Below are 144,179 nucleotides of genomic sequence, written 5' to 3'. Positions count from 1 at the left end.
TGTCAGTATTACAGCCACTAAAGCAGGGGAGCCCAAAAGATAGATCACCAGATATTGTAGAATTACTCCTCCCATTATGCCCTGTATGCCTTTAGAATGACAAAGCATCATTGAAGCTGTAGTTTTAAAACATCTGGGGATCTACCTTTGGGCACCTCTGCACTAGAGGCAGGTTAACCTTGCAATGAAAACCTTGCCATTCCCGGAGGAACATGGCACCCAGCCCATCTAATTGAACTGATCTGGTTGCATATAGAATCCTCTTAATATAATGCATAACAAGAAGTGATCTGGTTGCCTACAGTGGTCCCTTTAATATAATGCAAAGCAAGAAACCTCGAGTCAGATTATTGATCAAAGATTGGAAATTAAGACAAATGTGAAGGCTGGGCCTGCAGTTGTGGGAGGGGCATGTTACCTTCTTAAACCCCCTCCTCATCTTCCTCAGTCCCGTTCGTTTTTCGGCGATTCACATGTCTGCTGTTTCCGGTCACCGTCTGCTCCCTCGTGGTTCTCCTTACCTTACCTGACCTCCGTTGTCCATCGCCGGTTTCTTCCCGTCCGCGGTTTTTCTCAGGGGTCTTGGCGGCGGGTTCCGCTTGCCCGGCCGTGGAGGGAGTCCTTTGCGGTGCTGTCCTTTCCTGGTCGTGTGTCAGGCAGGGGCATGGTCGGTGAGTGCGGCTTCCAGTTTCGGGTAGTTCCGGTCTGCAGGCTCTTTGAATTGCTGACAGCTCAGACTGTGGTAGTTCATGAGCTGGCGGGTTTCGGCGTGTTCCTTTTCAAATCCCCGTACTGGGATGCAGAGGACAGGGGACAAGCTTCACAGGGGCATAAACTGCAAATCTGCATACCCTTCCCTTTATGCACTTCTTGTGTATGCGAGCTTACAGGTCCACACTCATTGTGACCTGTACTGTGCTGGCATGTGGAGAATATCCTAATGAAAACCGAGTGGTGGGAACTTAAATGTGTGTTAAGCCAGCTACTGTCTGGCTGTGTCCACCAGTGTTGCTAACCCTGTACTGACCCTCTGGTGGCCTTTTTTTTGTGGGTGGGATGTCAGAGTACTGGGACTTCGAAGTATGGAGCAATCAATTGTTTCCGCTAGGAAACAGATGGACGTGTTCTGCTGTGAAATCACATGGAACGCTCTTGAGGATCTAATCTTTCTCTTACCGCTTCAGGGGCATTTGGCAACATTCCTGCCATCTTTTACCTACTCTACTTCCCCTCTATTTTTCTGTTCCCTACTTTTCTCTACCTCTTTCCCCTTCTCACCCCTCCTTCTCCCCTCACCCCCTTTTTGTTTTGGCACGCACAGTGAGCAGTATTTTAATAACTTTTTATATAGTGGCTGAACAGATACAATCTTCCACCTGTGTCCAACATTAATTTTATTGAACATCTGTTACCTTGTTAACATATGTCCCCTCCCCCCCACAAAGCTTAGATTTCTACACTTTTCACCTATTCTCACCTGCTTAATTATTATACCAGTCAGGGGGAGTTGAGCTCCTTTTCTTTAATACATTTTCTCGTGATTCGTATAGGGTGCCACGCCATTTATATGGTTTTGCTATTTAAAGTTAACTTGTGTAAAGGTTATGACCTCTTTATAATGCTTCCTCTTATATATATTCACAGTGTTTTTTCTATGAAACGAAGCGCCCCAATTATTCGCCATTAAAATGCCTCCATACGGCCTGTTTCACCTGGACTCCGATGGGTTCACTCTGCCCTCTAGTTACGGTCAACCCACGGTTCTTCCTCTTACACTTTTTTTTCACTCACACTGTACGTCCCCTCTCACTCGTCCCTCTCCCCTCTTAGTTAGCAGTTGCCACTCGCACCGGGTCTCGTGACCCCCGTGGGGCTTACCCCAACTCTGTTTCTGTTCCCTACTGCCGAGTTCGCTACTTTTCAGCCGTCCGCCTGGACACTGTCGTGCTTACTCTGCTTTCGGTTACGGTCGGCCATGCGGCCCTTGTCTCACACTCTCGTCTCCTATGCACATTCAACATATCTATCCTCTCACACTACTTTCCCTCCCCTCTTAGTTAGCTGTGGCTGGCTGTCAGGGTCCTAGGCGTCCACTAGCTGGTAATTTCCCCCCCGGCTACTTCGACTTAGGCTAGTGGTCCCGCGAGGCCAACACCCATCCTCATACTCGGAGGTACTACGCCCCTCGGGCCAAATCATAGTTAGTCGCCTCACATGTGGCATAGAGAGGGCCTCACCTGTCACTCCCATTCTATCTTATGATTAAATGTCACCGAGAGGCCAACACCCTGCCACAACGTTCAGTGGCCACGTTATCCCCTCGCGCCAACACATAGATAGAGCCACTCACGCCGCTTGGCATCTAGCAGGGCCTCACCTGTCACCAAACCTAGTCTTAATTGTTTCGCCTTTTGGCATTAGCTAGTGAGCCAGCACACACGCACACGCACACATTGGGGCTCATATACACTGCACATTCATTTCCTTTTTCCACCTTACGGACGCCCACCTGGACTCTGACGTGCTCACTCTGCACTCCAGTTATGGTCGGCCCTACGGTACTTCCTTGTACACCCCCACCTTTCGATTCACGTTTCCTCAGTTACGTTCCTTCACTCACTCCCTACCCTCCCCTCTTAGTTAGCTGTGGCTGGCTGTCAGGGTCCTAGGTGTCCACTAGTGGTAATTCCCCCTGGCTTCTTCGCCTTAGGTTAGTGGTCCCGCGAGGCCAACACCCATCCTCATACTCGGAGGTACTACGCCCCTCGGGCCAAATCATAGTTAGTCGCCTTGCATGTTGCATAGAGAGGGCCTCACCTGTCACTCCCATTCTATGTTATGATTAACTGTCACCGAGAGACCAACACCCCGCCACAACGTTCAGTGGCCACGTTATCCCCTCGCGCCAACGCATAGATAAAGCCTCTCAAGCCGCTTGGCATCTAGCAGGGCCTCACCTGTCACCAAACCTAGTTTTTAATTGCTTCGCCTTTTGGCATTAGCTAGTATGCCAGCACGCTCACTCACACATTTTTCACACTCTTGCGCACATTGGGTCGCTTGTGGGCTGTTATTAGTATCTTTTCTAGCAGGTCTCCGCTGCTAACCGTAGGTGTGCTATTTTTTCCGCCCGGGTTCTTTGGCTAGGTCGGGTTCTAATCGCGCTGTGGAGTTTTCGGTTACTCCTACTTTCTTTTCGGGTCCTGTACGCCTCCTTGCTTCGCTGCGGTTCTCGCGAGTCAACTTATTCCCCCCCCCCCGGCGGCCTTCCGGTCGGCTGTGCTCAGTGTCTGTCTGCCTCCACGGGTAACGCTGTTGCTGGAGGGGGCCACGTGTTTTTTCGCTCTTCTCCGTTGTTCGCCCCCCGGGTTATCTTTGCTGCTGTCACCTTTGGGGCGGTGTCGGATGGTAGTTTAGGGCAACTGGCACCTGCCGCTTCGGCTAGATCCTTTACCGGACTTCCTGCACCCATTTTTCAGTGCGATCGGTCCTGTGCCTCTTCCTACTCTTTCAAAGTGGCCCTGCCTACGGGGCATGATCGCGGGCTGCTAGCCTCGGTAGCTCGGGGTCGTCATCATTTCACGTCTGTCTCTCTCTCTTTTTTCTAGCACTCACGGTGCTCATGTTAGGTCCGGTCTTCCCCTTGAGGCTCCTTTCCCACACATACTGTTACTGTCTCTGTCGATTATGTTGTCTGTATTCGATTTTCGCTTCTTTTGACACCTCTTACTTACTTCCACTCTACTTATCCAGTCTACAACTTCACATGTTGTTTCAAGTTTCATTCACACGCAGTTTCATCTCCTCATACCAGCATTTTCCCATACTCAAGGCATTTCAGTTTCCAGGAATTTTCAATTTACAGATATCCCATCAACATCCTAGTATTTCGATCCCAATCAGTCCTAATTATGCTTGTCATCACGAACCGGGCATCAACCTTTCTATGTAGGGTGATATCTGCTTGATCCAAGGATAATCCGACCGCCATACTGGGGTCAAGAAGGAATTTTTTCCCTAGCTTGTTGCAAATTGGAAAGCGCATTAAACTGGGTTTTTCGCCTTCTTTTGGATCAACCGTTTAATCACAGATGTGAGTTAGGCCGGAATTGGGGGACCCTAGTCCTCGTCAGCCAGGTCTAGTTGTCAAGACGCTTTACAGGTTCTCACCTATTCATGCAGTCTATTGATTACCTTCTCTCCCCCACACTTAGTCTGCGATAGATGGCCATACATGTTTTATTCCTTACTTCCCCTTGCACTAGTTAGACGGTCCATTATAAGCGCCGGGCACCTAATTTTCACAACTCAGCTGCCTCCATACAGATAGATTTTTTTTTTAGGTTGTTGATTGCTTTTATACAGGCTTCCTTTTTGCCCTCTTTTATTACAGGCCCTACCACGACGTCGGTTCCGGCACACCACAACCGACTTATTCCCCCCTTTTTTTATATCCTTTACGGCCTTATTTGCCCCTCACACAATTTTAAAATGAGTAATGAGGCACTGTGAGTTCTGTTTAGAATACAACACATCTTGGAAAAATGAATTTGTGTGGCCAGATACTTCAAAGATCTAAGAGTACAACATATTTTAACTAGAAGAAACTCTTTAAATAAATATGTGTTCACCAATATAAATTTAAGACAAAGATTGAAAATGGTCCTTAAATTGGGAAAAAAAAAAATATAGTGAGTGGCACTATGATCAGAGTGCATACTTAATTTTATTAATTAAAATATTGTATTAACTGAAATTGTAATTTCAGAGAATTGACAAGTGAATTGTAATTTAGGGCCAAAATAGCTAAATTTCAATAAATATCCAAATCAACAGTTGTTTTTAGCTTAACATATTTTTGTTTAAAATTTACAATTCTTGGATTAATTACTAATCACTAGACTTGTACACAAATCCCTTTCAGCTGCATGAAACAAATCAAATGCCTATTAATATATGGACAAACAAACTGATTTGCTAAAGGAACACTGTAGGCAGATTAACAACTTCATCTTATTGCTGGCTACACTGTCCTACCCCTAAAATCCATTCCCCCAGCCCATAGTTATCCATTCCCCCCAGCCCATAGTTACCCATCCCCCCCCAGCCCATAGTTATCCATTCCCCCAGCCCATAGTTATCCATTCCCCCCCAGTCCATAGTTATCCATTCCCCCCAGCCCATAGTTATCCATTCCCCCCCAGCCCATAGTTATCCATTCCCCCCCAGCCCATAGTTATCCATTCCCCCCCAGCCCATAGTTATCCATTCCCCCAGCCCATAGTTATCCATTCCCCCCAGCCCATAGTTATCCATTTCCCCCAGCCCATAGTTATCCATTCCCCCCAGCCCATAGTTATCCATTCCCCCCAGCCCATAGTTATCCATTCCCCCCAGCCCATAGTTATCCATTCCCCCCAGCCCATAGTTATCCATTCCCCCCAGCCCATAGTTATCCATCCCCCCCAGCCCATAGTTATCCATTCCCCCCAGCCCATAGTTATCCATTCCCCCCAGCCCATAGTTATCCATTCCCCCCAGCCCATAGTTATCCAATCCCCCCCAGCCCATAGTTATCCATTCCCCCCCAGCCCATAGTTATCCATTCCCCCCCAGCCCATAGTTATCCATTCCCCCAGCCCATAGTTATCCATTCCCCCCAGCCCATAGTTATCCATTTCCCCCAGCCCATAGTTATCCATTTCCCCCAGCCCATAGTTATCCATTTCCCCCAGCCCATAGTTATCCATTCCCCCAGCCCATAGTTATCCATTCCCCCCAGCCCATAGTTATCCATTCCCCCCAGCCCATAGTTATACATTCCCCCCAGCCCATAGTTATCCATTCCCCCCAGCCCATAGTTATCCATTCCCCCCAGCCCATAGTTATCCATTCCCCCCCAGCCCATAGTTATCCATTCCCCCCCAGCCCATAGTTATCCATTCCCCCCAGCCCATAGTTATCCATTCTCCCCCAGCCCATAGTTATCCATTCCCCCCAGCCCATAGTTATCCATTCCCCCCAGCCCATAGTCATCCATCCCCCATCGTTTTCCTCCTCCCATAGTTTTCCTTCCCCTCCTCCCATAGTTTTCCTTCCTCCCCCCCCCATAGTTTTCCTTCTCTCCCCCCTCCCATAGTTTTCCTTCTCCCCCCCCCTTTAATGCCCATCTCTCTCACCCCTTTGTCCCCAGTGTGTCTCCTACCTTTCTTGTAGCGTTGCCAAGTGGAGCGGACCGCGGTACAGGAGCTTCAGTTTCCTGTACCCGGCTGGACTGACAGGAAGTGCTCTCTCAGTGAGCACTTCCTTTCAGTCCGGCCAGTTACAGGAAAAATAAGTTCCTATACCGCGGTGTGCACTGCTCCTCTCGTCCACACTACACTGAGTGCCTGGCAGGGGGAGCGCTGTGCGCCCACCTCCTGCCGGTCACTTCAATCTAGTGCCCCCCGAGCCAGTGTGCCCTAAGGCGGCCGCTTGTGCCACCTTATGGACACGCCAGCCCCTGGAGCCAGCAATGTTATTTCCTGGCTTTCATACTGACATCACGCAGCATGTGTAGTGTCATCACTGTTGGCCATAGAGAATTATTTAATACAATGGTTATCTATTAGGGAATCAAAAGTGCATTGTGGTGAGAACCGTGTATGCGCATACGGTACCCAAACCTCCTATGTGAGGGAGACTTGGTGCTGGAGAAAAGGTGAGTTATGTTTATTTCTGATTTATTTTTATCTTTTATTTTTACATGGGGGGAGGGCGTAAATGACAAGGGTTATAAGGGATGTGATGTTGAGAATACAGATATTTATTCCTAATGCTACAGTATTCCTTTAAGTTATTCCCGAATGCATTGATTTGTTCATCCATAGATTAACAGTTATTTCATTCATTCAACACAGCTGAAGGGAATGTCTACTAATCACTAATACCATAATTGGCAACAAAAATAGGGTAATTCATACAAAGGGGATCAGTATGTAAATAGTTAAACTGTAAAAATATACACGTTTTATATATACCTACTAAGATAAAACGTAACTGAAATATGATGAGATATATGGTGCTCCTTGAACTTATGTATCTCATGTTAACAACCTCCTAAAAAACAAAACAAAAAAAACATGTATTAATGAGTAATAAATATTATCGGCAAGAGAATAAATAAACATATGGAGCAAAGTCCTCCAAACTGTTTGTTCATGACTTAAATAGTGTTAGAATTTGAAACTTACCGCAGGGCATTTCCTGCAAAATTTCTAAAATAATCTTACTTTATAGCCTTCTGTCTGAATGATTCGTTATTAGCGTTGTTAGAGTATTATAATGGTTAGTTGTTCAGGCTCACTCTTGGCACGGAAATGCCATACAAGACCTTACATGCTCAGGCATTTCTTCCACAATCCATGCATGTGCCCCTGTGTGTTAATAATAAGGAACACTATAGGGTCAGGGCTGTAGTTGTTCTGGTGACTATAGTGTCCCTTTAATATAACTTACATGGCAAGGCCTGACTGTATACAGAGACAAAATAGTAACGTTGGCTCCGAAGAGAACCACCAGATCATGATTTACATGCGTGTGAGGGACAGGTTCACATAAGTAAATCTCACTGGTACCTGGCCCCCTGACTACCGAACCCCCAGCGGCGATATCAGATGATGACAATGCCTCTTTAACAGTCTTCTTCACATACTGAACTTGTCCTAACAGCACTATGGTTGTATGAAAAATAAAAATTAAAAATATTATGCTACTAGTCAGGCCTATATACAGTTGCAAAAAAAGGTATGTGAACCCTTCGGAATGATATGGATTTCTGCACAAATTGGTCATAAAATGTGATCTGATCATCATCTAAGTCACAACAATAGACAATCACAGTCTGCTTAAACTAATAACACACAAAGAATGAAATGTTGCCATGTTTTTATTGAACACACCATGTAAACATTCACAGTGCAGGTGGAAAAAGTATGTGAACCCCTAGACTAATGACATCTCCAAGAGCTAATTGGAGTGAGACTTCAGCCCACTGGAGTCCAATCAATGAGATGAGATTGGAGCTGTTGGTTACAGCTGCCCTGCCCTATAAAAAATACACACCAGTTCTGGGTTTTCTTTTCACAAGAAGCATTGCCTGATGTGAATGATGCCTCGCACAAAAGAGCTCTCAGAAGACCTACGATTAAGAATTGTTGACTTGCATAAAGCTGTAAAGGGTTATAAAAGTATCTCCAAAAACATTGCTGTTCATCAGTCCACGGTAAGACAAATTGTCTATAAATGGAGAAAGTTCAGCACTGCTGCTACTCTCCCTAGGAGTGGCCGTCCTGTAAAGATGACTGCAAGAGCACAGCGCAGACTGCTCAATGAGGTGAAGAAGAATCCTAGAGTGTCAGCTAAAGACTTACAAAAGTCACTGGCAAATGCTAACATCCCTGTTAGTGAATCTACAATACGTAAAACACTAAACAAGAATGGATTTCATGGGAGGATACCACAGAGGAAGCCACTGCTGACCAAACAAAACATTGCTGCACGTTTACAGTTTGCACAAGAGCACCTGGATGTTCCACAGCAGTACTGGCAAACTATTCTGTGGACAGATGAAACCAAAGTTGAGTTGTTTGGAAGAAACACACAACACTATGTGTGGTGAAAAAGAGGCAAAGCACACCAACATCAAAACCTCACCCCAACTGTGAAGTATGGTGGTGGGGGCATCATGGTTTGGGGCTGCTTTGCTGCATCAGGGCCTGGACGGATTGCTATAATCGAAGGAAAAATGAATTCCCAAGTTCATCAAGACATTTTGCAGGAGAACTTAAGGCCATCTGTCTACCAGCTGAAGCTCAACAGAAGATGGGTGTTGCAACAGGACAATGACCCAAAGCATAGAAGTAAATCAACAGCAGAATGGCTTAAACAGAAGAAAATACGCCTTCTGAAGTGGCCCAGTCAGAGTCCTGACCTCAACCCGATTGAGATGCTGTGGCATGACCTCAAGAAAGCGATTCACACCAGACATCCCAAGAATATTGCTGAACTGAAACAGGTCTGTAAAGAGGAATGGTCAAGAATTACTCCTGACCGTTGTGCACGTCTGATCTTCAACTACAGGAAACGTTTGGGGGAAGTTATTGCTGCCAAAGGAGGTTCAACCAGTTATTAAATCCAAGGGTTCACATACTTTTTCTACCTGCACTGTGAATGTTTACATGGTGTGTTCAATAAAAACATGGCAACATTTCATTCTTTGTGTGTTATTAGTTTAAGCAGACTGTGATTGTCTATTGTTGTGACTTAGATGATGATCAGATCACATTTTATGACCAATTTGTGCAGAAATCCATATCATTCCAAAGGGTTCACATACTTTTTCTTGCAACTGTATATACCCTGTAGACTGACAGAGAACTATACTAAAGGTATTTTTGAAGTAGACAACTGTTTTGAAGCTTCCTGATATAAAATTAAAAAAAAAAAAGTCTTGCCTCCTCCACCAAATGCAAAGATCTAGTACTAAAGATCCCTATATCTGGGGCTTCAGCCCCTAACTCCTCCCCCAAAGCAACATCTATGCACATTAGGGGATATGTGTTCAGAGGAGACGGTGATCATTTAAATGCACCAAGGTATAATTCACAGTGGTTATAAAATTACTACAGCACATCTGTTGGGGACATGTCCTACCAACCTACTACTTATGTTAAACAAAGACGTATTACGCATTACTGCAAATGGACAATGCGGCTGAGGACATGTTTTAATTATAAGAGCTTTTAATTGCTGACATAGACTGCAACAATTACAGCCAAGGGAAACAGGTTTTTGGGCACACTTACAAATAAATAAATGACTCATTGAGTAGTAGAGACATTTAGAAATCAGACCTTACTGGATTCGGGGATGTTCAGCAATAGAAATCCAGATATCCTATCCAATCTTAGAGTCAGGGAACATTTATTACTTTCTCACAATGCTATTGCTGAGTTTGTGTTCTGTAAATAATATTATAGGAAATCAAAGAAGACATGCAAAGTATCAGCAAAGCTTTTTTTGTTTTTGATGATTTATACTTTTTTGAAGAAGATAATGTGCAGGGTTAATACATTTTTATGAATCTGTTCTTAATTCTAATCCAGCATTTCTATGTTTATGTGCCATCTCTCTGCTTGTTCTCTACAGATGTCCTGCCATTACAAAGAGTCTCATATGATGCCTTAACAGCTTCCATTTGACCAGGTCTAACTGTTCAAATTTAAGTAGGATTGTCTTTATTTCAGGTTTCAGTCCCACAATCCTGATTATGTTGCCTGATTCCCTGAATCTAGGGCCAACAGCTAACTGTCCACAGCCAGCCCAGTGCAAGCACATCATTAGGCACACTGTGCTGAGGGGGTTGAGACTGTGCAGAGGACACTGCTGTATGGTGTGCCCTGAATGAGGCTGGCATGGAGACTGTCAATAACACTAGCCTGACATGCCCCTTTTTCTTGGTTTCTACACCCATTTTCTTTACAGGGATGTCCATTTTACCTGGAAGAAAAATATGAATAAATAGATATATATGATTGGCTCTTTATCTCTCTGACTGGAAAATGGGCAAAAAATAGTGGGTTTTGAGATGCGAAAGAGCACCCAGAAGAAATCTATCGTGCACAAGCCATCGGCCTTAACAAAATTCTTTAGTGACTACACTGCATTCGTTCTAGAGTGAGAGGAATCCACTCGCGGCTTGCATGGACGGCCCACTGCTTCTGAATGCAATACCTCTGTGTTGAAGGCTGACATCAGGGACCTCCTGAAAACTCTGCCTTCTAGAGATGATATGATGGTGATGCAAACTTGAATCATCCTTTTAGATCAAGTTCAAAGAACTAGGGGAAGACCTTCACCATCTCGGCGGTAGAGTGCATGATCTGGAGGATGACAGGGAACTTACCTCTGCACAACTTAACACTCTTCAGGCAAACATCCCAGATCATCATATCTCACCCTTAAGAAAACCAGGGAGCCAAAGAGATTGGGCATGCCATATTTGGCTTTCCTGTTTTCAAAGATGAGGGAGTGAACCATTGCAAATCTTGGCATGCACTCGAACAAACATTTGCTAAAACCCTGCTAAATTGAATTGTTCATAGCTTTATAGGTATGGATGAGTACTTTGAATTGACTCCTTTAGGAAACAGAAAGCCAATGTAAGGACGTACAGAGGGGTGAGGGGAGCAAAGTCAAAAATCAATCAGGAAAATCAATCTGGCGGCAGCATTTATTTCGGACTGTAGCGGGGTAATTAGGAGAGGGTTTCAGTAATCAATGCGAGAGATTACTAGCGCATGGACAAGCTCCTTAGTAGTATCTTGCGGGCAATGTTTTTGAGGTGGAATCAACAGGATTTGGTGACAGACTGGATGTGAGGCTCAAAGGTGAGGCCAGAGTCAAGGATAATGTCAAGACAGCGCGCTTGCAAGGATGGGCTAATGTGTGTACAACTAACTTGAAAGGAGAGTGAAAGAGAAGGATCGGTATTAGGAGAAGGGAAGACAAGGAGCTCAGTTTTAGAGAGATGGAGTTTCAGAAAGCAGGAGAACATCCAGTCAGAGATGGAAGAAAGGCAATTGGTAACACATTGTAGGACAGCAGGGAAGGAGAGATATATCTGGATGTCATCAGCATATAGGTGGTAGCAGAATCCAAACAAATTAATGAGTTTGCCAAGAGAAGCAGTATATAGAGAGAGGACCAAGAACTGCACCTTGAGGGACTCGGACTGCTTGATAAAGAACCAATATGGTCGAAACTTTGCTGCTTTTGCCCCAATAAAGATGCTATTTTTGTTAACCCGGAGTAAACAAACCATTATTTATTCTGCATTTCTTGGAAGTATGCAGTGTGGCTTCAGAGCATCTAGGTTATTTGGTGAGTGCGGTATCCAGTTAGGGTTGCCACATGACCGGTATTTTACCAGCACAGCCAGTATTTGTGGCTGGTGCCGGTATTGCAGGAATACCGGCAATGCAGGGGACGGTATTTGTCTGCTGGAACTTTGACAGCATCTCCCACATCTGCATGTTTCTCTGCCCAGCTCACTAACCCAGGGAGAGTGGGAGAGATACTCAGGGAGAGTGGGGAGAGATACATACTTGCAGAACTGGGAGATCCTCTCAGTCTCGATTCGATGTTTAGCTCCTGCTTCCTCTCCTCACTCAGTCTCAGTGAGGACTGCTGCTCTCAGTCTGCTGTGGCTGCCTCATGCCTCCTGTCTGCCTGCCAGACTGCCTTCCCAGCACTGAACTGGTTAGCAGGCCGAGCAGCCTTTTACAGCTCTGAAGTTTTCACACCTGCCCCCATCCCCAAACAGACACAGAGAGGTACAGATAGGTATACTGTGTTTGTATGTCTGTGTATAACATTGTCTGTATGACTGTATCTGAATGTCTGTGCCTGTATGTCACTGTATGACTGTCTGTATGTCACACTATGGCTGTATGTCTGTGTAGGACAGTGTCTGTAACCCTACGTCTGTATGTCACTGTATGCCTCTGTATGAGAGTGTCTGTAATTCTCTGTATGAGAGTGTCTGTGAGTCTCTGTATGAGAGTGTTTTTGTCTGTATTACTGTATGTCTACATGTGTCTTTATATGACTGTATATCTGTGTCTGCATGACAGTGTACCTGTATGTGTAGAGTGTATGAGTATGTACCTGAAGTACTGTGTTTATTTGAATGTGTGCCTTTTATGACTGTGTGTCTGTATATCTTTGTGACTGTGTGCCTGAAAAAACTAGGTCAGACACAGTACACATTGTAATTAGTAATTTAGCAATTTAGGGAACTTTCCTCTTTCAAATGTTACGCGACATACCGCGATGCCGTGTCCAGTGACATCATGCATACATAATGAATTATGTAAATTATCATGGCCGGTATTTTTTCCCAAGAAAGGTGGCAACCCTATATCCAGTACGACACTGAATGAACGTTGGTAGAGAGAGGAGGAGAACCATGAGAGGGCTGTGTCACAGAGACCAAGAGATTGAAGAGTTTGGAGAAAGGAGGCAATAATCAACGTCAAAGGCAGCAGAGAGGTCAAGAAGAATTAGTATGGAGTAGTGGCCTTGGATTTAGGCGCAATTAGATCATTTGTAACTTTAACCAGAGCGTGCTCTGTGGAGAAATTCTACACCTAGAGGGATCAGGCATAAGGTCTAATTAGGCTGGCTACACTATTTTAATTAACCCTTTCAATACCACAGCAGAAAACAAAACAAAAAAGAATTCAGTTTATACACGTTACAGGCAAGTCTCACATGAAGAAGGATTTGCACATCGAGCAATGTAATTGGTTGACTTGACAGTGCTCTTCCTGAGTATTCAAGGTGAGAGAAGCCTTTCCTATCTTGATCTCAGTATTATCTCAGTCTGCACTGCAGCTCTCCAGCCAGTTACAGTTTTTATATTTCCATCAGACTTTTTGCTATTTAATTTTTTTTTTCTAACATGATTTAATATCATTAGAAAAACTAGGCATCCTCTGATCCCTTACTGACGTGTTGGCGTTTAGAGACTAGACCTTATTGTCTCTGGTTTGCACAGGTGTTATTGTTCTGCACTCATACATTGTATATTAGCTGCTAAATCTGTCCGTTCGTTTTGCCATGTTGCTGGGGTTTTCCTGTCTTAGAACAGAGCTACCCTTAGATCCAGGACTGGCTTCTGTTGCTCTTAACTCTCAATCTGTTCATTTTTTTTTTGTTTTTGTTTTAGATTTTCCTGCAGCTCCCCAAGAAGAAATTACTTGTATTGTTTTTTTATTTGTTTATTAACAGACTCTTTTTAAATATATAGCTCTAGGGAATTGGGAATTACACCAGTGAAGTATAGGTTTAAAGGGACGTTCCAGATCCCCAAATCATTTAAAGGGTTACTCCAACCCTTTGGGGAGGGTATCTTTTCTGTGTAATATGCCCTGTTAAGAACAATGAATAAGGTTCCATCCCTCCGTTTGCCCTCCATCTGCCAAAACAGAAATTTAACTACCTGGAATCCTGTTAGCCTGTGATTGGACAATTTTCCCATGTGTGTGCTCTGGGCCAATGAAATGAGAGAGTGGGGAGGAGGAGAGAGGTTTAAAAAAATAACGGTCTGCAATGGAGGGAGGCGGTAAGGAGCACACATTGGTGGCGACGATGACGACAAATGCAAAATATGCACAGCATTGAAATTAGGAAGATTTGGAACAGAAAATGATTACTTAAAAGTTTTGCTGCTAAAGGAGAGTCTACAAGCTATTGAATAATAAGGTGTATGTCATTTTTCGCTCATAGCTTCTCCATCTTGGCTTTATTTTTATTAAATAAATCATGAAACGGTATAATATGTCATGTGTTGTTGTATATCTGAGGTTGTATTTACTTAATTTTAAGACCTGCTAAGGGACCTGCTATTATGTCCTGATATGTAAAACCATAGAATTTAAAGAGGGTGTCATTTATTTTTCCCATTATTGTGCATACTCCTACCACCATGACCATTTCAAATAACTTTAAGCTAACTTTAAGCTTACTTTTTTTTTGCAAAAAGTGAAAGTTTCAATAGAAATTGGCACTTTTATAAATTTACCTTGTTACTGCCTCCCTCCACCCCCCAGCTGTCAATTATACAACTGCTCCTGTTGTTTCCTGGTTGCTTTGTTTAGATAAACTAAACTCAAGAGGCAGGGAACTGGCCAAACATTTGTCTTGCAAAGACTTCTCAATGCACTCATTGGGAAGTCTGTGATTGGACAGGCAAGTGCTCTTGACAATTGCTGCTCCTTGAGTTCAGTGCAAAAAGGCTAATCGAACCAGGACCTTGTTGTCTGATTGGAAAGCCAGGTACTGTAACCAGTGTAATTTTATAAAAGTGTAAATATTTCACACATAAATATTTTTGGAAAGCTAAAGTGCTTTAGGGGTCTGTTTTAAAAATAACATAGAATTTGTATGGCCTGCTCATATAGTCACAGCTAATTGGCTGATTTTCTTTTCAGCCAATCACAATTCAAGAACTCTTTGCATGCACTGAAGTCAGAAAGAATAATGTTAAAGGTACTCTGTAGGCACCAACACAACTTTAGCTTAATTAAGTATTTTTTGTCTATAGGTCATGTTGCTCAATTCTGCACCGTTTAGGAGTTTAATCACTTTGTTTATGCAGCCGTAGTCACATCTCCTTCCATGTGACTTGCACGGTCTTCCTAAACCCTTTCTGTAAAGATCGATCTAGTGTTTAAATGTACTTTATTGCACATTCTGTTTAATTTAGAATGTCTTATCTCCTGCTTTGTTGATAGCCTGCAGGAGTCTCCCTTGTGTGATTAAAGTGCAATTTACAGAGCAGGAGATACAAACTTCTAAAACAAGTTCACATCTGACTGAAAATGAAACCATATTTTTTTTAAATTTCATGCAGGCTGTATCAGTCGCAGCCAGGGAAGGTATGGCTAGGGCTGCAAGGACAGAAACAAAACTGATTAAAGTCCTATATGGCAAATAAATTGAGCAGTGAGACTGTCTGCAGGTGCATGATCTAAAAACTAAAACAGTTATTTTGATGCCTTTAGTGTCCCTTTAGATTCTCTTATGGACAGAATTTTTTAAATATTGAGAAATGTATTTATATTGCAGGCAAAACAGAGTTTTTTGTAAATATGAAATGAATTAACCCACGGCAGGTTGGATTCTACAAACTCTGAGAACAATGAACAATGCATTTGTATGGAAATAACATTGCATACACTGCCCACTGCTGTCCTTATGCGTGCACATTGAGAGCAGGCAGAGGAGGACACAGAATATTTTAAGCAGTCCACAGATTGCAGTAACTGTCTCATGTTAATTAGAGAAATATACCAAAATACTGACTTAGTTTCCAAAATATCAGATATTGCACTGCCTGCATAAACGTATTCACAATGTACATTATTGTGTGTATAAAGGAACACTCAATATAATAAAAAAAAGCTGTTTTCAACCATTTAACAGATTTACACTATATATACATATATTGCACGTTTTTAGGGATATAATGAAAAATCTAGTTTACATTAGCTTCACCAAAAAAAAAACCATGCAATATATTTTTACTATACATTAGCTGCAGAACTGGTTTCTGCAGCTACTATAAGCATTCCCCATTTTTTCCAGGACAGACTTTTCCAGGAAGTAGACTTGTGGACAAATCGCACATGCACAGCCAATTATGTCATTTTAAATGAGCTGTATGTTCATGCACGAATAGCAGGTTTATTGTTAACCAGCTAAGCTTGCTGACTGTGCCCGGTTTCCCTTTGTTTTTTTTGTTTTGAGCTGTCGTCCATGGTGAGTGAGAAATTATACTCTCCTGGCTATCTAATTGACAACCAAGGGGTGTGATTCAGTGTTGATTTTTCTTGAAATCAACAAATTATAAAACAAGCCTGAAGGCACAGGCCATGTAATCTTAAAATATTTCAGGAAGTCCTTCAGATGACTGGAATGTTCCTTTAAAGGATCACTCCACACCATAAAAACACTTCAGATTGCTAAAGTGCCTAATGGGTGAGGAGTATTATAGTTTAACCCCAGTTTATAAAAGTAATTATTTCTATGAGAAATCAGCACTTTTATAAATTAACCAGGGAACTCCCCCCTTGCTGTCAATCAAACTGTGGTGGAATCTCAGTAAAAATAAATTTACTAAGACAAGATTGCCACATGGTATGTGCATTTGCATATGTTGATGTACCAGTTAAGTCAGTTACACGTAGCTAAGATACAATCAGTAGTGTAAGGAGCATAAGTAGGAATACAGGATATACGAGTATTTCCCCTCCTCCATTGTGCTGGGCAAGCCATGTGGTCAAACAGGATTTTAGTCTCTATTCGGTTGATTAGATAAGAGTATGTGTAGGTTGAACTGATTATGGGAGGAGCTACATGCCTATATAAGGGACCTACACTGTATGATCAGGACTCAGACTTTGCTGTTTTTTGGTGACATTAGTCCCTCTGAGTCCCGGTCGGTGAATCGAATAAAGAATCTCTTCCTTCCTGAAGAAACCTGTGTCCATCTCTCTGTGCTTGGCTTCCGTCAGTTTCTCCGGTATCATTTGGTGCATTGGCCGGGAAGCTCATCGTTCAACGGTAGCTGAGAAGCAGAGGCGTGAGACGGTCTATCTTTGCCCACGTTCTCTACGGCTGCACCCCTGAACTTCTGCGTGGACCTCCCTTCGTCTCGGCGCCACTGGTCTGTTTTCCAGGAGATCATCGGCCTCTACGTAGTAAGTGCTGGGGTGCCCCCGTTGATGAGTGTGAACCCAGGTTCAGGAACGAGGAGGTAAGACGACCGCTGTTTTAGACGGTGGACCCACTAGGGGTATTGGATATCGATTGTGCGGTAGGCCCATAAGGGGTTATTTGGAATCTGCCCCCTCCAGTGGAGGGAAGGAGCGAAGGCGCACCGCTCAATTAAACGCCCTTTAGTAAGCCTGTTTAATTTTGGTTTGGAGTCAGGCGGGGTTCTGGTGTAAATAGCCCTAGCCGGACACCGGTGTCTTGTCTAGACTAGCGTTCCAGGGTGTATATTTTGTTTGCTAGGTCGGAGGGACCGGGAGACTAAGCGGCGTCTGTGTAAACTCGGTCCGCTAGATCTCAACCTATCTTGGCTAAGTGGGAAGTCGTGTAAATTTGGAACCCACTAGATTTTTGATAGAGTAAATAGACTAAAAGGGTGCTGTTGTAAATTCCGCCCTCTAGTTCGCTATATGTGGTGCTTGGGCAGTGTGGCTAACCAAAACGTATGTAGATAGTTTTAGGTAGTCCATCAAGGTACTGGCCAATAGATTAGTTGGGAATTGTAAATGTGTTAAAGATTGTTGTAGTAGCGTGTATATCTTGCTAGGTAGCATGAGCTCTGCCGTCTAGCGAGAGTGTGAATAGTGTGTAACTGTATTATAGCGCACGGTACCATAACCATGTATAATTACGGATACTGTAAATAAGTACTAATAATTGTCGTCTATGTTGCATGTTTTAACACCATAACCACTACTAATTGTACTGTGACTTTAAATTTTACTTTAACCTATGCTAACCGTACTGTAACTACTGTTTGTAAAGACGATGTTACTGGGGTATGTTATAGACGGGTAATTCAAATATAGGGAATTATAGCGTGGGTGACCATATAGTTTCGCCAAAGGGAACAGTATTAGTTACTTAGTGACTGGTGTAACAGCTGTGTGTGTACGGGAATTCCCTGAGTGTTTTGTTGTGTGCGTTTCACTTAGTAACTGTACCACGTGGTGCTGTTGCCGAGGGAACGGGTGTGACCGTTGGTAGAGTGTTTGTATAGTTTCTGTTGGAAACGACGCTCCATTGTTAAGTATGGGCGCGTCAGATTCGACGATTTTGGATCCCTTAGGATGTATGATAAAGAATTTTAAAAAGGGATATACAGTATGTGATTTTGGGGTAAAAATGTCTCCAGCACGCTTGATTACATTGTGTAGTAGGGAATGGCCTACTTTGGTTGCCGCATGGCCGCCACGTGGCAGTTTGGATCCTAATCTGGTACAGTGTGTACACGTGGCTGTATCAGGTAGGCCTGAACTTTACGGCCAGTTTACATATATTGATTGTTGGAGGCAGGCCGTAAAAGACTCGCCAAAATGGATCCGAGTATTCCACGAGGAACAATGTCGCCTCATGGTGGCCAGGACTCGCTTGTCCACTAAGGCCGTAATTACGCCCATTTTGGACACGCCTCCTGAGTCTGAGATCCCTATGCCGCCCCCTTACTCCTCCTCCACCGGAAGAGGAAGAGGAGGTGCTGCTGGAAACGCTCCTCCCCTTGCCCCGTTGTCCCCACCTACTTCCTCCTCTAGCTCAGAGCCCAGCCCTCTTGTTTTAAACCCTCCCCTCTCAGTACCTACCTCTGTCAACTCCACCTACCCAGATTTGGCGCCATTTCTAGTTCCTGGTCAGGCTCCTCCTAGCCCGGCCCGGAATATTTTACTCACGACTTCCCCCTCAGTAAAGTGTCCCCATCCCCTTGTCTTACTACCCCTCGACTGGAACCCCTAACTGACGTTCCTAAACGAAGCCCCATACTAACCCGACAATTGACCGGTACCCTACAACCCCGACATTATCAAATGCCACTTCGACTGACACCTGGACCGACACACATTAACGGTGACGGCCAGATACAATATGCTGATCCAGTATTCGTTTATGTTCCCTTCACAACTACTGATCTATTTAATTGGAAGACCCATAACTCCTCATACACCGAAAAGCCTCAAGCCATGACGGATTTGTTTACCTCCATAGTCCAGACACATAATCCCACTTGGGCTGATTGCCAGCAACTGCTTATGACATTGTTTAATAACGAGGAAAGGACAAGGATAAACCAAGCGGCAATTAAAGCGCTGGAAGAAGTGGCCCGTACACAAAATCAGGCCAATCCGGCAGCATGGGCCGCAGCACATTATCCAAACACTGATCCGGAATGGAATATCAATGGCGCAGATATGGCCCATTTAAAAGCATACAGGGACGCTATTATTGCTGGCATGAAAGCTGGAGGAAAGAAGGCGATTAACATGTCTAAGACGGCTGAGGTATTGCAGAAATGTGATGAATCGCCCAGTGTCTTTTATGACCGATTATTGGAGGCATACCGCTTGTATACCCCCTTTAATCTGGAGGCCCCTGAGAATTCCCAGATGGTTAACTCTGCCTTTGTCAGCCAAGCCTACGGAGATATAAAGCGCAAGCTACAAAAGTTAGAAGGGTTTGTAGGGATGTCCATAACCCAACTAATGGAGGTAGCGAATAAAGTGTACATGAACAGGGAAACAGAGACAAAGAAAGAGGAAGAGCGCAAGATGCGTAGAAAGGCAGATATGCTAGCGGTAGCAATCGCAGGCGTAGATAGAAGGGAAAAGGAAGTATATAGGGGAACAGATAGAGACGATAGTAAGTGGAATGGGGAACCCCTGAGTAGAAATCAGTGTGCATACTGTAGGGAAGAAGGGCATTGGAGAAGTGAGTGTCCGCGAAGGGAACAGTATGAGAGAGACAGACCTAGGGCAGGATATGGTAAGTATAGAGGCAGAGCGAGAGGTAGAGCAGGTCCTGGAGGGAATAATGGTAGCAATAGAGGAAGTGTTAGAGAAGACAGGTATTATCCAGCAGCGCAGAGATCCCGCGATAGAGAAGATAGGGACTTTGTAGGATTGGCTGACACGGTCATGGAGGACTATTGATACCGACCGGGCTCTATCCCCCTTGGCCGAGCGGAGCCTATGGTCGATGTATCAATAGGGGGAAAAAGGAGTGCGTTCATGATCAATACTGGTGCTGAACATTCGGTGGTGACTGACCTAGTTGCTCCTCCATCCGGAAGAACTATTACCGTAATAGGAGCAACTGGAAGGAGTGCTGCTAAACCGGTTCTTAAAAGTCGACTCTGTACATTGGTAGGCCACGTAGTAAAACATCAATTCCTTTATATGCCTGAATGTCCAGTCCAACTGTTAGGACGTGATTTGTTGTCAAAACTACAAGCGCAGATAACGTTTCTACCAAATGGAACAACATCTTTAAAGTTCAATGGACCTTCAGGTATAATGACAATATCTGTACCAAAGGAAGAAGAGTGGCGACTTTATACAGCGTTGACTAGCCAAAACCCTAAGAGTGATGAATCCTTGTTTAATATACCAGGAGTGTGGGCAGAGAACAACCCACCAGGAATTGCTCGCAATATCCCACCAATTCGAATCGAACTGAAACTTGGGGTCTATCCAGTGAGCTTAAGGCAATATCATATCCCACAAAAGGCCAAGAAGAATATACAATCGTATTTGGATAAGTTCATATGGTATGGTATCCTAAAATTCTGTACTTCCCCCTGGAACACCCCATTGTTGCCTGTTCAAAAGCCCGGTACAGATGAGTATCGCCCTGTGCAGGACTTGAGAGCAGTCAATGATGCGGTCGTAAGTATACACACAGTTGTGCCCAATCCATATAACCTGCTTGCTTTAATTCCGGGCGGGGCTACCTATTTCACTGTCTTAGATCTCAAAGATGCCTTCTTTTGCCTTCGAATTGCTGCAGAAAGCCAGTGTATCTTCGCATTCCAATGGGAAAAGGCTGTAACGGGCTCAAAACGCCAGATGACTTGGACAAAACTGCCCCAAGGGTTTAAAAATTCACCCACCCTATTTGGATGAGCTTTCAGTCAAGACTTACTGGATTTCAAGTCCATCCCAGGAGAGTGTGTACTATTGCAATATGTAGTTGATTTGTTGATAGCGGCAGTTACAAGAGAAATATGTCAGCAAGCAACACATGATCTACTACACATTCTCTGGAAGGCAGGATACAAGGTGTCCAGGAAGAAAGCTCAGTTGTGTCAGCCAACTGTCAAGTATCTGGGATTCCATATCTCTGAAGGTCAAAGGATAATGGGGCCAGAGAGAAAAGAAGCTGTATGCCAAATACCAATACCCAAGAATAGAAGCCAAGTGCGGGAATTCTTGGGGGCAGCAGCCTTCTGTAGGATATGGATTCCCAGTTATGCGATATTGTCGAAACCTCTTTATGCAGCTATAAAAGGTACAGAACACGATCCCTTCCTGTGGACCCCTGAACAGCAAAAGGCATTTGAAGATGTGAAGAAGGCTTTGATGAGTGCCCCAGCATTAGGTCTACCTGATCATACACGTCCATTCTACTTATATGTACACGAGCAAAGAAGAATGGCTGTGGGAGTATTGACACAGTACTTGGGATCATGGTAAAGACCTGTTGCATATATGTCCAAACAACTGGATGCAGTGGCCAGTGGTCTTCCACCTTGTCTAAGAGCTGTAGCTGCCGCCGCCCTGCTGGTAGCCGAAGCTGATAAGCTCACTCTGGGTCAGGAACTCTACGTGCGAGTCCCGCACGCAGTACAAACGTTGCTAGACTATAAAGGCAATCATTGGTTTAGTAATAGCCGCATGACTAAGTATCAAGCTATGTTGTGTGAAAACCCAAGAGTGCATTTAGAGACTGTTAATACCTTGAATCCAGCTACCCTTTTGCCACAACCAACTGAGAGTCAACATGATTGCCTGAAGGTGATGGATGAAGTGTTCTCAAGTAGACCGGACCTTCGTGATTTTCCTATCCAGAACCCTGATGTCCAGTATTATACGGACGGCAGTAGTTATGTGAAAGAAGGGATTCGCTATGCAGGATCTGCAGTGACTAACATAGACAAGGTGATAGAAGCTCGGTCATTGTCAAAAGAACATCGGCACAGAAGGCAGAATTAATTGCACTAACACGAGCGTTACAATTGGCAGAAGGTTTAAGAGTGAACATCTACATGGACTCCAAGTATGCGTTTTTAACCACTCATGCCCATGGAGCTTTGTATAAAGAAAGAGGACTATTGAATTCAGAGGGTAAAGAAATTAAGTACGCAGCTGAAATATTGCAACTACTGGAAGCCGTGTGGTAACCAAAAGAAGTTGGTATTATACATTGTCGGGCGCATCTGAAAGGAGATGGTGACGTAACCAAAGGAAATCGCATGGCAGATAATGCAGCTAAGTGTGCTGCTGAATCAGGAAGACAGGAATATGAGGAACATATAGCTGCACTTATACCGACTCCACTGTCTCAATGGACTCCACTATACAGCTCAAGAAGAAGAGTGGTTAAAGACAGAAGCTGGGAAATACCTGGAAAACAAATGGTATCAGTTAGAAGATGGAAGAATAGTCATTCCAGCATCACTAGCTGTAGAAATTGTCCAGAACTATCACAACGGGACACATTCTGGGAGAGACAGCACAGAAGAATCTCTCAGAAAACATTTCTACATACCAAGATTGTCCAACTTGACTCAAGCCATTGTACGAAGATGTGTAATATGTGCTAAGAATAACGCAAAGCAAGGACCAGTGAAACCACCGGGAGTCCAGTATATGGGGGGACTCCCTATGTCCGATCTTCAAATAGACTATACGGTAATGCCTAAATCCGGCGGACATCGCTACCTACTAGTAGTTGTGTGTACCTACTCAGGTTGGGTAGAAGCATGTCCTACTCGTACAGAGAAAGCAGGAGAAGTTGTACGATTCCTGTTGCGAGAAATAATACCCCGATATGGACTACCATGTTCTATAGGATCGGATAATGGTCCAGCCTTTGTTCACCAGTGCCTACAACAACTGACTCATATGCTTGGTATTAAGTGGAAGCTTCATACGGCATCTAGACCTCAGAGTTCTGGGAAAGTGGAAAGGATGAACAGAACTATTAAGAACCAATTGGCAAAGATGTGTCAAGAAACTCAACTTAAGTGGAATGTTCTTTTGCCTATAGCTCTGTTACGTTTTCGTAGTACACCTACCAGAAGGATGGGTCTCTCACCTTTTAAAATCATGTAGGGGCGTCCACCTCCCGTACTTGGTAACTTAAGGGGGGATTTGAGTCAGTTGGGAGAAGGAATTACCCGGCAGCAGGTTGTAGAGTTGGGTAAAACTATGGAGGAGGTACAGAAATGGGTACAAGATAGATTACCTGTGAATATTTATCCCCCAGTTCATAGTTACCACCCAGGAGACCAAGTGTGGATTAAAGAGTGGAACAGTATACCGTTAGGGCCTAAGTGGAGGGGTCCTTATGTTGTTCTTTTGTCTACCCCTACAGCAATAAAGGTGGCTGAAGTGACTCCGTGGATTCATCACTCCAGGGTTAAACCAGCAGCAGTAGATTCTTGGCAAGCTACACCAGATCCAGAGAATCCCTGCAAGATCCGGTTAAAGCGCATGACTCAGTCGGAGTAACGAGGAGATATTGGGATTACAAGTGTGTTTAAAGAGATCAATAAGTGAGTGTTTTGTCAGCCATAATAAAGCCAGATCACTCACCCACGTGACATAGCCAGGGTGTCTCGAAGGGACCTCTGTGAAGGTAAGAGAGGACCTGCAGAACTCCATTCCTTGCAGCCCTTACCTCCTGGAAGCTGAGGTGCCATCGCACGGACGAAGACTGAGGATGAAGACGTCGAAAGAAGTGCTCTTGATAATGTGTATTTTTATGTTTTTTATTATTCAGGAAGGTAGAGATACCGACACACCTAGCTGTGAGGTTTGCATTAAGACTACTATAACAGGTAATCATATTTCAGAGACCCTAAATTGGCATTCACAATATGAATGTAAAGGATATGTATCAAGGTGTAGATACTTAGGTATAGAGTATAGTGTATGCTGTAACGGATCGCCTGGCACCCCGACTGGGTACCTCCGTTAATGGATGCTCCTAGCGCTCCCTGAGGACTCCAAGCACTCTGGCAGACACCACAATCACCGAACCGATGCAGCAAATGAATCCTCTCAAGCCTATGAATGCTGCAGACAGTTGAATAGGAACCATACGAATAGGTTTTCACTCCTTGCAGTCAAACTGGAACAGCATACAATAAATCCTCCCCCAATAATGAGACGACACTTCACTTTGAGGGTAAAACAGGAACTCTGGACTGGCTCATCCAGCCTGGCTTTTATTTCCATCTCACACATCCAGGCCACACCCAGGGGGAGGCATAAAATGACCAATAGTGTCACGGGTGCAACCCACACATCCCCTCCCCTTAGTGTGACACATAATCCCATTATGCATACAGTTTAAAATATACTTTTTACACAACTTTCATAAATCTAAAACCATACATCACATTCACATAAAAATACATATCCATAACACACATACATGTAACATATCCCCAGATAGCTCAGGTCTGAGTGCACATTATTAGGTGAATGGCACACAGACCACACAAATACAGTTTAATTGCCATGGAGCCAAAGTCTTTCCCATAGTCTTTCATTATATGAATAGGCTCCATGGCATAGCTATCTGGGGGTATCACCGCTCACACAGGGCAAGTACTGAATGGCCCCACTGTGTTTAAAGGGCCAGAATGAGTGACATGCACTCTGTTAGGGCCGAATACGTTTTTTAAAAGGGCCCAATCTCCCAGGGCCATAGTCCAAAGGCAGCAGGCAGCAATCAACAATACAGGAAGGACAGCCACAATAGGGTTCCGCTACACTGCTCCCCTTGCCCACAAGCCGGCATACACAGTCTGATCCAACACGGATCGGCTTGGGGATGTCCGGGGCTCACGGATCATTTTTCTAGGTCAGTTTGTCTGGACAACCCGTCAGCATTTCCATTCTGCTTACCCGGTCGGTACTGGATATTAAAGTCAAAGGGCTGCAGCGCCAAACTCCAGCGCAGCAGCCTGGAATTGTCCCCAGCCACCCGGTTCAGCCATACTAACGGGTTGTTATCCGTGAGCAAGGAAAAGGGCTGTCCATACAGATAGGGCTGCAGTTTCTCTAGGGCCCACACCACAGCCAGGCATTCGTTTTTCGATGGCGGCGTAGCTTACTTCTCGAGGTAACAGCTTGCGACTGATGTAAGCCACGGGATGTTCTCCGCCATCGGCCCCGACTTGGCTCAGTACTGCTCCCTATCCAAACATAGAAGCGTCTGTGTGAACAAGAAATCGTCTAGTTGGATTGGGAGCTGCCAAGACAGGGGCATTTATCAGTGCATTTTTCAGGTGTTGGAATGCCTACTCCGGGGTCCAGACCTACTCCGGGGTCCAGACCTACTTGGCGGGGAAGGTTCTTACGGGTCAGGTCCGTGAGGGGTTTGGCCAGGGCGCTATAATTGGAAACAAACTTCCTGTAATACCCCGCTGTCCCTAGAAACGCTAAAACCTGGGTCTTAGTCCTAGGGGTGGGCCACTGGGCTATGGCCTCTACTTTGGCAGGTTCGGGCTTCTGTTTACCGCACCCCACTCTATGTCCCAGGTACTGCACCTCAGCCATTCCTATACTACACTTAGCCGGCTTCAGGGTCAAACCAGTTTCCCTTATCCTGTCTAGTACAGCTCCTATATGGGCCAAGTGTTCCTGCCACGTATTGCTAAAAATAGCAATATCATCCAGGTAGGCACAGGTATATTCCTGGAATCGATCTACCATCCTCTGGAAGGTAGCTGGGGCGTTTTTCATCCCAAATGGCATGTCCTTAAACTGATACAAGCCAAATGGGGTGACAAAGGCCGACTTCGGGATGGTGTCTGGGGCCAGGGGGATTTGCCAATATCCTTTACATAAGTCAATAGTGGTGAGGTATTGGCCCCTGGCCATTCTGTCTAGTAACTCGTCTATCCGGGGCATAGGATAGGCATCTGACACAGTTTTCTCATTTAATCTCCTATAGTCCACGCAGAAGCGAGTCGTACCGTCTCGCTTCGGCACGAGGACTACCGGAGAGGCCCATGGGCTATCCGAGGGCTCTATCACCCCCAGTTGGAGCATCTCATCGATCTCCTTGCGCATGTTTTCCCTCACCGCTTCTGGGATGCGGTAGGGGGTCTGGCGCATGGGTAGTTGCCCTGGGGTCTCGACCCGGTGAGTTGCTAGAGGAGTGTATCCAAGTACATTTGAGAAAGTTTCTTGCTTCTCTCGCAACAGCTGCTGTACTTCGATACGCTCCTGTGGACTCATCCGGTCTCCCAGTGCAACTTCTCCTAAATCCCCAGACAGCCTCCCATCTCCCAGCAGATCTGGAAGGGGAAGGCTGTCACACTCGTTGGAGTTGGGTGCACAAATCGCTGTCACCTCCTCGGAACGTTCCCGGTAGGGCTTTAGCATGTTCACATGGAGCATGATTCGCCCTCCAGCTCCTGTGCAGGGGCCAATTATGTAAGTGGTGTCACATCTCTGTTCCACGACTTTATAAGGGCCTTGCCAGGCGGCCTGCAGCTTATCATGCCGGACAGGTTTTAAAATTAAAACTTTCTGTCCCACCTGGAAGCTACGGTCTCTGGCGCCCCGATCATACCATGTACGTTGACGCGTCTGGGCCGCCTGGAGGTTCTCTCCTACTGTCTTAGTTAGGGCCTCCAGTCGGTCCCGAAGTGCCAACACATATGGTATAATGGGGGTACCGTCTGCACTCCGGTCTCCCTCCCAATGTTCTCGGATGAGATCTAGGGGTCCTCTTACCCTCCTCCCAAACAATAACTCAAATGGGGAAAACCCCGTTGATTCCTGAGGCACCTCCCTGTAAGCAAAGAGGAGGTGTGGCAGGAATCTCTCCCAGTCCTTATGGGTCTCAGCAAAGGTTCGGAGCATTTGCTTTAAGGTGCCATTGAACCTTTCACAGAGCCCGTTGGTCTGGGGGTGGTATGGGGCGCAAATAATGGACTTAACATTGCACAACCTCCAGAGTTGTTGGGTGATCTCTGCAGTAAACTGAGTACCCTGATCCGAGATGATCTCCCTAGGTAACCCTACCCGGGAGAAGATCTGCATCAGGGCCTCGTCCACTGTCTCAGCGTGGATATTTGTCAGGGCCACTGCCTCGGGATATCGGGTAGCGTAGTCTACCACCGTGAGGATGTACCTCTTGCCGGAAGGGCTAGGTCTATGATATCCACCGCTATTCGGTGGAAGGGTTCCTCAATTATCGGTAGCGGATGCAGTTTTGCTTTCCGCCGGTCTCCCATCTTCCCACCCTCTGGCACGTGTCACAGGTATTACAATACTTCCGTACTTCCTGGCTAACTCCCGGCCAAAATAAATTTTGCGTCAGTCGGTATCTGGTCCGACTAACCCCTAAATGCCCGGATAGCGGAATGTCGTGTGCTATCCGCAGCAATTCGGCTCGGTACCTCTGTGGTACCACTAATTGTCTTAACACAATCGGGTCTACCCATCTACTTGCTTGTCGTACTCCCGGTATAACAGCTGTCCCTCCCATACAAATCTTTCCCCCTCTGCCCCAGGGTGGTCAGAGGTGACGTTATCTCTATATACTTGCAAGGTAGGGTCAGTTATCACCTCTGCTGCAAATTCGTTAGGGGGGGACCAGGGGACACAGTCTAGGGAAGGGGAAGGTTCTCTTACCTGGACCTCCGGCAGTGTGTTGTAGTCCTGGGTGCGGGCCTGTTGTCTGGTGACCACTGGGTGTGCTTCCTCAGTGGTGGTGGGCTGGGGCTCAAAAGCAGATGTGAGCTTTCCCAAATCGTTTCCCAGTACCACCTCTGCGGGTAACTGGGGCATCAACCCCACCTCCACCCTCCCTGACCCTGCACCCCAATGCAAATGGACGTTGGCAGTGTCCAGCCAGTAGACTGCTCCCCCAGCAACTCTGACTGCTATAGTCCGGTTAGTCTTAGCCTTGTCAGCGACCAAGTGGCTTTTGACCAGGGTTATAGTGGCACCAGAGTCTCGGAGCCCCTGTACTGCTTTTCCCTCCAGGTATACCGTCTGTCTGTGGTGCTGGCGATTATCGGCATGGGCTTGTAGTGGGTTAGCTTCGTGTAGTACCTCCCACTGTTCTATGGTGGTAACAGGAACCGCGGAGCCATAAGCAACTGGTGGCTCCCCCTGGTAGTGATGGGCAGCGGCTCTCGGGGGTGGTGGGGGCCCTGGTCGGATCCATGAGGATCGGTCTCGGAGTTGTGGGCACTCTCTTTTGTAATGCCCCCACTTCTGGCAGTGATGACAGGGCCCAGAGCTAGGTTGGCGGAAACGTGGTTGCACAGCAGGTGGTGGTGGTAGCTGTCGGGGTGGTACAGGGGGGTAGTTCGTTCCCCCAAAGGATTTCATCGTTACTTTTGGGGCTACCGGTTTCTGTGACCTGCGCGCATCTAGGTACTCATCCGCCTTCCTAGCCGCCTCTGTGAGGGATGCAGGGTTGCGGTCTCTTACCCACTCCTGTACATCAGTTGTTACCCCATCATAGAATTGTTCCATGAGCAACATTTGTATCACATCTTCCATGGATCGGGCCTTGCTGGCTTGCACCCATCCAAGGGCCGCCCGCTGCAACCTACTCGGCATGTGAGTCTTTATCTGCCTTTTTCAACTCTCGAAACCGCCTTCGGTATGCCTCTGGTGTTATGGCATACCGGGCCAATATAATCTCCTTTACCCGGCTGTAGTTCCGGATCTCCTCATCTGGTACAGTTCTATAAGCTTCTGCTGCCCTCCCAGACAACCACCGAGCCAAAATAGGTACCCAATCCTCAGTACTGATCTTATGTAAGGCACACAGTCTTTCAAAATCTTGGAGGAAAGCATCTATGTCTTCCTCCACCTCCACATAGTTTTTAAACGCTTGGTAAGGAATTTTTGTCTTACCCTCTGTACTGTTGGTATTTGCTGTGTCCCGTACTGTGGATGGTTGTGGCCTTTGGCGCAACATAAATTCTTGCACCTCGGTCATAGTCCTGGAAATAATGTCAAGTGTTGCATTTCCTCCATAAATGGCCAGTCTACATTGCACTTGCCTTTCAAATTCCTCTTGTTCTAACCCATCCGATGTGTTATGCTGTTTAGGGATTGCCCTGCCCTCGGTTTGATATTCCGCCATCACTTCTGCAATGAGGGTTGCTTTCTTTTTGTTGCTTGCTGCAATCCCTCTTGCTTCCAGTAGGTCCTTTAGCGTGGTTCTTTTAAGCTTAGCATAGTCACTCTCCATCCGTATTCCATTAATCCTTGTTCCCTTGTGAGTCTGGATCCCAGCGCTGCCAACCAATGTAGCGGATCGCCTGGCACCCCGACTGGGTACCTCCGTTAATGGATGCTCCTAGCGCTTCCTGAGGACTCCAAGCACTCTGGCAGACACCACAATCACCGAACCGATGCAGCATATGAATCCTCTCAAGCCTATGAATGCTGTAGACAGTTGAATAGGAACCATACGAATAGGTTTTCACTCCTAGCAGTCAAACTGGAACAGCATACAATAAATCCTCCCCCAATAATGAGACGACACTTCACTTTGAGGGTAAAACAGGAACTCTGGACTGGCTCATCCAGCCTGGCTTTTATTTCCATCTCACACATCCAGGCCACACCCAGGGGGAGGCATAAAATGACCAATAGTGTCACGGGATGTCCCCTCCCCTTAGTGTGACACATAATCCCATTATGCATACAGTTTAAAATATACTTTTTACACAACTTTCATAAATCTAAAACCATACATCACATTCACATAAAAATACATATCCATAACACACATACATGTAACATATCCCCAGATAGCTCAGGTCTGACTGCACATAATTAGGTGAATGGCACACAGACCACACAAATACAGTTTAATTGCCATGGAGCCAAAGTCTTTCCCATAGTCTTTCATTATATGAATAGGCTCCATGGCATAGCTATCTGGGGGTATCACCGCTCACACAGGGCAAGTACTGAATGGCCCCACTGTGTTTAAAGGGCCAGAATGAGTGACATGCACTCTGTTAGGGCCGAATACGTTTTTTAAAAGGGCCCAATCTCCCAGGGCCATAGTCCAAAGGCAGCAGGCGGCAATCAACAATACAGGAAGGACAACCACAATAGGGTTCCGCTACATATGCCATTTAGGAGTAGGCGAACCTAAGTGCTTCAATCCAGAGTATCAACCCCGTCCAATTTGGTTGACCCTCCGGAATGGAGACTCACAGGGGACCCTAATAAATAAAACAGTATTAGAAACCGTACATTCTTCGGGTGTTCTGCTATTTGATGCATGTAAGGCGATATCAAGTGGTAGAAAACCGTGGAATGTATGCGGGGATCTTAAGTGGGAGAGAACGTATGGGTCTAACGATAAGTATATTTGTCCCAGTAGTAAAAATAAGTACGTAAGTCCAAAATGCCCACATAGGGATTATAATTATTGCCCATATTGGTCTTGTGTGGGGTGGGCAACTTGGGGACAGACAGTAGATAAGGATATGTGTAACGGAATGCAGTGTAATAGCATACGATATCCGTTGGTACATTCAGGAAATCCACAGTCAGAATAGAAAGCAAGGCAATGTTCCCAATCCTCCCAATAACCGGACGAAACACAGTTTGGGAGTCAACTAACTCGGTTTATTCACACGCAGCATATTTATACAGTTCCCCATGCAAGGGGTTTCCAGACAGTAATTCCAGGGGATTTCTCCCAACATGCACTGTGACTTTCCCAACAGGCATTGCTGCACGAGAAGGATACTCCCACTAAAATGGACGATTAAGTGGATTATCCCCTCGTGCAGCAAAACCGACAATTGACATTAAAATATATAATTCACACAATATTCGGTACTTTGGGATAACTGAACGTTCGGTAGATAGCTGGGGTCGGAGCGCACACTCTGTGAGAATACCGCTCTGATCCCAGCTGAATTGACCGAACGCCGCACATAATACAGTTAAACATTAAAGTGGGTTAAAAAGTACCGAATAAGTACGGGACATATAATGTACCGAACGCGGAACTCCCGAACGCTCTGGAAATCCAGCGGTGTTCGGATCATTGAGTAGCCGTTTTCAGTTCCAGGCTCTCGACGACCGAACACCGCTGCAGAGACAAAGGATCCAAGATGGCCGACCGCCGCATGGTCGGTAGTCGAACGACGGCCACCTAGGAGAGCCCTTAATTACCGATTGCAACAATGTTGCAACCGGTTAATTGGTGCCACACGACCTGTGAATGTGTGGTCTACCTGGGGAGTCCACATTCGTACGGCGAACGGCCAGGATAGCCGTGTTTCGTCGTATGAATGCTTTGTATGCTGGTAGCATACGGCTGCCAGCATGCGAACGGCCATAGGACAATACATATACATTTAACGTTACACATTATATCTTCAGCCTACGGACAACCTGTACTGAATGTAGTTCAGAAGTGGCTAGGTTTGCCACAATGCTCCCCCAGAACCAAGCCGGCATACACAGTCTGATCCCAACGGATCGGCTTGGGGATGTCCGGGAGAGTACTCACAGATCACTTCTCGAGTTCAGTCTGTCTGGATAACCCGTCAGCGTTACCGTTTTGTTTTCCTGGCCGGTAATGGATAGTAAAGTCAAAGGGCTGCAGCGCCAAGCTCCAGCGCAGCAGCCTGGCATTGTCTCCAGACACACGGTTTAGCCACACTAACGGGTTGTGATCTGTGAGTAAGGAAAAAGGTTGTCCGTACAAATATGGCTGCAACTTTTTAAGGGCCCACACCACGGCCAGGCATTCTTTCTCGATGGCGGCGTAGCTCACTTCACGAGGCAGCAACTTGCGGCTTAAATAAGCTACGGGGTGTTCTCCGCCATCGGCTCCCACTTGGCTCAGTACTGCCCCCAATCCAAACATTGAAGCATCTGTGTGAACAAGAAATCTTTTAGTTGGATCAGGAGCAGTTAACACAGGAGCATTAGTGAGAGCAGTCTTGAGTCGTTGGAATGCCTGCTCACACTCTGGGGCCCATACAACCAGTCGGGGAAGGTTCTTTTTCGTCAGGTCTGTTAGGGGTTTGGTGCTATAGTCGGGAACAAACTTTCTGTAATAGCCGGCTGTCCCTAAGAACGCCAGCACCTGGGTCTTAGTCCTGGGGGTAGGCCACTTGGCTACGGCCTCAATCTTGGCTGGCTCGGGCCTCTGCTGCCCACACCCTACACGGTGGCCCAGATACTGCACCTCGGCCATACCTATGTGGCACTTGCTAGGTTTTAGCGTTAACCCAGCCTCCCCAATGCGATCTAGGATCGCCCCTATGTGGTGTAGGTGGTCTTCCCAGGTCTGGCTAAAGATGGCTATATCATCTAGATAGGCACAGGCATACTCCTGAAAACCGTCCAGTAGCCGATCTACCATCCGCTGAAAGGTAGCCGGAGCGTTTTTCATCCCGAAAGGCATGACCTTGAACTGGTACAGGCCAAACGGGGTGACAAACGCCGACTTGGGGATGGCGTCATCGGCTAGAGGGATCTGCCAGTACCCCTTACACAAATCAATGGTAGTGAGGTACTGGCCTCGTGCCATCTTATCCAACAGCTCGTCTACCCGGGGCATCGGGTAGGCATCAGACACCGTTTTGTCATTTAGCCTCCGGTAGTCAACACAGAATCGGGTGGTGCCATCCTTTTTAGGTACCAGGACTACCGGCGATGCCCAGGGGCTATCGGAGGGTTCGATAACCCCTAGGTGCAACATTTCGTCTAGCTCGGCTTTCATATGGGTACGGACGGATTCCGGAACCCTATATGGAGCCTGGCGCATGGGTAGCTGTCCCGGGGTCTCCACTCGGTGGGTGGCTAGCGGAGTGTATCCAGGTAAATTGGAGAAGGTAGTCCCCTTTGCTACAATCAGCGCCTGTACCTGGGCACGCTCCTGGGGGCTTAGCCGCTCCCCCAGCTGAACTCCCCGGGAGGGCTCTATCTGATCCTCGGGTTCTAGTAGGTCGGGTAAGGGTAAGTTTTCCTGATCCTCTAAGGAGGAGGCACAGATGGCCGTCACATCCTCGATCCTCTCATGGTAGGGCTTGAGCATGTTCACGTGGAGCATGCGTCTCTTCCCTACCCCTGAGCAGGGGCCGATCACATAGGTAGTGTCGCATCGCTGCTCCACTACCTGATATGGGCCTTGCCAGATGGCCTGCAGCTTATCTGTACGGACGGGCTTTAAGATCAAAACCTTCTGTCCCACCTGAAAGCTGCGGTCCCTGGCTCCTCTATCGTACCAGCGTCGCTGGCATTGCTGGGCCGCCTGGAGGTTGGTGTGTACAGCCTGAGTTAGCGCCTCCAGACGGTCCCTGAATTCCAGGACGTATGATATGATAGGGGTTTCGTTAGTGGTACTCTCTCCCTCCCAGTGTTCCCTAATCAAGTTCAAGGGTCCTCGCACCCTCCTCCCAAATAGTAGTTCAAACGGGGAGAATCCTGTCGACTCCTGGGGAACCTCTCTATAGGCAAAGAGTAGGTGAGGCAGAAACCTCTCCCAGTCTTTGTGGGTTTCCCCGAACGTCCGAAGCATCTGCTTCAGCGTCCCGTTGAACCTCTCACATAGCCCATTGGACTGGGGGTGGTAGGCGGAATTAACTATTGGCTTAATGCCACACACCTTCCACATCTGTTGGGTAACTTCGGCCGTAAATTGGGTACCTCGGTCCGAGATTATCTCTTGGGGAAAACCTACTCTGGAAAATACCTTCATTAATGCTTCCGCTACGGTCTCAGCGTGGATATTAGAGAGGGCCACAGCTTCGGGGTACCTGGTGGCGTTGTCCACTATAGTTAGGATATATCTTTTGCCAGAGGGACTGGGTTTTGGCAGGGGCCCTACGATATCCACTGCTACTCGGCTGAAGGGTTCTGCTATGATGGGTAGGGGGCATAGCCTGGCTTTGTGGCGATCCCCTCGTTTACCTACACGCTGGCAGACGTCGCAGGAGGTGCAATACTGGCGCACATCCTGAGAGATCCCGGGCCAGAAGAAGGCATGTGTCAAACGGTATCGGGTACGGGTCATCCCTAGGTGTCCTGACATGGGGATGTCATGAGCAATTCTCAGCAGCTCCTGTCTATACTTCTGGGGTACCACTAGCTGTTTATTAGTTAAGGTGACAGATCCCCCCACATCTTTTGCCGTGACACGGTATAGCAACTCTTTCTCCCAGATGAACCGCTCCCCCTCTAACCCTGCTTGGTCTGTTTGTGCCCGGTCCCTATATACTTGGAGAGTGGGATCGGTCTGGACTTCGGTCGCAAAGGTAGTCGGGGTATCCCAGGACATGGAGGTCAGTTGGGGAACATGGTCTCTTACCTGAGCCTCAGAGTGTATCGGGGTAGCCGTGGTGCGAGCCTGTTGCCGGGTGGTTACGGGGAGGGCCTCCTGGTACGGAGCCTGGGGAATAAAAGCGGAAGTCATTTGGCCCAAGTCATTCCCCAGTACAACATCGGCAGGTAAATTCTGCATCAGCCCCACTTCTACGGTCCCCTCTCCCACACCCCAATCCAAATGAACTTTGGCAGTAGGTAGCCGGTATACTGCTCCCCCGGCCACCCGTACTGCCACGGAGCCGCCAGTGTGGGTTGCGCCTGGTACCAAATGTGGTGCAACCAAAGTTAAAGTGGCTCCCGAATCCCGGAGCCCTTGTACCTCCTTCCCCTCCAGGGTCACTAGCTGCCGATGGTGTTGTCGGTTGTCGGTGGCTCGGACTGACATTACTTCGTGCAGCACCCCTAGAGGCTCCTCAATTTGAGCGCTCAGCAATTCTTGGGTGGCAGGTGCTACCTGGTAATGGTGCGCAGCAGCCCTGGGTGCCAAATTTTGTCGCACCTGATTCCAAGCTTGTCGGCTCCGGTTTTGGGTGCACTCTCGAGAAATGTGCCCCCACTGCTTGCAGGTGTGACACTGAATGTTAGCCCGGCCGTTGTATCGGGAGGGGGTTGGTGGAGTATTCAGTGTCGGCCTGTGCAGGGGTGCGGTGGGGCCGGTAGGGATAAAATTATTGGGTGGCCCTGTAATCCGAGGGAGAGTCTTATTTTGGGCACCGTGATGCCTCCTGGCATCAAAATGCTGATCCGCCAATTTAGCGGCTTCGGGTAGGGTGAGTGGTTTACGGTCTCTCACCCATTCTTGTGCTTCTGGGGACAAACCATTAAAAAACTGTTCCAGCAGCATTAACTGCCTCAACTCCTCCATGTTAGTAGCGTTGCTGGCCTGTATCCAGCCTAGTGATGCTTGGTCCAGCTTGTGCGCCCATTCTGCATGAGAGTCTTTCTCAGGCTTGCGCAAGCCCCGGAATTTCCGCCGGTACGCCTCTGGGGTAATAGCATACCTCTCCAAGATCGCCCTCTTTACTTTAGGGTAATCCTTGCTGTCCTCTCGGGGTACAGCACGGTAGGCTTCAGCCGCCCTACCCGATAATTTGCCTGCCAGCAGCGGCACCCATGTTGCGGGTTCCAAATCGTGCAAATCGCACAGCCGCTCAAAGTCCTGCAAATACCCATCAATTTCGTCCTTTTCTTCACAAAACGCTTTAAATGCGTGATGTGGGACTTTGGGCTTTACCTGTCCGTAGGTGGAGGTAGTAACAGACTCTGCCCTAGGCGGTGTCGCTGGTGTGCTGGTTGCCATCAGATAATCCTGTACATCCGATACCATCACGGTCAATATTTCCAGCGGTACTGGTTGCGGTAAGAACGCCAACCTGGTTCGTAGCTCTTTTTGGAATGGGGTCTCTTCCATGGCTGGTGGGGGTGTAGCGCTGCGGGCTCTGTCTCCCTCCATCAGTTCAGCGATCAGCACAGCCTTAGATTTGTTGCTGGCTATCTTACCCCTGGCTTCCAGTAGCTCTTTTAAAGTCTGTCGTTTTAGTATGGTATAATCAATCTCCATACGAATTGCCCTTGCTTTCCTTGTTCGGTAGTTCCAGTTTACACGAACGCTGCTTTTTCGGCTGTAAGGTTCGGATCCCGTCGCTTGCCACCAATTGTAACGGAATGCAGTGTAATAGCATACGATATCCGTTGGTACATTCAGGAAATCCACAGTCAGAATAGAAAGCAAGGCAATGTTCCCAATCCTCCCAATAACCGGACGAAACACAGTTTGGGAGTCAACTAACTCGGTTTATTCACAAGCAGCATATTTATACAGTTCCCCATGCAAGGGGTTTCCAGACAGTAATTCCAGGGGATTTCTCCCAACATGCACTGTGACTTTCCCAACAGGCATTGCTGCACGAGAAGGATACTCCCACTAAAATGGACGATTAAGTGGATTATCCCCTCGTGCAGCAAAACCGACAATTGACATTAAAATATATAATTCACACAATATTCGGTACTTTGGGATAACTGAACGTTCGGTAGATAGCTGGGGTCGGAGCGCACACTCTGTGAGAATACCGCTCTGATCCCAGCTGAATTGACCGAACGCCGCTCATAATACAGTTAAACATTAAAGTGGGTTAAAAAGTACCGAATAAGTACGGGACATATAATGTACCGAACGCGGAACTCCCGAACGCTCTGGAAATCCAGCGGTGTTCGGATCATTGAGTAGCCGTTTTCAGTTCCAGGCTCTCGACGACCGAACACCGCTGCAGAGACAAAGGATCCAAGATGGCCGACCGCCGCATGGTCGGTAGTCGAACGACGGCCACCTAGGAGAGCCCTTAATTACCGATTGCAACAATGTTGCAACCGGTTAATTGGTGCCACACGACCTGTGAATGTGTGGTCTACCTGGGGAGTCCACATTCGTACGGCGAACGGCCAGGATAGCCGTGTTTCGTCGTATGAATGCTTTGTATGCTGGTAGCATACGGCTGCCAGCATGCGAACGGCCATAGGACAATACATATACATTTAACGTTACACATTATATCTTCAGCCTACGGACAACCTGTACTGAATGTAGTTCAGAAGTGGCTAGGTTTGCCACAATATGATTGTTACTAAGTTGCCTACCAAACCGTATTGTAAGTCTATGGAGTGTAACCCAGTCCATATACTTATTAATAATCCTGAACAATTTTTAGATAGGTTTGGTAACTTATTTGGGTTCCAGATATATGGGACGGGTTTGTATCCTGGGACAATATTATTTATAGGGATAGAGACCGATACCGTATCATCCCAAACTCATCAGGTTTTCCATTCTTTTTATGAAGAGATGAGTGTAGAAAATAAGATTCCCCATAATGCTAAGAACCTGTTTATTGATCTAGCCGAGAGTATTGCTGGTAGTCTTAATGTGACCAACTGCTATGTGTGTGGAGGTACTAATATGGGAGACCAATGGCCCTGGGAAGCAAAGGAGGTAATGTATTCTGGTTCTGAGACAATTGAACAGATAACATCTTCTCAAGCCGATTATCAAATGAGTGTTAGAGGTAAATCTGAGTGGCGATTAAAGACCTCCATTATAGGTTATGTTTGCATAGCAAGAAAAGGAATAATGTTTAACACATCTGTAGGAGAACTAACTTGTCTAGGGCAAAAAGCTTATGATGATACTACAAAAAATACAACCTGGTGGTCGGCTTCAAATATCTCAGAACCACCTAACCCGTTTGCAAGTTATGCCAATTTAAAGGACGTATGGTTTGATCTATCTATCACATCTAGTTGGAAAGCCCCAGCAAATTTGTACTGGATCTGTGGTAAGAAGGCCTATTCGGAGTTACCACAGGGCTGGGAAGGGGCATGTGTGTTAGGTATGCTCAAACCATCCTTCTTCTTGTTGCCTATTGAAACAGGAGAGACTTTGGGAGTTAAAGTATATGATGTGAATCATAGGAAGAAAAGGGGACCCCTAGAGATAGGTACCTGGGAAGATAATGAATGGCCTCCCCAGCGTATCATAGATTATTACGGGCCAGCCACTTGGGCAGAAGATGGTACTTTCGGATATAGAACCCCAATATATATGCTCAACCGCATTATAAGGTTACAGGCAGTGGTTGAGATAATTACCAATGAGACCTCACAAGCGCTCAATCTTCTAGCGAAACATAATACTAGGATGAGGACAGCCGTTTACCAAAATAGATTAGCCTTGGATTACCTATTGGCAGTAGAGGGAGGTGTATGTGGGAAGTTTAACCTAAGCAATTGTTGTCTTCAAATAGATGATGAAGGGCAAGCAATAGCTGAGCTTACTAGCCATATGGTTAAACTAGCGCATGTGCCTACCCAGGTATGGAAAGGGTATAATCCAAGTAGTTGGTTTGGTAATTGGTATGAGCAGTTTGGAGGACTTAAGGCATTGGTAGGTGGAGTCATGATAATTTTGATGCTGTGCCTTCTCCTACCATGTCTGATTCCTTTGGTAGTTAGGTCTGTGCAGAGCATTATAGAGAATATAGCAGAGAGAAAGGCTGCTGCACAGATAATGGCTATATATAGGTATGAGGCTCTAAATCAGGGAGAACTAGTGCTGGAAGAGGAATGTTGAGGGATTCATATCGTTAGGGAGTCGCAAAGTCTGGTCTGGTTCATAGCAACCTGAGGTGTAAGCAAACTATGGTTAAGTGATGCATCTGGAATTGTGAAATATCAGAAGCATCAAAGGGGGGAATGTGGTGGAATCTCAGTAAAAATTAATTTACTAAGACAAGATTGCCACATGGTATGTGCATTTGCATGTGGTGATGTACCAGTTAAGTCAGTTACACGTAGCTAAGATACAATCAGTAGTGTAAGGAGCATAAGTAGGAATACAGGATATACGAGTATTTCCCCTCCTCCATTGTGCTGGGTAAGCCATGTGGTCAAACAGGATTTTAGTCTCTATTCGGTTGATTAGATAAGAGTATGTGTAGGTTGAACTGATTATGGGAGGAGCTACATGCCTATATAAGGGACCTACACTGTATGATCAGGACTCAGACTTTGCTGTTTTTTGGTGACATTAGTCCCTCTGAGTCCCGGTCGGTGAATCGAATAAAGAATCTCTTCCTTCCTGAAGAAACCTGTGTCCATCTCTCTGTGCTTGGCTTCCGTCAGTTTCTCCGGTATCAAAACAGCCAGGGAGGATTCCTTCCTACTTCTGGTAGTAGCTCCCCTGAGGTAACAGAAATGGCAGGCAAGCTGGTCACCCTCATAGACCTCAGACCAGCTCCTCAGCTCCAGACGTGCGAGCGCATGCACGAGACAGCGCGTTTACATAAGCCCCAGTTGGAAGCTTCTCAATGAGAAGCCTCTGATTGGTTGTTTTCCTGTAAAGAGACTGAAAGTCTCTTCCAGGGAAAAAAAAGGAGGGCTTGCTAAATACTGCAGTTCATAAGATCTGCAGACTTTGCAAGCCTTTTTACGATATACGACCAATGAATACATGAAGAATCCAAGATGTATTCACCTTGGGTATATCTACTAAAACAGTCCTGTAGAGTTCTGTATTACTCTCATATTAACCAAAGAGAAAGCCAAACTAAAATGGACTGCTGATTAGATAAGAGTTCAGAGGTTTTGGATCAGCAAGAACACGTGCACATTTCACTGACTTACTGTTTCTTTGCTGCCACTAGAGATAAAATTAGAACACGGCATTGCTAAATGCTCAGTTATTCTGTAGCCCTCTTGTCCGACAACATTTGTTCCGTTCCTGTCTTCCTCCACTCCACTTCCCATTTCCTGAATTTCCTTCGGCTTCACCAGATTTCTGGATTTCTGACCCTTGCTTTATATATCGGATCTATAAATCTTCTCTGCCTGCCGTGACCTTGTACTCACTTGTACTCACTCTGGCTACTTTTCATCCATCCTTGGTTCTTTGATTTGCAATTTCCTAGATTTTCTTTACATTTATATAGTGTTACTATAGCTATGTGCTACCATAAATTCCCTTGGAGTCTGTCCTTGGGGCCGATTATTTTTAAGGATGTGCTGTCTGCCTGCAATTGGGGTCCAGCTCTGTAAGCCCTGACAATAATGCAGCTCATTTGTTTGAACAGGTACTTACTCTAGCTAATTTTTTTACCAGCAGCCTCTATTGGGTCCTTTAGTGTGAAAGGCTACCTTGTGCCTAGGGCATGTTACCTACACTGAACAAAATGATAAACGCAACACTTTTTCATGAGCTGAACTCAAAGATCTAAGACTTTTACACAAAAGGCCTATTTCTCTCAAATGTTGTTCACAAATCTGTCTAAATCTGTGTTAGTAAGCATTTCTCCTTTGCCATCCATCTCACAGGTGTGGCATATCAAGATGCTAAATAAAATGTGCTAATATGTGCAGTTTTACTGTATTGGGAGGGTTTGAAAAAGAGTCCGTAGCTGGTGTGACCACTATTTGCCTCACGCATTACATCTCCTTCGCATAGAGTTGATCAGGTTGTTGATTGTAGCATGTGGAATGTTGGTGCTCACTAACACAGATTTAGACAGATTTGTGAACAATATTTGAGAGAAATAGGCCTTTTGGGTGCATAGAAAAAGTCTGAGATCTTTGAGTTAAGCTCATGAAAAATGGGGGCAAAAACAAGAGTTGCGTTTATAATTTTGTTCAGTGTAGTTATATAGTTACATAGTTATATAGGATGAAAAGAGACACGTGCCAATCAAGTTCAGCCTTCCCCGCATCTGTTTTTTGCTGTTGATCCAAAAGAAGATTACACAATACTTCATGGTATGAGTTATCTGGGTTCCGCAATATAGATCCCATTTAATACCCCTTTAAAACTGGATACGCTCCTTCCCAACCCATGATCCCCTAACTAGAATAATCATTCGGGGGAACACATATAGAGGATAATCTCAGGTTACTGTTGCAATGTTATTAAATACTAAATATTTATGATCATATTTTCTAAGCTTGCAGTCCAGTATATTTGCTACATTGCTGGTTTAATCAAGGATGTGCATAAATGTATTATTCACATTGCAAGCGTCTCCGGTAAAAGCTCTAATATTGCAAACCGCAGCTTTGATTTTCTCAAATACACACATTATATTATCAGATTCTATAGAAAAGGGTGTTGGCAGGTTAGGAAAGAGGGTCTTCCCCTCACGCTTCTAACATTTGATCATGTAATAGCTGCACATTGTTCATAAAGTCACCTTAACACTGGCAGGACCAAAGCAGAAAGCAAGAGGATTAAAGGGATGGACAGAATACCCTTCCCCCACCCTGGTCAATGTTTATATGTTTCACAACCTAGTTTAATTGCACACATTGATCACGCGTGTCCTGTGGCAGATGAGATCTACTTTACAGGCTTCCTGCCGTACTGCAAAACTGTTCCCAGAGGGTGAGAGCTAAATTTGCAGCTGCTTCTCAAAATAATAAATAATAACACTACAAATAAGTGAGGCGGATGGTATGAAGATAGTTAATTAGCCGCTAGAGGGTTAGGACGAAAACTACTAGAAGACCAAACCAAAACAAATGATTAAAAACAGCAGAATTTAATAAATCAAATAATGTGGAACTACAGAGCCCATGATGCAATGCCAAACTAGAACACTACACATGATTTGCCGTCATTTTCATGACCGTAACGATTCAAAGCAAAATGCTGAGTATATAAACAAGAGCCCATTATTCTCCTTATAATTAGGTATTCTCTCATTTTCGCTTTATTGTCTTCTGTCTTCTGAAATTATATTTGTAGATTATTACTGCAATGTCATCTTCAATGTCCTATAAATTTAATACTAAACTGTGGAAGTTTATGTCCCGTAGAAATTAACGTGCAGTATTTCTTTAAAGTGCCTGTTTAAATGTATTTGTATTTAGCAAGCAAAAAATAAAGTTAAAGCAGCTATTTACTACACAGATAAATCTTCAAACAGGCAGTAATTCTCAGTATCCCAGTTATGTGACAAATGTTTGGCCTTCAATGACCATCACCTAAAAGCTAAGTTTCGATATCAAATACTGATATCAAACTACTGTGCAGAAATACCTTATCCAAAATTTACATTTGTAAATCCATCAACATCTAATGAAATCATAGAAAATGTGGCCTGACTATTTAATTGTTTGTATTGTAAGATATTGCATGTATAATGTACAATAATGTCTAATGGCAGTAACAGTGGTTTTTTTCTATACTAACTGAAAAAAGGGAAGGAGGGGGTGGTGTGTGTGTGTGTGTGTTTTGTTTTTTATTCTTTTTTTTTAGGCCGAAAAATATCATGCATTAAATCAGCACTAGATATAGACTTTATGAAATACTAATTTTCACTGTGTTGGAATTTCACTGAAATTCCAACCCATTCAAGAGAAATAGAGACAAAGTAGGGACTACTCTGTATCTGTGTTTCTCCACCACCTGACTCTCTTAGACTCTGGGAGGAATCTACCAGTCAATCCCAGCAGCTGTCACCAGGAAATTGGCTGTGTCTATGGAGGATCCTACACTCTTGTGGGATCCTCCATAGAGTTCAGTGCTGTACCCTCGAATGTGCGTGAGAGTGCAGCATTGACAACGAAGTTGAAAAGGAACAAGATGGCGGTTCCCATGAAGGACAGGTTCAGGCAAAGTAAATATCACCTTTACCTGCAGCCCCCTTTCCCCTCCCGCCAGTCACCAGAATCCCATCAGTGATGTCACTGTTTAATGTTGACAGTGCATGATATGCATTAAAGTGGATCTGTTAATTTTCAGTATTTCAGAAAAATATAATATTTTATGAAAAATGTATCATGACTGCAAGTATATCCAAAGATACCATAATACAAATAGGGACTTATCTTTCTGTTTGACATGCCTGAAATTGACAAAAATTGACAAAAGACAGAACTCTGACATCATCTTTTTCAATTTCCAGCAGCCATTCAAATGATGCCTCTGGGATTGAGGCTTCAATATATAACGGCTCCCATAGTCTTGCAGGATCCTCCATAGACCTCAGTATTGTACTCTTGTACAAGAGCACAGCACTGACGTGGCTCCTGGCAAATGAAGTGCCAGAAGCTGAGTAAGACCACCAGAAAGATGATGGCAGTGGCCGCAAGGGACAGCTTCAGATAGATAAAACCTACCTTCCCCTGCACCCCGCGTCCACCAGACTCACGCCAAATCTGTTACTTTTGAGTCTTTGAAAAATATGCAAACACCTCTGAAAGTGACAAATATGCTTTAAAGAAGGTGCCAATAATAATAGTAAAACAACTGAGTATTAAGCAAACTTTAAAAAGAAAAAAAAAATCTAATTTCTCAAAGTTTAAAGGGACACTATAGTCACCTGAACAACTTTAGCTTAATGAAGCAGTTTTGGTGTATAGAACATGCCCCTGCAGCCTCACTGCTCAATCCTCTGCCATTTAGGAGTTAAATCCCTTTGTTTATGAACCCTAGTCACACCTCCCTGCATGTGACTTGCACAGCCTTCCATAAACACTTCCTGTAAAGAGAGCACGATTTAGGCTTTCTTTATTGCAAGTTCTGTTTGATTAAGATTATCTTATCCCCTGCTATGTTATTAGCTTGCTAGACCCTGCAAGAGCCTCCTGTATGTGATTAAAGTTCAATTTAGAGATTGCGATACAATTATTTAAGGTAAATTACATCTGTTTGAAAGTGAAACCATTTTTTTTTTCATGCAGGCTCTGTCAATCATAGCCAGGGGAGGTGTGGCTAGGGCTGCATAAACAGAAACAAAGTGATTTAACTCCTAAATGACAGTGAATTGAGCAATGAAATTGCAAGGGAATGATCTATACACTAAAACTGCTTTATTTAGCTAAAGTAATTTAGGTGACTATAGTGTTCCTTTAATTGTGCAGCCTGTCCAAAGACTGCCAGAGATGGTTCGGCTCAGAACACTCCCATGGTAAGCAGGACACACAGCAGTAACCCTTGGGTTCCCTTCCTTTCTGTGTATCATGCATTACCTCTCCTTGAGGAGTTACGCTTGGTCTTCATGGCAACTTTCCTATGTAGTGTTTGAGGTTTGTATGTAAAGGGAAGTAAATGGAAGAGAGAATGTGAAAATACAGCATATCACTGAGCCCATAATCTATAAAATGCATGAAAGTCGTGTTCGTGCCAGGCGTATCCCTTTAAGTATGCAAGCAAAGTGTGAAATGTTGCTCAAGGCCCTGATTGGTTATAGTGTGTCAGCCAGATATGGAAGGTCAAGGATGCTTAGCTTTGTTAGAACTGTGGTTTAACCTTAAATAGGCTCATAGATATGGTCTCTTTTTTTGATCAAAGTAACTGATCTTTATATACTGGTGGAGTGGAACTGTTGCATCTGTGTGAGCAGAGTAAATGTGTAATATTTGTGAGTCTGCCGGTGTTGTCTAAAGGGAGGAGAGTAAATCTGTGGTGTGTGCCAAAAAGGTAGTAATGTGGTGATGCTTGTGTGTATTGTGATAGAACAAAGTGTGAATTTGCTTTGATTCTGTAAGGAGTTTTTATTATCAGTTCAACTATTTTGAAATTCTCCAACCAGGATAATGTTAGACAATGATATTATTATGTATGTCTTATTGGACCCACCCCCAGAATGTTCGTCCAGCCAAAGAACTTGGACAGCACTTGTCTAGCAGGAGGTTGGGATGGTAGAGACAGATGGTGAGTAGACTGCGTAGAAGATAAAGATCAGATTATAAGGGATGATTAACGCAAAGATGCGATGACAAAGGTGTAAGCAAGAAAATTGGTTACTTTCAGGAAATGCATAATGCATCATTAAACAAATGGGTTTTCAGAGATCACAAAGCTGTTCAAAATATGACAAAGTCTAAGACAGTGAGGCAAGGAATACGGGAAGAAATAGCTACTAATTAAATTATTATATGTTATTATTCCCGTGGACATAACTAGGGCAGTTGTGAAAATATTTAAAGACCAAGCTGAGTTTTACTCTGGGGGTAACCAATGAAAGGACTGACAGTGAATCACAAGTGATCTAAATACATTTAGTGCACATGTTCTTAGCAGATAATGGAGGACATAGGGGTTCGCTATTTTGGCGCATTAGGACTTTGTAGTAATACAGGTAGGACATTAGTATAAAATAAAAAAACTGGTTGTGCTTGGAAAAGACAGATCCTGATCACATCTTAAGTAAAGGATTGTAAAATGTAGCACTGACAGGGTATTCACCAAAACCTGGAACTATTGATATTTGACAAGGGAAGGGCACATTTTAGGCGAAAATAATTGAACTGGACAGATATCAGAAGAAGTGAATGTCAGACAACTCCTGGTTTAGCGAGTATTATTGTTAGATTGCAGGCTTGAGATATTGGCACTATTGCAACACTATTTATAATTAAATATCAAATGCTGGTATTGAAATTACATGTGGGATACGACCCCGGGAGATGGGAAGAGAGGAGACTGCATTCTAGCTTCCAACGTACAGCAGAAAAGGTCAGGCGAACAGGGATTTACCCCATTAAAAGGGAACGGTTACTTATCCCAAAATGTTTAATATTATGTTTACTTATCCTCATATCTAACAAACATGTATTGCTGAATTGTGGAAAAAAAATAATTAAATGTAAAAATCCACACCTATTTTTCTAGCAACTGGGTGCCTCCATCTTAGCTCCCTGTCAATCATTATTAGTTCCGTCCCGTGTGCATGACAGCGGGCATAGAGAAAACGCAGAGGTGAGGAAAAATGAAACAATGTTTCTATTTCTCCGCTTCACTAGCCATTTTTGCCCTGGCTTTGCCATTTCATCAACACTGGATTATGATGTCATTTGCAAAATATTTAAATTGAAAAAAATATGGAGCATCTCATAAAAAAAAGGTTTAAAAAAGTTATATATGTTACTTCAAATGTTTCGTACAATGGTATAAATTCCAGCAAAGTAACACTTCACCTTACTCACCATTGTACGTTAGGCATTTTGCAATATTATACCAATTTAACATAAATCACTGTATTTAAGCACTATATTTGCTGTTGTGTGTTCTGCTACTCTGCCAGATTGTCTGGTATATAATAAAGTTATCCCTTCCTTCATTGCTGTTCTTTTATTTCTATTGAGTGAGATTAGTGGACCCTGCCCTTGGTGCATGGTTTACATGTAGTGGGTGTAACTGGAGTCTTATCATAGAGGGAATGGACCAAATTTGTTTGCCTTTTCCGAAGCACAAGAACAGGAAAGCTTCAGACACACTAATACAAGCCTGAGACTGGCCTTCCCCCATGGCAGTCTGGATCTTCATCGTTGTGGGATTTTTTCTCCAGCCTGTATTTAGTAACCATCCAAATATTATACTTATCTTTGCTGATGACTTGGGATATGGCGACTTGGGGTGCTATGGACACCCCACCTCCCTCACCCCCAATCTTGACTGGATGGCGTCTAGAGGACTGAGATTTAAAGATTTCTACAGTACAGCAGCTGTGTGTTCCCCATCCAGGTAACAGAATGCATACACTTCACATGTATTTATTTAGATTGTAAACCGTATAAAGTAAGAAAACCTTTCTAGGTTAGTTCAAACAAACAATGCTGCAAAATAAAAATATAAAATAATTGTTATTTTTGCAGCCACACCTTGATTGAAACGCTTTTGGAGTGGATCACACAAAGCATGGGTAGGCAAACGTGGGCACCTGAGATATTGAGTACTATACCTCACATGATACTTTGCTATCGTTAAAGTTATAAGAGCACTATGGGTGATGTAGTCCACATCCGTAGTGCCAAAGGTTTCATGCCCCTGACATAAAGTATATAAAGAAAAATAATTAAGCAAAAGAATAAAAAATTTTTTTGCAATATATCACCACCCCAAATTTGTGAAACACATGTATGCCTACATTTTGAACAGATATTTCTGTTTCCCCCAATGTTTATGTGTAGTACAACTATACTAGCTTCACTTACTGTACCCCCTATGCATCCCCAGCATTATGGATGTAAAAGCATTATCGGATATGTAGTCCACAACATCTGGAGTGCCTATACTCTAATGCCAGCTGTATTATAGTTATAATAGTGTCACAGGTAGCACAATAAAATGAAAATGACACTATTGACTCAAATATATACATGTCCCATATAAAGTAAAAGTTTTAAAGGGATCCTATAGTGTCAGGAAAACAAAGCCGTTTTCCTGGCACAATGGGATCCCTTTAAAACTTTTTTTTTTTTTTTTAGGTTTAAAAGGTCCCCCCTCCCTCGCGCCCCCCTCCATTATTCAATGCTTTCCTATGGGGAAAATCTGACACTGGAGGTCCGTGAGAACGTCCAGCGTCAGATAACGGACCAAAAGTCCATTTGGATTCTGGAAGCACACCCAGTGGCTGTCTGGTAGACAGCCACAGAGGGCAGACTTAGAGCTGCCATATTTTAGATTGCAGCACTAAGTGCAAAAGGGTCACAGCACCCAGACCACTTCAATTAGCTGAAGTGGTCTGGTTGCCTACAGTGTCCCTTTAAAAAAAAGATGCTTTATTGTAAAATCTCATGCAACTGCTGCACTTGCATAAACTACAACAGCAAACAAGTGAGCGGATGAGCTTCCACTAACAAGGAGCCTCTCATTCTAGTCTAGGGGTTTGATCTTATGTTATATGCTCCTGAATAGAGGTTATTGGAAAATGTAGCAATTCTATTCATCATGTAAGATGAGCATAAATGTTGAATAAGCTGATATCAGCCATAATGCGGCTGTAATCAGCCTGCTGACAGCCCCATTCACAATTTTGTAAATGGTTCTATGAACAGTATTTGCCAGAGCTGCTAACTCTGCATGAAAAGCAGCTGTGACTTGGTTTCTCTTTTCTAGATATGGAGATGTGAGCTGCCTTGGAAAACTTTCTATAAAAGTTCTATAATGCACTGTGTCAAAGTTCTATAATGCTCAGATATACAGGTGGTTATTTCTCCAATATGAAAGTGTGCAACCATGGGAGTTCACAATAAAGGAAAACAAAATGCTTAATTGTAAGATTTGAGCAACAGCATAAAAATGTAATATCACCTTGATTTACCTTGATAACGTGTGAATAGTCTGGCAATGAGGCTAATACATTAACTGTATACTGTTACACATCTGCCCTTTTGTTTGTTACATCCTATACAAACAGACTCACTAACACACACACATTCAATGACAAACACATACTCTCAATAACAGACACATATTCTTTATCTGACACACACTCACCAGCAGATGTCTAGTGGGGCAGTGAGGCCAGGAGATGCCCAGCGCGGCAGTGTGTTCAGCAGATGCCCAGTTGGGCAGTGTGGCCAGGAGATGCCCAGTGAGGCCAGAAGGGGCAGTGATACCAGGAGATGCCCAGTGGGGCAGTGTTCAGCAGATGCCCAGTTGGGCAGTGTGGCCAGGAGATGCCCAGTGGGGCAGTGTGGCCAGGAGATGCCCAGTGGGGCAGTGTGTTCAGCAGATGCCTAGTGGGGCAGTGTGGCCAGGAGATGCCCAGTGAGGCCAGGAGGGGCAGTGATACCAGGAGATGCCCAGCGGGGCAGTGTGTTCAGCAGATGCCCAGTTGGGCAGTGTGGCCAGGAGATGCCCAGTGAGGCCAGGAGGGGCAGTGATACCAGGAGATGCCCAGTGGGGCAGTGTTCAGCAGATGCCCAGTTGGGCAGTGTGGCCAGGAGATGCCCAGTGGGGCAGTGTGGCCAGGAGATGCCCAGTGGGGCAGTGTTTTATCAGTGGACAATGTGGCCCAATCCATGTAGGATGAGCACGCCATTTAATTTGGAAAGTGTATGAGGAATCATAAATTATAGCAATTATATTGCTGCAGCAATTGCATGCAAATCTCTGAACATATAAGCAACTGTGTTAAGGGAGCCTGGGACAGATAACCTCTTCACACGATAAGCTATGCAATAAATATTGGTTTCTATGGTTCTTAGTGTTAATTGCTAGAAGAGAATACGCACACAGATATTTTTCAGGAATGGAGAGCTTCCCAATGAACGACATGCACTCTGGTACAACAGATAATGATTGCTTTTAAAAATATATAACTGATGCAGACAATATGTGGGCACACACAGTCCATATACCCTATGCACTTACTTTTGTTCTAAAACAATTGCTAGTCTGTATTCATACCTACCATTTAATAGTAGGAGACCAATCACATGGTGTGTCCTACAAAAATAGAGACAGCCCAAGGAGCATCTAAGGTTTGTTGGTGGCTATCAGTTACAAGTCACCCTTTGCACATATGCAGAGCACTCTAGAATCCTTCCAGGGTATTGATTAAACTTGGACCATTGGTATGCCTTGAGATATGATTTGGAAACTACTACATTAGGGCAATTAATAATCTTAATCTATGCATCAGACAAATATAAAGTAATAATCACATGTTCCAAGTTATATCTAAATTGTGTATGCATTTTAACAATTATTACCAACAGTCTGAAAGCAAAATAAACAAATAACAATACACCTTACACGTATATTTTTAATCTATGAACTTGCATAGCCTCAATGCACTATGTACAAAGAGATAAGATAATAATTATCGATCCAACGTCAGACCTGTATATAATATCTCTTGTTCTTGTAGGAAAACAAAATCAGTGTATTCGTTTAGAATGCTGATGATTGAAATGCCAAATACCCTCCTTCTCCTCTTATATAAAGACCAGTACTTGGCTGCTTTGCTTTTATTCTACGGAACACAATACTAACTAATACATACTAACCACCATTTATATGTCATTTAGGTCTCAACAACATCTGCTGATTATTCTTTATTATTCTGATTCCCAGTGTATTAGAAGTTTTTCTTCCTTTGTGTATTAATTTTATCTAGAGTGCTCATTTCCATCTCTTCTTTTGTAAAGAATGTGGATGCGACGTTGCAGCTGTGCTATATTATCTATTATTGTTAGTAAGTTTATAATACTCCAAAACATTCATCAGTACAGTCAAATGCATAATCCAGGTATTTGATAAAAAAAAAAAACAAGTCGCAAGAGAGTGCTAAGGACGGACAACAGCTCAATTAGCCTACCCTTCGGTGGATCCCTGCTCAGTTCTCAAGCTGGTTTTAGCTCATCTTGTGACATTACAAAGAGAACCAGACCATGCATCTCAGACTCAGGCAGAACAGATCCAAAATACAGATTTGCTCTCCAGGTATTTGATGTTTCAAAGTAGAAGAGACTGAAAGAATGATGGCAAAGGGAAGATCAAGTCAAGATAAGAATGGTCCACTTGGAGTGGAAAAGTAAACCTTCTTAATAACTACCCAACATTGGAGAAAAATGATAAGCTGTCAACATTTTGCCCTCAGTAATTGTGGCCTATCATAGTCATCCAAGATTGGCTGGGTAATTCATAATTTAACTTCAATATTATCTGATAGGCAGGTGGGGAGCTGGGTATTTAGTGCTAGTAATTCTCAAACGACTTGAAAATGTTCTTACAAAAAGATGAGTGTTGCATTCAATTTTCTTTACCATTACTACAATGAGCTATAGGGGTCATAGTGTTTAGTCTTCTTTTTGAATAAAATAACCACATTGTGCTGTTAGCCTTGGATGAAAACAATACATTTTTCATGGAGGCTGTGTTAGTCAGGGCCAGGGGAAGTATGGGTATGGCTGCATAAACAGAAACTCCAATATGGCATATAATTAAGCTATAACATTGCAGGGGCATGTTCTACTCAGAGTTATATTGGTACATAGAGTATCCCTTTAATTTTGCAAATTTGGTAGTTCAGATGAGTAAAAGCAAGCATCTGAATGATGGAAAATGAATGATGGAATGTGGATTTTTATCTAAAAATGTACAAAAAAACCAATTATGTCTAAATGTTGCCACCACTATGACATAAAATGTTTAATCAAAATCCTCCACCATGACCAAAACCTCCAATGATCTAAACCCCTACTACCAAAACCGAATGATCTAATGATTTTATGACACACACATATATATATTAAAAACAAATGCCTTTTAATCAATAACTTCAGAGTTTATAGTCAGCATCTTTACCTTAAATACATTATGCTTTTGTGTAGAACCATATGTGAATTTACAATTTTACTGATTTCAGACAATAAATTTAGCTGCCAATAATCCCATTAGTTTCCACAATGATTGTCCAACTGTGTCTTAGACTCCATGTCTGTATTTTTTATTTCTAGGTTTAAAATGTAACATTGGAAAAATACATATTTGACCAGCTGGAAAGGGCTTTGTTAATGTCTCCTCATCTGCTCTTGATGCACTCTCAATTTCTGCCTTTTGTGTCGCTACACACCGCATTCATAGCAATTTCAATGTCTTAGCTCAGCATCAACTGTACATAAACAGTGCGTGCTTGAATATAGAATTTAAATTGCAAAATGCCCCTGGAATCAAGCACTTAAAGTGCACAAACAGTGCCTTTCCCCGGCTGCCTTCGCTCTCCCTTTGTGCTCCCTTTGCGCTCCCTTTGCACTCCCTTCGCGCTCCCTTTCTGCTTTTCAGTGTTTTAAGTAACTTGCAAAAAAATGAATTCACAGACAATTACCGATTTTGACTTTCTTCTGAATGCTGTATAGAGCTGGTACACAAACTCTAAAACTGAAACCTTTTTGATGCACAGTAACTGTAAATATTGTAATCTACCAATTTCTCAATCATTTGCTTCTTGACTTCCATATCCTTCTTTCAAGTATTTTCTCACCTTTACGTTTCTGTTATATTTTTCTCTCTTGTTTCTTTCTCATTCCATCTTCCTTCTCTGTTGGTATTATTAATTAAATAGGAATTAATAAACATACATGGGAAATGTGCATCTTAGGATAAATTTCTCAATTTCAACAACTTTTCCAGTTTAGTAGATTAACCTAAAGGGCTTATTTGATTATCAATATTCTAAAATGCTAAATCAGTCTTTCCTACGTCTTTAACTCCACTTTTTGTTTTTTCTTAAATTCCTCTCACTTCACTGGCTTCTTTACTTTTAAATTCTTGTGCTAAATCTGGTACATTTTTATATATATCAGATTTTGGTGTCTTCTTTTTCCCTGCAGAGCTAGTCTCCTGACTGGTCGATATCAGACACGTTCGGGAGTGTATCCAAGTGTGTTCTTTCCTAGCTCCCGAGGGGGCCTTCCACTCAGTGAGGTGACAATAGCTGAGGTTTTACAATCACAAGGCTATGAAACCGCTATAATAGGAAAGTGGCACCTTGGATTTGGGCTCAATGGTACATTTTTGCCCACGAGACAGGGATTTCAACACTTTCTGGGAGTCCCCTTCTCTCATGACCAGGTAAAGTATGTCACAAAAGCATGAAGAAAAATCTTTGTTTTTTGTCCTTATACATCTACATTTCACCAGTTCAAGTTTTTTCCAGACTTTCCCAAATATTGTGTAAATCCAGTCACCGCTGACACATTTGATAACTAACAGCCATCTGAGATTCCATGGTTTAATTCAAATGTGTATCTCTTGCATATTTTACACAGCCTTGCAAATTTTATGAGATATTGTGGTGGAATTTCAGTAAAAATAAATTTAGTAGGCCGAGATTGCCACGTGGTATGTGCACGTGCATACGCTGATGTATCGGTCGGTTGCATGTGGCAACGATACAATCAGTAGTGTAAGGAGCATGTGCAGGAATACAGGATAAAAGAGTATTCCCCTCCTCCATTGTGCTGGGCAAGCCAAGTGGTCAAACAGGAAAGTTAGTCTTTATTCTGTTGATTGGGTTAGAGTACATGTAGGTGGAACTGATTATAGGAGGAGCTATATGTCTATATAAGGGACCTACACTGTACGATCAGGACTCAGATTTTAGCTGTTTTTGGTGACATTAGTCCCTCTGAGTCCCGGTCGGTGAATCGAATAAAGATCTCTTCCTTCCTGAAGAAACCTGTGTCCATCTCTCTGTGCTTGGCTTCCGTCAGTTTCTCCGGTATCATTTGGTGCATTGGCCGGGAATCTCATCGTTCAACGGTAGCTGAGAAACAGAGGCGTGAGACGGTCTATCTTTGCCCACGCTCTCTATGGCTGCACCCCTAAACTTTTGCGTGGACCTCCCTTCGTCTCGGCGCCACTGGTCTGTTGTCCAGGAGATCATCGGCCTCTACGTAGTAAGTGCTGGGGTGCCCCCGTCGATGAGTGTGAACTCAGGTTCAGGAACGAGGAGGTAAGACGACTACTGTTTTAGATGGTGGACCCACTAGGGGTATTGGATACCGATTGTGCGGTAGGCCCATAAGGGGTTTGTATCTGGAATTGTGTATGGAATTGGCCCCCTCAGTAGAGGGATGGAGCGAAGGAGCACCGCTCGTAATTAAACGCCCTGTAGTCAGCTCGTTTAATCCTGGTTTGGAGTCAGGCTGGGTCCTGTGTAAATAGCCCAAGCCGGACACCGGTGTCTTGTCTAGACTAGCGTATCTAGGGTGTATATTTCGTTCGCTGGGTCGGAGGGACCGGGAGACTAAGCGGAGCCTGTTGTATATTCTGTCCGCTAGATCTCAACCTATCTTGGCTAAGTGGGAAGGCATGTAAATTTGGAACCCACTAGACTATTGATAGAGTAGATAGATCAAGAGGGTTTTGTTGTAAATTCCGCCCTCTAGTTCGCTATATGTGGTGCTTGGGCAGCGACGGCTAACCAAAACGGATGTAAATAGTTTTAGGTAGTCCCTCGAGGTACTGGCCAATAGATTAGTTGGGAAACTGTAAATGTGTTAAAACTTATTGTAGTAGAGTGTCTTGCTAGATAGCGTGAGCTCTGCCGTCTGGCGAGAGTGTGAATAGTGTGTAACTGTATCATAGCGCACGGTACCATAACCATGTATTATAATTACTGATACTGTAAATAACCACTAATAACTGTCGTTCATGTTGGATGTTTAACATCATAACCACTACTAACTGAACTGTGACTTTAAAATTTGTACTTTAACCAATGCTAACCGTACTATAACTACTGTTTGTAAAGACGATGTTACTAGGGCATGTTATAGACGGGTAATTTAAATACTGAGAATTATAACGTGGGTGATTGTATAGTTTCACCAAAAGGTACAGTAATAGTTATTTAGTGACTGGTGTAACAGCTGTGTGTGTACGGGAATTCCCTGTATGTTTTTTTGTGTACGTTTGGCCTAGTAACCGTACCACGTGGTGCTGTTGCCAAGGGGAACGGGTGTGACGGGGTGTGTTTGTTTTGCTTCTATTGGAGACGACGCTCCGTTGCTAAGTATGCGTGCGTCGGATTCAAAGATCATTGATCCCTTAGAATGCATGTTAAAGAACTTTAAAAAGGGATACAATGTACATGATTTTGGAGTAAAGATGTCCCCAACACGCCTGACTACTTTATGTAGTAGGGAATGACCTACCCTGCTGGCTGCATGGCCTCCATGTGGTAGTCTTGATCCTAATCTGGTGCAGCGCGTACACGTGGCTGTATCAGGTAGGCCTGAAATTTACAGCCAGTTTCCGTATATTGATTGTTGGAAGCGGGCCGTAGATGACTTGCCAAAATGGATCAGGGAATGCAACGAGGAGCAATGTCGCCTCCTGTTGGCCAGAACTCGTTTGTCCACCAAGGCCGTGATTACGCCCATTCTGGTACAGGCCAAACGGGGTGACAAAGGCCGACTTGGGGATGGCATCTTCGGCTAGTGGAATTTGCCAGTATCCCTTACACAAATCTATGGTAGTGAGATACTGGCCACGTGCCATCTTATCTAACAGCTCGTCTATCCGGGGCATCGGGTAGGCATCCGACACCATTTTGTCGTTTAGCCTCCGGTAGTCGACACAGAAACGTGTCGTGCCGTCCTTCTTAGGTACCAGCACTACCGGCGATGCCCAGGGGCTATCGGAAGGTTCGATAACCCCTAGCTGCAATATCTCGTCCAGCTCAGTCTTCATATGTGTCCGGACTGATTCCGGGACACAATATGGAGCCTGCCACATAGGTAGCTGTCCCGGGGTTTCGACTTGGTGGGTGGCCAGCGGAGTGTACCCAGGCAAATTGGAGAAGGTAGCCCCTTTAGCTACGATCAGCTCTTGTACCTGGGCACGCTCCTGAGGGCTTAGCCGCTCCCCCAGCTGAACCCCCCGGGATGGCTCTATCTGTTCTAATAGGTCAGGTAGGGGCAGATTCTCCTGATCTTCAGAGGCTGAGGCGCATATCGCCGCCACGTCCTCTATCCTCTCATGCCAGGGTTTGAACATGTTCACATGGAGCATGCGTCTCTTCCCTACCCCTGAGCAGGGGCCAATCACATAGGTGGTGTCACATCTCTGTTCACCACCTGGTATGGGCCCTGCCAGATGGCTTGCAGCTTCTCTGTGCGGACTGGTTTTAGAATCAACACTTTCTGTCCCACCTGAAAGCTGCGGTCTCTGGCCCCCCTATCGTACCAGCGGCGTTGGCGTTGTTGGGCCGCCTGGAGGTTGGTGCGCACGGCCTGGGTTAATGCCTCCAGTCGGTCCCTAAACTCCAGTACGTAGGATACAATAGGGGTCCCATCTGGGCTACTCTCCCCCTCCCAATGCTCTCTAATTAGGTCTAGCGGGCCCCGCACTCTTCTCCCAAACAGCAATTCAAAAGGGGAAAACCCCATGGACTCTTGGGGTACTTCTCTATAAGCGAAAAGCAGATGGGGTAAAAACCTCTCCCAGTCTTTATGAGTCTCTCCAAACGTACGGAGCATCTGTTTCAGCGTACCATTAAACCTTTCGCATAGGCCATTGGACTGGGGGTGGTACACTGAATTTACTATTGGCTTAATGCCACATATCTTCCATAATTGTTAGGTGACCTCAGCGGTAAACTGTGTGCCCCTATCGGATATGATTTCTTGGGGAAACCCCACCCGGGAAAATATTTTCATTAGGGCCTCTGCCACAGTTTCGGCATGAATATTGGTGAGGGCTATAGCCTCGGGGTACCGGGTGGCATAGTCTACTACCGTTAAGATATACTTTTTCCCGGAGGGACTGGGCTTTGGTAAGGGCCCCACTATATCTACGGCCACCCTACTAAACGGTTCTTCAATAATGGGAAGAGGACATAGCTTGGCTTTGTGGCGGTCACCCCGCTTGCCTACCCACTGGCAAATGTCACAGGAGGTGCAGTATTGCCTCACATCCTTAGAAATCCCTGGCCAGAAGAAAGCGTGGGTCAACCTATATCGGGTACGGGTCATCCCTAGATGTCCCGACAGGGGAATGTCATGCGCAATCCTAAGCAGTTCCTGCCTATACTTCTGGGGTACCACTAACTGTTTAGTCGTTACTGTGACCGACCCTCCCACTCCTCTTTCAGCAATGCAGTAAAGTAGTCCTTTCTCCCAAGTGTACTGCTCCCCCTCTAGCCCTGCTTGGTCAGTGTGTACCCTGTCCCTGTATACCTGTAGTGTGGGGTCTGACTTCACCTCGGCCTCAAACTTAGTTGGGGCATCCCAGGACATACGTGTCGTGTGGGGGTCTTGGTCTCTTACCTGAGCCTCAGAGTGTGTTGGTGGAACCGTGGTGCGAGCCTGTTGCCGTGTGGTCACTGGATGGGCTTCCTGGTAGGGAGCCTGGGGTACAAAAGCAGAGGTCATCTGGCCCAAATCATTCCCCAGTACCACATCTGCTGGTAAATTTAGCATGAGGCCCACTTCTACCGTCCCCTCTCCCACACCCCAATTCAAATGTACTTTGGCCGTGGGTAATCGATATACTGCTCCCCCTGCCACTCGTACTGCCACGGATCCGCCAGTGTGTGCCGAGTTAGTGACCAAATGGGGTGCTATCAGGGTTAAGGTAACTCCTGAATCCCACAGCCCCTGGACCTCCAAGGTCACCAGCTGTCGATGATGCTGTCTGTTATCTGTGGCTCGGACTGACATCACCTCATGCAAGATGCCCCGGGGTTCTTCCGCTTGGACACTCAACATCTACTGAGTGGCCGGCTCTCGGTGATAATGATGCGCAGCAGCCCTTGGTACTGGGTTCGGTCATCCTTGATTCCAGGCGGGCTTGCCCTGGTTTTGGGTGCACTCGCGGGCCATATGCCCCCACTGCTTGCATGTGTGGCATTGAATGTTGGCACGCCCATTATACCTGGAGGGTGGGGGTAAGTTTCCTTGGGATGGACGAAAACGGGAGGCTGTGTGAGCGGAAGGTGGTATAGTGCTGGGTAGTCCCGTGGGTCGAGGGTAGCTCTTGGCTAGGGGCCCATGATGTCTCCTTGCATCAAAATGCTGATCCGCCAGTCAAGCTGCTTCGGTTAGGGTGAGGGGTTTCCTGTCTCGCACCCATTCCTGCGCCTCTGGGGACAAACCATTAAAAAATTGCTCCAACAGCATTAACTGTTGCAATCCTTCCATAGTAGTGGCTTGGCTGGCTTGGATCCACCCTTGGGAGGCCTGGTCCAGCTTGTGTGCCCATTCAGCATGAGAATCTTTCTCTGGTTTGCGCAGGTTTCTAAATTTGCACCGGTATGCCTCTGGGGTAATGGCATACCTCTCCAATATCGCTCGCTTCACTTTCTCATAATCCTTGCTGTCCTCGTTGGGTACAGCGCGATACACTTCTGCTGCCCGCCCTGCCAGCTTGCCTGCCAGCAAGGGGACCCATACTGCCCGTTCCATGTCATGTAAATCACACAGTCTTTCAAAATCCTGTAAATACCCATCAATCTCATCCTTCTCCTCGCAAAATACTTTAAAGGCATGATAGGGGATTTTGGGTTTTACCTGGCTGTAGAGTGACCCAGTCATGGATTCCGCTCGGGACGGGGTATGCTGTGGACTGTGTGCCATCACGTACTCCTGCACATTCGCCATTACCATTTGCAGCATGGCCTCTGATATAGGCTGTGGCAGAAATTCCAGCCTGGTCCTCATTTCTCTCTGGTAGAGAGTTTCCTCCATGGCTGCTGGGGGTGTAGCGCTGCGGGCTTGGTCTCCCTCCATCAGCTCGGCAATTAGTACAGCCTTGGGTTTGCTGCTGGCTATCTTACCCCTGGCTTCTAGCAGTTCCTTTAACGTCTGCCTTTTTAGTTTAGAATAATCCGTCTCCATTCACTTCGGTAGTCGGTTAATTCGCTGAATTCCACTTGCCATTCCCTTTTCTCATTCGGCAGTTACAATTGCACGAATTGCGCTTTTCGTCTGTAAGGTTGGATCCCGTCGCTTGCCACCAATTGTAGTGGAGGGCAGTATTATAATCCACGATCTCCGCTGGTATTACAGGTAAATCCACAGTCAGCGCTGAAAAGTAAGGCAATGTCCCAAATCCTCCCAATAACCGGACGAAACACAGTATGAAAGTCAACTAACTGGCTTTATTCACAGGCTTGTATATTTATACAGTTCGCCGTGCAAGGGGTTTCCTTACAGGTAGTTCAGGGGATTTCTCCCATCAGGCAGTGTAAGTCTCCCAGCAGGCATTGCTGCACGAGAGGGATACTCCCACTAAAATGGACAGTTAAGTGGATTATCCCCTCGTGCAGCAAAACCGACAATTCACATAAAAATACATTTTCTGGACATTATTCGGCACATTGACATAACCGAACGTTTGGTAGATAGCTGGGGTTTGAGCGCACCTTTTGTGAGAATACCGCTCAGATCCCAGCTGAAATGACCGAACGCCGCAGCAAATACGGTTTTGCATTGAAGTTCCCCTCAATCTGTCGATTGCACTTAGGGGAACTATCTTACCGAAAACCGGGCTCCCGAACGGTCTGGAAGTACAGCGGTGTTCGTGTCGTCGAGTAGCCGTTTTCAGTTCCAGGCGCTCGACGACCAAACACCGCTGAAGAAACAGAGGATCCAAGATGGCCGACCGCCGCATGGTCGGTAGTCGAACGACGCCCACCTAGGAGAGCCTCTAATTACCGATTGCAACATTGTTGCAATCGGTTAACAAGCGCCACACGTCTCTAAGTGTGTGGTCTATCAGGGGAGCCCGCATTCGTTTCACGAACAGCCCGGATAGCCGCTGTTCGTCAAACGAAGAACTTGCATGCTGGTAGCTTACGGCTGCTAGCATGCGAATTACCATAGCCCCCATATACACAGCAAAGCACAATTAGCATACAGCACAACCTACAGACAACCTTTCATACGTTTGTAGTCCAGAAGTGGCTAGGTTTGCCACAGTGACATTTTATGGATCTGAAATTAGAAGACCAGATTGCAAGAATGATGACAGTTTCACAAATCCTGTGGGCACTACCCGCTACCTATTGTCAGATTTGTGTTTCTAGGGTTGTGAGGGCACCCCTAACCATAGGTGAGGTGCCTACCCTTGCCTTGTTCTAGTTATCTAGTGCTTATACTTTTTCTCTCTCTTTTTTTCATAAACAGTACCTGCAACGTGGAATGTTATGTTAGGGACGAAAACTTGCAGGGCAGGTTATAGAGTAAGTTCTAAATAAACATCTGAGTTGCAAAATGTATGTATCCTGGCTGAGTAATTTATTATGTTGTGATATTTGCAACGTTAATTTGTAGACTAGCTCGGCATATGCAACTGCACATTAGGACATGATAAGAGAATAAGATAGCAATTCAAAGAATTGTGGACAATCTTCAAGCTCCACCACTGAGATAGTGATCTGAAAAAAATAAAAACAGAACAGTAATTTTTACTTAAATATTTTACAAGCAAACACATTTAGCAAATACATTAAATAATTTGCTTTGAGCAAACAAAGTTGCCTTGAAAAATGACTTGGTGTGGTTCAACAACTTTTAAATCTACATTCTACTTGAGTGATTGCCTACCTGTTATGCTCTGCAGGGCCCATGTCGAACACTCACCTGTTTTCCACTGAATACTCAGTGCTATGGTACATGTGATATTGGGGAAGCTCCACTCCCTGTATTCTTGAATGAAGAGATTATTCAGCAACCAGTGAATTTCACAGGACTGATCCCAATGTACCTGGAATTCAGCAAATCATTCATCAACAAAGCTGTGAACGATAAGAAGCCTTATTTCTTGTACTACGCTGCACATGTGAGTATATATTCCATTCAAAACTATGTTTCACTCACACTGAATTTAATGTAAACTCAAATGTTTAAAACAAGTAATATGCGATTTGCAATGTTTTGCTCAGTAGTGTCATTTTCAGAAAATGTACAGTACCCATTTACCTTTACCCTTTTACTTAGTAGTCTCAAGATATAATTATTCACTCACAATGTCAGTAAATGGCAGCGGTACTTACATCTTATAATAGTGAGATCTGGTTTTAAATAGTTTGTCAAGTTCCCAAGCTATACCTGTTTTTAGTCTTTTTAATATCCTTTATTTTTATCATTCTGCAGCACACTCATTACCCACAGTTTGCAAGTGCCAAATACACCGGCTCTTCTCCCAGAGGACGGTATGGAGATGCTCTCCTCGAATTTGATGGATCAATAGGAGAACTGCTGCAGACTGTTCGGGAGTCTGGGACTCTGGATAATACACTCATCTTCTTCACTTCTGACAATGGGTCTGTTATACACAGCTTTGTTTACAATATACAACATTTAATACTGTTAGGCATAAGACAACGTGGACCAAAAAGAGATAAAGCGCCTGATACATTCAGTTGTGGAACCCATCTACATAGAGTAACTATTACGGAATGTAACATGTTTTGGAGGGAGGTTGTCCTACCTGTTGAGCTGTTAGTTGGTGGAAAATAAACTCTATATTCCTATAAGTAGATTTATTGTGTATTATTGTGTATATATTTTTCAGGCCTGAAACAATGCGCATGGAAAGAGGAGGTAGCTCTGGCCATCTGAAGTGTGGAAAAAGTACGACATATGAGGGCGGAATGAGAGAACCTGCCATAGCATACTGGGAAGGCAAAATAAAACCAGGTATCAACCATATACTGACCGTCTGCATTAAACATAGGGGCCTGTGCAAGGTTAATGCTATTACAATGGAACACAATATTAATCTCTTTACTTTCCCTTGATCTTTTCCTATATCTACCTAAACTCTAATTGTATCTCCCAACCACAAACATACAGGGGTACATATATATTCCAACTGTGTCCAGCATTTCTTAAATAAATAAAAAATGAAAGAGTCGTATTTGACATTTATCGCTATTTTTTATCTCTGTATTGACCAACAACCTCACTTTTATCCTTATTCCGATTCTCTGTTTTATAGGAGTTACCTCAGAGCTGGGAAGTATTCTGGACATTCTGCCCACATTAGCAGCTTTGACAGGGGCTCCTCTTCCAAACGTAACACTGGATGGGTATGATTTGAGCGAATTCTTGCTGCTCGGACACAAAGTAAGTGCATTAAAGGGGCGATAGTGGTTACTATAAGTGAATCAGATAGGAATCACAAAACACATTAAGGGTTTCTAGGTTTTCTTTTTTCTTTGCTCTTTGTTATGTGTTACCGTTTCATGTTGTGTTTCTTTTTCCTTATTCCTGCTTGAAGGCCTTTTTTATCTCCCCATTTTAGCGAGATTAGCCAGACATCGCTTCACAATGTCAATGTCTAGGTCAGGGGCAAAAAGCTGTGGAGTTTAGGCCAATGTTAAATAGGGCTTCTCTCACTTTTATTAACTTAAAGGGACACTCTGGACCCTTAAAGTAATGTAGCGTGCTGAAATGCTTTATGTGTGAATCGTGTGTCCTACTTTTGCATTTTGCAAAAAGTGCAGATTTCAATAGAAAATTACACTTTTATAAATTAGCCTTGTTACACCCCCTTGACTTTCAGGCAGATAACAGGTCATGTTACTTCCTGGTTTGGCTAGATCGGTGAAGCTAAACTCAGGATGCAGCAATTGCCCAGAGCATCTCTCAAATACTTCTCATTGAGCTGCATGGGGAAGTCTGTGTGTCACAGAAAGTCTGGGCGGGCTTGCAAAGACTTCAGACAAGAGATCTGCAGTTTTTGCAAGCTGTTTTTAGATATAACCCAATGCTAAAATGCACAATTAAATACATGCATTATTTCACTACTAAACCGTGATATTTTATTTTGTATTTAGGCAGTATAGTTTCCTTTTAAACTCTTCACAAAATCCCTTCATGCCCTATTTTCAACCTTAAACCCGTACATATTTTTTAATGATATTGTGATATCAAATCTTAGAATGAAGGCAGAGTATAATATAAACCTATATTTATAAACTCCACACCTGCTGAATTAACCTCAAGCCATTGGTCACTAATCCTAACAACTTTAGACTCTGAGCTTTTCAGGACTCCACTTAGGGCTCCAGGCCCCCAGCAAATCCCCTCGTCTAGACCTTCTGAAACTAAACAATCTTAAGGAGAAAGTGGCTCTAATAAATGCCAGTTTGACAGCTATGCAAGTCAGCGTTTTTTGGCAAATGTAAAAATTTAAGCCTTCTTGGAACATGTCAATGTTTTACATTGTGAGACAAATGAGACAGCATCCAGGCACCAATTTAGTAGATATTTGGGTACTTATTTATGTGCATGAGGTTAGGTTGACCATCTGTTATCTGGTAATGAGTGTAACATACGTGATGCCTTGATCACTGATTCTCCCACGAAACATGTGCAAGACTATAGGAGATTTCAGTTAACGTCCGCTATGACTGAGCATTAGAAGAAGTGGAATTAAATCACTGGAAAACAGCAGGGTGGTACATTAAGAGCTAAATAACATTTTAAAAATATTCGAAATGCATTAAATAACATTAACTCTATTTTATGAAAACTCTAATTAAAAGCAATAACCCAACGAACATTATACTCCAGCTGTGTGATGTGCTTGTAAATATATCTTTTTTCACAATTTTTATTTTTTGCAATAAATATCCTTTATAGCGAGACCGTAAAACAATAGCTCTTGGGCTAGAATAACAATGTGTTGTGATAAAACAGTTACAACCTCTCAAGGTGAGCCCCTCCCCTACATAATATAAGTATGAGAATATGCATAGTTTCAATTACCAAAACCCAAAAGAAAAAAATCATACATCGCTGGTGTGAGATAAGAACTTCAGTTATTACAAAAATAACAAAATGTATCTTAAATATTCTTAAAATTAATTGTGAAAAAAAATGGGGGTGGAGGGGGAGTTATTATAATAGATTATAGGGCAATAGGAAAAAGGGTATACATTTTAATCTACAATCTAAATTAAATGAGTGTACATTCCCAGAAATACTGCAGTCAATTAGCATTGCCATTATAATATTTGTTGGGGGCAAACAATCCCATTTGTATATGTAGGAAGGGGATAATATGTACACCCTATATAACCCCTTATAGACACATGACATGTGTGACATGTCATGATTCCCTTTTATTCCAGAAGTTTGGTCCTTAAGGGGTTACATTTTGTATAGCTATTTCCCTAAAATTACTGTTGGCTAATGTTTATGAACTATTAGACTGCTGTTCATTATACCCTTTAAATTTAAATCATTGAGGTCCTAATTCAGACCACTAAAAAGTGAGACAGAAAAATCAAAGTAACTTGGTTGAAAGTACGGGTTTCGGTCAAGCTGGTGAAGAGAAAGTATGGTTTTGGAGAGATACAATTAAAGTTGCACATAATGTTGAATGAGGACAGTGTTGTCATCAAGCTCGCGTATGTGTACTTGTCTGAAGAGTAGGACCAGAGTAAGAATTTAAGTGATCTATGTAACCATTATAGATCCCTTATCCAGAGTGCGATACAGTCATCAATGTGTAAGCTATAATAATGAAACAGAGTACATCAAAAATTATAACATACTGCTAACTGTCAACTGGAAAATACCTTGTATTCACAGATTGGTAGGAGGTTGCATTGTGTTGGTTTATTGAGTTGAGAAGTTCCAGGGAAAACATTTGTCTTCAAGAGTTTATAATAAGATGAGCAAGAGGTGGCTACTTTGATGTGGGGAGATAACTCATTCCAAATGTAAAGGACCATAAGTAAAAATTAACGGAATCAAGAAAATGCTCATAGATATTGGTGGTGGAACAAGGGATGTGAGGGTGACGGAGTGAAGAGGACAAGTAGGGTATGACAATAGATCTTTAAGGAGAAACAGAGAAAACAAAATTACAAAAGAATTAGAGTACAAGGCTAAGATGTTTAAAAATAGACCAGTGGAGAACTAGAAACCAAATGAAACTTGTAGCTAAATTCAAAGCAAATAATTTATATTCATTATAAAATGTATATTTTCAGATACAGTTCTATTCTATTGAAAGACAGACATGGGTTTCAAAATTAATATCAAATACTTCAGTTATTACAAAAATAATAAAAAAAATCTTAAATATTCTTAAAATTAATCGTAAAAAAAAAAAATAGGGGGTAATTTTAATAGATTCTAGGGCAATAGGAAATGGGGTATCCCCTAAGAGTGAAATAACCAAAATCAATGAAGAGATTTCCTATAAATAGCATATATAAAATGTAACTTTTATTAGTGTAATATGAAATACCACAAACAAAAAGACAGTTGACAAAATCTCAAATTCACTAAAAAGTGATAGGGGTCACTGTGAGCCCAGCACTTAACAGGCTGATCTAGGCTAGTAATAGAAATACACTTTATAAAGCCTTTATCTGAAAAATAAGGTCTATTTTCTTACAATGAGCTCAACTATCATATAGCAGGAGTTATTACTAAAGATATCTTGCCCTAACGTGCCTTCGAGGGCACCTATCGCTAAATGTCGGAAACCACAATTCTGATACCACTAAGATTCTGTCGAATTTTCAGAGGACCTTGCACACACACTTTCTTCAAGGAGTACTCCCACTTTGGTACTCCAACACAAGGAGGGCCTCAGCCCAGACAAATCCAGTAGAATATTTATACTTGACAAAGGCTCAGGGGAGCCGAAATATTTTCAAATTTTATTGTACTCCACAATAAAGACTACCTGCTGAAGAAACTACAGGGTGTGCCCAAACCTATTCCCCTACTAAGATTCTCTGAACAAGTCATGTGAAAGATGGAAACATAAAACCTATACAAATAAAAAAAAAAAAAAAAAAAAAAAAAAGGAAACTGGTTCAGTAGCAATGCCAAAATAAAAATCACTATATATATATATATATATATATATATATATATATATACCAAATATATATAGCTCTGGTCAGCAACATTGTGCAAACAATTTGGAAACAACTGAGCCCTGACTACCTGTTAACCCCCAATAATGACATGACACCTGAGTATTGGATAAGGGCAACAGCCGGAACTTTATTGATTCAACGTTTAAACACCACCAGCATTATCACCATCTGTCAGCTGTTGGGGTGACTACCCAACAAACAGTTAAAACCGTGTATTTCCAGAGTTCGTACAGCCTGCCTTCTGCCATCAGCCCTAGCAGGCTGTGACTCCTCAAAGCCTTGTCTCGGGAATTACTTGCGCTTGACAGGAACTCCGCCTTAGCTGTGACAAAAGGAAAACAGAAAAAAAACAACACCACAGAATACATCAACAACCATAACCTAAACATAGGGCAGGGAGGGAGGGAGGGAGAGAAAATTGTTCCAGCCTGTTCCTTCTGCAACTGGTGAATACCCTCCCCTCTACAGCCCTTATTACCATCCTATCTCTCTGCAACCTTGTATCTCTCTCTATCCCACCCCTTACTGCAGAGTAGCAGTCATGCCACCCCTTCATTACAGTCCAGGAGATCCCTTGACTGCTGAAAAGATAACCTACTTGTTACCCCCCAATAATGACATGAAATTCACGATCCCAAAAAGAGAAACAGGAACGATAGAGCAGACAAGAGTAAAAAATGGGTCGCAAGAGAATACTGAGAGCGGGCAGCAGCTGAAATAGCCTGCCCTTCGGTTTGTCCCCGCTCAGTTCTCAAGCTGTTTTTTGCTCATATTGTGCCCTTACAGAGAGAACTTCTCTGCAACATATCAGACTGGTCCCACCCATACAGGCAGTCCAGATCCGAAATGCCAGCAAGTTCCCTCTGCATGAGAGGCACAGCAGACAATGCTCATTCTGCCGCTGCGCAAGAGTGACCCTGCTTGAGTAACCTATTCAAACATTTCAAAGTTACCTCAAACTGGGCCGTCTCAGACGACAGACGCACCGACCTGCCCATACCGACCTGTATGCCTTCCACGTAGAGGCAGACAATGAGTCCGACACCAACGACATCAAGCCTCCAAAACTAGGTCCCATAAATACGAAGGGCAAAGAAGACCCTGTCGATTCGCTTCCAGAGCCGACTCACGAAAACGGTCCCACTGAAACCAAGAAAGAGAGTTAGCCACTACTCCCCGGGGACATGTCGTGCCTGCACCCACATATTAATCCTTAAGCTTAACAGCACCAGATGTCGCAAGAGAGCCAGAACTGAAGGAGACACAGACGATGATCACTCATATTGTCCGTGCGAAAAAACACCACCCGATCCCGAAGATCTTCCCCCCATAATGCCAGAGCCATCACTATGGAAAAAAGTTCCAAAATGTTAGGTTACGAATCACGTCCAACCCACGCCATTCCGAAGGTCATGCTGCCGCACACCACTTACCCAGAAAGAAGGCCCCAAAGCATACAGATCCCAATGCATCCGTGAAGAGGTCCAACTCTGACACCGCTTCCCACAACCAGCATGACCGCCCATTGTACTTACCAAGAAAGGCACTGCAGACTTGCAGGTCAGCCCGCAGCTTGGCCATCACCCGAATGAAGTGATGAGCCTCCCTAATCCCGACCGTCGGCAAGGACAAACAACGACAAAAAGCCCAACCCATCGGCAGATCCCTGCAAGAAAAAGCCAGATGACCAAGCAACACCTGCAAAGTACGTAACTGAACCTTCTGTGCCATCTTCACCAGATCAACCTGCCTCAGCAGCACAATTAGCTTTTCGTCTGGCAAACAAAAAACCATGTCCACCGTGTCAATTTCTATTCCCAGGAAAGATAACCTAGTGGACGGCCCTTCTGTCTTCTGAACCGCAACCGGCACGCCAAACCAAGTACCCATTGAGCAGAACTACTACAATAACTGGGCACACCCGTCACCCTACCGAGGACCCACAAACAGGAAGTCATGGAGATGAGTTACTGAATCGATACCCTAAAACTGAACCACCACCCACTCACTCAAAAAACGAAGCAAACGTTTCAAAATATGAACACAAAATGGAGCAGCCCATGGGGAGGCACATGTCCTAGAAATACAACACCTGAAATTGACAACCCACAAGGTGAAAACATTCTGGGTGAACCGGCAGCTACCGAAACACCAATACGATGTCAATGCACCCCGACTCCATCCTGGCTTCACCTCTCTGTGCGGCTGGGCACCAGCCTCTGATGCCCTTCTGTGCTGCACTGACCTCCGGCCATGCTCTTCAGCCATTCCCGGCTCTCCTGGGGCTCCGATACCTGAAGTTCATCCACTTCCGGGTTCCAAGATGGCGGGGCCTGTGACATCAGCACTCCGCGACATGCGTCCGTCACGTACGCGCCCCGCCTGACGTCCGGCACTTCCAAGCTCCACCCAGACATCTGGCACCTCACTGTCACTTCCACCCAGACCGTAAAAGAAGGGGGACTTCGAGAGCGCTCATCCCGCGCTATGCCATATTGGGCTAAACTCCCAGGCTGGGCTGCCTCCTGGAAGCCTGGGATTTTCCGCTCACTGTTCCACTGCCAAGTGCCAATTGCCTCCCGCTCGTCCCGACCTCTGCTCTACTGCTCCGTCGAACCGGACTCGGTGAAAGGAGAGTAGGAGGCCTGGAATGCCTTGGCCTCCTATGTGCTGGCCAAAGATGGGCTCTCCACCACCTGCTGCTCTGCTCCTATCAGCCCTTGGGGAAGACCGCCCATCACCTCCAACAGGAAACCTGTTCCATTGGAGGCCAGGTAAGCCTGCAGCATCCCGATCAATGCATCCTTGGACACAGAAGCCATTGTGAACAAGGGGAAGCCTCAGACACTAACTCACAGGTAAGTAAACAGGCCTTAAGCTTGAACAGCAGAAGGCTAAAGGGAAAACTGTTCCAGCCTGTTCCTTCTGCAACTGGTGAGTACCCTCCTCTCTTCACCCCTTCTTACACTATCCCATCTCTCTGCAACCTTGTATCTCTCTCTATCTCACACCTTACTGCAGGGCTGCAGTCATGCCTCCCCTTCCTTGCAGTCCAGGGAATCCTTTTAAAATGTATTTGCATTCTCTAGCTATAATTTGAAATGTATTACCAACTACGTATATGCCCATTGAATTCAAATAAATACAGTCGAAAATCATGTTTTTCTGCTGACATTTTCATCTCTCAAATTATCATTGTTAATCCTCTTTTTTTGAGTAAACTCTACTAAGTAAATATTCATTAGTAATACTAGGAGGATTGAGAGGGGATGTTAAATAAAATCCCTTATTTTCTACAAATAATGTATAACTTGTAAATGCATAATCCCTAATCCACAAAAAGAACTGCTTCTTGCATAAAAAGGTATTTAAAAAAAAAAAAAAAGCATTTTGCAAGTTAACTTTTTGGATCAGCGGTATAATCATGGAAATAAAAACATGTTTAATAAAAAACAGTCACTAGTGTGGGTATGATTAAAACTGAGAGCTGGCTGTAAATATCTCACACAAGACACCATCCTATCCTTTTTTGAGTCATTCATCCTAATAACAGTAATCTGTAGTTACGGTACTAATTGATGCCCGAAACAATTTTGCTACAAATTACTGTTTTTCAAATAAGAGGCACATGCTGTCAGGAGAGAGCTTTTACCCACTAGTGTATGTTCATTTCAAGTATAGAGGACTCTATAGTAGGGAAATACTATTATCTTAACAAATATAGTAGATTCTAAACAACTAGCCAGAAAATGTTGCTATAGAAATATCTTCCTCGTGGATGATACACACTAGGGAACCTCACATATTGGATGCAATGTATACATTAGGCTACAATAAGTTATTGTTAGTTTTTTTTTTTAAGCAAAATACACAGACAGACCATTAATTGCATCCGTAAATCAAGATAAGTGAGCATTGTGATTGGCTGAGCCTATTCCTGGTTTGGTAAAAACTAATTTCAGAAACTGCACAATATATTGATTTGATGGAAATGCTGAAAAATTTGAGTATTACTGATTTTATTTATTTCAATTTTATTTATTATTTTCACATAATATCAAATAAATATACTGCATTATAATAAACACGCCAGTCCCCGCACTTTTAGGAACAAGATTTTTCTGTGTCCATACCTCAATGGGATTTTTTAATAAGTATGCTGCATATTTGCAGCGAGGGTCTCATAGAAACCTCATAATACTAAATAAGTAGAACATTCTATGTGAGAGCAAGACCTCTAAAGACCTAATTATTAGGAAAAAAATAGACAATCAGAGGTATTTAAACTTTAATATTCATCCATGATATACAGGATTACACGTCACCAGACAATTCAACATACAATCATGTCTTTTAGTTATTTGTTTCTGTTTCTATAATCAAATCCCAAGATGCTCTACCTAATCCTATTTTGAACAGGGAAAGCAATTCCTAAATCTATGTCCTAAGTACCTGGTGTTTTTTTTTTTCAGTAATACACAGGTTTACTAGGCTAGCGGTTTGTGACCTACTTTTCTAACTGCCAAATTGTAAGCAGAGAGCACGACAGCAAAGACCTCTGAGACCTGGGTTATATATAATATGGGTTGAGTTGTATTTTACTTTACCAAAGTGCTCAATTCAAAAAAATATCATTAAAATGTTCATCTGTTTATGACATGCTTTGAAAAAAAAAAAAAATACATACACACAACACACACACGTGAGCTTTTCCCATCATTTCAATTTTAAACATCTCTGATTTCGTCTATCTCCCCTTCTCCTTTATAACAGCCAGTGGAAAAGACTAAGGCATTAGCTTAGTTTTATTTACTAATTGAATTGCCCTTTATCCAGTTACTTTTATCCGTGAATTTATCTGTGTGTGCCTTCTGAATTTCCACATACCTGTCAAATTTGGGTAAGCGGACCTTCTGTGGGGCATCACAATTGACAACTCGTTTTACCGGCAATGCCCATAATGGTTGGGCCTGCCCAAAAAGTGAACAGGCCTAAACATGGTGGGCATCAAGCACCCATGGCCTGCAGACAGCGTATGGGCTTGACCATATCATTCAGGACCATGCAAAGAGTGGTGCTCAGGTGCTTTCTGCATGGTTCTATTGTCCACCAAAAAGCACAAGCACATTTAATTATGCAATTTCAGCGATAAACCATACAATACCAGAGCATGTTATGTAGATAGAGATATCCATACAATACTTAAATCTAAGAAAAAGCAGAGATACTTACACAATACACAGAGCTGAGTACAATACTGAGACACTATAAGATACACAAAGCTGGGTACAATACAGAGATACCCATACAATACAAATAAGGAGATAAAACACAATACACAGAGCTAAGCATAATATAGAGATACCCATGTAATTCACAGAGCTGGAATAACACAAATATATCCATAAAATACACTGGGTTGGGTAGACTACAGAGATATCTATAAAAAAGGCAGAACTGAATAAGATACAAAGATACATTAACAGAGTTGGGCACTATAAGGAGATATCCATAATTATCCCACACAGCCAGGGTCACTGGGATTGATTACACAGAGCTGCAATACAGAGGTACCCACACAAAATTGTAAGGTTATTAACATTTATCAATAATATATTTTAGTAAATTCCCTTGCTTAATCTGATATCAGGCAGGCATGAAGTCTATCTGGGGAAAGAAAAAGATAACATTAGAAACCTACATTTCATATGGGGACAGGAGCTTCTGTTAGTGTCCTCTTGCACTCAATTGCATCTGACTCTGCTGCCAAAGTAGCAACTCAGTGGGAGGCAGTGGTGTATCCTGGTTTTGTGCTGCCCTAGGCAGGACAAAACTCAGGCGCCCCCCCCCCCCCCGCGCGCGCCCCCCCACCCAACCCTTCCCCCCCCGTCCCGCCTTCTAAATACACACACACACACAAATTCACTGACAGATACGCATACACTAGCTAACAGACACACACACACTCACTAGCAGACACACACTCACTAGCAGACACACACTCACTGTCAGACACATACACTCTCTGATATATAATATAATATAATATATATATATAATATAATATAATATATAATATAACAGGGGTAGGCAACCTTTTGGTAGTGCTGTGCCAAAATAAAACTTTGACGTCCCTTGGTGTGCCGGCAATAAATTCAATGAGGAATGCATGGTTAAGAAAGTTTAATATTTTATTAATGATGACAACAAATAAAGAAGGTCTGTTTTAAGAGAACAACTAATCATATTGATTTGTCTTTTGCTTTTTAATGTAATTTCTAATTACATTTACACGTGCTGAAAATATTTTTAGAACGTAATAACAAAGAACATACAACAGCATTTTTTTATTTTTTACAGGACAAACTTAGTGAGATCCCTGTCCTTGCTTTTCCTTGCTTAGTTCCTCTATGTCAGGAACATACTGCGTAACTTTAAGCTTCACACAGGCTTCTGAATGAGCAGTTGAGAGACGGCTTCGATGCGGATTCAAAATGATCTTCATGTGTGAAAAGATTTGCTCACATATATATGTTGACCCAAAGGCCGAAAGCAACGCTAGTGCAATTTTCTTTAAGCAGATGAATTTTTCAGGTAGACTGGTCCAACATTGCACAATGGCAGCTGATCTATCTGTGCAATTTCCCTCCAGAGTTTTCCGCAGTTCTTCAAATTTTGTTCTCCATAATTCTGATGCCTTCAATTCAATAAGCTGGATTTCAAAATCATCAACATTCATCCATTCAAAAAGAGTTAACCCAAATGAGGTAGATTCGGTTAAGTCAGGCTTGATAAGGAATGAAAATGTTGGCCCATGGATCTCAAAATCTTGACATCGTTCTGTGAACTCTTTTCTGAGCGCCCCAATGTACTTCTGCAGTTCTTCTGTGCCAACTGGATAATGCACCGAATGTGCTTTTACATTGGGAAAATACTTGTATGTCTCAGTAGTGATATCCCGACAATACACATTCATTTTTTCCATGAATCCTTTCCAGTATTCATAAAGATGAAGAACAGTTTGTCCTTCTCCCTGTAACTGTAAATTCAGGTCATTCAGGTGTGCAGTTATATCAGCCAGGAACATAAGCTTGCAAAGCCAGTTAATATCACTTAGTTCTGGGTAATTATGACCTTTTTCACTGGTGAAATTCTTGATCTCCTCCAAGCATGCTACAAATCTGCTCAATACCTTGCCACGACTGAGCCAACGAACGTTATTATAAAGAGGGAGATCAGAATACGAACTCTCCAGTTCCTCCAGTAAGGACCTGAACTGTCTGTGGGTTAATGCAGAGCGGCTAACTAAAAAATTTACAATTTTTACAACTGTTTCCATCACAAAGTTCAAGGATGAAGATGATATTTTTGCACACAAGTTCTCTTGGTGAATTATGCAATGGAATTTTAGTGCAGGACGACCAATGCGTTCTTGGAGAAGTTTTACAAATCCTTTGTTTTTTCCAACCATGGCAGGGGCACCATCTGTAGTTATACAGAATATTTTATTGATATCTATACTCTGCTTTTCAAAATAATCGGCAAATGCAGACATAATATCCTCTCCTTTTGTTCCTTCAAGTGATTTGAGACAACACAATTCTTCATAAATGCGATCATTTTCACAGTAGCGAGCAACTACTGCGAGGCGAGCCATGTCATTTACATCAACACTTTCATCCACAGCGACACTAAAGACAAGAGCGTCTTTTAAACTTCTTCTTTGCTTATCTTGTATATTGTCTGTCATTTCGGTCACTCGTCTTTCTATTGTTCTTGCCGATACTGGTATATCTTTTATCCGTGATAATATTGTATCTTTATTAGGCAAATCGCCAAATAAAACTTCAGCACCGTTTATAAAGGCTTCTTTAATATATTCACCATCTGTGAAAGGTTTCCCTTTTCTTGCTACACACTGAGCAATTTTATAACTACATTCAGTAGCTTTATTCTTTGCTCCAATTACTTGGCTGAATATACTGGTTTGTTTTTTATATCTACAAACTGCTCTTTTTATGGCTTCCATTTTGTCCTCCATGTTATTAAATGACGATTCATATTTAGTTTGAAAATGTCTTTTGACACTTGATGTTCGGCAAACAATACTTTCACAGCATAATGCACACACAGCACGATCCTTCTGCTGTACAACTCCATATTCCTCAGTCCATGAAGGCTGAAAAGTGCGGATGTCAAGCTTTTGCTTTTTGGCGGTAGACATTTTAGCAAATGGAAGTAGGATCTGCAATCTAAACCTGAGAAGGCTGAGAAGAACTGTTCGTTCAAACAATGTGATTGCTCCCTGTGGATCCTGCAAATAAGCAAAAATAACCATTTTCTATAATGTGCCACAATAATCCATATTTCTGATACTTTTGATTCCTCTTTTGGATTTTGTATTTGTTCTTCTATTTTTTTTTAACATTGATTACATCCCCAAAACAAATGAACATCATAAAAGCTGCCTTTCTTTCTCCGAAAACTGCCACGCTGACAGTGGTTGGAAATATTGTTGGGTGCATTTGTGCACCTCTCTTTTATACACTGGAACCAACAAAATTGTGAACCAATCTCCCATCCCCTCAAAAAAAAAATTGAACAGAAAAATAAGATGAATCAAGAGGCGCAGTAAGGAATATTAAAGGAGGTGTAAATGTCCCATTTTGTCAGAAATTACTAGTACAGTGTACATGCCACAGACAGGCCTGTAGAGTTCAGCCCCAGTCTAATAACACCAGAATATAACAAATGACACAGCGACATAATGGGCTTCAATAAGAGGGTAAATAAGTACAAAGATACTCTTTCCTTTTTTATTTTTTATAATTCTTTATTTTTGTTGTGAATGAGATTACATTTCAACTTTTATTGCCACAACAGCGAGAAGTAAAACACATACAAGGCATATAATGAAACGATTGTATGCCATTTTTATATACTGCACTATTTGCAGTAACAGGCCAGGTTTACATGTCTGTGTCTGTTTCAGTAGTAGTGGATGAGCAATCAAAAATAGACATGTAATGACAATTAGATCTAGAAAATAGTGGTACACCCAGAAGGCCTCAGCCATAGGCATTAGGTGTGGGATCGCTGCTGCTGGGGCCACTGATTCCAGGCAAGCTGCCAGCTTCTCCCAAAAGGCGTCCGAGCCGGTTCAGCCGATCCTGCATATCCCATTTCCCACTGCCTGGGTCAGAAGCACACACGGTGGCTGTAATTTTAGTTGCCACATGGTGTTGGCTTTGTGGTGGTGTTGTGTGCTCCTAGCTCACTGAGGAGGGAGGACAGGGCACAAGCTGGTGTTTGGCTTAGCACAGGCTGCTCCAGGTGGGAGATTGGCCGCCCCTCCCTTCCATGCTTCACACCAGGCCGCAATATGCTCGGAGCCCCCTCCAGGACTGTCAGCCACAATCACAGCTTGTCGCCAGTAGTCGGGTAAGCCCAGGTTAGAGCTACTGCAATATTGATTTAGAGCGTGGCAGGGCCCAGCAGGGTCCCCAAAAACAACCATGACTACTTAAATGTATTTAAGTGGTCATGTTATCTGGAGTCCGTGGGTGCCAGGATCCACGTCACTAACATTTAGCAGTGCAGGTTGGTCCCCAGTAACCCGGCCTCCAATGATGATGCAGAGGAGACAGAACTATGCTTCCACCTGAAGCCATACCAGAGATTAGGACAGTGATTGACTGAGAGTGCTTAGTTGACAGTTTATCACAGGTTCAAACTATGTACGGAGTGTATTAATGTATTCAGTGGCGTATTTTGGATTTGTGCTGCCCAAGGCATGATGAACTTGGGAACCCTCTAATTTAAATTTGCCCCACCTTTCCTGTTAAAGACTAACTCACATTTTGACTGACACACACACACACACACACACACACACTCACTGAATTGACATTTAAATTGAATTGACACAATCTGACAGACACACAATAACTCGGACACACACTGACAGAAGCGCACATGCACTGACAGACACGCACACTCACACATTCATTGACAGACACGTATAATCACTCAGACACACATACAGACATACACAAACTCACTCACAGACACACACACCCATCCACCCACATTCACTGACCCTCACACACATTCACTTACAGGCACACACACTCACACATTCATTGACAGACTGACACAAACTCACTGACAGACACAAACTTACACACACACACTCACACACTGAAAGATATAAATACACACACTCAAAGACCCACACTGACAGACACACAAACTTACTGACAGACAGACACACATATATTCACTGACAAACACATACACACACATTTTTCCCCCAACACTCACAAATTTTTGCTATTTCTTTTAAAAAAAATTAAAAATCTACCCAGCCTCATTACTGTTGAGAAAGCTGGGTGGATAATTTACCTGTGGTAATTTACCTGTGGTCCACCCCACGGGGGCCCAAAACTGGCTAACCGGTCAGCTCTTGGGCCCCCATAAAACAAGGCTAACAAGGCATGGGCATTTGGAGCTGTGTTTTGGAAAGTGCCGCCCAACGCAAATACCTTGTTAGCCTCACGGTAAATGCATCGCTGAATGTATTATAGAGCCCCACAGCAATAAAATGCGCGTGTATGTAAGGAGAAGTGTATCACACAGCTCAACTGCAAAAACAATCACAATAATATGAACGTAATAAATGCAGTGTATGAACATATCACAGAGCCCTCAGAGATACAACTCACATCAAAGTGAGTGCATAATTTCATCACAGAGCTCCGCAGCAATAAAAATCAGTTATGTGGTTCAGAGTGCATCAGTGTTCTAATACTGTGTGTGGGATGTCTGTGTATTGAACGGCTGATTGTGATGTGTGTGTGTGTGTGTGTGTGTGTGTGGAGGAGGGTAGCGGTTGTGCGTATGGTTGGCTGAGTGTGATTTGTGTGTGTGTGAGTGGTGGAGTGTAATGTGACACATTGTAGTCGAGTTTACTGGTCACACTTCATGTCTGATCTCTCCTAGTCTCTCACATTGCAGGAATGGCTCCAAGAGCTTGCAATCTAACTCAAGCTAGTATTTCTGTTTGTATTTTTTACATAATTAGGAAATGCTCACTTGACTTAGATTGCAAGCTTTTGGGGGCTATTCCCTTAAGCCTTTACATATAGAGACCAGGGCACCCAGGGAATGGACTGTACAGCTTACAATCTAACACAAGTTAACATTTATGTGATATATATATGAGTATAATAAAACTTTTGTATCACATTAAAGTTAATTTGAGTTAGATTGACAGCTCTTGGGGACCATTCCTGTATGCCCTCATGAGGATTTATTTGTCACATAAATAATGTGGCACTGGCACCAGGTAAATTAAGGCAATTTACCTGATAGTATTCAGGGTCAGGGACTGACAGGCAAACAGTGAAGTGGTAGTAGCAGACACAAGGGACAAGGCAATCTCTGATTTTGTGACACAGTCAGGAGCAGAAGTGATTCCTGTGATCACTACTGCTTCTGATTGGCTCCCATAAACAAGAAGCCCCACACAGATTTGCTGTAGACCTGTAAATAAATCATCCAGTCTGAGGATGCTGCTGACAGAGTAGGACAGGAGGCGGGGCTGAAGCTTGGTCTGGAGGCGGGACTGAGGATGCTGCTGACAGAGTAGGAGGCGGGACTGAAGACTAGGCAGGAGGCGGGGCTAATCACTAGGCAGGAGGCAGGGCTGAGGATGCTGCTGACAGAGTGGGAGGGCTGGAGGCGAGGCACAGATCATTGGAGCTGAGGTAAGAGTGGCGGAACTCCAGATCGCAAGTTCTTGTGATGCTGGAAGTTCCGCCGCCGCGCAAGTTCCCTTCCGGTTTCCCTCAGTGTAGATCGGTCGGCAACCTCGCGTGCCGCTCAAATGCACCCAGAGGTTGCCGACCCCTGTAATATAATATATATATATAATTTAATATAATATATATAATATATATATATATATAAAATATAATATATATATATATAATATAATATATATATATAATATATATATAATATAATATATAAATAATATATATATAATATAATATATATATAATAATAATATATATAATATAATATATATAATAAATATATAAAATATATATAATAATATATATATAATAATATAATATATATATAATATAATATATAAATAATATATATAAATAAATAATAATATATATAATATAATATAATATATATAATAATATATATATATAATAATATATATATATATATAATATATATATATATAATAATATATAATATATATATATATAATATATATAATATATATATATATAATATATCATTAATTTAACCTACCCCCCCCCAGCCTTCTTACCTTTGGGAATGCTGGGGGGGGTTTCTTTACCTCCCTGGGGTCTAGTGGGGCTGCCGGTCGGGCTGCTGGGCTGGTTGCTGGGCGGGCGGCTGGCGAGGGAGCTCTTCCTCTGAGCTCTCTGCTCAGCTCCCTCGCGCGCCGCAGAGTGAGGCTGGGAGCCGGAAGATGACGTCATCTTCCGGCTCCCAGCCTCACTCTGCGGCGCGCGAGGGAGCTGAGCAGAGAGCTCAGAGGAAGAGCTCCCTCGCCAGCCGCCCGCCCAGCAGCCCGACCGGCAGCCCAGTTAGCCGCAAGGCTAACAAGGCATTTGCCCTGGGCATTTGGGGGCGGCGTTTTTTGCCACCCCCTGGAAAATGCCGCCCAAGGCAAATGCCTTGTTTGCCTCGCGGCTAATACGCCCCTGGTGGGAGGCCCCTAAAATTAATTCTTAAAGGAGACTAGGCATGTGCAAAACCAGCTGAAACAGGACAGATTTCAAATGTGTTCCATTTTTTGACACAAATACAGTTGCAAGAAAAAGTATGTGAACCCTTTGGAATGATATGGATTTTTGCACAAATTTGTCATAAAATGTGATCTGATCATCATCTAAGTCACAACAATAGACAATCACAGTCTGCTTAAACTAATAACACACAAATAATGAAATGTTGCCATGTTTTTATTGAACACACCATGTAAACATTCACAGTGCAGGTGGAAAAGGTATGTGAACCCCTAGACTAATGACATCTCCAAGAGCTAATTGGAGTGAGATGTCAGCCAACTGGAGTCCAATCAATGAGATGAGATTGGAGGTGTTGGTTACAGCTACCCTGCCCTATAGAACACACACACCATTTCTGGGTTTGCTTTTCACAAGAAGCATTGCCTGGTGTGAATGATGCCTCACACAAAAGAGCTCTCAGAAGACCTACGATTAAGAATTGTTGACTTGCATAAAGCTGGAAAGGGTTATAAAAGTATCTCCAAAAGCCTTGCTGTTCATCAGTCCACGATAAGACAAATTGTCTATAAATGGAGAAAGTTCAGCACTGCTGCTACTCTCCCTAGGAGTGGCCGTCCTGTAAAGATGACTGCAAGAGCACAGCGCAGACTGCTCAATGAGGTGAAGAAGAATCCTAGAGTGTCAGCTAAAGACTTACAAAAGTCACTGGCAAATGCTAACATCCCTGTTAGCGAATCTACAATACGTAAAACACTAAACAAGAATGGATTTCATGCAAGGATACCACAGAGGAAGCCACTGCTGTCCAAACAAAACATTGCTGCACGTTTACAGTTTGCACAAGAGCACCTGGATGTTCCACAGCAGTACTGGCAAAATATTCTGTGGACAGATGAAACCAAAATTGAGTTGTTTGGAAGAAACACACAACACTATGTGTGGCGAAAAAGAGGCACAGCACACCAACATCAAAACTTCATCCCAACTGTGAAGTATGGTGGTGGGGCATCATGGTTTGGGGCTGCTTTGCTGCGTCAGGGCCTGGATGGATTGCTATAATCGAACGAAAAATGAATTCCCAAGTTATCAAGACATTTTGCAGGAGAACTTAAGGCCATCCGTCTTCCAGCTGAAGCTCAACAGAAGATGGGTGTTGCAACAGGACAATGACCCAAAGCATAGAAGTAAATCAACAACAGAATGGCTTAAACAGAAGAAAATACGCCTGCTGAAGTGGCCCAGTCAGAGTCCTGACCTCAACCCGATTGAGATGCTGTGGCATGACCTCAAGAAAGTGATTCACACCAGACATCCCAAGAATATTGCTGAACTGAAACAGTTCTGTAAAGAGGAATGGTCAAGAATTACTCCTGACCGTTGTGCACGTCTGATCTGCAACTACAGGAAACGTTTGGTTAAAGTTATTGCTGCCAAAGGAGGTTCAACCAGTTATTAAATCCAAGGGTTCACATACTTTTTCCACCTGCACTGTGAATGTTTACATGGTGTGTTCAATAAAAACATGGCAACATTTCATTCTGTGTGTGTTATTAGTTTAAGCAGACTGTGATTGTCTATTGTTGTGACTTAGATGATGATCAGATCACATTTTCTGACCAATTTGTGCAGAAATCCATATCATTCCAAAGGGTTCACATACTTTTTCTTGCAACTGTACATACATCATAACAAATAGAAACATACATGGAAACATACTGACACACACACACACAGGCACATCCAGATTCACAAACTGACATACAGATACACCCACCTTGACACACAGATACACACACTGGCACAAAGATACACACAATGGCACATACACACACACTAACAGATACATTGCCACACAGATACACACACTGTCACACACACACACACACACACACACAGATACACACTGGCACATACACACAGATGCATACACGGACACACCGGTCATAATGTTTATTACCCTCTTGTTAGCTTACCTTTATTCTGCAGGAGGGTGGCTAGCTTGCTGGCTGAGATTGGTGTGTGAGGTCAGCAGCAGTTCTCTCCCCGCTGCTGCCTCTCTCCCTCCAACTGGCGATCTCTAAGTCTGGGAGGAAGTGACAGGCTGTTACTTTGTCCCAGCATCCGATACTACAGGGACCTTGTCGCACTCTTAAAGGGCCATTGTGCCTGACCGGGCCCCTGTTCAGCGATACCCATTGGGTGGCCCTAAGTGCAGTTTTGTTGGTTTCCCACCAATTAAGAAATTGTTCTCTAGTGGCTATCACTCAGACAGCCACTAGAAGTGCTTTTGCATAAATAGAAGAGTATAATGGTGCCCACCACAGATAATGGCATTGTGAGTGAGAAAAGTTAAGTAAAACAATTGTTTTTCTCCTGCAGGTGGGGGCCAGTAACCTAAACAGCCAGCAGAGCACTATAGTGTTAGGAATACATATTAGTATTCCAAATGCAACAGTGTTCCTTGAAGTGCATTGTTCTTTTTGTTTTCCTCAGTTCGAGACTCAGGTTGTATTCTGGTTCCTGACATCTTGTTTCCCTCACCCTGCTCATGTTTTGGTTTACATTTTGACTTCCTCTTATTAGCTTGTTACCCTTTATGGGTTATACCCTAGTCTAGGGGTAGGTAACCATCCGCACTCCAGATGTTGTGGACTACATCTCCCATAATGCTCTTAAAGCCATAATGCTGACAAAGCATCAGGAAAGATGTGCTCCACAACAACTTAGCAGCCTATGTCTGCCCTAGTCATTACTCCTGATACTTCGTTTTTCCTACTTAGTATCTGGCTGCTCTATGGTCCGATCATACACCTGTTTGTCTTCTCCCACTGTTGCTTTGGTAGGTTGCTGACCTATATGCCGCTGAAGATCCTCATAGTTTACTGACACCATTTTATAGATTAACAGCTTGTCAGTAAATGATTGGGATAAGCTCTTAAACAAACTCTCTGCTTGTTGACTCATCCCTTCGTTTTTATCAAGCAATCAATGTAAATCGTAGCACAATAAAATGTGTCTTGTTTCTATATACTATGCTTAAAGCGGCACTGTCATGCCGAACTTACCTTTCCTCAATCTCTTCCTCTTCTCCCCCTCTCTCAGGATCTGTTATTCTTTTCTTCCTGTCTTCTTTAGTTTTCTTTAAAACCATAAGACAAAGTAGGGACTCTTTGTCTTATGGGATTCCTCCGCTTGACCAGCTCTGACCAGCGGAGGAGCAAAGTGTGCTTCATTTCCGCTGGTCAGAGCAATTTTCCCATGATCCCTAGCTTTCCTCCCAGTTCCCACAATACTTCCTGTCAGTATTGCCGAAAGTCCTGTCACTTAGACAGAACGCCGGCAAAACTGCCGAATTGCATCCTAACAGAATGAGTACCGTTTCTCCATTGGTGTTAGGATGCAATTCGGTACTTTGTTCGGATCGGAATTTCATTCAAATGAATGAAACTCCGATCCTATTCATTGCTGTGGCTGCATCTTGCAGCCGCTTAGTAGATAACTCCCTAATTCCCACGGTATCAGGGAGCTATCTACTAAAAGGCTGAAAGACCTAAATTGGTCTTTCAGCCAAATTTACTAACACCAAGTAAAAATGACTTGGTATTTGTAAATAATATGCCCCTACTCGCTATACCGCGAGTAGGGGCATGTCTAGTAAGCAGTGAGCAGCCTGTGGCTGCTCACTGTAGAAAAAAAATAAAAAAAATATTGCCCCCCACCCCTAAATGACGGGTGGGGGCCGTAAAGTAAAATAAGGGAGGGAGACCTATTGTCCCCCCCCCCCCGGCCCCCACCCCTGAGCGGTGGGTGGGGGCCATAAAGATAATGAGGGGGGGGGACCTACTGTCCTCCCCCCCGGCCCCCACCCCTGGGCGGCGGGTGGGGGCCATAATAGTAGTAGGGGGGGGGGGACCTACTGTCCCCCCCCCCGGCCCCCACCCCTGGCCGGCGGGTGGGGGCCATAATAGTAATAAGTGGGGGGGGGGCCTACTGTCCTCCCCCCCGGCCCCCACCCCTGGCCGGCGGGTGGGGGCCATAATAGTAATAAAGGGGGGGGGGACCTACTGTCCTCCCCCCCCGGCCCCCACCCCTGGGCGGCGGGTGGGGGCCATAATAGTAATAAGGGGGGGGGGACCTACTGTCCTCCACCCCCCGGCCCCCACCCCTGGGCGGCGGGTGGGGGCCATAATAGTAATAGGGGGGGGGGGGACCTACTGTCCTCCCCCCCCCGGCCCCCACCCCTGGGCGGCGGGTGGGGGCCATAATAGTAATAAGGGGGGGGGGACCTACTGTCCTCCAGCCCCCGGCCCCCACCCCTGGGCGGCGGGTGGGGGCCCTAATGGAAAAAAGGGGGGGGGACCTACTGTCCTCCCCCCCGGCCCCCACCCCTGGGCGGCGGGTGGGGGCCATAACGATAATGGGGGGGGGACCTACTGTCCTCCCCCCGCCCCCACCCCTGGGCGGCGGGTGGGGGCACTAAGTAAATTCCCCCCCCCCCCCCCCCATCAAGGTGACTAGGGGTGCCCAAGCCCCTAGTCACCCACCCCCCACCCAAATAAAAAATGCCCCTACCTACCCCCCTCACCCTAAAAAATAGTGAGGGGGGAATAAAATTGCTAACCTGTAAAGTAAAATTAAACTTACCATTCGACGTCTTCTTTTTTCTAAAATCTTCATTTTTCAGCCCCAAAAAAGGCCAAATAAAAAACCATCATAGCCGTCGAACTAAAAATAAAATAAAAAACCCGAGCGCAAAAAAAAAAACCCGACGAAAAAGAAAAAACCCGAGCGCACAAAAAAATAATCCATCTTCACCCATGGAGGGCTCCGCGCAGACTGAGCTCCGCAGGGCGGGGCAAGGCTTATAAAGCCTTGCCCCGCCCTGCAATTAGCCTAAGAACACTCTGATTGGTGGGTTTAAGCCAATCAGAGTGCTCTTTGTCATTTTACAAGCGTGGGAAAGTTCTTTGGAATTTTCCCACGCTTGTAAAATGACACAGAGCACTGTGATTGGATGGCTTGAAAGCCATCCAATCACAGTGCTCTGTGTCATTTTACAAGCGTGGGAAAGTTCTTTGGAACTTTCCCACGCTTGTAAAATGACACAGAGCACTGTGATTGGATGGCTTGAAATCCATCCAATCACAGTGCTCTGTGTCATTTTACAAGCGTGGGAAAATTCCAAAGAACTTTCCCACGCTTGTAAAATGACACAGAGCACTGTGATTGGATGGATTTAAAGCCATCCAATCACAGTGCTCTGTGTCATTTTACAAGCGTGGGAAAATTCCAAAGAACTTTCCCACGCTTGTAAAATGACACAGAGCACTGTGATTGGATGGCTTGAAATCCATCCAATCACAGTGCTCTGTGTCATTTTACAAGCGTGGGAAAATTCCAAAGAACTTTCCCACGCTTGTAAAATGACACAGAGCACTGTGATTGGATGGATTTCAAGCCATCCAATCACAGTGCTCTGTGACATTTTACAAGCGTGGGAAAATTCCAAAGAACTTTCCCACGCTTGTAAAATGACAAAGAGCACTCTGATTGGCTTAAACCCACCAATCAGAGTGTTCTTAGGCTAATTGCAGGGCGGGGCAAGGCTTTATAAGCCTTGCCCCGCCCTGCGGAGCTCAGTCTGCGCGGAGCCCTCCATGGGTGAAGATGGATTATTTTTTTGTGCGCTCGGGTTTTTTCTTTTTCGTCGGGTTTTTTTTTTTGCGCTCGGGTTTTTTATTTTATTTTTAGTTCGACGGCTATGATGGTTTTTTTATTTGGCCTTTTTTGGGGCTGAAAAATGAAGATTTTAGAAAAAAGAAGACGTCGAATGGTAAGTTTAATTTTACTTTACAGGTTAGCAATTTTATTCCCCCCTCACTATTTTTTAGGGTGAGGGGGGTAGGTAGGGGCATTTTTTATTTGGGTGGGGGGTGGGTGACTAGGGGCTTGGGCACCCCTAGTCACCTTGATGGGGGGGGGGGGGGGAATTTACTTAGTGCCCCCACCCGCCGCCCAGGGGTGGGGGCGGGGGGAGGACAGTAGGTCCCCCCCCATTATCGTTATGGCCCCCACCCGCCGCCCAGGGGTGGGGGCCGGGGGGGGGGAAGGACAGTAGATCCCCCCCCCCCCCTTATTACTATTATGGCCCCCACCCGCCGCCCAGGGGTGGGGGCCGGGGGGAGGACAGTAGGTCCCCCCCCCCTTTTTCCATTAGGGCCCCCACCCGCCGCCCAGGGGTGGGGGCCGGGGGCTGGAGGACAGTAGGTCCCCCCCCCTTATTACTATTATGGCCCCCACCCGCCGCCCAGGGGTGGGGGCCGGGGGGGAGGACAGTAGGTCCCCCCCCCCCTTTTTTCCATTAGGGCCCCCACCCGCCGCCCAGGGGTGGGGGCCGGGGGCTGGAGGACAGTAGGTCCCCCCCCCTTATTACTATTATGGCCCCCACCCGCCGCCCAGGGGTGGGGGCCGGGGGGTGGAGGACAGTAGGTCCCCCCCCCCTATTACTATTATGGCCCCCACCCGCCGCCCAGGGGTGGGGGCCGGGGGGGTGGAGGACAGTAGGTCCCCCCCCCTTATTACTATTATGGCCCCCACCCGCCGCCCAGGGGTGGGGGCCTGAGGGGAGGACAGTAGGTCCCCCCTCATTCCCATTATGGCCCCCACCCGCCGTCCAGGGGTGGGGGCCGGCGGGGGAGGACAGTAGGCCCCCCGTCCCCCCCTTATTACCCTTTTTTTTTTTTTTTTTTTTTACAGTGAGCAGCCACAGGCTGCTCACTGTTTAGTGGACATGCCCCTACTCGCGATATAGCGAGTAGGGGCATTGGGGAGATTTTAATCTCCCTTGTGCTATTATGGGGGTCATATTGACCCCCATAGAGTGAGGGGGGGACCTGGGGGGCTTATGAAGTGGTGGGGAGCTCTGCTCCCTGCCGCTTCTATAGTTACATATTACAAGGAGGGAGCTGCACGCCGGTAGCTCCCTCCTTGTAATAAACTGAACGAACATACTAACACTGATACACAGTGTTAGTTTGTTCGTCTGATTTTTTCTATTCATTCATTCGTCTGTCTGATGAATGAATGAATAGGTGAAATTCCCGTTCGCATGTCCAGGTGTTTCACTGGGCATGTGCGGGAATCTCAGGGCTATCTAGTGTGGGCAGATGACGTGTCCCACAGGGACTTCACCTACCCACACAAAGATGGCGGCGCCCTGAATAAAGATCGGGCAGAAAATAAAGAATAAAAAATAGGTAATGTGGGGGGCATAGGGGCATTTGGGGATGACTAGGGGGTCGATTGGATGTAGTTGAGGCGGGAGGGGGGTTAAAAAAAAAACGGAATTCGGCATGACAGTGCCGCTTTAAGTACAGGAGGTGCACATAATTATAGGATGAAGTAAGGTTGACAGAATTCAGTTTCCAGAAGAGCTGCATTTGGCCTTAATGTCATACATATGTAACCTGATAAAAATGTTGGACTTGCAGTGCCTGGGAAAAGGAAATACTAATTACTTTGCATGATCTTACAGTTAGTTTTCACAGCTTTTTAATGCTCCTGCAAGATATAGCTCCTTCGATGACAGATTCAGATTCTACGGAAATTAATCAAGTGAACAAGCAATTATTTAATGAACCGGTACACAAAATCCTCCAGTAATTCTGACAGCTACAAAGTAAAAATATTTTGCACTGTTTTCATAGTTGAGTCGACTTTACTACCGATCAAACATTTTAAGAAGCATTATTACAGGCTCGTCGTCTGATGACTTTCCCATTACCTATCTGTGTTATCTGAGTCTCCCAGATAATGCTTTGGGAGTGCAGGGTTGAGCCAAGAGACAATGACATTTGGGTGCCAGGTTTTTCTGGTGCTCCCTGTGGGTATTATTTGTTCCTCTTGCTGCACTCTTTTATATAATCCATCCCCTTCCCCACTAAAGGCTGGTTTAGTATTAAAGGAACACTGTAGTGTCAGGAACACAAACATGTATTCCTGATCCCATAGTGTTAAAACCACCATTCAGGTGGCTTAACTCCCTTAGCCCCCTTAAAATGTAATAAAACTTACTTTATTTTCAGCACCGCATAGGTCTGCCTCCGCTGACCTTGTCCCTGATCCGTCTCTGTCACAGTAGTCGTACCCCAACACGCAGGAAAGAGGAAATCCATAAAGGTGGATCCGAAAGCGTATTAACAAGTCTTAGAATGGCTGGATTTAACATATTACTATAGCGAGAATCAAGGTCAAGGATACAGAAATACAGTCAAGACAAAGTCGGGTCAGGATACCAGAAAATCACAAGTCAATACGAAGCTGGGTTAGGATACCAGAAATCATAAGGTCAATACGAAGCCGAGGTCAAACACAGAAAATCACTAGGGAATCACCAGGAGCACAAAGTGATGATCTATACAGAAACCACGGTAGGGCAATGAATAGGGGCTAAAACAAGCCTTAAATAAGCTTACCTATGTTCTGAGAGGTCCACGTCATCATTGCGACTCATAGACCTAATAGATTAGGATCGCAATGATGACTTGGTTACTTTAAGAACGGGCGTGACGTCACACCTACTTTCTATATATAGATGTCCTGCTGCGTAGATCGGTCAGACCGCACGGCATTAGGAGGTGAGTGCACTTGAATATGACGTGTGGTCTGGGAGGAGGGCTGCGAGGCTCGAGGGAGGTCACTATCCTTCAGTATGCTGCAGCTGCAGCTCGAGGGAGGCAAGTACATGCTACAACCTCCTTGTTGACATTTTCAGAATTTATGAACTTGAACCAATCCAATGCTTTCCCATAAGGTCCCATGGGGAAAGCATTTTGTTGGCTGAAATCAGCAAGGAGTCAGGATGGGTCCAAACGCCGGCTTGGCCAATCAGCACTTCCTCGTAGAGATGCTTTGATTAAATGCAGCTCTATAAGGAATATTCAGCATCTCCATGTAGAGCATGGAGATGCAGAACGGCAGTGCTGCACACACTGCCCCAGGAAGCACCTCCAGTGACCTTCTGAGAAGTGGCCATTAGCGTTGTCCCTAGGTGACAGTGTAACACTGCTTTTCTCTGAAAATGCCTGCAGGGAATGATTATACTCACCATAACAACTACATTAAGCTGTAGTTGTTCTGGTGACTATAGTGACCCATTAATGGAAAAACAGTCCTTAATAATAATTATTTAAAATTAGTAATCAAGTAGAGATTGTAGCCGTATTAGTCCAGTGATGTAGATGTAAAAAACAGATAAAATTCGTATTTTGTAATACCTTTTTTATTGAACAAGCAGAATGTTTTAATGACAAGCTTTTGGAAAACCTCCCTTTCTCAAGTCTAAAGCATTTCTGAGCAAGACGACACATAGAATTCAAAGTTGAGTTGTGATACAGGGGTTAAAGTGGCATGAGTGCAGATAAGACACAGGTTTGATAGAAAATAGACACCATTCTTGCAGAGAATGTGTGTGAGTGTGGGTGTATGTGTGTGTCTGTGTATGCTGGATATAGTCCTTCATGCATATCCTGTAACTCTTGGATGGGAATTCATGCATTCTTACTATAAGTAATTATTTAGTTTTTACTCTGCCCTTCTAGCACCATATTCTGCACTGTTTGCTTGTTTTTTTTACTTTCTCTCTCTCTCCCCCCTCACTCTGTGATTTTCACACAAGATATTTACGACCCTCTGCAAGAATGTTGTCTATTTTCTATCAAACCAAAAGTCTTATCTGCACTCGTGTCTCTTTAACCCCTTTATCACAACTCAACTTTGAATTCTACGTGTCGTCTTGCTCAGAAATGCTATTGACTTGATAAAGGGAGGTTCTTCCGAAGACTTGTTATTAAAACTTATGTTAGTCCAATAAAAAAGGTATTACAATATACAAATTGTATCTGTTTTTTTTTAAATAAAATAGGTAATAATATAAATAATAGCAATGCAAATGTCTGTGGATGCAACTTAATATGCCAAGCCAAAAAAACAAAAAAATCAGTTGCACAAATTAGATAACTTTGGCACTGTAGATATTTGTTGATCATAATTTCGATACTGTCCATCACAAGAGGGGTTGGGCTTCGAGTGCCAGGGAAACCCATGTTTTTTTGACAAATTACATAAAAACATTTTCACATAAACTGGAAAGACTGTGCCCATAATCTATTTGCACCACGTCCAATAAATAATCTGTAATGGGTATGAGTTAAAGCAGTGGTAGGTTAGCTTTGGCACTCTAAATGTTGTGGACTACATCTCCCATAATTCCATTCCAGCCATTATGCTGGCCAAGCATCAGGGAATATGTAATCCACAACATCTGGTTTAGCGTATATTTTCAAGAGTCTTGCCTTTGAATGGTCTAATAACCATGGCGACCGGCATTTTATTTTAATAGTGCATGCCTTCTCTTTCCAATAACTCCACAGATGACAAATATCTGTTTTTTCTTGTTGACCTTCATTGAACCTTTTTACTATTCAGATTTTTTCTAAATCAGGTGATAAGTGTATACTGCATTTATCTATAGGGAGTGTTCTGTATAATATTGTTTACGGCAACGCAGCACTGTAAGATTACAATAGTGCTTTATTACTTTCCCCAAAGCAAGTAATATAATATATATATATATACAGGGTTATTGGCTAAAGAGTGTCTTCGAAACTGAAGATCTACAAATCAGGTATGTTTCCCATCAGTTCACACTTTAATGAATAACTCTGAATTAATAGAATGCTTAGACAATATGTTTATTCCATAAGCTCATTTTAAATTCCAATCTACACCTTATACCAGGGGTAGGCAGCCTTTGGCATTACCGACTTTGTGGATTTGGTCTCCCCTGATGGTTTGCCAGCATGATGTTTGTAAAAGTATTATGGGAGATGTTGTCTACAACATTTGGAGTGCTGAAGGTTGCCTACCAGTACCTTAAGAGAAAACCATACAGAGAGTTGTATATTTTAGGCCAAATTTTCAGCAGCAAACATTCGTCCTAACCTGTTTTTTTACAACATTTATAGTTTTACAAACTTAGTAGATGAATTTCTAAATTGATCTAAGTTTGTCAGTGAATAATCCCCAAATTGGGTCAAATAGATTGAGTTATTTCCGAAACATTGCCGTAAGTAGACACAAAAAAAAACCCAAGAGGCATGTAGACTGTATAACTCCTTAAATAGGATCTGTCACTTTTTTTGTTATTGTATTGATATGACATATTTTTTTAAATAATTAATATTTGTATATAAGGAAAGTAGAGACTACTTATCCTTATGTATAACCTGCAGGTTGACAGAAGTTGACAAATGGTGGAGCTTTAGTCTAGTTTCACGTTCTTTGTCAACGTTTGTCATTGGTTGTCAAGTCCTTACTCCGCTCCTTCCAGTTATGCATCACTTCTGGCAGCATTACCTCATAGAGTGTATGTTCAGATACTTGATGTACTGGGCATGCACTTAACATCACTTGCACGCCCTTGGCGGGTGTTTCCAACAGCTGCCATCTTGGAAACTCCAAGATGGCAACACCAAGGAATAAGACTCAGCAGGCCAGCACAATGGAAGAAATGGTAAGTAGCACAGGTCCTAGGGACACTAAATATTATAGAGTGTCCAAGAGGGCTTAAGACAGGGATACATAGGCTGGGGGACAAGGAGAGCGTTTAATGGCAGTTGCTTTAATAACCAGGTATGAACCAGATTGTCTCTTGTCTTCCTTCATCCCATACAAGGAAGGTGAGGAGTTATTAACAGTTTAAATATTCCTGGAAACATGAGGACAGTTTCTCTGTCATATCACTCGTATTCACATCACCCATGTGGTATGTCAGAAAGGTCTATATACAAATTATGCAAGGTGTCCCTTGGACCTATTATTGACCTCTGGGTCTTGGCCGAATAGCCTCCTTATTCATTAAACCATTGTGTAGCATGTGTGAATGCTAATATTGCAAATTGAGAACCTCACACAAGTTTATACTGGCTCCCTCGCCTGCAGCACATTAAGTGTGGTTTCATCTTCCTTCAAAATATGTGGTGAGAGAAATGCATGAAAATAATTACTGGCTCCATGCAAATTATTATCAGCTTCTGGAACCCCCTACCACACATTGTATTGCATTGAAATGCTTATATCTGTCCAGAAATTATAACTCTGAGGGTAATTGTGATGCAGTTTGATGCTATTTTCTGAATTACTTCTTTCGTGAAGAAGACACCACAACGGCTTTTGCTCTTCCTGGCCCATCTCCAAATCTACACCAGTCTCTAATAAATATGGAAATGTATTTTCTATCCAACCAGTTTGACTATGCAGCAGCCAAATCCTTTCCAAGCATATTTCTGTAGGTTTTAATGCATTTTTTCTCACATAATAATTGCATTTATTTTATTTTTCATACTACTGCTCCAGCTGATAGGTTGGTGATTTACAAATAACATGACTACGAATCCGAGAGATTCATGGTGTCAACCCTTACACTGGTTCGGTTTGACAATGCTGCCCTCTTGTGGCTTCTCTAAAGCCTTTCATTATGCTTTTTCCATAGAGAAAGTCATTTAATCACCTGCTTTTTTTTTCTCTTACATTATATATTAAAGTGCAGCTCTCATCGTAGCACAAATCAGTATTAAAATAAAGTAAATCAAATGTCATCACTACATTGTAATAGCAGAATTGTACACATGTTCACATCTGTCAATTATTTGTGTGTGAGTGGCAGTTCTCTTGCTCTCATTCATAGCAACTACAGTGCTGTATTTGCTGCTATTACTTCTCTAGCAAGTGGATATTGCACTTGCTAGAGGAGAATTAGAACAGAGTAACAGAGGTCACATCTTTTCTGACACCCATGCACCCAGGGGCGGACTGACAGGTCGGGCAGATCGGTCATGGTCCGAGGCAGTCAGGGGCCCGGCAGCACAGCCATGCTCTGGCTGGGGAGATCAGAGATCTCTTCAGCCAGAACAACATGATTTCTCCTTTATTCCAGTGATATGCTGCAGGACCCCTGCAGCATATCACTCTGTAGTTAACCCCCTCCCCCCCTCACCCGTTTCTCCTTTCTCAGGGAGACCTGGCAGTGAGTATTCAGTTCTTGCTGCCAGGTCTCCAGCCGTGCGGTGCTGTGTGTGAGGAGGAAGAGGCGGGGCCAGGAAGTGACATCAAGTCCTGCCCTGCCTGAAGAGCAGCCGGAAGATATGGAGCTGCAGCAGCCTGGCAGACAGCACAGGTAAGCTTCAAATAATTTTAATTCAGCTCAGCACCCACCTCAGCCCCAGTACCCACCTCTGATCCCACTGTACCCACCTCAGCCCCAGTACCCACCTCTGATCACACTGTAGCCCCCCTGTACATACCTCAGCCTCACTGTACCCACATCAGTGCCCAGTACCCATCTGTACTCCCACCTTAGCCCCCCTGTACCCTCCTCAGCCCCCCTGTAACCACCTCAGCCTCCAGTACCCACCACTGCTCCCACCTAAGCCCCCCTGTACCCACCTCAGCCACCTGTACCCACCTCTGCTCCCACCTCAGCCCCCCTGTACCCACCTCAGCCCCCAGTACCCACCTGTGCTCCCACCTCAACCCCCCAGTACCCACATCAGCCCCCCTTTACCCACCTCAGCCCCCAGTACCCACCTCTGCTCCCACCTCAGCCCCCCTGTACCCACCTCAGCCCCCAGTACCCACCTGTGCTCCCACCTCAACCCCCCAGTACCCACATCAGCCCCCCTTTACCCACCTCAGCCCCCAGTACCCACCTCTGCTCCCACCTCAGCCCCCCTGTACCCACCTCAGCCCCCAGTACCCACCTGTGCTCCCACCTCAACCCCCCAGTACCCACATCAGCCCCCCTTTACCCACCTCAGCCCCCAGTACCCACCTCTGATCACACTGTAGCCCCCCTGTACATACCTCAGCCTCACTGTACCCACCTCAGTGCCCAGTACCCATCTGTACTCCCACCTTAGCCCCCCTGTACCCTCCTCAGCCCCCCTGTAACCACCTCTGCTCCCACCTCAGCCCCCCTGTACCCACCTCAGCCACCTGTACCCACCTCTGCTCCCACCTCAGCCCCCCTGTACCCACCTCAGCCCCCAGTACCCACCTGTGCTCCCACCTCAACCCCCCAGTACCCACATCAGCCCCCCTTTACCCACCTCAGCCCCCAGTACCCACCTCTGCTCCCACCTCAGCCCCCCTGAACCCACCTCAGCCCCCCTGAACCCACCTCAGCCCCCAGTACCCACCTGTGCTCCCACCTCAACCCCCCAGTACCCACATCAGCCCCCCTTTACCCACCTCAGCCCCCAGTACCCACCTCTGCTCCCACCTCAGCCCCCCTGTACCCACCTCAGCCCCCAGTATCCACCTCTGCTCCCACCTCAGCCCCCCTGAACCCACCTCAGCCCCCAGTACCCACCTCTGCTCCCACCTCAGCCCCCCTGTACCCACCTGTGCTCCCACCTCAGCCCCCCTGTAACCACCTCAGCCCCCAGTACCTACATCAGCCCCCCTTTGCCCACCTCAGCCCCCAGTACCCACCTCTTCTCCCACCTCAGCCCCCCTGTGCTCCCACCTCAGCCCCCAGTACCCACATCAGCCCCCATGTACCCACCACTGTACCCACCTGTGCTCCCACCTCAGCCCCCCTGTTACCACCTCAGCCCCCCTGTACCCACCTCTGCTCCCACCTCAGCCCCCTGTACCCACCTCAGCCCCCCTGTACCCAGCTCAGCCCCCAATACCCACCTCTGCTCCCACCTCAGCCCCCAGTACCCACATCAACCCCCCTGTGCCCATCTCTGCCCCCAGTACCCACCTCTGCTCCCACCTCAGGTATGTGTGGCTCGCACGCAGCCATTCTGTGTGCTGGGCAGCCTACACATAATATATGTATAAAAGCGGCAGAAAGAAGGGGGAGAAGAGTAGCAGGGGGCCAGAAAACCAGGAGGGCGGGCCCTTGATCACCCACTGCCCGAGGGCCCTGTGAGGTGTCAGTCCGCCCCTGCATGCACCAGTGGTAAAATCAGGGTATCCATTGGGGATGAATGCCTTGCTTGGGGAAATGTGATCAAACAGGGCCAATTGCATTATATGAGGATGAGGCACCAGTCAGCTTAAGCAAAACAATATATAGTACATCACTATCTTGCCTAAGCAGGTGTCATCAGGGGCGGGCTGGGCCGGGGGGCAGGGAGGCAATTGCCCCCCAGGCCGCCCGAAATTATTTTAGGACCGGCCGCGGCGGGCCGGCCCTTTAAATGCTGCAGCCGCCGAGCGCTCTGTAAAGAGCGCTCGGCGGCTGCAGCTGCTTTTCCCTCCCCTCCCCTGTAGGTGGCCGAGCTGCACTCCGGTCCGCGGTCCCGGCCGGAGTGATAGGAAGGTGCACACTGAGTGTGCACTTCCTGTCAGTCCGGCCGGGTACAGGAAACAGAAACTCCTGTTCCGCGCGGAACAGGAGTTTCTGTTTCCTGTACCCGGCCGGACTGACAGGAAGGTGCACACTGAGCACTTTCCTATCACTCCGGCCGGGACCGCGGACCAGAGTGCAGCTCGGCCACCTACAGGGGAGGGGGTAAAAAGAGGGGAGGGGGGAGAGTAAAAAGAGGGGAGGGGGGGGGAGAGTAAAAAGAGGGGAGGGGGGGAGAGTAAGAAGAGGGGAGGGGGGGAGAGTAAGAAGAGGGGAGGGGGGGGAGAGTAAGAAGAGGGGAGGGGGGGAGAGTAAAAAGAGGGGAGGGGGGAGAGGAAGAAGAGGGGAGGGGGGAGAGTAAGAAGAGGGGAGGGGGGGAGAGTAAAAGAGGGGTGGGGGGGGGGAGAGTAAGAAGAGGGGAGGGGGGAGAGTAAGAAGGAGGGGAGATAAGAAGGGGGGAGTAAGAACAAGAGTGGGGAGTAATTAGAAGAAGGGGGTAAGAAGAAGAGGGGGGTAAGAAGAAGAAGGGGGAGTAAGAAGAAGAAGGGGGAGTAAGAAGAAGAGGGGGGAGTAAGAAGAAGAGGGGGGAGTAAGAAGAAGAAGAAGGGGGTAAGAAGAAGAATGGGGTGGTAAGAAGAAGAAGGAGGGGGTAAGAAGAAGAGGGGGTAAGAAGAAGTAGGAGGGTTAAGAAGAAGGGGGAAGTAATAAGAAGAAGGGGGTAAGAAGAACAAGGGGGAGTAAGAAGAACACAGGGAGGAGGGGGGGTAAGCAGAACACAGGGGGGGTGAGAACACACAGAGGGAGGAGTGAGAAGAACACAGGGAGGGTGGAGGGGGGATGAGAAGAGCACAGGGAGGGTGGGCGAGTGTGAGAAGAGACCGCTAGGGGAGGGTGGGGGAGAGGAGAGACCACTAAGGGGCAGGGGAGAGCTCTAAGGGACAGAAGGGACAGCTCTATAGGACAGGGGGCAAGACAGGGAGCTCTTTAACACTACGCGCACACACGCACACACAATGCATCCCTATACATACACAGAAACACACAATGCACCCCTATACATACACAGAAACACACAATGCATCCCTATACATACACAGAAACAGAACATGCTTCCCTTACACACAGAGAAACACACAATGCATCCATTACACACACACACAATGCAACCCTTACACACAAAGACAATGCATCATTTGCACACATACACAGAAACATACAATGCAAACCCTTACACACACATGCAAACAAATGTTTTTCTTACATACACACAGAAACACAATGCATCTCTTACACTCAATGCACACACATACAGACACACACCTTGCATCCCTTATGCATACAAACACAGATTCACACAATGCATCCCTCACACACAACCAGAAACACATAATACATCCCTTATACACAAATACACACTGCTTCCACTACACACAAACACACTGCATCACCTGCACAAACTGGTATCCCTATACACTACATACCATAAGCACACATATTAAATAACACATAACACATCCCCTACACACTCCACTCCCTGTGGGCGAGCTCATGGGTGGGTGGAACATATGAGTGGACCTTATGGGCATACTAACCGTCAGGCCCTGGGGCCCAGACCTTGAGCTGTGTAAGAGGCCACCAAAAATGGAGCTGCTTCCAATTCTCCCAGAACATTGAATTTTGTGACCACAGTTGCAAACAGCCTCCAGGGGTCCTGTTCTACACCAGACCAGTGGAGCCAAACTGCAGCCCATCATCATCCTCATCTAATTGTAAGTAGGCAATCTAGTATATTATTAGTGACACTAATCTATAATTTACCTCACATTAAAGGGACACTATAGCTTAATGAAGTGGTTGTGGTGTCTATAGCTGGTCCCTGCAGGCTTTTTAATGTAAACACACACTGTGTGCAGCACTGGCGTTAGTTCATATGGCAGATCATATGGGTGGGGCATTGTGATGTCACATGGGGGGGCGGCAAATTTATATTTTGTCTAGGGCGGCAAAAATCCTTGCACCGGCTCTGATCCTGGGCAGGTGCACCAGTCTACTGGTGACCCACAGGAGGGGAGTGCACTGATTGCACTGCACTCTCCTCCTGCCCAGACCCGTCTTGACCGTAGTGCAAGTGCCCTCTGCCCCTAATTTACAGTGGCTCACACTCACAACAAGCAGTGCCTGGAGCCCTTTGCAGAGACGGAAACAAAGAGGTTCTGCGGCAGCTGGCCGTCCTGCAAGCATTACATTAAACAGCTGTTCCCCATGCAGCCACAGGTGGCGTTGTGCTGGGAGACTGTGATTACTCTTCACTTCCTCCCAGCCTACAGAGCAGCGCATGGGGGAGAGAGGAGGAGGCATGATTTAATCTTGAATAAATCCTCTAAGCAAACCTTTATAAATTTGGGGGGATCAGCTCTGTTTCCACAGTTTATTGGTGTTTACTCTCATCTCTGTATTAATATTGAGGGATGTCTAAGTAGTAACATCAGTGTGTGTCAGCAGGGCCAGCCGTTAGGGTGGGCAAGCTGTGCGGTCACGCAGGGTGCCATGACAACAGAGGCGCCCGGCGGCCAACACAGCTCACAAGTTGGGTACACCAGCATATTTAATTTAAACGATTCGCTGGTGGTCCACTGGTGCGCACCAGCAGTAGGTGCAGTCAGATCAAATCCTCTCCCTCGTGGTTCCGGCGCTCAGTTAGTGAGTCAGAGCACAGGCTCAGAGATTCTCAGCCTGTGCTCTGACAACATTGAAAGTCAGAGCCGTGAAGGAGCGAGTATGGCAAAGAGCTACTGATTAGCATAACATCAATATCCGTTATAAAACCAGAAAAAGGTGGGCATGGATGGTGAACTGATTTGGTGGCGCAATGGGCCACTTGACTGGTTTTGCCCCCCAGGCCTAAGGCTGCCAGCCCTCCCCTGGGTGTCATTTCTTAAAGGTTGACTTTAAAAGTGTCCACTTTATCAGGATTCTGCAATTTCACAGTACCTTCCTGTAAATAGTAATCAAATTCGCACATACGGCTCCTTTATTTTTTTAGTTTTTATTATGCTACTCTGATGGTTGCTACAGAGAACAGCATCTCAGTGAATATTTCAGACCTTAAAAGATAAGAGGCAGCCATTGTTACAACCATGACAGTTTTTGTCAAGCAGATCCCCCCCAAGTCTGCTACTTGGCTATTGTAGCTGCAGCAACAGAGGTGCATGTGGCAACTTTAAAGGCTTAACTATCTTAGCCATGCCATTGTGAAAGGTCATTGAGAGTGAAATTTAATAAATCATGTCAATTGGAGTGTAAAGGTCTCTGCGAATTTCAGAATGGGCAGGTAAAACCTTTTAGAAGAGGCAATGACAATGGTAAGACTCACCAGGGAAATTAGCAGGCTGTCCATAATGTAGGTGGGCCTGCCTAAAAAGAGGGGACGTCAGGGTGTCTGTGCTCTGAGCATGGCCAGTAGCCATAGCATGGCCAATGCACCGTGAGCATTGTCTAATGATGCACTCATACATATTAGAGATATTTCAATGGCGTCTCCATATTTGGAACACCAAGAAACAATCGGCGGACTGGGGGACAGAAGCTCCCATCTTGGGAGGGTCTATCTGAGATATAGTTGCATTCAAGATGAATTGTACCCTGGTGCTGGACACTCCCTACACAAATACAAATACACCTTTTTAGTGCATTATGAGGATAATGCAACAGAAGAAATAAAAACAAAATAAATGAAAAGATAAATAATAAACTTTTGATATTCCATGTTTGTTGCAGATTCTCAGTTTCTGTAGTTTCCGCAGTGATATTGTCAGACACAAAGAAACATGAGACAGCTAAATTGCCTTTGTACGCCTTAAAGAAACACTTCAGTGCTGTTAACAAATATATTTATTTATAATGCTATAGTGTTGGGAAGTATCCTGGCCACCATTCCATCCAGTGCCTGCAAATAAAAAGATTAACTTACCTGCAAGATGGTCCCATGACACAGCTCTCTCACTACTGGTGGTTCTCTGGGCAAAAGACTCCTTTTCATAGAGAAGCATTGGGAGGCTAGACATATGTGTCGCAATCGATGTGCTACAAAACATCTCTTTCAGAAGCAGAGACTTCTACTTAGCATTGGGGCACGAAGTGATCAGGAAGGGCAGCCTCCCAGCTGTCTGATTGCGTTTTGATTTCTCTTGAAATTGGCACTTTTATGAAGTGACATCGAGGGCATATACAACGCCTGTAGCAATTCAGAAAGCTGCAGTGCTATAAGGGTTTTTACAGGAACTCAATTCTGAAAAAGTCTATATAATCGCACAGACCGCAAGGTTCAGCAACAACCCTGATTGGTAAGAATCTTTCTGGATCTCTCAGTGTACTAACTTAACAAAGTATCCTTTTTGAATCGGCAGAGAAGCAGTGCATTTGTTTTTTTTTTTGTTGTTTTTTTTTTTTATATAATCACACAACCTGATCCATTATCTACTGCTTGCTGAAGAATGGAATGGAATTCATTTGTGAATGAATTGAGTAAACGAAAGCTACCAAGCTTCTAAATTATATTATATACAGTATTTTGTTTGTGAATAAGAAGCAGCCATTCAGTCGGTGCATGAGTGTGAAACACTGTAACATAGGACACTATGAGAGGAATGCACTTTTAAAAAGAATGAGATTGGAAGAGGTCTACAAGAAGTTATATTTTTTATGTTGCCTTCTTCATATCGGGTCTAGTGTTCTGGTTCAAGAGGCATTTGCGGTTTCTACAAAAACATGTATATAATGCGTAAAACAATTAATATGAATTATTTTGACGATGCTCTTTCAGGTAAAATCTTGCAACTCAAGGTTTTTAACTTCATTTAACTCATGAAAGAGATACTAGTCCCTATTTTAATCTTTAGAAGAACATTTTATTTAGATGTTGGGCATCATACATGCAGTTTTTCAATGTGATACATGTTTTATGTGCTCTTTTTTACCATTTGTTTCAATTTATTACTGTAAGATTACTTTTCCTAGCCATTACAACCAAGTTTAATTAAGTTTGGTTTAGTATTTGGAAGGAACATTTTTTATATGTCTGGTTCTCAGTAAGGTGTATTTTTTCTTCTATGTTTAAATGTATGAGTGGTCCACGGCAAAAAAAAAAAAAAAAAGGTAAATGTGTTCCTGAACTATTCACGTGGATCAATACAAGCTAATATTCCTTTTTATTTGAGAGGAATTGTAATAACAAAACATACATTCAAACAATGAGAGGATATTATATCTATATTCTATTCCACAGAGTCCACGAAATACAATTCATTACTATCCTCCATCCATCGACCCCAAGACAGGGATCTTTGCATTAAGAGTTGGAAAATATAAGGCCCACTTCTATACACAAGGTGAGTATATATTATTGACATATACTTTATATAGTAATGTACATTATGCATTCTTGCATTCTTGTGTCTTGGCAAATTCTGCGACCGTGCCCCTCATCACAGATCTGCTTTTGCCCTGTAGGAAGAATGAGAAGCACAGTTATTGTTAGGGTAATGCTTAGGGAGAGCTTAGGGGTGGCAAAAAAAAAAGATATTTAGGGTTAGGGCTAATTGTACACTGACAATTACGGATTGAGTTCAAACACCAAGATTCATGATTTAGGATTTACATTTAGGGGTAGAGTTAGCTGAATACTGATACAATGATTAGAAAATGATATGTGGTTAGACTTATATTTACCTTCACCCTAAATATTCCACAGTTTCCACTGTTTATTTACTTACCCTTACTCTAACCATCCTTCTTCAAACCCTAACTAGGCTTCTGACTGGTCGCATTGCAGGCAGTCTAATAGAATATCAAGTTAAATGTTGGAACACTGTCAGGATATTTATATCGGCAGTCATTTTGTGCTAAGAAAGAAATTAAAAGTGTATATTGCCTGAGTCACTCAGAACAGAGCGGACTCTATTTTGGGATCTTTAGGCTAACAAAGACACATAATTTCTCTTGCTTCCTGTAACACTAAACACTAGCCTGAGCTCAGGAGTGCATTATATAAACAAGCCAAGTGATAAGCAATGAAGCAGGGGGATGGAATGCTCTGTTTAAATGTTAATAGAATATAAATCATTTTAAACACAGACATTAGTGACAGAGAAGATTAAGTAATTAATTTTACTTTCTACAATTTACAAGGTCCTATTGTAAGCAAGGGGTAAAATTGAGTTCAGACATGTCAATTCTAGAAATTACGATCAAAGTCGTTGCCACAAAGACTGAGGCAAACGCTTTGAACTAACAGTAAATTTAAGTTATGGTAGTCCTTTTAGATAAGCCAAATGACGTCAAAATCGTCATCAGGAAAAGGTAACTCTTTCCTGGATAGGAAGGTTTAGTGAGGCGAGACTGCCCTCTATGGACCAAATACCTAAATTGCAATCTGCAGGTTGACCACACCTTCAGTATCCTATTGGTTATACCAACTGATGACGTACAGAGAATCTGGCACTTTAAAAGTTAGGACAAAGGGAAGAGAGAAGAGTTGGAGTTGGGCTTTCAGATTCGGACATGCAGAGAGATCCATGACAGATATTCACTCTGGGACTAACACTCAAACTCTCTTGGACCCAACTCAAGAAACGCTCCTTGACACTTACTTTTTACTATTACTTACATACCTCCATACAACCAATCATACACGCATTCAAGTTCCTGGGACTACCTACTCATCTGATGAGAATATCTACTTAATTGGTAATTATGCTGGTTTTATTTAATCTAAATTAATTAAAAATCTAATAGCATGATATATGACTGGATAAATCACGGTCAGATTTCTATATTGAGAAATCTTAGTTAACTAAAGAATATATAGTTATAAACATTCCATTCTGCAGGTGGAATTAAGAATAATTATATATTAGTGTGATTTTATCACGTGTTAGCATACCGCTGTTTTTATCCAGATGTATTGATTTGCTCTAAAATAAGATAAGATATATTTTTAGGCAAATTAAAATTCGGTTTATAGAATCTGGTAGATTATTCTTATTCGATGGTTCCAGGAAATGATTAATGAGCTGGTTTGAATGTTATTTTAATTGAAAATTACATGAGAATAGGATATTTTATGCCTAGGAGGATCTAGCCAGCATTGAAAGGGTTACTCAGTCTATTTAACTGTTAGCCAATGTTTTACGACTTTTTTTCGCTGGAAGTTTAGCTTTCTGTCTGTGAAGTACCCTCATAAATCTAAAGTCTTGACAGTTGATGCTGTTAGCCATTGGAACGTGTATAGCCATTCCACTGTATTGCATACTCATGTTATACTAAATATTCACTGATTATTATTATCATGCATGCTGCCTAATATTATTATTATTTTATTTGTCACAATAAATTATATCTATTTTTATACCAAATTGTGATTTTATTTGTATGGAATACATTTCACTTACATGATAACGATCTCTAAGATCTAAGAGAATTGAAATAGTGGGCAATTCTCGACTGTTTAATATTATCATCCCATAAATATCCCCACAACACTGACATCTATAGCATAACAGGCAAGGTCCAAACATGACTGTCATTGATAAGTCCACAGGGAATCATATGTTAACTTTTAATGCATGTTTCTATGTAATCCTTCCAAAGGAGCTTTCCACAGTGAGACAACTCCAGATCCAGACTGTCGCATTACTGCCCTACTGACTGCCCATGACCCACCATTGCTATTTGACTTGCATCTGGACCCTGCTGAGAATTACAACTTGCTAAACAGAGGCATCCCCACAGATTTGGCACCAGTGCTTCATGAGATTTTACAAACGCGTGACCAATTTGAAAGTTCCATGGAGTATGGAGAGAGTCAGATTAACTTGGGTACTGACACTTCACTTAGACCATGCTGTAATCCAGAATGTACTCCCAAACCCAGCTGCTGCCAGTGTAAGAATTAGAGGTCCCTAATACTCGAGTGGACCAACAACACGAATGATGTGTGTTGGCATTTAAAGACCACTTGTCATGCCTTCTAAGTTTCTGAAAAACAATTACAGCTGTAATCACAGGAAGTTGCTGTTTTTCTATTAGAGATTTGAATAATTATTGATTTTATTGATATCTGACCATCTTTACCCCATGTTCTGAACAGTACTAATTAATTTAATATTGAAATTAAACTTCTTCTGATTATCTTCTGTGGATCACGATCTAGTAAGTCAGATTTGTGCAGTTGTAGATGCTTGCCTTTGGATTTTTGAAGCCTGATTACACACCTGGACATTCTGTAAGTGTCATGAAATACCACCACCCCATCAACAAGTGCTTCTGGTCTCTTAAAGGTCTCTCTTAAAAATGACCAACTACAGAAGGCCAGGCTCCATTCTATTTGGCATGTAGATACAGTGGAACTCTCATCCATTTTATAAAGACTCGAATAGAACCTATTCTTCCTTCCAACACCTACTCCTTAAATCTTCCCCTACATTTTCACATTGTTTCTCTTCTACCCAGCCCATGTCAAAGGGAACTTTATATATAATGACTTTGGTAACAGTGCTCACTCGTTAAGCGTTCCCCAGTTTTAATTCATATGATTCATCTACATTTATACATGAATACAAATATAGATACAAATATTTTCACTGTAAATTATTAGTAACATTATTTCTGTTTATATAATGCATTGTTAGACATTTGATCTGCTGAAATACTGTAACGGGATCTCAGCTAGGCCCAAAAATTACTAGGCCTAAAATCTCCACGTGGCATATGCAAGTACAAGTATCTGTTAGGTAGTAACACGTAGCTAAGATACGGTCATCAATGTAATGCGCATGTGCAAGAACTGACACCACATTCCATTCTCTCCAAGTCTCATATTGCCTGTCCATATAAGGTAATCCTGTGTATCCTGTTTGCTGATTGGTGTAAGGGTACATATAGGGGATGTATAGTCTATAAAAAGCCTGTATTTCAAGACTCCAGAGTTCAGACGTTGGACAAGAGTCAGTCTGAGACCCGGTTGGTTAAAATAAACATCTTTGCTTCCTGAATTGACCTGCGTTCGGATTCTCTGTGTGTGGTTTCTTGAGTGTTCTCCCGCCACAACACCATACTATAAAATTGAAAATAAAAAATATGATAGAGTTTTTTTTCCCTGTATCTCTGTACTTTAGAAGTGGAAAATCAAAGAAGTATTTACAGATTTTTGAAGGACTGTTTACTGAACGGTTTTGCTGGTTTCATGGCTGATGATCAAGTTTTGAAATCATTGATCTCAGCTGGAGTTATTCATTAATCACTGTACAAAATTGACAAGGAAAGTTAAATTTTGCAGTTCCCTTGGCAATCCTATGTAACTCCCAGTTTATTGATTCCCTGCAATTTGATGTATTTAGATCTAAGTGGACTAAGACAAGAATAACATTTTTTGTGAGAGAAAGATTTGAAAGCTGTGACCACTGCTTCCATCACCTTTTGTTTGTCCATAAAAAGAATTATACTTGTTTCTGCAAGTTATGTTTTGCCCCTTACTAAATAGCGACAGATAGAGAAAGCTAACTGGCAATCAAGCATGTAAAAACATACTTCATTATGTATTCCTAACATATTTTATATTGTATTTCTAACTGAATAGGTTCCCCCATCACGGTTTAGTGATTAAAGGGTTAAAACCAGGGCTCGATTCCTGCAGGAACGTGTGGGAACGGCATTCCTGCACTTTTTCCACAGCAGGAACGCCGTTCCCGTTAGTGCTCCTGCAGGACTTGTTTGCACTCAAGGTAATTCACATACGTGGCCGTCTCCTGCAGGCCCATTTATGTACTGTATTGTGCTATCCCCGTGCGAGGTGGGTGTAAAAAAAAGGACTGTTCACAGATAATTCAGGACAGCTGGCATGTTTGTTCCTGCAGTATTAAGACAGTGTGTACAAAGATAAAGGATTTACTGACATAATAACCTATGCAAGTAAAAGAATACTCACAGTATTGGAGTGTCCCTTTAATTTCATAAGCATTTTCTTTCCAGCAAGGTCTTCCCTGACAATATCGATTAGCTGCAAGCTTTCCCTTGTATTAATTAATTAGGTCTATTTAAAGTGCTTTCTGTATTTGATGGATTATTGAGTTAATCCCTATTAATCCAGCCTGCTGTAAATGTGGGTTTCTCTCTGCTCTGCGGATTTTACATTGGAAATCGCTGTACCACACAGGAATGTTTATCTATATACCGTAATCCTTAAAAAAACTGTTTCTTCTATAGCAAGCTTAATTACAAAAACTATATTTATTGTATTTAATTTTGCATTCATTTTATTTTAACTACATGGTTTTGTGCTGTGGAATGGTTGCTATTAGCAGTATATAGCAATAATATATAGCCATACACTCTAGCTCAGGGGTAGGCAACCTTTTAGTAGTACTGCACCAAAACAAGATTCTGAAGTCCCTTTGTGCGCCGATTCTATTTTGTAAAAAATTTTTTAACTGAGGTGTCTATATTGACGTATTCTGCTTGTGTTATTTAGAATGCTGCAGTTGCGTTGTACCATTGTATTTGTCAGTGTGTGGGCTGTTATATTACACAGTGTAAGTTCATGAGAAATTTGTGGTATTGTGTATGATACTTATGGATGTGAGCTTTGTACGGGGGCTGCTTGTGTGTGGTCAATATGTCACATTATGTGTTTGACTGCTTGTGGTATTGCATGTGTGGGGCTGCTTGTAGGGTTGTTTGAGTGTATGTGGACGTCAGTGGTGTTGAGGTTGTGGAGACTGTGAATGTGTTTTTGTGGGGGCTGTTTGTATTATTTGTATGAGGAGGAGGTTTCTTCTGCAGCTCTGTGTATATCTTACAGTGTGGGTGGATTCCCTGTGGTCCAGTAGAGACAAGGCTGGCCAGGTACAGGTCAAAGGCAGGAGCTTCGATAGCTGCTGTGGGATACTCTACTTCAGTGTGGATTCCCGTTCACAAGTGCTGTGATATAGTTCCTCTAAGTGCTGCAATACGTAAACTGAGGATTGACCCTCCCCACCTGCAATCACCGATCTGTTTGCACTAGCAGATATTTGAAGTCCCACTAGGACTCCTGATAGGCCAAAGCCTGTTTGGCTCTTGCAGCTTTAAGTGCCGTACAAAGACGCCTCAAGTTTCATGCATGGCACATGTGCCGTAGGTTGCTGACCCCTGCTCAAGATGCTTTTGATCTAGAATGCACTTTCCAAATCTCTCAGCAGCCAAAGATTATGATCTATATTATTTATTTATAAAATATTTTACCAGGAAAGATACATTGAGATTTCTCTCGTTTTCATGTATGTCCTGGGTCCACAAAACATTGCATTAATACATTATGGTACAATAAAATACAAAAAAAATATTAATAAACAATATATACAAAATTTAACATAGAACAGGTAGGAAATATATAATCAACCATGACACGTGCATTCTGTTTTGAGGTAGGTAGAGAGGGATCTCTTAAAGGACTTTAGGTCATTCCACAATTGCGGTACTGAATCGGAGGTTATAGGAGGTGGGAACAGCCGAGGAGAGCATTTTGCTCAGGTAGGGTGGGAGTTTCCCAGAAAAGCTCTTAAACACAAGGCTAGAAAGATGAAGGGTGCATCTGGACAGCCAGTTTAGTTCTTTTAGCATGTCACAATGGTGGGTCCTGTAATTACATTGTAGCACAAATCGCCAGAATGAGTTATTCAATGTATTGAGTTTATTAATGTGGGATTGCGGTACAGTTGCATATACTACATCCCCATAATCAATGATTTGCTGTACAATCTTTTCCTTTACTGTAGGGCTTAGGCAGGATTTGTTTCTGTACAGGGCACCTAGTTTTAGATAAAGTTTAGATGCAAGCTTTTCTATGTGGAGGCCAAAAGATAGATGGATAGATCCAATGAGAGGTCATATCCTGTTCAACGTCATAAATCAACATGTACATGTATTTGGAAATCGACCATTTTAAAGAAGATGTACTCCACCCATTGATGCTGTTCCTCAATGACAACCATGAAAGACAGGAAATTATACAGCCTACAGCGAACAAGTGACATTGGAAACAAAGTTACAGCAGATTAAGTATATTTGAGGTCTATACGTCCCAAACATAATTTTTTTTTTAAATGCCCCGACATTTTGCCTTGATTAGATAAGCTTTTTCATTTTATTTGAATAAATACGCCCCACCAATCCTTGTGGACTAGCCTCCACTGATAGGAGCTCTGGCTGTCATATGGTTGAAATATTTTTGTTTGTGTGTAAACTTGCCCTTCATATATTTTACAAAATAAAATAAAAATGCAAGGTGCGGAAAGCTTTTGGGTTTCTGGAAAAACTACCAATACCTTCAATATCTGTTTGAACTTCTAGAGATAAATGAATACACCTTGGGCTCAATATACACTTTACGGAGTTACATCCAAGATACCAGTTCACAATGAACTTCAAAGAATGTTACAACAGCCATTTTATTGCTACCCTGGTTTCAGAGACTATTGATCAAACTGACATCTCACATCTAAAATATGAAAAGAACAACCTAACCTTTAAAAATAAAACATCACAATAAGATCGTCAGATCAGGGAAAGAAGTATGACCAATACGTTGCAATGGAATGGCAACATTTAATGTGATATCTCTACTTATAAAATCTCACCACAAGACCCTATAATGCACTCAGTCAGAACTCAACAAATGTATGCATGCTTTGATTGACAAAATGAATACAATTCTATTGCTACTAAATAGCACTATACACACTAAATATATTCTACAACTGTTTGTTGACATCAATAACATGATATGAAACAATCCCTAGAAATGAAATGGAACTTGTTACATCGATGTCCTTTGACAAATTAATACTTTCTGTATTTGGGGTAGTCAAAATAATAATGCCCTGTTCCTATTCACATCTGAAAATCAATAAAGTAGTGATCTATTTTCTGCATTTCAAAATCTCAGAGCCTAATACGATAAGGATAACAGATTGCTATCACAGCAACTACAATGCATTCACACAATGTAATTGCTGTAGTTGATGAAGAGCTTAGGAGGCCATAAGGTTAGGTCACAGGCACCCTGGTACCAGTGGCGTCGCTGTGCCCCCCTTGGACCCCCCAAAAGCCAGCAACTTGCTGGCCATGTTCTTACATTCTTACATATTGTCAAACAGGGCAGAGGGGCTCAGCTGGAACGGTGCTGGGGGCTGTCTATGGCCAGAGGTAGCACTAACAGGCGCCCCGGCACAGGTTCCACCTCCCGCACATAAGCCCCGCCCCCACCGGAAAGGCAAGAAGATGGCTGTCTGACCCCCAGCAACAAGTAGGCTTGATATGCTCTGTGTGTGTGTGTGTGTCTGTCTGCTAGTAAGGAAGCTTGTGTGTGTATGGACTCAGCAGTCTGTATGTGTGTATGGACTCAGCAGTCTGTGTGTGTGTATGGACTCAGCAGTCTGTGTGTATGGACTCAGCAGTCTGTGTGTGTGTATGGACTCAGCAGTCTGTGTGTATGGACTCAGCAGTCTGTATGTTTGTATTGACTCAGCACTGTGTGTGTATGGACTCAGCAGTCTGTATGTGTGTATGAACTCAGCACTGTGTGTATGGACTCAGCAGTGTGTGTGTGGACCTAGCAGTCTGTGTGTGTATGGACTTAGCAGTCTGTATGTGTGTATGGACTCAGCACTGTGTGTGTGTATGGACTCAGCAGTGTGTGTGTATGGACTCAGCAGTCTGTGTGTGTGTATGGACTCAGCAGTCTGTTTGTATGGATTCAGCAGTCTGAATGTGTGTATGGACTCATCACTGTGTGTGTATGGACTCAGCAGTCTGTCTGTGTGTATGGACTCAGCAGTGTGTGTGTATGAACTCAGCAGTGTGTGTATGGACTCAGCAGTGTGTGTGTATGAACTCAGCACTGTGTGTGTATAGACTCAGCTGTCTGTATGTGTGTATGAACTCAGCAGTCTGTGTGTATGGATTCATCAGTCTGTCTGTGTGTATGGACTCAGCAGTGTGTGTGTATGGACTAAACAGTCTGTATGTGTGTATGGACTCAGCAGTCTGTATGTGTGTATGAACTCAGCAGTCTGTGTGTATAGACTCAGAACTGTGTGTGTATGGACTCCGCAGTCTGTCTGTGTGTATGGACTCAGCAGTCTGTGTGTGTATGAACTCAGCAGTGTGTGTATGGACTCAGCAGTCTGTAAGTGTGTATAGACGCAGCAGTCTGTGTTTGTGTGTGTGTATGGACTCAGCAGGCTGTGTGTATGGACTCAGCAGTGTGTGTGTGTATGGACTCAGCAGTCTATGTGTCTGTGTTTGTATGGACTCAGCAGTCTGTATGTGTGTGTTTGGACTCAGCAGTCTCTCTGTGTGTGTGTATGGACTCAGCAGCCTGCATGTATGTGTATGGACTAAGCAGTCTGTGTGTGTGTGTGTATGGACTCAGCAGTCTGTGTGTGTGTGTCTATGCACTCAGCAGTCTGTGTGTGTATGTACTCAGAAGTCTGTGCATGTGTATGGACTCAGCAGTCTGTGTGTGTGTGTATGGACTCAGCAGTCTGTGTGTATGGACTCAGCAGTCTGTGTGTGTGTATGGACTCAGCAGTCTGTGTGTATGGACTCAGCAGTCTGTGTGTGTGTATGGACTCAGCAGTCTGTTTGTATGGATTCAGCAGTCTGAATGTGTGTATGGACTCATCACTGTGTGTGTATGGACTCAGCAGTCTGTCTGTGTGTATGGACTCAGCAGTGTGTGTGTATGAACTCAGCAGTGTGTGTATGGACTCAGCAGTGTGTGTGTATGAACTCAGCACTGTGTGTGTATAGACTCAGCTGTCTGTATGTGTGTATGAACTCAGCAGTCTGTGTGTATGGACTCATCAGTCTGTCTGTGTGTATGGACTCAGCAGTGTGTGTGTATGGACTAAACAGTCTGTATGTGTGTATGGACTCAGCAGTCTGTATGTGTGTATGAACTCAGCAGTCTGTGTGTATGGACTCCGCAGTCTGTCTGTGTGTATGGACTCAGCAGTCTGTGTGTGTATGAACTCAGCAGTGTGTGTATGGACTCAGCAGTCTGTAAGTGTGTATAGACGCAGCAGTCTGTGTTTGTGTGTGTGTATGGACTCAGCAGGCTGTGTGTATGGACTCAGCAGTGTGTGTGTGTATGGACTCAGCAGTCTATGTGTCTGTGTTTGTATGGACTCAGCAGTCTGTATGTGTGTGTTTGGACTCAGCAGTCTCTCTCTGTGTGTGTATGGACTCAGCAGCCTGTATGTATGTGTATGGACTAAGCAGTCTGTGTGTGTGTGTGTGTATGGACTCAGCAGTCTGTGTGTGTGTGTCTATGTACTCAGCAGTCTGTGTGTGTATGTACTCAGTAGTCTGTGCATGTGTATGGACTCAGCAGTCTCTGTGTGTGTAAGGACTCAGCAGTCTCTCTCTGTGTGTGTATGGACTCAGCAGTCTGTATGTATGTGTATGGACTAAGAAGTCTGTGTGTGTGTGTGTGTGTGTGTATGGACTCAGCAGTCTGTGTGTGTGTATGTACTCAGCAGTCTGTGTGTGTATGTACTCAGCAGTCTGTGTGTGTGTGTGTGTGTGTGTGTGTGGACTCAGCAGTCTCTCTGTGTGTGTGTATGGACTCAGCAGTCTGTATGTATGTGTATGGACTAAGCAGTCTGTGTGTGTGTGTATGTACTCAGCAGTCTGTGTGTGTGTGTATGTACTCAGCAGTCTGTGTGTGTGTGTGTGTACTCAGCAGTCTGTGTGTGTATGTACTCAGCAGTCTGTGTGTGTGTGTGAGTGTGTGTGTTTGGACTCAGCTGTCTGTGTGTGTGTGTGTGTGTAGGGACTCAGCAGTCTATGTGTCTGTTTGTATGGACTCAGCAGTCCGTGTGTGTGCATGGACTCAGCAGTCTGTGTGTGTGTGTGTATGGTCTCATCAGTCTGTATGTATGTGTATGGACTCAGCAGTCTGTGTGTGTGTGTGTGGACTCAGCAGTCTGTGTGGGTGTGTCTGTGTTTGTATGGACTCAGCAGTCAGTGTGTGTGCATGGACTCAGCAGTCTGTGTGTGTGTATGGTCTCATCAGTCTGTATGTATGTGTATGGACTCAGCAGTCTGTGTGTGTGTATGGGCTCAGCAGTGTGTGTGTATGAACTTAGCAGTCGGTATGTGTGTATGGACTCAGCAGTGTGTGTGTATGGACTCAGCACTGTGTGTGTATGGACTCAGCAGTCTGTATGTGTGTATGGACTCAGCAGTCTGTTTGTATGGATTCAGCAGTCTGTATGTGTGTATGGACTCAGCACTGTGTGTGTATGGACTCAGCAGTCTGTCTGTGTGTATGGACTCAGCAGTGTGTGTGTATGAACTCAGCAGTGTGTGTATGGACTCAGCAGTGTGTGTGTATGAACTTAGCACTGTGTGTGTATAGACTCAGCTGTCTGTATGTGTGTATGAACTCAGCAGTCTGTGTGTATGGACTCATCAGTCTGTCTGTGTGTATGGACTCAGCAGTGCGTGTGTATGGACTAAACAGTCTGTATGTGTGTATGGACTCAGCAGTCTGTATGTGTGTATGAACTCAGCAGTCTGTGTGTATAGACTCAGCACTGTGTATGTATGGACTCAGCAGTCTGTCTGTGTGTATGGACTCAGCAGTGTGTGTATGAACTCAGCAGTGTGTGTATGGACTCAGCAGTCTGTATGTGTGTATAGACGCAGCAGTCTGTGTTTGTGTGTGTGTATGGACTCAGCAGGCTGTGTGTATGGACTCAGCAGTGTGTGTGTGTGTGTGTGTGTGTATGGACTCAGCAGTCTATGTGTCTGTGTTTGTATGGACTCAGCAGTCTGTATGTGTGTGTTTGGATTTAGCAGTCTCTGTGTGTGTGTGTATGGACTCAGCAGCCTGTATGTATGTGTATGGACTAAGCAGTCTGTGTGTGTGTGTGTGTGTGTGTATGGACTCAGCAGTCTGTGTGTGTGTGTATGTACTCAGCAGTCTGTGTGTGTATGTACTCAGTAGTCTGTGCATGTGTATGGACTCAGCAGTCTGTGTGTGTGTAAGGACTCAGCAGTCTCTCTGTGTGTGTGTATGGACTCAGCAGTCTGTATGTATGTGTATGGACTAAGCAGTCTGTGTGTGTGTGTGTATGGAATCAGCAGTCTGTGTGTGTGTGTATGTACTCAGCAGTCTGTGTGTGTATGTACTCAGCAGTCTGTGTGTGTGTGTGTGGACTCAGCAGTCTGTGTGTGTGTAAGGACTCAGCAGTCTCTGTGTGTGTGTGTGTATGGACTCAGCAGTCTGTATGTATGTTTATGGACTAAGCAGTCTGTTTGTGTGTGTGTGTGTATGTACTCAGCAGTCTGTGTGTGTATGTACTCAGCAGTATGTGTGTGTGTATGTACTCAGCAGTCTGTGTGTGTATGTACTCAGCAGTCTGTGTGTGTGTGTGTGTGTTTGGACTCAGCTGTCTGTGTGTGTGTGTGTGTGTGTGTGTGTAGGGACTCAGCAGTCTATGTGTCTGTGTTTGTATGGACTCAGCAGTCCGTGTGTGTGCATGGACTCAGCAGTCTGTGTGTGTGTATGGTCTCATCAGTCTGTATGTATGTATATGGACTCAGCAGTCTGTGTGTGTGTATGGACTCAGCAGTCTGTGTGTGTGTATGGGCTCAGCAGTGTGTGTGTATGAACTTAGCAGTCGGTATGTGTGTATGGACTCAGCAGTGTGTGTGTATGGACTCAGCACTGTGTGTGTATGGACTCAGCAGTCTGTGTGTGTGTATGGACTCAGCGGTCTGTATGTATGGATTCAGCAGTCTGTATGTGTGTATGGACTCAGCACTGTGTGTGTATGGACTCAGCAGTCTGTCTGTGTGTATGAACTCAGCACTGTGTGTGTATGGACTCAGCAGTCTGTCGGTGTGTATGAACTCAGCACTGTGTGTGTATGGACTCAGCAGTCTGTGTGTGTGTATGGACTCAGCGGTCTGTATGTATGGATTCAGCAGTCTGTATGTGTGTATGGACTCAGCACTGTGTGTGTATGGACTCAGCAGTCTGTCTGTGTGTATGAACTCAGCACCGTGTGTGTATGGACTCAGCAGTCTGTCGGTGTGTATGAACTCAGCACCGTGTGTGTATGGACTCAGCAGTCTGCTGTGTGTATGGACTCAGCAGTGTGTGTGTATGGACTTGGCAGTCTGTATGTGTGTATGAACTCAGCAGTGTGTATGGGCTCAGCACTGTGTGTGTATGGACTCAGCAGTGTGTGTATGGACTAAACAGCCTGAATGTGTGTATGGACTCAGCAGTGTGTGTATGGACTCAGCAGTCTGTATGTGTGTATGAACTCAGCAGTGTGTGTGTGTATGGACTCAGCAGTCTGTATGTGTGTATGGACTCAGCAGTCTGTGTTTGTGTGTGTGTATGGACTCAGCAGTCTGTGTGTATGGACTCAGCAGTATGTGTGTGTGTGTATGGACTCAGCAGTGTGTGTGTGTATGGACTCAGCAGAATGTGTGTGTGTATGGACTCAGCAGTGTGTGTATGGACTTAGCAGTCGGTATGTGTGTATGGACTTAGCAGTGTGTGTGTCTGGACTCAGCAGTCTCGGTGTGTGTGTGTGTGTGTGTGTGTATGGACTCGGCAGTCTATATGTCTGTGTTTGTATGGACTCAGCAGTCTGTGTGTGTGTAAGTACACAGGAGTCTGTGTGTGTGTGTGTGTATGGACGCAGCAGTCTGTATGTGTGTGTATGGACACAGCAGTCTGTGTGCGTGTGTGTGTATGTACTCAGCAGCCTGTGTGCGTATGTACTCAGCAGTCTGTGTGTGTGTGTGTATGGACGCAGCAGTCTGTATGTGTGTGTATGGACACAGCAGTCTGTGTGCGTGTGTGTGTATGTACTCAGCAGTCTCTGTGTGTGTGTGTGTGTAGGGACTCAGCAGTCGATGTGTCTGTGTTTGTATGGACTCATAAGTCTGTGTGTGTAAGGACTCAGCAGTCTGTGTGTGTGTGTGTGTTACGACACTCACCGCCAGGGACGTAAAGCCACCATTTAGTAGATAATCCCTTTTCTCCAGAAATGCAGTTTCAATTCAGCCGACCCTCCAACTCCCGAACGGAGTGTACGAACGCGGCAACTCCCGATCAGCAATTCAGTCGAACTCCTTCCACAGCTAGAAATAACGAAAGCGCTGTTCCAATAGTAATTCCCCTTCCCCACAAACGAGACAGAAGCTCCGTATTATGCGGGTCTCCCACTTGGTGGACACTCCCCTAGGGGACCAAATGGAAGACTGTAATTACAGTAGGACAAAAGTACATTTCAGACATACAGTCACAGACTCTTCCCACAATGCATTATGTTTCCCTCCCCTCTGCCCTGGAGATAATTGGGAAGTAATGCAATTATCTCCAGGACAAAGGCACATCGCCATTTTAAACATAAAAACAGAAAGTACATGAAAATATTTAACTTTATAATAACCGAATATTCTACATTCGTATCACATATCCCCAGATAGCCTGGATCTGAGTGCATATTATTGACGAATAGCGCTCAGATCCCATGCGTATAGTTCAATCGCCATGGAGTCAAAGTTCGTACAGTCCTTCGGTATGCGATTGACTCCATGGGAAGGCTACCTGGGTTCAGTACTTTCGTATGCAGTAAAACTCCTGAACAGCCAGTGTTCGTACGTGTTCGTCGAGACAGCTAAGCGACCCGTTGGTTCAGCGGTGTTCGGCAGAAAGAGTGTCCGTTTTTAGTTCCATGAAATCCGAGCCGAACACCGCTGGGCTTTCGTGCATTTTAAAATGGCCGCTGCCTCGTGGTTGACATACGAACGACGACCACCCTGAAATCGGTTTAATTGAGAAGTTTCTGCGGTTAACCACAACGTTCTAATTGGGATCAAGAGGTTAACCAGCAGCACACTTCTATTCTGGGTGGCCATCCGTTCGGTAGCTTTGTTCGGTCAAAATAGTCATTCGTACGGTTGGGCTATGGGAAACAGCCATTATATGCACGTACAGCCAAATAGACGAATCCACCATAACAGGCAAACGGATGGTTTTGTCACAGTGTGTATGGACTCAGCAGTCTTTATGTGTGTGTGTGTGTATGGACTCAGCAGTCTGTATGTATGTGTATGGACTCAGCAGTCTGTGTGTGTGTGTATGGACTCAGCAGTCTGTGTGTGTATGGACTCAGCAGTGTGTGTGTATGGACTCAGCACTGTGTGTGTATTGTGGGGATATTTATGGGATAATAATAGTAAACAGAGAGAATTTCCCACTATTTAAATTCTCAGATCCCAAAGAACGTATCGTGTAAGTGAAATGTATACCATATAAATAAAATCACAAATTGTTTATAAAAATAGATACAATTTATTAACAATTTAAATAATAATAATGAGTAACATGCATGACAATAATCAATGAATATTCAGTATAATATGAATATACAATGCAATATGGTAATATAAACTTCCACTGGTTAATACAGTATAGAATCTACAACATAGCTGTTAAGAAGATTTATGACTGTCTTTCACAGAGACAAAGAAAAAGTTTCACAGAGAGACCAGAATTCCTTCGAGTGCAGCGTGAAGTCGTAAAAACTTTAGCTGACAGAATAACCCTTTCAATGCTGTCTAGACCTCTTCTAGGCATTTAAGATCTATTCTTATGTAATTTTAAATAAAATAACATTTAAACCAGTCATTAGTCATTTCCTGGATCCATCCAATGAGAAGAAATCTACATGCTCTATAAGCAGAATTTTATTAATTTGCCTAAACAGATATTTAATCTTATTTTATAGCAAATCAATACAGCTGGATAAATATCACGATGTGCTAACATGTGATAATAATTACATTAATATATATAATTAATATTAATTCCATCTGCAGATTGGGATGCTATAACCATATATTTTCTTTAATAACTAAGATTTCTGAATATCGAAATCTGATCGTGATTTATCCAGTCATATATCATGCTACTAGAAAATATTAATTAATTTAAATTAATTAAATGAAACTAGTATAATTATCAGTAAGTAGATATTTTCATCAGATTGGTAGGTAGTGTCAGGAACTTGTTTGTCATGGATCTCTTTCTCTGCATGGAGTGTAAGAGTTTCTGAGTGTCATAGGCCTCTCTGCATTGTCCCCGACTGCTCACTTCTCTGCTTCCTTTGCATGCCCTTGCATCTGCCTTGATCTTTGATTGCTCTGATTGCCGATTGCCTGATTGCCCTGATTCTCTGAATCACTCTCTCTTCCCTTTGTCTTAACTTTTAAAGGAACAGATTCTCTGTTCATCACTAGTTTATGAACCAATAGCAACACTAGGGGGTGGTTCCTTTCTAGATAACCATTTTAGTATTTGGACTATAGATGGCAGTCTCATCCCACTAAACATACCTATCCAGGAAAGATTTTACTTTTCCTGGTGGCTATTTTGACGTCATTTTGGCTTATCTATATGTTGCCTATAACGTAAGTATCCTTTTCACTTTTTTCTCAGTTTTGTCCAGACTATGTGTCTCCATTTTCTGCTATAATTTCTAATATGACAGTTTGTGAACTAAGTTTCACCTCAAATTACAATGTACAATAGAAAGTAAAATTAAATTATTTAATCTTCTCTGTCACAAATGTCTGGGTTTAGAAATGATTATATTCCATTAGCATTTAGACAGTCTGTCCATCCCCCGTTCTCATTTCTTATCTCTAGGTTGTATATACTAAGCATTCCTTAGCAAATGGCGAAGTGGTTAGTTTTACAGAAGGGATAGAAATCTTGTGTCTTTTGTTAGTTTGAAAATAACAAAATGGAGTCTGCTCTGTTCAGAGTGACTGATAATATACATTTTAATTTCTATCACAGCACAAAATGTCTGCCGATATAAATACCCTGACATTATGGACTCGGCAGTCTGTGTGTGTGTATGGACTCAGCAGTCTGTGTGTATGGATTCAGCAGTCTGTATGTGTGTATGGACTCAGCACTGTGTGTGTATGGACTCAGCAGTCTGTATGTGTGTATGGACTCAGCACTGTGTGTGTATAGACTCAGCAGTCTGTATGTGTGTATGAACTCAGCAGTGTGTGTGTATGGACTCAGCAGTCTGTGTGTATGGACTCAGCACTGTCTGTGTATGGACTCAGCAGTCTTTCTGTGTGTATGGACTCAGCCGTGTGTGTATGAACTCAGCAGTGTGTGTGTATGCACTCAGCAGTCTGTATGTGTGTATGGACTCAGTAGTCTGTGTGTGTGTGTGTGTGTATGAACTCAGCAGTATGTGTGTGTGTGTAAGGACACAGCAGTCTCTGTGTGTGTGTGTGTGTGTGTGTGTATGGACTCAGCAGTCTGTATGTGTGTGTATGTACTCAGCAGTCTGTGTGCGTGTGTGTGTATGTACTCACAGTCTATGTGTGTATGTACTCAGCAGTCTGTGTGTGTGTGTGTGTGTTTGGACTCAGCAGTCTGTGTGTGTGTGTGTGTGTGTAGGGACTCAGCAGTCTATGTGTCTGTGTTTGTATGGACTCATCAGTCTGTGTGTGTAAGGACTCAGCAGTCTCTGTGCGTGTGTGCGTGTGTGTTTGGACTCAGCAGTCTGTGTGTGAGTAATGACTCAGCAGTCTGTGTGTGTGTGTGTGTATGGACTCAGCAGTCTGTATGTATGTGTATGAACTCAGCAGTCTGTGTTTGTGTCTGTGTGTGTATATGGACTCAGCAGTCTGTGTGTGTGTGTGTGTGTGTATGGACTCAGCAGTCTGTGTGTCTGTGTGTGTGTGTGTGTGTATGGTCAGCAGTCTGTGTGTGTATAGACTCAGCAGTCTGTGTGTGTGTATGGACTGTATCAAGGGAAATGATATTTAATAATCCGTGGTGGAAAATAATGAATTCTCCACCAGGGATTATTAAAAAAAAACATTGTGTCGCGGGCGGGGCTTAACATGCGACAGGGGCAGGGTCAAACTGCAGTGAGGGCGGGGTTAAATGTGCCCCCCTACTTTTTTCCCTGGCCCACCATGTGCCCCCCCTAAAAATGAATCCTAGAGACGCCACTGCCTGGTACACACATAATATGTAACTTTTTGGCCTGTATGGCCCATGTGATGTGTACATACAGAATAAAAGCAGGCACACATATTTATTTATTGATAAAATATTTTATCAGGATAGATACATTGAGATTTCTCTCATTTTCAAGTATGTCCTATGTCCACAAAACATTGCATTTTTACAATAGGATACAATATTACAAAAATACAATATACAAACTACATATATATATGCTCTCGAGCCCTGGCTGGCACCCGGCAATTTATAATACTTTGAGCTTGTGTGCAGGGACAAAAATAGTATATATATATATTTATATATATACACACATATATATACATATACACACATATATATACATATACACACACTGGTCAAAAAAATAAAGGGAACACAAAAATAACACATCCTAGATCTGAATTAATTAAATATTCTTCTGAAATACTTTGTTCTTTACATAGTTGAATGTGCTGACAACAAAATCACACTAAAAGTAAAAAATGGAAATTACATTTTTTCAACCCTTGGAGGTCTGGATTTGGAGTCACACTCAAAATTAAAGTGGAAAAAGGCTGATCCAACTTTGATTTAATGTTCTTAAAACAAGTCAAAATGAGGCTCAGTAGTGTGTGTGGCCTCCACCTGCCTGTATGACCTCCCTACAATGCCTGTGCATGCTCCTGATGAGGTGGCGGATGGTCTCCTGAAGGATCTCCTTCCAGACCTGGACTAAAGCATCTGCCAACTCCTGGACAGTCTGTAGTGCAACGTGACGTTGGTGGATGGAGCGAGACATGATGTCCCAGATGTGCTCAATTGGATTCAGGTCTGGATAACGGGCAGGCCAGTCCATAGCATCAATGCCTTTGTCTTGCAGGAACTGCTGACACACTCCAGCCACATGAGGTCTAGCATTGTCTTGCATTAGGAGGAACCCAGGGCCAACCGCACAAGCATATGATCTCACAAGGGGTCTGAGGAGCTCATCTCGGTACTTAATGGCAGTCAGGCTACCTCTGGCGAGCACTTGGAGGGCTGTGCGGCTCCCCAAAGAAATGCCACCCCACACCATTACTGACCCACTGCCAAACCGGTCATGCTGGAGGATGTTGCAGGCAGCAGAACGTTATCCACGGCGTCTCCAGACTTTGTCACATGTGCTCAGTGTGAACCTGCTTTCATCTGTGAAGAGCACAGGGTGCCAGTGGCGAATTTGCCAATCTTGGTGTTCTCTGGTAAATACCAAACGTCCTGCACAGTGTTGGGCTGTAAGCACAACCCCCACCTGTGGACGTCGGGCCCTCATACCACCCTCATGAGCAGACATATGCAAATTTGTGGCCTGCTGGAGGTCATTTTGCAGGACTCTGGCAGTGCTCCTCCTGTTCCTCCTTGCACAAAGGCGGAGGTAGCGGTCCTGCTGCTGGGTTGTTGCCCTCATACGGCCTCCTCCACGTCTCCTGATGTACTGGCCTGTCTCCTGGTAGCGCCTCCATGCTCTGGACACTACGCTGACAGACACAGCAAATCTTCTTGTCACAGCTCGCATTGATGGGCCATCCTGGATGAGCTGCACTACCTGAGCCACTTGTGTGGGTTGTAGACTCTGTCTCATGCTACCACTAGAGTGAAAGCACCACCAGCATTCAAAAGTGACCAAAACATTAGCCAGGAAGCATAGGAACTGAGAAGTGGTCTGTGGTCACCACCTGCAGGACCATTCCTTTATTGGGGGTGTCTTGCTAATTGCCTATAATTTCCACCTGTTGTCTATCCCATTTGCACAATAGCATGTGAAATTGATTGTCACTCAGTGTTGCTTCTTAAGTGGACCGATTGATTTCACAGAAGTGTGATTGACTTGGAGTTACATTGTGTTGTTTAAGTGTTCCCTTTATTTTTTTGAGCAGTGTATATATATATATATACACACACACACACACACACACACACATAAATGTAATACATAACAGGTAATAAATATAGTCAATCATGACAGGTGCATTCTGTGCTGAGGTTTATCGCCATAGATCTCTTAAACGATTTTAGATTGAATGAAGATTTGACTGTGTCCCTGAGATTATTCCATAATTGCGGTGTAGGAAAAGGAGGATCGAGCCACTTTATTTTTGTATTGCGGTTTGCTTGTTTGCAAGCAGGGGACACCTTCTTTGTGAGTTTCATAAGTGGTTATCGTCACGCAAGCGGGAATGTTCAGAGGATGCCTGGGTGTTTATAGCTGTAGAGGGGCCACTATATGGGGTTTCCTGGGTGGCTATTGGTGAGAAGAGGTCACTTTCCCAAGCTGCCTGGGGAGCAAAACAAAAAAAAAATTAAAAACATGCAAAGCTAGTTACCTACACACTAGTTGTCTATGTAAATTGTGTTTAAAGCTAAAATAACTATTTGCCTACCAAATAGTTATTTTGTATTTTTTGCTTGACATAACTATTTGCCTATCACAGATAGACCCCCAATGGAAACATGCATACATTTAATTATGCACATTGGGGGTATATCAAAAAACAGTTTGCAACAGCTAGAGGTCTGCACCCTTCGCAAGCTCAGACTTTCTGTGGCTGTCCAATCACAGATTTCCCAATGCAGCTCAATGAGAAGTCTTTGCAAGGCAAGTGCTCTGGGCATTTGCTGCCTCTTGAGATTAGCTCCATTGAGCTAATAAACAAATCACTTGATAATAATCAGACCACCAGAGTCCTTGGTATATAGTATTTAACTTATAAAAGGGCCAATTTGTATTTAAATCTACATTTTATGAAATGAGAAAAAAGACACACTTCACACATGAGCACTTCAGAATGCTTAAGTTCTTTAGGTGTTTGGAGTGTTCCTTTACATCGAGGCCTTAGTTTGCTGCTGCTCCAGTACAGGGCTGCCCAAAAGATAGATCCCCAGATGTTGTTAAAGCTCAGTTAAAGGACCACTATAGTGCCAGAAAAACATACTCGTTTTCCTGGCTCTATAGGGTCCTTGGGTCCCTCTCACCCTCTGGGCCCCCCTCCCACCAGGCTCTAGGGTGAGGAAGGGGTTAATCCATTACCTTTTTTCCAGCGCTGGGCTCCCTCGGCGCTGGGGACTCTCCTTCTCCTTTCCCGTCAGCGGCTGAATGCACTTGTGCGGCATGAGCCACGCGCGCATTCAGCCAGTCTCATAGGAAAGCATTCACAATACTTTCCTATGGACGCTGGCGTCTTCTCAGAGACGCTCGGAAGTGCCTCTAGTGGCTGTCAATGAGACAGCCACTAGAGGCTGGATTAACCCATTTGTAAACATAGCAGTTTCTCTGAAACTGTTATGTTTACAGCAGAAAGGGTTAATCCTAGATGGACCTGGCACCTAGACCACTTCATTAAGCTGAAGTGGTCTGGGTGCCTATAGTGGTCCTTTAATGCTTTGCATGCCTTTAGAATGTCAAAGCATCATGAAAGCTGTAATTTTAAAACATCTGGGGATCTAACCTTTGGACACCCATGCCCTAATAGGAAGGTTCTACTGCTTTGCCATCACTCACTTTTCAGTGTACAGACCCATGCTGTAGTCCCTCTATGCTGAGAAATTAGTGGCACATCACCATATTTTTACGTGTTTCCTATTATCTATACACTTGCTATAATTGTGCAATATATAGCAGGGGCTTCATATTATATTTATTTTGATATCACGCATGTACCATGGCAGGTACACTCTAGGGCTTGTTCACTAAACTGTTTTTTGTTTGCTGTTGCTATTTTTTTTGTTTGCTGTTGCTCTGTGTTTAGTGAATAACTCACTGTTTTCATTCCTGCAGCATATCAATTCTACATACTACATTGCAGTATATCACAATAGAGAATGGACAGGAAATATGCAGAAACTGGCAGCTGTAGTTGAAGTACACAATATTATCTGATTATTTTCCTCCTTCCTGTATTAGAACTGTAGAGTTCTGTAACATGGGTTCAATGAGAGCTATAGAATCTTACAGCCTGTTACATTAGCAAGACACATGGGAGTTTCCCCTCCGCCCCTATCTGTGTTTCTTTTATTTATACCATTAACACTATAAGGGCCAAGCTGTAGTTACAGTAGTATCAAATTATTTTTCTACTTCCTATACTTTGAGAGAATGTCAGAGCTGTATTGGCGACAGCTGGGATTGGACACTACATAATCCATAATGCCTTGCAGGACATTGTCCTCTCACGTGATTTGAGTCATGTGACCGAGTTCTTTAACCTGGGTTAAAGGAGAGCCATGGAATCTTAGCCTGCTACACTAGCAAGACACACACAGTGTGCTCGGTATGTGTGTTCCATTTTACATTAACTCGAAATATTTTATCATGCTGCCACTCCCACTCATATAAAGCTTTTCCGCCTCAATACTGCTAACTCACAGTTCTGTCACAGGAAGCCTCAGTAACATTGTGTATCTGTTCCGATTTATTTTCATTTTAATGCGTTATTTCCCTGTTATACTTTGCTCAGCTGCAGCAGTGAGCACTTCTTATTCATATCATTCTGTTCTTCGGTATATTAACTGAACTTCCTTTGTATTTGTATTTATGTAACCTACATTTTCTCCCTGTTTTTTATGGGCATGGTAAAGCCATAACATTGGAGAAAGGTGTGTCTTATTTTTATTGTTTTGTTTGTTTGTTTTGTTTTTTCAAGGAAATTGCCCTCATGCTGCAGGACAGACCCTCTGATCAAAGTCTGTATTAACACAGCTCCTCTATGGCACTCTGGACTTTATTCTTTGTTGGGGCTTTCTTACAGCCCGTATTTAGTGACCCCCCAAATATTGTTCTAATATTTGCTGATGACTTGGGATATGGTGATTTGGGGTGCTATGGACATCCCACCTCCCTCACCCCCAATCTGGACTTGATGGCATCTAGAGGACTGAGATTTAAAGATTTCTACAGTGCAGCACCTGTGTGTTCCCCATCCAGGTACTGTATATATTTATACTGTTTCATATTATTACTCTTATGAATCTCCTTTAATTGGGAAGTGTGATGCCCTGGACTTTACCTAGTGCACATTATACCTACTCCTTCTCCTGCAGTCATGGCCAAATTCTCACCCCTAATTAACCATTGCATCCCTAAAAGCACAGATATATGGCATAGAGGGGCAAAAAAACTCACAATAATGGCAGAAAAAGATGCAGCGGTGAACTAATGTAAGGATGGTGTTGGTGCAAGAAAATCTTTAGCTCCTCCTCCCCTTCTATCAGATGCAGGTGTGCATTTGTGTGTAGTTTGGCATTTAAATGCAGTGGTATATTTGTGTATTGTGTTTGAATTCTGGAATGCATGGATATATACATTGCTGCACACATATACTGACATAAAAACACACAGATATATATACTGAGACAGATTCATGCATGCATGTTATCAGGGCCAGCTTTGGGCGCCCTGTGCGAAAAATCTTCACAGCGCCCCCACTCCTTCCCCCTACTCACACACTCACACACATGCGCACACGCAGGCAGTCAGTCAGTGACAGACAGACAGACACACACACACACGCCTAGAATGTGACGGCAGATAAGAACCATTCGGCCCATCTAGTCTGCCCAGACAGTCACACACACACACACACACAGGCAGACAGTCAAATATACAGAGTCACACACACACGCAGACAGCCACACACACACACACACACACACAGGCAGACAGTCAAATATACAGAGTCACACATACACACACGCAGACAGCCACACACACACACACACAGGCACAGTCAAATATACAGAGTCTCACACACACACACACACACACAGGCACAGTCAAATATACAGAGTCTCACACACACACACACACAGGCAGACAGTCAAATATACAGAGTCACACATACACACACAGGCAGACAGTCAAATATACAGAGTCACACATACACACACGCAGACAGCCACACCCACACACACAGGCACAGTCAAATATACAGAGTCTCACACACACACACACACACACACACAGGCAGACAGTCAAATATACAGAGTCACACATACACACACACACACAGGCAGACAGTCAAATATACAGAGTCACACATACACACACACACACAGGCAGACAGTCAAATATACAGAGTCACACATACACACACAGGCAGACAGTCAAATATACAGAGTCATACATACACACACGCAGACAGACACACACACACACACACACACAGGCAGACAGTCAAATATACAGAGTCACACACACACAGGCAGACAGTCAAATATACAGTCACACACACACACACACACACACAGGCAGACAGTCAAATATACAGAGTCACACATACACACACCTAGACAGCCACACACACACACACACAGGCAGACAGTCAAATATACAGAGTCACACACACACACACAGTCAAACACAGTCACACACACACAGGCAGACAGCCACACAGACAGACAAGCAGACAATCACATATTTACCTCTGTTCCTTGTGGAGGCAGACAGGCAGTGCAGCCCCTGGATTCTGGTTGTTGGGGAAGCAGGGACTCCTTCCTGCTTCCCCTGCAGCAGTTAGATGGCATTTTAGCTCCGCCCCTGCCGCAGGTAAGCTCCGTCCCTGCCGCAATTTTTTTTTTTTTTTTTTATCCCGGCCGGCCATGTGTGAGCTGTGCGGCCGCACAGCTCGCACACCCTTAAGGCCGGCCCTGCACGTTATATCCCAATTCCAGTAGGACTGCTGGCTGAGGCTGAGATGGGTCTGTGGTTGCTGGGAGTCTAGTCATTTCTCTCTTACCCTCTCCCCATGCAGCTCTCTGATATCTGGGAGGAAGTTATCTGAACTCACTTCTTTCCTGCACATCTGACAGGGGCCTGTTTTGTGCTGTTAATAAGCTGCGGCACCCTACAGCCCCTGATCAAGATGCACATTGAGCGTCCCATCGTGCAGACCCTGGTGCAGCTGTACCGGCAGGAGTTCCGCTACTGGGTGATTGGTACTGATACAAAAAATGGATGTGTTTTAATTGTTGGGGGAGCATTTGGAATGCAGTGCTTTACAACAGGGGTCAAGAGAGCTTGTTTACCTGTTATTTGTGCCATCTATTGTGTTTCACATCTCCCCTACCTTAACAGTCAAATTTGTCTTTCATTACCCAGTGTCTCTTCATATATATATATATATATATACCTATTAAACCCTCAGGTAAGTACAAACTACCTTTGGCCATTGCACTGTTAGCTCTGGGAGGTTTTGTCACCTTCTGGGGTCTTTGCATATTTTTTCTTTTTTCTTTTTTTTCTTTTTTAACAAATCCACCTTAAGCTCCAAGCTCACAGCCTCTCATTCTGCATGCTCACATGTTTGAACAGATATTGAGGAAATGAACGTCCTCTTTTTGGTATTGCATGCTGAAGGCTTGTCTTGGGGATCCCTCCAGTTTTTGACTAAGTGCTTGAAAATGACATGAAAAAAGCTGGAGGTACTGCACCCATAATATGTGATGAAGCCAATCGCAAATTGTGCTGATCTTTCTTTTGCTTTTCTAAATCTCCTTCCTTTTAAGACAGATGTTTGTGTCAGACACCGCATGTAGCTGCCACCAGCATCAGGAGAAGATGACCGCATGTATGAACCTGTTTCTATTTATTAACTTACTGGCACACACAATATTGGTATCAGGAGGGGAGAATAGGTGTACCCCAGGTATCTTTACTATTTTGCCTATTACACCCTAGAAATAGAAAGTATATATTTCTTGGGTTTTTTTTGCTGACCCATGCCCAGTAGCACCCTGTGTTTAAATTGATGTGATTGAGTGCGACCCTATTTCCTTTTTTATTACACCCTAGAAGTCTTACCTGAATTTCTTCTTCACTCTTCTCTCTCCTCTTTTTTTTTAAAATCTGTTAAAACATTTTGTACTTGACTCCTTTTTTACTTTCTGATTTCATTGTTTGTTTGTTTTTGCTGGCAGAGCTAGTCTCCTGACTGGCAGATATCCGAGCCGAACTGGAGTGTTCCCTGGTGTATTTTACCCTAGCTCTCGAGGTGGTCTTCCACATAGTGAGGTGACAATTGCTGAGCTCCTACAATCACAAGGCTATGAAACCGCTATTGTGGGAAAGTGGCACGTTGGGCTTGGGCTGAATGGTACATTTCTGCCCACACAACAGGGATTTCAGCACTTTCTGGGAGTTCCCTACTCTCATGACCAGGTAACATAATATATAAGGTTATCTGTATTTGTGGTTACTTTGTCCAAAACTCGTTTACATATTAGATAGAAGTGTAGAGTGGACAAAATTCTGGATTCCTCCAGCAAATCAAAAGTGCCCAGAGGCTATCTCACCATCTGATTTGTGTGGCAACATGCCATAACTATTGTCTGCTCATAACTAATAGGCTACATTGAGTCCTCTAGTAGGCTCTACGAATGCTGTACCATGTGTTGCTTGACATTTAAATACACTAGGGGCTGACCAGTAATAGACCTCAATTGGCTTCCAGGGATTGTGATCACAGAAATTGCCCACTCCGGTCTCACTCATTATTGACAATCTGCATAGCATTTTCAAAGAATAAATGATCCAACACCACACCTGTTGGTGATTTCAGTATTGTCCCTGTTTTGGCTAGCATGATGTCAATATAAAGTAACAACACTAATTTATTGAATAGAGGGTGTTCTAGAGTCTAGATCAGGACTTCCCAAACTTTTGAAAACTTTTTTTTTTTTTCGCGACCCACTCGCTTGTAATGCATATTTTAAAAATGAAGAAACTTGGCACATCATGGCAATCTCATTTAGATGCATACAATTGGCACACCATTGGCCGTTTTATAGGCATACAACTGGTTACTCACAGACTCGGGCAGAATCGGAAGCGCTGTGTCCTGCTCTTTCATCCAGGCACCTCTCATTTAGCATCCCAGTAGTGGAACTAATGTAGAGAGGGCCCTGGTGCAAGTATGTTTTCTGGGCACCCCTCTGCAAGTGTGGCCAAAAGGTAGATCCCCATCTGTAGGATAACTCCAAAAATGCTTTGCCAGCTCGGGGATCTACCATTTTGGTTGTACTTGTGAGCAGTATTTATGCGTTTGAATGTAAGCATGTTTTTGTATTAAGTATGTGTATTTGTATATACTGTTGCCATTGGAATTTAGTGGTGTACTTGTGTGTAATGTTTGCATGTAGTGTTGACTTTTAAATGCAGGTGTGCTTTTGTGTGTAGTGTTGGTGTTTGAATACTACTTCAAAAGTGTGCGTGACGTAGTTGTGGTGGTGAAAGGGTTAAAGTTCACTATTTGTCTGCACTAGACCAGAAATAATGATAAAATCCCACTTAACACCACCCACACTTAACCATAATAATATAAATATTACTATTTTAACGCTGCCACCCCAAGACAATTTTATAAATCCCACCAAATACAACTTAGCACAATATTTAAGCAATTGCAAAACATTAATTAGTATCTTCAGGTAATGTGATTCTTTACCAGACAAAGGCAGAACTTAATAAAGGAATATTTATATATGATCAAAAAATAGTCACAGTGCATACAAAAAATAGATGATAAACAAATGATTTACACCAACAACAGATAAAAACAAAAGGTATAAAATAACAGTCTTAATCACTTTTTCGAAGTAAAACTTCTGCCCAGGGGACCTCTGGCAAGGAAGATGGTGACTCGCTCAAAATAAGATTTTGGCCCCAATGTGGATGTACATGTGTGCCTAGTATTGGTGTTAGATTGCGTGTGTATATCTGTGTAAGTACGTATGTGCATACATCCAAGCAGTCACATACATACATATACGCACAAATTCATGTACACATGACACACACACACACACAAACATACCTAGGTGCTCATCCTGACACAGATGCACAAGTACAACTGGTTTTATTGACCAAATGAGCGGATGTGCCATTTACTGGTCAAATACCAGGAGTGGACTGAAAAAGGGGGTGCTCCCCCTGGCTTAGGGAGTTATGGTACGGCATAGTCTCCTGTACCTCGCCTCCAATTAGCGCTCTCCTGGCTGGGAAGTGGCTGGAAACAGGGGTTGAAGTTGACCGGGGCAATCTTGGTAACCACGACCAAGCCGAAGTCCCAGGGGAATATGGTCCGGTTCTGCTAAAGTCCTTGTGGTTCCCTCCAGCTCTGTTTTATACACCGACCCCCTGCATGCACCAAAACAGAGAGACAAAACATCCCTGAATCTCTACAAGCCATACATCCCTGCATTGCACATGTTGGCGTGCCCAACCTGGCAAAATAGCACTGTGATCGTGGAGTTTTAGGGAAACGCCACTGTCAGGCCTAACCTTAGTTGGGAGTCCGGTATGCAGAGTTGCACGCAAATAAACAGACCAAGGTGACCAGATGGCCTGTGAGTCTGTGCATAGGGCTGTGCAGGATATTGCTCCCAGTCACAGTACAGGCAAGGACACAAGCAAGAGAATCGTCGAGGATAAGCAAAAAGTCAGAGGGAGCTAGAAGTCAGGATAAACAAGGGTAAGCCAAAATCAGAGGATGCCAGAGGTCAGGACACACGATAAGAATAAGCCAAGGTCAGGAGCCAACTGGAGAACACTGGATCACAAACACAGGAACCAGAGTCAATGGACTGACACTGCCATCAGGGAGAGGCAGTGTCTTATACCTATACAAAAAAGTGGAAATCACCCAGAATACGTATAGATATAATATATAATAGAATGACCTGTATTTAGGTGAATTCTCCAGACATATGCTCTGTGTGAATAAATCAAATGGCTAACATAGCGTAAAATGGTATATAGTAGGGATGTGAAATAAATGTGATATGAATACACTCACAAACGAATGAGATAATCAGGCCTTTCACCCACTCCGGGGTATTAGATGAGTATGAGATGAGATGTAAAATCTTCCAACCAGATATATGAAATAAAAAGATCAAATATAGTAAAGTACGTATAAAATAATGTATAACAAATTTATTGGTCGCACTTACACTTAAGAAGTATAAAAAAAGCGTATCTCCAAGTTAATGTGCCCTCCTGGATGGATGTTTTCTTTCAAAATCACCACAGTAGGGATAAGGAGCAGCAGTATAAAAAGTAAAATAAACACATATAAATAAAAGAAATGTCCACAAGGGGTTAATCCAACGCGTTTCGTCCGGTCAAATGTTTGGACTTCTTCAGGGATCAAATGTTTGGACTTCTTCAGTGTCTTATACCTGGCTAATTTGGGCATCAGCTTCAGGTGGGCTGAGATTGATAGGAGCAAGAGTCCAGAGTTCAAATCCCCTTTTTGGCACCTGTGGAACGGCCCATCCTGGCCCTCTGAATGGCACGGGGCCAATCGTGACAGCCACTCTGTTAAATTTTAGCCAGGCCGCTAGAACAGTCCTGTGGCAAAACCAACCTCGCCACTGGGCATTGGAGAAGCCTGTTTGCCCGCCTCCTGCCTGCTGACTATGGCCCCTGGGAGATTTGGCCCTTTAAATACAGTATTTGGGCATATTGTATTTTAATATGCTGCTGCTGGCCCTTTAAGAACCATCTGGGGACATACTGTGACTTTTGGGAACAATGCCCCTTTAAGAGGGTGTCCCCAGACCTATTTGTGACAATGCTCCTTTAAGACTTTGTCCCCAGACTGTTAATATACGGTGTTCCTGGCTTTCTCCCACTTGGTTCAGTAAATGGGGCTTACTGAACCAGGTACCACACAGGCGGACCACCCAGAAGTGGAAGTGTGCAGGCAATTTACCTCCCAGGCTGGGAGCCTGCTGTAATTAAATTGCCGAATGCTGGGTGGCTGCCATTCGGAAAAAAACTAACACGTGGCGGCGGCCATCTTTAATTCAGCTGAAGTTTTATCTTCTCCAGACTTCAATGCATTCGACAGTTCAAACGCCATTCGACAGTTCGATAATTGGAATGGTTGTCGTTTGTGTGTTTGAACTGACTTTAACATGGGAAATAGACTGACTGCACTGCCTGATTCTCTGGAACTGTTTTGGGCATGAAAATGTGCTTGCGGTCGGTCAAAAAGGGACCTCCAGCTAACGTTTTAACCCCTAGATGGAATTGGCTGAATTTTGACTGTTTATAATTAAAGTGTGCTGAGTTTGAATATGTGGTAAAAACTGTATTTATCTGCCTGTGATAATTATATTAACCATTGTGTTCAGTAATCATATCACAGGCAGAGTTGAGGATTTTGTATGGGAGTGTCTGTGTGTATTGTACGGATTGATTGGTTGTATTTCAAAACACTGTGGGCAGTACTATGTTTGTGGATTGTGAATAAAAGAGGCTGTATGTGCCAGTACAGTCAGTTCTGCTTGACCCTCAAAACGAAGTGTCGTCTCGTCATTGGGGGAATTGGATTGTATGCTGATTGCCAAGAGTGTAAGCTGATTGTATGCTTTTCCTGTTCAGCGGTTTACAGCATTCATATGTTTTGAGAGCATTCGTATGCTTCTCCAGGTTCGGTGGTTGTGGTGTCTGCTAGAATGCTTGGAGCCCTCAGGAAGCGCTAGGAGCATTCATCAATGGAGGTACCCAGTTAGGGTGCCCGTCGATCTGTTACAAGTCCTAGCCGAAAACCATTTCAGACAGTGAGGGGGTTCCCCCTGGCTCATTGGCTCATGAATAGCGATTTGTTACCCTTGATTAACTGGAGCACCCCTCCGAAAAACGCTAGCATTTGATGTTGGGAAAGGGGTGAAAATCACAATGTAATAAGATCGGGCTGAGGTGATGTTTGCGGCCAAGCCGGAGTTCCATGAAATACATAGAGAAGTCCCGCTGTAAAGTCTTAGATACTCAGGCTTGGAGTATGGTCTGTGGACGGGGCAGAGAGGCACTTGGTGGAATCACATTGAGGGGGAAGGTAACACAGGGAGCCAGGAGAGTGTTGTAGTCTTTAACAAAGTTTTAGCGCTTAGTGGTATCCGCCACACTCCCGTTCCATCTCCATGTTTCCCGCCACTTATGGCTTTGGCACTACATCAGAAGAGCAACTGGGGCAGTGCTCACACTGACTATATAAAAAGTTATTAGGTCGTGACAATTGAGGGCATGTGTCACAACACAATAACCACAAGCAGGGCAGAATTTTGAACTTGTACTCCAGCCCACCCAATAACTCAAGTGTTGCCCTGATGCCATGAGTGCTCAGAAGCAAGAAGATGGAAAATGTGTTTGGGGCAGAGCACTCATTGGGTGAAAGACACTTACTCTTGCATTCATTGCTGGAGCTCTATAGGCTTGGTTTATTTCAGCTCTCCAATTCTCTAGTTTGCTCCTGTTGTGGTTATTGTTTTGTGACACATGCCCTCAACTGTCATTATTGTTATGAATAATAATAATAATATTTATATAGCGCTAACAGTGGGTGGACGAACAGACATGTAGTTATAACCAGACAAGTTGGACACACAGGAACAAAGGGGTTGAGGGCCCTGCTCCATGAGTTTACATGCTAGAGGGAGTGGGGTAAAGTGACACAAAAGGTAAGGATAGTATTAGACTAATGACAGTTGCAAGAGAGGAATCAGTCGGGAGCTATTAACAGTTTAATTGATATGCTTTTATGAATAAGTGGGTTTTTAATGATTTTTTGAAGTAGTGGATAATGGGTGAGCATCTAACTGAGGAGAGAAGTGAGTTCCACAGGAACGGTACAGCCCCTGAGAAGTCTTGAAGGTGGGAGTACGGACAGAAGATAGACATAAGTCTTCAGCAGAGCGTAAGGGCCTAGACGGGACATACTTGTGTATTAATGAGGATAGATAGGTGGGAGCAGCATTATGTAGAGATTTGAAAGCAAGAACCAGAATTTTAAATTGAGCCATATATCTTACAGGAAGCCAATGTAGGGACTAACAAAAGGGTGAGGCGTGGGAGGTGCGGGCTGACAGGAAGATGAGCCTCGCCGCCGCATTCATTATGGACTGTAATGGCGCAAGTTGGGAGCACATAAGACCACTGAGAAGCGGATTACAGTAGTCAAGGCGAGAAAGAGCAATGGAATGGACCAGTGCCTTAGTCGCATCTGGTGTTAAGTAGGGTCAGATGCGCGCAATGTTTTTGAGATGGAAACAGAATTTGGTGATAGACTGAACATGAGTTAAAGAGAACACCTAGGCAGCGAGCCTGCGTGGTGGAGCAGATGGTAGCATCGTTGACTTGGAGGGAGACAGACACAGGAGTAGCAACACTTGAGGGAGGAAAGACTAGAATTTCAGTTTTTGTCAAGTTGAGTTTAAGGAAGTGGACAGCCATCCTGTTAGAAATAGCAGAGAGGCAGTCAGAGACACTAGTCAAGAGGGACAGGGAGAGGACAGGTAGATTTGCGTGTCATCCGCATAGAAATTATATTGGAAGCCAAAGGAGCTAATGAGTTTACCAAGGAAGGCAGTATAGATAGAGGAAAATAGGGGACCAAGAACTTAACCTTGGGGGGCAGCAACAGAGAGTAGTTGGTGAGAAGAAGCAGAATCAGAGAAAGAAACACTGAAAGAGCACTGGGAGAGGTAGGAGGAGCACCAGGAGAGAGCAATATCTTGTAGACCGATATTGCGGAGGATGAGAAGAAGCTGTTGATGACCAACAGTGTCAAAAGCCACAGACCGGTCAAGGAGAATTAGGATAGAGTAGTGACCATGAGATTTTGCAGCGAGTAGATCATTGGATACTTTGGTCAGTGCCGTTTCCACAGAGTGCTTAGCGCGGAAACCAGACTGAAGCGGGTATAGCAGAGAGTTAGACTCAAGGAAGTCTGTCAATCTTGCATACACAACTGTTTCAAGGATCTTGGATGCAAAAGGCAGTAGCGAGATTGACCGTGTGAGCACTCTGGTGCCAGTGCACCAGCTGCACTGATGGAATTTGGGGAAATAAGTGCTGGAACAAAATATTGGCGTGCTCTAACGTGGCATTCTTTGGGATTAAATGTCTGAAGGTATTCCTTTTATTATGTGCTTACTTGCTTCAACTAATTTGCCAACTTTTTCAAATGCACGTTAAGGTTTGAAGGTTTGAAAGGTTTGAAGCTCTCTTGACATTTTGTACTAAATGTGCTTCCTCTGCTATAAAATCTCCATTTATGTATCACTCTATACAGGGCCCCTGTCATAACCTCACATGCTTTCCACCAAACACTGGGTGCTATGGTACATGTGATCTTGGAGAAGCTCTGCTCCCTGTATTCTTGAATGAAAAGATCATCCAGCAACCAGTGAATTTCACAGGACTTATCTCGATGTACGTGGAATTCAGCAAATCATTCATTTACCAAGCTGTGAAAAACAGGAACCCTTTCTTCTTGTACTATGCCTCACATGTGAGTAAACCCAACCAGTAGAATCATGCTAACTTTCAGTGCTTCTGCAATAAGCGTGGGGGTAGGATTATAGCATTGGGGGGAGGAGAGGGGGGTGGGGGGGGGGGGTTATTCCCAAAGTTTTTCATCCACTAACAACTTAAAACCAAAACCTTGTCAAGTTATGTAGATGCAAAGTAAATTTTTTTTTTTTTAAGATGTGTAAAACAACTTGCCGACCTATGCAGGCTTACGCACCCCTCCACCTGACTGCTGATCATGCTGTCTGGGTGCGTTAACTGCATTGTACACTGCAACTAGGGTTTGGATCGCAGGTTCAAAACAGGTTCTGTGTTTATTAATATTTAATTTAATTTTAAATATTTGGGTGTTTTACCTTTACTGATTCTGTATAAAAACATGTCACTTTCTAAAGGTAACTGGTCAACCAACGTGAATTATGTATTGAATACGGTGATACACTTATGACGTATAGGCACCCTTTCCCTAATTATGGAAGAAACTCTTGTTTGTCACTTGCACATGTGGACTACAATACATGGGAGAAACCTATTAACAATTTGAATATTACAGCACATTAACTCCATTCTGATGAATTTGGGCAAGCCAATTTCTTGTCATGGTGGTGTTCCCATTTCAAGCCATCAAGAAAGTGAATCATTCTCCTTGAAAGGGGGATACTAATAAATGCTCCTGCAGAGGGAACCTGGATTTATATATGAATATAAAACTCCAATACCTTGTGGCTTAAATTAAGAAATTACTTAGGTTCTACTTTTTAAATTATTTTGATTGCGCATTTCACCCTTCCTTTTTCTGCATCTATCCACAGCACACTCATTACCCACAGTTTGCAAGTGCTAAATACACTGGCTCCACTCCACGGGGACGGTTTGGAGATGCTCTCCGGGAATTTGATGGATCAGTAGGGGAGCTGTTGCAGACTGTGTGGGATTCTGGGATTTTAAATAACACATTCTTTTTCTTCACGTCAGACAATGGGTCAGTGTTTTTTTTTTTTTTTTCGTTTTTTTTTATTCATTAATTTATTTATTTTACACAATTTGCCTTTTGTTGTATTTAAAAACAAAGCTTACATGGGATTTTAAGCGATCACGATTGACTCTAGTCCAAGAGTGGATCTGTATAGATTCTGTAAACTCAGGTAGAACCTGTTCAATATATTGGAATGTGTTCTGGGGTTATCCTTCCTATCTTTTAAAAGTGTTTGCTGTAGGAAAATTAGGTCAGGTTGTTGAATTGACTGGAAGAGCTTATTTTTCTATTTTCAGGCCTGAGACCATGCGAATGGAGAGAGGAGGTAGTTCTGGGCTCTTGAAATGTGGAAAAACCACCACGTATGAGGGGGGCATGAGAGAACCCGCAATAGCGTACTGGGAAGGCAAGATAAAACCAGGTAATTTCAATGGATTTTCATGCATATAAATTCACAAATGCATACTGGCCATAAAAGAGAAATTACTTTTTTTTATTTTTTATTTTTTATAATTTTTTATTTATTTTATATTCTAGGTTTTTTTTTTTTTTTGTCAATTTGTGTTTTCCAAGTATTCATCGGGTACAAAAAGAAGAGCAGGATGTAGTTAATGGGTAACAGTAGGCAATGTATTCATACATCAAACGCATGATACACATGAGCTCCCACCCTAGAGGTCTAGGATAGCTATAAATATTGCCTGTTAGGCATAACATTATGTTAGTTTTTACTTGTCTATTCTCTCCACCTCTCCTGTTTCGGCCTTCCTTGTGGGTTGGGTTCCACTTGTCGTGGCCCTTCTACCCATTGGTTACTCGATGTGGTTGCTTTATGGGAAGGGTGGCGTGTATTAGTGGTGGTTATGAGTATAGGCTGCCAACGATAGCGCCACACAGTGCTGACATGTTCCAAGTCAACACCGTGTTGCGCTATCGTTGGCAGTTACCTTGCCGGGGAGGGGGGGTTAACTAGGGAGTAAATAATAACTGGAGGAGCAGTTTTTGTGCAACTTGTGTGTCCTGGCCTCCAACTCTTACTCTTGCATTGCCCATGTACATCTCATTATCTGCGAATGTGGTGTTTCCATTCTGCCTAGTGGCTAGCGTTGGGTCATAATTCAATGTCGTAGGTGGCCTGGGTTAAGCGTGGAGGCAGGGGTCATATTCTAGTCTTAATGGCCCTGTATTTGGGTCCATTCAGAGAGCAAAATCTGTCACTGCTCACATTTACCAATGTCTGGGTTGTGCAAAACAGGCTCCAAATCATGCTAGCATGTATATTTGTGTGTGTGTATACATACAGTGAGGACATGTGCCCACCCCATTCACATGCTGTGGGTGGGCACAGGTCCACTAAACAGTGGTTCTTAAACCTAAAGCTAGCAACTGGGTAACCAGTAATGAATTTGGGGGCTTTAATTCAATAATTGGAGCCCCACCTGTGCCCTATAATGAAAAATGGGGCAATATATTTCTGGCACCCGTTGAATAAAAAACGGAACTATATATAATTACACCCCCAGCTCCCATTCATAGGCAGCAACTGCGGGTCCCTTCCCCAAACTCTCTCTTCTGAAGCCCTTGGCCACCCTCCCCCTATTAAAAAAGAAAATCACTAGCTCACCCTAATTTTAAATCTAATACTTGTAAGGAAAAATCTTTCTTAAATCTTCATTTCTTCAGCCCCATAATAGAACAAATTAAACACCACAATTAGATCTAAAAACACAAATCAGAAAAAAACAAAAAACTGAAATAACACTAATATGTGTTTGCTTTTTGAGGGCTCCACTTACTATCATTTTAAGGTGGAATATTTCAGTGCAAAAATAACTGATTCTTTGTTTATATATATATATATATATATATATATATATATATATATATATATATATATATAAAAAAAAAACACGTCCAAGTGGTGCCATTATGGACCATTAACGCCTTGCTGGGACTGTGCTACTGCTCTCTTATTTTATGCCCATTGGCATGAATTTCAAAATTTAGGTTTTTTTTTTTTCTTTTTTTTTCTTTTTTTCTTTTATCTAAACTGTTTCTAATTATTCTCATGTTCTGCAGGAGTCACCTCTGAGCTTGCAAGTACTTTAGACATTCTGCCCACAATAGCATCATTGACTGGGGCTCCTCTTCCCAATGTAACACTGGATGGGTATGACCTGGGCAAAGTCCTGTTTTCTGGACAACAAGTAAGTGCACAAATGAGAGATGTTATTGATTGGGATTAGTTACCATAGATGAACTGATGGGAAGACTATTACCCAAATGGTACAAGATGTGTGCAAAGTCTAATTTTATAAAGTGATTGTATGGACCTAAAATTACAGTGGTCTGTTTTTTTTTTTTGTTTTTTTTTTTAATACTTTTTATGTTACAAACATTTAAGTTAATCCTGACAAATTTGTTATTTAAAATACAAAAGTAGTCTTGCCTATTTAAGAAGTCTGTATGAATCGGAACCCTTAGTCTAGCCTTATAATAGACAGGAAAGAATTGTGTACAGGTACAGCTTAAAGAACCACTCTAGGCACCCAGACCACTTCAGCTTAATGAAGTGGTCTGGGTGCCAGGTCCAGCTAGCTTTTACCCTTTTTTTATAAACATAGTTTCAGAGAAACTGCTATGTTTATACTGAGGGTTAAGCCAGCCTCTAGTGGCTGTCTCATTGACAGCCGCTAGAGGCGCTTGCGTGATTCTCACTGAAAATCAGTGAGAGCACGCAAGCGTCCATAGGAAAGCATTATGAATGCTTTCCTATGCGACCGGCTGAATGAGAGAGCGGCTCCTGACGCGCATGCGCATTCAGCCGATGACGTCGCGAGGAAGAAGAGGAGGAGGAGGAAAGCTCCCCGCCCGGCGCTGGAGAAAGAGGTAAATTTAACCCCTTCCTCCCCCCAGAGCCCGGTGGGAGTGGGTCCCTGAGGGTGGGGGCACCCTCAGGGCACTCTCGTGCCAGGAAAAAGAGTGTTTTCCTGGCACTAGAGTGGTCCTTTAAATAAGTAGGTGGGGTAAGAGAGGAGATAGACAAATATACAGGATGTTTCAAACACCCTCACTATTTTTAACGCTTATAGACACTGGAGTAAGTTTTATTAGAGGATATGTATTTCATACATTAATCACAAACTAATTATAAAAATATAATTTATTGTGACAATAATTATATCAAAATGTAACCTGCGTGACAATAATTAGGTATAACATAAGTATACAATATGGCAGTTTAACACAATTTCCGATAGTTCAATAGCAACCTTTATATCCACATAGATGCAAATTCAACAAGATTTACGACAGGACACTTTCTTTGAAATCCGCTATGCAATTCTTAACACAGAACACAACATCTCACAGGACAGCACACAGAATATGGCTGAAAAATGTTTTCTGTGTCTGAACTCACACTGAATAACAGTGAGTTAATTCACTCACTGTTGGCTACAATACTCACGGGCAAAATAACTTTTATATTGCAATGACAAAATACAATATTTCTCATACCAGATCAGTTAACCATTCCTTCTCATCCAATAACCAATAAGAATAATTCTAACCAGACTTTACGTTTACAGAATTTTAACTTTCCTAATTATGGATGACTATCCCTAAATCCAGATAAGTCAATATTTCTGGTTAATAGCTGATATACTATTTTTCGCAAATTATCAGTAAATATATTGTTATTAATTCCTTCTGCAGTAAGGAACTTGAAACAGTATATTTCATTAGCTAACTATGATTTCATAATAATTTAAATCTGACCAGCCTTTTTAACCAGACATATTTCTGTCTTTAGTAAAATTAATTAAGTCAAATTAAACTAAATTAAATAAAACCAGCATAATGACCAGCTTATTTTTGTAGAATTTCTTTTAGGCTTGGAGATATATCCCAGGAATTGTGAATGCAAGTATGAATGAGAATTGTGGGAAATAAGTTCACAGATTTCTCATTGTTAAGAATTTCAAGGTTAAGTGTTGGTTGGAAAAGATAAAGAAAGTTAGATGTGTCAGCTTTTCTGCTCTGATCTCAGACCCCAGGACCCTTCTCTCTCCTTTGTCCTTAATTTTTAACCCCTTAAGGACCAAACTTCTGAAATAAAAGGGAATCATGACATGTCACACATGTCATGTGTCCTTAAGGGGTTAAAGGAGAATCTTCCTTTAAGTCATTCGTTTTAATGACCAATCGAGTAAGGCGGGCGTTTCTTCCCTACAGGCTATCCTGTAGATGCGTCATAACTCCACCAGAAATTCTTGTCAGGAATTCCTATTGTCACTTGGTGTAAGGCATTAACTGGATTTTGTAATGCATTGCATTTGACATCATTTTTGGTTATCTTTATGATACCCGTCCATCAAAGACCTGTCAGTCTTCAAAGACTTTTCTCAGTCTGACTGTGTCCTTTTGGTCCATAAAATTAGAATATTGACATGTCCTAGCCTTGGTTTCACTTTCTTAGTACAATGGAACTTTTGTATCAGATCCTTAATATTTAAAAAGTAAAATTAATTACTTTTAATGTTATCTGTCATTGGTAATCCTGTGTCTGGTTTCGGTTTGAAACACTGTGTAGTGATATATATTCTAATCTTTTACACGCATTCAGATAATGTTTGTTTAATAATGACATTTCTCTTTTGATATTCTTTCCATGCATATTCAATATTATTAAAAAAAGGTACTAATTATACATGATTAAATACAACTATAGTTGGTTATATGTGGATATATATATATATATATATATATATATATATATATATATATATATATATAAATTTGTTTCTGGGCTGTTGCTGTTTTTTTCTTCTTCTATCAACCCCCCTTGCTGCAGTTCTAAGGTCTTATCTCTGCTCAGTGTTTAAGCTAGCTGCATTCCTTTGCACAGGCTTGAATGAATAGAGTACAGAGAAGTAAAAATGTCTGTCTTTTTGCATTTTGTAATAAAATGGATGGTCACGTCTAGTAACTGGTGACTTACAATATACATTTTTAATTTCTTTAACACACAATATCTGCCAGTGGAAAGATACTGGCACCATTTATAACCAATCGTTTCGTCCCACATTGTTGTCATGTATTTAGTGGATTATATTGTAATTAACATATATATATATATATATATATATATATTTCCTACTCAAATCAATAATTTTTACATCATTGACACGCAGAGTCCGCGGACAATATTCCATTACTATCCAAGTTCCCTTGACCCCAAAAGAGGGATCTTTGCATTAAGGCTTGGCAAATACAAGGCCCACTTCTATACGCAAGGTAAGTATACAGTTTTGTATACTTGGGGGTATGGACTGTTTTCGATTTTAAGTTGACTTTGCAGAATAGTTGAAGTGAAAAGTTTATGATTACCAGTGGATTACAGGGCACATGGGGAATATTGGTTTAGATTTTGACTTTATTTTCTCTGTAATCCTCCAAAAGGAGCATTCAACAGCGGGTCAACTCCAGATCCAGACTGTCACGCCACTGCACTGCTCACTGCCCATGACCCACCATTGCTATTTGATTTGGGTACTGATCCAGAAGAAAACTACAACTTGCTGAACGGAGGCATTCCTGAAGATCTGGTGCCAGTAGTCAATGCCATTTTGCAGGAGCGTGACCGTTTTGAAAAAGCAATGGTGTATGCAGAAAGTCAGATTCACTTGGGCACAGACTCCTCTCTGAGACCTTGCTGTAATCCAGAGTGTTACCCCAAACCTGACTGCTGTCATTGTTAAATGACTGAGTAGTCTGCTGTAATACTCTCGGTGACGTCGTATCTGAGATCTGAGATCTGTGATTCAGATGCATTCAGATACCACAGTAAAATGTAAATGCCTGGTATTGAAACTCTTTGAATACATATGGTATGTCCGTTTATAGTGTGCATCATTATTTCTAGCCTACTGTTTAATTGATCATTCTGCTTTCAGTGTGGCACATTGATTCCTTGAAATAATGTATTGTACTGTGTAACACTGTTTTGTTTGAATTTTCCATTTAACCTGTCCTTGCATGTCATTTATGTCCAACCTTCATATGTAGAAAAAGAATGTGATTTACCGAAATGTATAGCTGGGTCTAACTTGACAAGTGCACAAATTATTCAGTAGTTTTGTACTTTCTGGAGAACCAAAAAGCCATAGCAGTTTACAGTAATCTTTTATATATTTGTATAGTACTATAATATCTTTATGCCTTTTAACCTTTCACCCATCCAAACACTCCTACGGTTTTAGTTTTTGCATCCAATCTTCTTATCTATAAGGAAAAACTCCCTATATTCCTAATAATGTTCTCCCTTTTCTTATTTTTTTTCATGTCCACCCTCTCTTTTCTCATAGCTAAAATATTTATCTTTCTGCTAACCTGTTCCTGCTCACAGCATCTTCATCACCCACACTTTACGTCCATCCTCTCTCTGCTCATCCCATGGACTTTACTCCTACCTTTCCCCCCATTCTCCCCCAACTCCTTCTTAATCCTCCAAATACAAGCTTGCACCCCAACTAATTTAAATCTTACTCCCACCTAATCTTACTTTCTGTCCTGCTCCTAGCAACTGGTTATGTCTCTCCAAACCCTTGTCCCTCCTCCACAAACCTACCTTGTGCTACCACCAGGAACCAATCTTTTACCTATCCCATGTAACATTCCCTTTAAGTCCTCCATTCTCACTGCCCTCTGGAATGCACGCTGTGTGTGCAACATCACTAAATAAACTGTTTGTGACTTATTCACCCCATGCTCCCTAAAATTACTTGCTTTAACTGAAACATGGCTTTCTCCATTTGTCACTGCTACCCCTGCCTTGTTATTCTGTGATGATCTTCATTCACTTTACTCGCAGCCCAAGCCAATCTGACTGTAAAGGTGGCAGTGTAGGGTTTCTGCTATTACCCTACTGCTCCATCAAATTTCTACCCCGCCTCCCCCTATGTTTCTCCTCATAGAAATTCATTCTACTTGCCTGTTCAAAACCATCTCTGCAAACATTGCCGTTATTTACCGCTTTCCGTCTTCTCTTCTATTTTGCTGCCTGGTAATACTTCCTTTACTCTAATATTCCATCCCTAATTCTTGGTAAATTTAAACATTCCAATTAACCTACCCTTGACCTCTGTAGCCTCAAAACTTCATTCTGTTCCTCCTTTTGGCTATCACAGTGGGCTGTTTCTCATTACCATCAATCTATGTATGCACAATCTTTAATCTCTATAACAATGGAGTTTCTTTCTTAGATCACCACCTCTTCTCATTCATTTGTTCTTGAGAACCACCTCACCCAACAATCTCAGCCTAACCAATCTCAACTTAATCTCAGCCTAACCAATCTCTTGACCTGAAACAACGCTCGGCTGATGTTTGTTCTGAGTTCTCATCCATACCTAACTTTTCCTTCTCTTGACCCTTTCTGGCTGTCTCCTCATATAATGCTACCCTCACCCCTGCGCTGGATGCTTGTCTCATTTTTTAATGTTTCATTTTCCACTTTTAGAATATTGTAAAGCACTGCGAAATAGGTTGTTGCTAATAAATGACAAAATAGTAATAAAATAGTAACATAAAACAAATGCAGTTTTTCTTGCCTTTCAATCCCCCTTACTAATTTAATAGCTTGCTGTTTTTATAATAATACAATATCTTTCTTTAAAGAGACACCCCATTGCTCAAATGCGAAAAAGAAAATCACTGTTTAGTAGATATACCCCAAAACATGTATGCAATTTCTTTGTTATTTTGATCATGTGGATGCCCATTCTTTTACATTAAAGAACCTTTGTTATATTTTCATGGATAATTGCGGTGAGGTTCTATTGAATAGTTATCTATCTATAGACTTTGTTTTGTAGGTGTAAAGTCAACTTTATTTGTAATAAAATACCCCTTTCCCTCTCTCCTCCCCCACCCCTCCCCAGTTTGAATGTTTGAAGTATGGATTTTTGTGTAATCCAAGTAGTAGGTCTAATTATCGTTTATAAAAATTGTTACTTAAGTTGGTTGAATTATCTTGAATTAATGAAAGCCTCAAAACATGACTTCAGCACTGCAGATGTTTTGCACTACATCTCCCACAAAGCATTCTAACTGTGAGAGCATTATTGGAGTTGTAATCCACAATATCTGGCGTGCTAAAGGATGCCTACCCCTGCTGTGGGCCAAGGTTACTTTATTGTTGATCTTTTGTTCATCTGACCCATTAGCACTATACTGTATGTAGGTACTTAGAAGGTTTTTTTTTTTTTTTAACATATTGGAAGTCATCAACAAGAACTTGCATAACACATTTTTAAACCTAGAGTGTAATAATGTGTCAGACAATATTCTATTTGACCAGTTTCCCATATGGTCACAACCACATATGTTCACAAGAAAATACAACAAGATTTAAACTAAAGAACCAGCAATTTAGGTGCTTTTTGTGTATAGTTTTTGCTGCAAGATGGTCCACCTTTTTCTATCTCCATGTACAAATATATTTATAGCTATTGTTGAGTTGCTGCTGCCCAGGCCTGTCCAAGAAATTGTCTTGTTTATGCTCCCAGTTATTGAAGCCGGTTCCCAGATTCTATAACTGCTAGAGGTTGTCACGGCATCAACTACTTTACAGCGCCATTCACCGAACAATGATTGATTCTAAGTGTCACTGTTAACTTGGGTAGTAGTTCCGTTCACATTATTTTTATTGGTGTTTTGTGGCTGAATGTATAACTGTTTCTGGGTGTAAATGACTGGTATATGTGCTGTTTTTTTATTTGTTAGGTTGGGTTGGTCTGTTGAGGTCAATCAGGTGAGTTTGTAACCGGTCAGGTGAAAATGGCTCAAGATAAAAGGTGATTCAACCGCATCAAAAACATACACAAACAAAACCAGTGCTTATGATTTATTTATTTGTAAAATATTTTACCAGGAAAGATACATTGAGATTTCTCTCGTTTTCAAGTATGTCCTGGGTCCACAAATCATTGCATTGTTACAGTTAGTGAAAATACAAATACAATATTAATATACAATATATACAAAATTTAACATAGAACAGGTAGGAAATATATAATCAACAATGACAGGTACATTCTGTTTTCAAGTATGTAGAGAGGGATCTCTTAAAGGACTTTAAGCTTAGGGAAGATTTTAAATTGTGCGGGAGGTCGTTCCACAATTGCGGTGCTCTGTAGGAGAAGGAGGATCGGGCTGCTTTCTTTTTATATTGAGGTAGACTAAGTAAAGTGTTGGTACTGGATCGGAGGTTATAGGAAGTGGGAACAGCCGGGGAAAGCATTGCGTTCAGGTAGGGTGGGAGTTTCCCCGAAAAGCTCTTAAACACAAGGCTGGAAAGATGAAGGGTGCGTCTGGATTCCAGCGACAGCCAGTTTAGTTCTTTTAGCATGTCACAGTGGTGGGTCCTGTAATTACATTGTAGCACAAATCGGCAGAACGAGTTATACAATGTGTTGAGTTTATTAATGTGGGATTGCGATGCAGATGCATATACTACATCCCCATAATCAATGATTGGCATCAGCATTTGCTGTACAATCTTTTCCTTTACTGAAGGGCTTAGGCAGGATTTGTTTCTGTACAGGGCACCTAGTTTTGGATAAAGTTTAGATGCAAGCTTTTCTATGTGCAGGCCAAAAGATAGATTGGGGTCTAACATCATACCCAAGTATTTGAAAGAGTGGACTGCGGTCAGTGTGCCATTTGACATTGTTTTGATGGATAGGTGGGAATTGTGTAATTTGTGTAATTTAGGTACTGTTCCAAAGACCATTGTGACAGTTTTGTCAGTGTTCAGGAAGAGTTTGTTTTTTGCGATCCACTTTTCTACCTCTGTAAACTGGTCTTGGAGCACAGCCTCAAGCTGTGGTAGTTCGGAATTGTTCGCATAGATTACCGTGTCATCTGCGTACATGTGTATGTTTGAGGATTTGCAGACATTTGGGAGATCATTTATAAATAATGAAAATAGTAGGGGGCCAAGAATGGAACCTTGGGGAACACCACACGTGACTGGGAGAGGGAGGGAGTCGCTGTCAGAAATGGACACATATTGTGAGCGTTCCGATACATACGATCGAAACCAGTTTAGCGAATGATCACCAATACCTGAGTTTTTGAGTTTGTGCAGTAGAATGTCGTGGTCTACTGTGTCAAAGGCCTTTGCAAAATCAAGGAAAATAGCTCCAGTTAGGTCTCCTTGTTCCATGCCAGTTTGGATGTCATTGCAAACTTTTAAGAGGGCAGTTGTAGTGGAGTGATTCTGGCGAAAGCCCGATTGATCAGGGGTCAGATAGTTTGATTGTTGGTAATACTCACATAGTTGCGTATGGACACATTTTTCTAAGATTTTTGACAATACCGGGAGCAATGATATAGGGCGATAGTTAGAAACCAAAGTAGTGTCACCACTTTTATGGATAGGCACTACTCTTGCAGTCTTCCAAAGTTTGGGTAAGTATCCAGACATCAAGGATTCATTAATTAGAGTTGTGACGGGTTTAGCAATTGCTGGCGCACTGAGCTTCAACAGCATTGCTGGGATTTGGTCAGGTCCGGACTGGTTTTTCATTTTTAGATTATTAAGATGTTTTTCAATGACACTAACAGGTACAGGTCTAAAAATGAACTTGTCTATATTGGGTGTTTGCAAATTTAGTGAGACCTGATCCACATTTGTAGCTTCAGGATGCGTGCCATTTATTAGCTTGGCAATCAGGGCAGTAGAGCATCCGACAAAATAATTGTTAAAGGCATTTGCTACATCTAACGGAAGTTGCAGGGTTTGGTTATCCACTTTGACAGTGGAGGGTTGGGAGTGGATTGGGGGAGTTTGTAGTTTATTTATGACTTTTCACAAGTTTCTAGGGTTTGAGATGTTATTGTTCAGATTGTCATAGAAATATTGGGCCTTGGCCAATTTTGTTTGTTTTGTGCATATATTTCGCCATTGTCTATACGCACAGTGATCATTCATAGAGCCAGTACGCTTAAACGTTGACCACAAAGAATCCCGAAACTGGTACATTTGGATGAGGTCAGCAGTGATCCAGTTCATATGTGCTCCTTTTACCCTCAACTTACGCAGCGGGGCATGCAGATTCCAAATTTGTAGGAGTTCAGACTGAAAGAATTCAACAGCACAGTC

General features: G+C 43.5%; 2 protein-coding genes across 3 annotated transcripts; both read left to right on the top strand.

Annotated features, from left to right (window-relative positions):
- Nucleotides 1–46,474: 46,474 nt before the first annotated feature.
- On the top strand, nucleotides 46,475–102,627 carry LOC134603314 (arylsulfatase A-like). The gene is made up of 8 exons (XM_063449169.1): nucleotides 46,475–46,734; nucleotides 52,332–52,572; nucleotides 60,070–60,288; nucleotides 60,603–60,772; nucleotides 61,024–61,148; nucleotides 61,450–61,577; nucleotides 98,862–98,964; nucleotides 101,225–102,627. The coding sequence occupies exons 1-8, from the start codon at nucleotides 46,517–46,519 to the stop codon at nucleotides 101,527–101,529; spliced, it is 1,509 nt and encodes a 502-aa protein (XP_063305239.1). The 5' UTR covers nucleotides 46,475–46,516; the 3' UTR covers nucleotides 101,530–102,627.
- Nucleotides 102,628–120,903: 18,276 nt separating this feature from the next.
- LOC134603315 (arylsulfatase A-like) lies at nucleotides 120,904–139,013 on the top strand. 2 transcript variants are annotated; one of them, XM_063449170.1, is made up of 9 exons: nucleotides 120,904–120,991; nucleotides 121,364–121,644; nucleotides 124,635–124,875; nucleotides 131,795–132,013; nucleotides 132,846–133,015; nucleotides 133,306–133,430; nucleotides 135,089–135,216; nucleotides 138,205–138,307; nucleotides 138,473–139,013. In XM_063449170.1, exons 2-9 carry the CDS (start codon nucleotides 121,427–121,429, stop codon nucleotides 138,769–138,771), a joined length of 1,503 nt encoding a protein of 500 aa, XP_063305240.1. In that variant the 5' UTR covers nucleotides 120,904–120,991; nucleotides 121,364–121,426; the 3' UTR covers nucleotides 138,772–139,013. The 2 variants fall into 2 exon arrangements, with proteins under 2 accessions (XP_063305240.1, XP_063305241.1); XM_063449171.1 differs by lacking the exon at nucleotides 120,904–120,991 and adding an exon at nucleotides 121,039–121,220.
- The last annotated feature ends 5,166 nt before the right edge of the window (nucleotides 139,014–144,179 follow it).

This window comes from Pelobates fuscus, chromosome 3, assembly GCF_036172605.1.
Source record: "Pelobates fuscus isolate aPelFus1 chromosome 3, aPelFus1.pri, whole genome shotgun sequence".
NCBI lineage: Eukaryota > Metazoa > Chordata > Amphibia > Anura > Pelobatidae > Pelobates > Pelobates fuscus.
This window is presented reverse-complemented; position numbering and strand designations above follow the sequence as displayed.

What these genes read in the sequence shown, in the direction of transcription:
- LOC134603314 (XM_063449169.1), top strand. Translation starts at nt 46,517, where the DNA reads ATGGCAGTCTGGATCTTCATCGTTGTGGGATTTTTTCTCCAGCCTGTA. An exon ending in GCTGTGTGTTCCCCATCCAG is followed by an intron (nt 46,735 to 52,331) that starts GTAACAGAATGC and finishes TTTTCCCTGCAG; the next exon opens with AGCTAGTCTCCTGACTGGTC. An exon ending in TCCCCTTCTCTCATGACCAG is followed by an intron (nt 52,573 to 60,069) that starts GTAAAGTATGTC and finishes TATGCTCTGCAG; the next exon opens with GGCCCATGTCGAACACTCAC.
- LOC134603315 (XM_063449170.1), top strand. Translation starts at nt 121,427, where the DNA reads ATGGCACTCTGGACTTTATTCTTTGTTGGGGCTTTCTTACAGCCCGTA. An exon ending in TCTTGTACTATGCCTCACAT is followed by an intron (nt 132,014 to 132,845) that starts GTGAGTAAACCC and finishes ATCTATCCACAG; the next exon opens with CACACTCATTACCCACAGTT. An exon ending in TTCTTCACGTCAGACAATGG is followed by an intron (nt 133,016 to 133,305) that starts GTCAGTGTTTTT and finishes TTCTATTTTCAG; the next exon opens with GCCTGAGACCATGCGAATGG.